This window comes from Cryptomeria japonica, chromosome 6 (genome assembly GCF_030272615.1).
Source record: "Cryptomeria japonica chromosome 6, Sugi_1.0, whole genome shotgun sequence".
Taxonomy (NCBI): Eukaryota; Viridiplantae; Streptophyta; class Pinopsida; order Cupressales; family Cupressaceae; genus Cryptomeria; species Cryptomeria japonica.
In genome coordinates, this window is record NC_081410.1 from 16,222,899 (window position 1) to 16,367,077 (window position 144,179).

Here is a 144,179-nt window from a genome sequence, read left to right on the forward strand (position 1 = left end):
TTAAGGTTTAGTTAGGGTTATGTTTACAGATTAATTAGGGTTAGGGTTAAATTAGAGTTAGTGCTAGGATTACTGTTAGGATCAAGTATGTTAAATTTAGGTTAAGATTAGGTTGAGGGTTTAATTGAAGTCAAATTTAGGTTAGGGTTAGGGTCAGGGTTGCAATTGCATAAGAGTTTAGCTACAATTAGGGTTAGGGTTGTGGTTATGGTATAAATAAGGTTAGGGTAAATTTTCATTTAGGGTTACAATTTAATCAAGGTTCAATTAGGCTTCAATTAGGTTAGGGTTAGAGTTTAATTATGGTTAATGTTCAATTAGGGTAAGGGTTAGAGACAATTCAATTAGGATTAGGGTTAGGGTTCGTCTTAGTATTACATTAGGGTTAGGGAGTAATTATGTTAGAGTTAAATTTCAAAAAGAGTTTAATTGGGGTTCAATTAGGGTTAGGGTTAGTGTTAATGTTAAATTAGGGTTAGGGTATATTGGCATTAGATTGTCATTAATGTTAATGGTTGAGAAGATCCATTGCACAAAGATCTTGGATGATGAATGTCTCAGATGAAGGCCAGATTGATAGAGATGGTGTTGTCTAAGGTTGGCAAAGTTGAGAAAAGAACAGTAAGAACAATACAAGTAGGTTGAACAAGTATGGAGTTTGTATGTAGTCAAAGGCCACAAAAAAGATAGAGAAGACAATTTGATTTTTCTATTAGACTTATAGTTGGACAAAGAGGACAAAGGCAATAGAGCTGAGAAGACACTGGGCAAACAAGCCTGACTCAGAAAAAGTGTAGTTGCAGTTATGCATAATTCATTGTGTGTACCACACTATGTTTTACACACCGTGGTTTGCAATGTGTTTATCGCCAGAGTGAAGTTAAAGAAGAGAGAGTATGTCGCAATTGTGTAGGTGAGACATCAATTTATACCAAAGTTGTTGGCAAATCACGAAAAGAGAAATGGTTATCACCATTTCACAAGCATGGACCCCACCATGACCAAGTCACTTGTGATATAGCAAAAAAAGGGTCTGCAGGGAGAAGACAAAGGACCTTTATCATAGTTTTGCAAATCGCAAGCTCCCATCCAACTCCTCCATGATATTGCGATAAAATTAAATGTTATCGCAGTTTCGCAGTCAACGATCAAATGACTGGCAAGTCTCCTACGATATAGCGATAAAAGGAAAATGTATTGCAATTTTGATAAATGGGTATTTCACCTAATCCTTCTATCTGTGATATTGCGATTAAAGGGCAATGATGATGTAGATATAAAAGTGGTCCATGTTGATGTTGACCAAAGGTGACCCAATGATGAAGAAGGAGAAGTTGAGGATGTGGCATGTACGAGACAAATCAGATTTGTTCTATCTAAAGAAGAGGTTTGAATTATCGATAGAGAATGGATGTATGGACACACCAAAATGATGGTAAGTTGTCAAATCCAATTTGATAGCAGAGATATAGCTGAGAGAGAAGGTTGCATTTAATGTTTGTGTTTGGAGAATTGATAGATGATTGGTTATGTGGCTCGAGAAGATCATAAAATCTTCAATCAACAAGATATTACAACTATGGGCAGATGAAGATTGCTAAAATTAAATTTGAACACAGAGAATGACTGAAGATGGAGAGGATGCATTTGATGATGGTGACCATCTGACTGTAAGAAAGAGGTAGAAGATCAAATCTTCATGCACATCAAGATGAGCATTTATTATTCTGATCTTGGTGGGAAGGTATGTGCATGTGCTCGAGACAAAGGGTAGTTAATGGAAGGTAGAGGTTGTTGAAAGTGAAGGAAGGTGGCATTTAATTTGGATGGTTGCAGACTGAGAAGAAGAGACAAGAAATATTATCTAATGGCTGAAATATTTTTTGAAATACCTTTTTGGAGGGAAAATCTTAAGAGTACGTAGATGACCACTAAGTGAAGTTAGTGGATATGAGTAGTTGTTGTTAGGGTGTGGAAGGATTGTAGATAGGTGAAGATGTGTGAAAAAAAGATAGAAGGGTGTGAATGATGTGTTTGGGGAGTAGGCATGCAGAAAGGTGAAGAAGATAAGTAAAAATAGAGGATCCAGAATAGAAGACAAAAAACAGGGCACACAAAAGAAAATCCAGAACATCTACATAACATAGTGGCAAGCAGTAGAAAAGGATGAGAGTGTGTAGGCTCTAAACAAAGAGGTGCAGAAAAGAAAAGAAAGTAGAAACTGCAAGTACGAAGGAGAGAACTTGGAGAACATAGTGTGTGAAAAACTAAAAAAGAAACACACATAGAGTGAAAAACACAACATGTAATGCACACCGAGTGAAGCCAAGAGAGAGGACAGAGGATAAAAACTTCAAAGCAGAGAACTGAGATGTAAAAGTAGAGAGAAGAGAATAGAAGTGAAGAGCATAGACCAGAGATGAGAACAAAAAACTCAAAGGGTAAATCACATAGAGTGGGGCAGAGAAAGAGGACTAAATAGAGCAGAGATTAGAGAGTTGTGTGCAGAGATAAGAAGAGGACATAAGGTAGAGAGTAGGGATTAATAACAAAGGACAAAGATTGAGAGCAGAGAAGAGTTAAGTCAATCTCAAGTGCAGAGAACAAATTGTGAGTTGCAAAATTTCTTTTTAACAAGGTGCATAACTTTAATTGAATATTCACTTGTTGTATGTTGTCTGAGTGGGTGCTCAGATAGGGGGTTGGTGCTCCTTTGAGTTGGTGCACATAAAATTTAGGGATTGGTGCTCCTTTGAGTTGGTGCCCATAAATGTGTAATCAAACTTTTACTTGTGAGGCTAGATTAGAGCAATAGACTCTAGCAACTTTTCTCACCAAGGTTTGTCCCCACCATGGGTTTTCCTCATATATCTTGTGTTATGTGTTTGCCCCGTGTGTGTGAATGTATTTAATATCTTTGCTTATAGTTTCATGATTTTTGTTATTAAAGTTTTGTCTATTTAATAAGTTCAAATTTTTGTTACCACTGATTCACCCCCCCTCTTAGTGGTCCATTTACATGTTCCTTTAGGGTACAATTAGAACCATAGTATGATTAGGATTATGGTTATTTTAACACTAACGTTATCCCCAATCATAACCATAATCCTAACCCTAACCCTAACACCAACACTAACCCTAATATATAATTAAGGTTAGTAATAAGACTACAATCAGTACTAAGACTAATCTTGACCCTAATACTAACCTGAACCCTAAATGAACCCTTATACTCATCTCGATTCTCATTTAACTGTAACCCTCACCCTTATCCTATTTAGAGATAAAATTATAGTTAGAAATATAGTTAGGGTTAGTAGTAGGGTTATGATTAATATTATGGAACCTTACATTAGGATTAGAGATATAATTAAAGTTACAGTTAGAGATGAATTAGTATTAGCGTTAGGATGGGGATAGGGGTAGGGTAATATTATTATTAATAATATACTTCTAATAAATATAAAATAATATTATAATTTAATATAATAATATTATATATTAAAATAATATTATAAAATTATATTAATTAATTAAATATATTCTTTGTTATATTTAGATATAAATTAATTAATATATACACATAACATTTGTGTTGTATTTAATATATTTACAATGTACATATTAAAGATATATATATATATATATGAATGTCTTTTTTACTTCTCTATGCAGCCCTTAGAATGCACCAAGTATCTATTAATAATGTATGAAAGATATTTAAGAGCTGCATAGCCCTTTACTTCCTCCTCTAGAACCCTCCAATAATGTGCTTCTCCTCTCCACCCTCCTTTTAGTGAGCATTCCTCATTCTCGTTCTGTTATCTACTGATTCAAAAGAATTGATCACACAGTGAAATCTAAAAATCCTTGCATACTCAATATTGAATTCATTCAAGGTGCAGGACCACGGTAATGTGGGGCTTCCAGAATAGGTAACGTTACCACGAAGCCCTACACAATATTAAATTGAATTCTTGGCAACTTGCGATTCCTGCCGAGTTAGGGCAAACATACCCGTTGAAGAAAGTATGTGCTATCTAGATCCAGAAGCTGCTTCATATACGAACACATGGAAGACGAAAGTGCAGGAGAAGACGAAGGCGACGGGGACATTGATAGATTAACCGCCAACATCAACATCCATGGCAGCGAGGATGAAATAACCATGGCAGAATATGAAATGCACAGAACCCACAAGAAATTTGTAGTAAGGCAGCTGCCTTCAAAGGGTCTCTCATTTCAGGTATGGCCTGCAGCCTCTGCTCTGTGTTGGTTCCTTGATGAAATGTATTGGCACCACCCGACCATTGTAACTGCTGCTGATGAAAACACAAGAATATCCAGTTGCATTGGACAAGACGTTGGATCGATAAATGGGGGTGAACTAAATTCATCAGCAGAAGGTTATTGTGAACTGGATTATGTTGCCCGACTGTTGTTACAGAGGAGGGACGACAAGCAGGCATTGAAGGTTCTTGAACTGGGTGCAGGTACTGGAATGGTGGGCATTGCTGCAGCACTGTTGGGTGCCCACGTAACCATCACCGATCTTCCTCATGTCCTTCCAAACATTGAGTTCAATGCATCTGTCAATGAGGAACCTCTGCAGGTAGATGAAATTTTGAAAGTTTAGAAAACTTGGCAATGCGAAAATTTTATGTCTGGGAAAAAAATCAATTTTATCAAAGCTTCTATATAAAATGTATCGTAAATTCTCAATAAATATGTATTGTTTAGTGTAAATTGACGGAAATGTCAACTCAACTTCCTGAAGTTTTAGTTCAAAAAATTGGTGGATTCTGTAAGAAGATTGTATTTTTTTTATATTAACTGAGGGGAATCCAAATTTAACCTGCTTCTGGTTTTAGACAAAATGTTAGTGATTTTTCTAAAGAAATGATATTTGTTCAATATAAACTGACGGAATCATTTCTTTAATTAGGCGATATTTCAGAATGTTCCTTAGAAGATTAGCCAATAAGCAGATACTTTTCGCTAAAAATTTCCTTGCCTACAGGCTAGCAGGCAGGGGGGGAGTGTGTGTGTCAAGGCCCTCAGGTGGGGAGAAGAGGAAGATGTCGTGGAAGTAGGGCACAATTTTGACCTGATTCTGGCATCAGATGTGGTTTATCACGAGAACTTATTCGACCCCCTTCTGCTCACTCTCAAGTGGCTTCTCTTGGGTAATGGTGAGAAAGATAGCAATCCAATACTGCTCATGGCTCATCTCAGGAGGTGGAAGAAGGATGCCCGTTTCTTTAAGAAGGCAAAGAAATTGTTTAATGTTCGGGTTGTGCACAGACACAGTGCCCTGCCTGGATCCCGTTTGGGAGTGATTATCTACTGTTTCACAAACAAGGAAACCAAAATAATCACAGCATTGACCTGATTACTTTGCCTTGGAACCTTGCAATTTCAATTCCTTTGGAGTGGTGTGTTCTATGTTAATACAAGCAACCTTTGCTGGACAGAGAAATGTAAACCCAATTTTGGCATAATTTTGGATTGGACTTGCGTTTACAAGTAAATTGACGAGAGTTCATATATCATTCTTACACTTGCTTGATTTGAAATTTGGGTCTCTGCTTTTGACTGGCATTTTAAGGACTATTTATAAGTAGCTGATGATTTTATCATGCTAGCATCTCTAAATTTGATATAGATGCTTCTTTTTAGTACTATGGTACAAGTTCTGGCATTTAGGGTTCAGATTTACATCAAGTTGTCTCCATCAGGCCAGATGCATTTAGCTTCATGAGAAATTGAAGTAATTGGTATTGACGTTGTTTAGAGGATGTGAGACATATAATCGAATAACTGCATATGTTAGAAAAACCAGACATATAATGAACAATTAGCAATGTAGCAAAGACTACTTTGGAATGTTTGGCTCCTTTGATCTCTCTACAATAGTTAATACCAATTCATGTCAAAAGGTATGTTAATATGATCCAAGTATTTATCTACTAGTGGCATTTGAATTTTCTACATATGCACCTAGGTTCTTCTGGTTCCAAGCCTTTGTTTAATCACTTATAATATCACAAACAAGCTGTTTGAGACGGTCATATTGTTTGTACAAACTGGTAGTATGCTACTATCAGTTGCATGATAAAATTGTAAGAAGAAAAAACAAGAGTTTTATATACAAATAATATCTTAAGAGTCCACAAACACTGTCTCACTAAAAGGTAGTTCGTTTCAACTTTTGTGAATCTTCAGTTAAGATATCGCTCTGTGATAGGTAAAGGTAACGATCTCCTTTCCAGGTAAGCCTTGTATAGGAGTCAATAGATTGTAATGCACGAGTATAAAAAGAACGCATGAAAAAATAAGACTAAAGCTTTTACAGAGAAGATCTGAAATTTGTGATAGGTAATGTTGACAATGTTCTTTCCAAGCCTCGTACAGGAATCAATAGATGGTAACAAGTAATATTAAGACTGGCACAAAATAAGACTAAAGCTTTTGCATAGAGAGCAAGAATTTTTTAGGGTCGCATTCGCATGAATTCAAAGTCACATTTAATACTAAGAATGGCGTCTATTTCACTGAGGATAATTTTGTATGGCTAAACACTAAAAGTTCAATTTTTAGCCGATAGGCTTCTATTGTGGACTTGGGTTTCCACAATTGAATTGAAAACCTGTCTCACGTTCCTATACCACTATTTCACATCGGAAACCAGTTACCGTTAAATAAAACTGTCGTTATCCAGTTGCAATTGTATGATTCTTTGGCGGGGTTGTTTTCTGTGATCCCCTGTGCCAATGATGCCACCATCTCAACTTCGTCCTCTCTGTCCTCACTACCAGACCTTTCAATATCTTTTACAATTAGATGCTTTGCCATTTCCAGCTCTACACCTTTGTACCTCTTTAACCACCGCTGAGACAATTTTATCAGCAACCCCTGGAGTGATATGCTGTCGCTACCCACATTCTCAGAAACCTGCTTTCACAAGCAAATATGGAGGCAATTTGCGTCCTGGATATTATTTGTTGTGTTTTAGTTCATTCCAAAAGAATTCTGTTATATTCAATTATTTCAGACCCGCGTTCTCAGAACGTCCTTTCACAAGCAAAAATAGTTCACTCTTTCATCGCTCACAGGCAATTTGCATTTCCTAAACGCACAACTTTTATTTCCCTCTTTCATCGCTCACAGGAAATTTGCATATGCTACACGCACAAATTTTCATAATAAGCTTCTAGTGTGAAAATTTGATTGATGCTTGTAAAGTGTTTAACCATATGAAAGAAAGAGACAGCGTCTCATGGAATATGTTTATTGGGGATTGCTACAAAATTGGGTGTCCTCAAGATCAATTCACATTTGCCGGGGTACTCGAAGCCTGTGTCAAAATGGGAGATTTAGAACAAGGTATGGACATCTGAAGATAAAGGAATTTCGTCAAATGTTGTAGTTGCAACTGCCCTGGTAGACATGTATGCAAAATGTGGAAGCAGAGACAGGGTACGTGAACTGTTTGACAAAATTCCTCGAAGAAATGTGGTCTCATGGACTGCAATGGTCGTTGGATATGCAAAATTTGGATTAGCATCCTCCCACCTGTGCCAAAATGGGAACCTTTGGAACAGGGAATGGACATTCATTTAAGCATAAGGGAATGTAGCGGAGATAACTGGGATCCACATTTTTTCTTGTGTTTTCATCTATTAAATAAAGCCACTGGTTCGACGATTTTATTTATGCCTCCCTGGGCAACTATTATGTCTTTGACATTCAGTTTTTCTCAGTTGTGGTATGTGCATAAAACCTGTCCAGATTCCCACTCATTCTCATGATCAAAATTTTGTTGCTCCAAGATATTTTCACATTTTTTAATGAATTCTTATCGACTGAGCTGGCTAGAACAGTTTGTAGATCCAATTGAGCAGATGTAAGATCTATTTCTTTGGTTTTGTTGAGACATTAACAGATCTAGTGATATATATATATATATATATATATTTGCATGTAATTATTTAAACATAATTAAGGGGATATACATATTTAGTTTACTTATTAATCAAAAAAATAAAAAATTTATAGACAAATTTGGTGCTTTGAATTCAAATTTAAATCTTTGACATCGAATCATAGTGTTGAAATGCAAAAAATTTAGACTTTTGTCATTTTCTTTAACCAACTCCAAAGGAGCATGCAACATACACAACAACAATTCGATGTGTTTTGAAAGTCATCAAATTTATTGGTTCAATTGCGAAGCATGGATCTTGATCCAAGAATTTGCAAAAAAAAATTCATATATGAGTGACATATTTTCATGCTTTTCCTCCACAAGTTATATTTATAGGTGTTTGTTGCACAAAAAACTCTATTGTGCATGTTTGTTTTAATTTTCAATATGTGATTGACATGCATGTGAAAGTCTTTGGATCATTTAAGACATGGTTGTACTTTTGTCCATGAGTGACATTGATGTAAGTCAAAGCCCACACTTTATGGATTTTGCTTCACTTGAGAAACATTAAATATTCATAATTGGTTGCACCAAAATTGCATTAAATTAAGAAAGGTTCTTTGTTTAAATAGGTAAATACAGTTACTAAAAAACTCCACATTCTACTATAGTAAAATGGAACCTGTCCCTATCCCAATGCTAGCAATTTTTGATGGCTACATTTTTAGGTGGTAGGCTTTCTTTTATGATATATAATATGATTTTTATCATAATTATTTGATTAAAAGAAAGGGTTTAAAACATTAAGCATCTTCTTAAGATGGAGGCTTACATAGTGTTTTTCTTAGTGGTATGTATTCTTTTTAAGTTTTAAGTCAGGCATCAAGTTGGTCTCAACTTTTTCCGTGACCTAAAGAAACTTTTTCCGTGACTTGAAGATTGTTAGACACTCTCTCAAAGTTATAAAATTTTAACTATTTCCTTATTTAGCAGAGTTAAAAAACTAAAACTAATCAATTACAATATTTATCTTGGACAATTGATGATGATGAAAAATAAAAATAAAAGTTTTAACTTCTTTCTAAAAAAAATAGTTTTTTAATCATTATGTTGTAAAATAGTTACACATTGTATTATGGTTCAATGCAAACAAATGCTAGAATTTTAAAATAGAAGCTAAAAAAAAAGAGAGATACTCTTATGTAACACTAATTAATGTCAAGTGAGTACTAATTGTTCAAAGAAATTAAAAAATAAGAAATTTAACAACATTATACCATGATACACATGCACATATTTATATTTTAATATAATTAAATTTGTCATATTAAAATCTAATTATATTTTAGCTTTGTTTTCCTATCGACCTATCCCTTGAACCTCCTAGAAGTAAAGTGCTAGTATAATTTATTGGCTCCTCATGATGTTTTCTGCAAATAAAGTATTTCATCTCCATTAGTAGAGTGTGAGTAATGCAATTTGCGTAAGTATTATAATTATCATTATGATGTTTCAAAATAAGTTGTACTGCTATAGGTCGAGAGTGATTCTGTTTATAGGGTTCTTAACGTTGCCTACATAAAAATATTATACTATTATTTAGTTCAGTATCTAATCGGCTGATTCTATGCTCCCCTTGTGATATTTTTTTGGGTGGCTTATTTGCATTGTCTTTCCAATTCTTCAAATAACATAAGCTTGTTTCTGATAGTCTTAATTGCTTGGCTACAATGGCACTGATTGATTAAATATTATAGAAAGCATTTAAGTCCAAGGCATACGAGACTGTCATCTAGCCCTTTATTCCTACTCTTCAATTTTCCCGAATCCAAGAATCTGGCATTTGTGTATATTTGACCTGTATTTTATATGGGGCTTGAAATTCCGTTCATTAGAAATTGTTTTGCATTTTGCAAGCATAGTTATAAGCTTGTACTGGTTACAAGTACCCATGCCGCAGAAGGATGATAAAGTTGTCTCCAAGCCAAGATTGGCCCTGTAGAAGATTCAGTGCTGTTGCATATAAGGGTGACTTCCAAATGTATTTCTACCCAGGAGAGTTGCTTTTTGTTATTTTGTCAGCTTCACTATATACATTAGGGGCGGATGTTTTCATTTTCTTTGCTGTTGTCTTCTTGCTGATATTATTGAATGATTGCTGTTGATGGTTTTTCCTTATCGTTGGACTGATAAGACTCTTATGCTTGAATTTTTATTTGTATGATCATTTTTTTTTCGATTTCAAATGTTACTAAGAAATGGGGATGCTGAGATATGCAAGGTATGGGTTTGGACCACTGAACGTACATCTCCAGAACTTGTGTAATCAGATACAAATATGAGGTTGAAACCCAGGGGTATATTATTAGGTAAATGGGTATTGCAGGAGTGGGCCGATTGTCAAGGCCTGGTATACTCCCAAGCGTGGTGAAGAGTTCAAATCCCAGCAGTACAAAATTTCTGTAAAGTATAAGTCGGAAGGAAAGAAATCCCCCATCTGCTTCCATGAGCTTCCACAAGGAGCATCGCATGCAGCCAATCGACATCTAGCTTGGCTGTGACCTTAACACAACCCTAACTTTACCTTTTTATACATTCATTTCCATGCACTTAAAAAACTACATTTCGACTGTCCAAAAATTTTCAACTTAGCGATCCAATTCACTGTAGTCAAATGATAGTGAAATGAGTCCATCCAGAAAAAAGTTCCCCGTCTTGTTCAATCTCTCTAAAACTTCCAGCAGTGAATATATGGGTGTAGTGGTCTGAACGAGTCATAATTGAAGGAAGGGAATGACATTAAATCAGTTTGCTTTATGGGTGAAGATGGATTAGGTTCTTAGAATTTATAATGATTTTAAAGTTTTAACCTTTCGGGAACTTGGTGGATAGCGTGTGTTAATCAGCTGCTTTTAATTTGAGTTCACATGTCTTGAAATCTGGGTACAATATACTGGGGTTGGGTTTTTTTGCAACGGTAGGCGCAGCTTGATAATTTATCTTATCTCTCATGCTGTTGAGTGTTTACCTCTGCAAAAACCAAATTGTTCGCCATATCGTTCAAGTAGTGGTTTTTTGTGCAATTCATGTATTCTTGGCATTTTTTAATCAACTCTTTGGTTGTATTCGCTTCAAATTTATATTCTGTTGATTCTTATGTTAGCAATGTAAGATAACCTTTGAGACACTAGAGATCTGCACTGTCAGGTACCAGGAGATCAAAAACATTGCTGGAACATGTGGCCAAGGCCGTATCATGTGGGTGCAATTAATTCTTCAACAATGAAGTACCTGGTGGTAAAAGAAAATGCATGGGGATCAGCTCATTTGCGTCCAGTAATAAGTTTCCAAGTAAGCCCCTTGATCGCTTGAAATAAATTCAGGGATGACAACTCATGAAAACACGGTGGGAGGTGAACCATTCCTCCAAGTTTGGTAGTATATGGGTTAGATTGTTAATGTTTGTAGGTTCAGTCGAATGATCATTTAAAATACATATAATATATGTTGATTAATAATAATATATTATTATGTTATATTAATAATAATATATTATTATGTTATATTATTATATTATTATTAATCATATAAAATTTAATATTCAATATCAATCTATTATATTATTCTAAATTAATAATTGATTGATGAAACATTATAATACATGCCTCTCCAAAGGAATATATATATAGTATAATGTTATTCAATTTGAGAACACATAGAATTCCAAGATTGCAAGTATCAGATTGAATCAGATATATACATTAAAATACATCCAATAAAACCTGGGAAAATCAACATGGTATCAGAGCTCAGGCCTGTGAAGTTTAATTTGGAGGTTGGAGAGGGTTGGAGAATTAAGTTTTTTTAGAATTTTTAGTCTGAAATATGCCATTGTATGGCCATTGGTTGGCCTCAAAATGAGGACTATAATATATGGATGGAAAGATCTGTGTTTCTAGTTTTCAAATATGTTTATCTCATCAAATTTGATTCAGTTTTGTGCAAGATATGACGACTTTGGTGTAGGTCACTTGAAACCCTACCTAGGGTTAGCAGTTTTGGGAAAAATGTCATAACTTTTGTTTTAACCGTTGGATCTCGCTATAACTTGGAGGAACTGTTTTTAATTAGCTTTTATAACATCTCACCAAAGAGATTGGATAAATTTGGTAAATTGCAAAAGTTATTAACGACTGTGTGTGGCAGATCATAATGAAAGTGTTGATCAAAATTATGAAAATGTTCTACATCATTCAAAGGGAATTATGATGAGAGATGATTCATGCGTGATATTTCTTATATGGGCTCACCTTATGAAAGGAAATGTTTTAAACTTAAGGACGAAAGCACAATAAAATTGAATTAAAGGGAGAAATAAATTGATGCTTATAAATGAATTGATGATTGAGACCAGATCCAGAGGGAGTCTGACATTTCAAAAGAGGACAAGAGGTTGATACAAGAACTTGAGCTTCAGAGGGAGAAGATGGTTCAGTTAGATTGTGACAATTTCGATCATAGTGATTGAGAGGGATTTTCACTATTGAAGGTGAAACACTTATGAGATAAATAATGCTAAAACACATGTATGCAAGTTAGAGAAAGCACTGTATGGATTAAAACAAGCTCCCAGAGCATGGTACAAAAGAATTGACAGTTACTTATTAGAGATAGGTTTCTCTAAGAACATTGCTGATCCAAATCTGTATTTCAAAATAATCAAAGGTGAAATGTTGATACTCATATTATATGTAGATGACTTATTAATTACAGGCGAAGATCATCTCATTGCAAAATGCAAATAAGAACTAGCTTCAGAGTTTGAGATGAAAGGATTTAGGTCTACTCCATTATTTCCTTGGATTAGAAGTATGGAAAAAACCAGATGGTATTTATCTAAATCAAGATAAATACACCATTGACATTCTGAAGAGATTTGGAATGATGAATTGTAAGCCAATGTCATCTCCTATGGAAACAAACCTACATAAACTAAAAGAAGCTATAACAGATTCCAAATTTGCAGATCCAACATTATACAGACAGATTATTGGATCATTAATGTACCTAGTCAATACCAGACCTGATATATGTGATGCAGTAAATGCACCCAGCCAACACATGGTAGAACCCAAAGAAATACATTTGGTTGCAGTAAAGCATATATTGAGATATCTTCAAGGTACCTTGGACTATGGACTGCATTATGAACACACTGCATTGAACCTACATGGATACTCTGATTCAGACTGGGCTGGAAGCGTGATAGACAGGAAGAGCACTTCAGGATGTTGTTTCAGCTTGGGATCAGCTATGGTATCTTGGATCTGTAGAAAACAATCATTCGTAGCTCAGAGCTCCACAAAAGCTAAATATATAGTTGAATCCATGGCAGCTAAGGAAGTCGTATGGTTGAGGAAATTGATAGTAGGATTGTTTGGTGAAAGTCTGAAGCCTGCTATCATTCATTGTGACAATCAGAGCTGCATTAAACTTTTAGTGAATCCAGTTTTCCATGATAGATCCAAGCGCATTGAGATCCCATATCACTATGTAAGAGACATGACAGAGAGAAAGGTAATAAGATTGGAATATGTCAATATAGGATATCAGACAGCTGACATTCTCACCAAACCCCTAGCAAGAGTGAAAATTGATCACTTCAGGAGGTATCTTGGTATGGTTAAAATGTAATTGATGTCTAAAATTATGTAAACTTCTTGGTCATATACTTGAGTATATGAATTATGTAACCTTTCCCTATGTTCATTCCTAAAGGATGACGATTCTTTAGTTAATGAACACTTGTATTTTAACATTGTAAGGTGACGATCTTATAAATGTTTGGAAGATCATATAAACTGAAAATCAGACAATTTGAATATCAGTAATATGATAAGTTATAGTAGACATTATGTAAGTGGATTAATGTCAGTGCACATACTATAACAAGGATATCAAAGTTAGTATATCCTTAGTATCACAAGCTAATACTTATAATAGGGATATCAAAGTGAGTATATCCTTAGTATCACAGGCTAATACTTAAAACAGGGATATCAAAGCATGAGTATATCCTTAGAATCACACGCTAATTCTTCACACCTAGGTGATGTAATTATCATGAGATTAGTGTTGAGCTAAATTAAGTTTTAGGTCTATACTCCTAAGACTAAGAGGGAGTGTTAAATTTAGTCTCAGTCCTAACTCTAAAATCGTAATCTGTTTTAGCGCCCAGAAAATTCGATTTTATACTTGCAATTTAATTTAGTATTAAACTAACATACTAGTTTGTTATTGTTATGTTTGGTTTAAGTAATCCCGCCGGTGTAGAAGGATCGTGGCTCCACACTGGGGTCACGACCCTATGTGGAACCACATGTTTCCACATAGGATTGCGACCCCCTGTGGAGGCACGATCCAATGAAGACAAATGATATATATCTGTCACCCTTGTTGAATAAAATTACATACGATACATGTGGTGAACGTAGAAGATATAATTGCTTGGTCTTCGCATCTGTAGAGGCAAACTGATAAGAGCTTGTGGATAAAATCGCTGACTGAGGCAATCCACGTGAGAGCTCATGGATAGAATCGCTGACTGAGGCAATCCACATAAGAGCTTGTGGATAGAATTGCCGACTGAGGCAATCCACGTGAGAGCTCATGGATAGAATCACCGACTGAGGCAATCCACATAAGAGCTTGTGGATAGAATCACCGACTAAGGCAATTCACGTGAGAGCTCATGGATAGAATCACCAACTGAGGCAATCCACACAAGAGCTTGTGGATAGAATTGCTGACAGAGGCAATCCACGCAAGATCTTGTGAATAGAATCGCCGACGGAGGCAAATTCACACCTTGAGATTATGTTCCCCTGTGATGAGCATCATATGGTTGATGCAAATACTCCCAATATCATGAGATGATATTTTTGAGTTATGGTGAATATCATGTGCCTTGATATTCTTGTTTATACCATACTTCCTGATATCATAGTGAGATAATATTTTCTCTATTCCATAATTAATCTAGACTTAATGCATTTGCATTGATTTTACCTTCCCTAGCTAAGAGGGAGTGTTAATTATGTTTTGTGTAGCTATGGTGAGGGCCATAAGTGTTGGCATGGGAGATCACTACACATTATGTCTGATCATCCTCCCTAGCTAAGAGGGAGTGTTAATGTTTGTAGGTTCAGTCGAATGATCATTTAGAATACATATAATATATGTTGATTAATAATAATATATTATTATGTTATATTATTATATTATTATTAATCATATAAAATTTAATATTCAATATTAATCTATTATATTATTCTAAATTAATAATTGATTGATAAAACATTATAATATTGATTAAATTATTATAATTAAAGGAGAGACATGTCCTTTCAAGGACATGCCTCTCCAAAGGAATATATATAGTATAATGTTATTCAATTTGAGAACACATAGAATTCCAAGAATGCAAGTATCAGATTGAATCAGATATATACATTAAAATACATCCAATAAAACCTGGGAAAATCAACATAGATTTATAAACATTGAATGAAATCTGATGGAGTTTGGGTTTTATATCCACTCATGCCAATCGTAAGTGTTATAATGTGCTTTTTGTGAGCTTGTCAAAGTGAATTAATAAAAATATTAATAATTGGTAATTAGTTGTGGTAACCATTAAGTTTTCCTTGATGTCAATATAAAAGAACTATTAAACTTTTTTATTTTATTTTTGGCTCGGAGGATTGTGGGAAGATACTTTATAAGTTAGAAATCAGTGTTCCTAGACTTGCTGAAACTTGGTACACTATAAGTCTTGAGTTGAAAAAGACCATCTAGGATCTATGGATTTGGTTGTGAGTTTTGGTGAGTTACTATTAGACTCTCTAGAGTCATGGGTCAAAATCAACTGTAAAAAATGAAAGTATATTTTCTAAACTTACAAATGTTTAAGAATACATTCAATCAGGGTTCAATTAATATTTTAGGGTTGGGGAGAAACATCTTTGTTCAAATTATATATTGTCATATCAAAAGTTTTGCAGTCAAAGCTCTATCATGTTTTTTTTTGTCTTTCGGAGTTCAATTTTTTCTTATTTCTATTCTTCTTTTTGTTTTCTAGATAGTTTTATGGCTTAGTCACTTGAGTCTCTAAGTCCCTCTTGTCTCTCCTTTAAAGATAATGCAACAAATATTCATGTTAGTCATTCCATGCGTGAAGCTAATGCAACAAATATTTGTGTACATCTAACTTAAAGATAGTATTTTTTTTTCAAGAATAAAAAGCAAATGATTTAAAATTAATGGTTGCCTTCCTTGAAGCAAGGGGATTCCCCCCAAAAAATAATCATAAGGTAGAGATGTCCTTATCTATAAGTTCATGGAGGTTTCATTGAAGTTGGGGAAGCTTAGAAATGGGCTCATAGATATTGGATAATTGAAGAAAACATTGAGATAATACTAGTTGTCAATGGGTATTTTTTCATTTCTTTCAATAATGTTTCTAACGATGTCCAATTTTTTTAAGGAGGTCCTTATTTCTTCAAACATGCCTATCTTTTCATGAAACCTTGGCATCTAGATTTTATCGCAACTTCGACACTTTTTCTAAGTTTTTGATTTAGACTTGTCTATATTTTCCTTGCCACTGGTTTCCTAAAAAGATGAATTCTCAAAATATTTTGGATGATTCATTTGGTTCTTATTTGGGAACCTCAGTTATGCTCAAATATGTGTTGAACTAGATTTCATAAAGCTTTAGTATTTACTTTTCATAAAACTTCTCATAAAGCTTTAGTATTTAGGTGACAACTTTTTTTGGCATCAAACCCTAGATACTGAAGCTATTTATTTCATATGTAGGGAATGTTATCAGTATGGACATCCATATCGTAGTTGTCCCCAACTCAAGTCAAGTGATTCTTTCGAGAAACTAGCACAAGAGAATAAAAATGATAAGCAACAAATTCAACAAGATAATCAAGTGCTTATGCTAGATCCTAATAATAATGGATTTACCATGGCTTGTAGGAAAGGTAAAGCTCAACCTCCTCTAAATCCTTGAAGAGCTAAAGTTGGTAATAGAAATAATAATAAATTTTCTCTTCTAAGAGAAATAACCACTAAATTTTAAGGTGCTCAATATGAAATTGTAAAGAGATGATAACAAATTAAAGGAATGACGAAATGATGTTGGATCAATAAATTCAAGGTAAACTATAATATGCTATTTTTTTCAATGAGAAGCAAATTCATACAACACAAGTCCTTTCACTTTCTACAAAGATTTTTGATATATCTACTACCATTGCTAATGTCCACCATGCTTATTTTGTGCAAAGTAAGTCTATTGTTAGAACCCTCTTTTTATTCCTAACTTTCAAACTCTTAATGTTCTGGAGACTCTTATTGCCTTAGAAAAGCTAGAACATGTGCCTGAAACCTTATCGAGCACTATGATAAATAAGAAAATATTTTCATCTTTTATCCAACACACCCGCCCCCCCCTTGAGTGGGGTCTTTTTTGTTCTCCAGTTGGATATGATTTCTTGCTTGTTTGACTGTGTTTGTTTCTAACTACCTTTAGGTTGTTGTTCTTTTTGCCAACACCATCTCTCTTGATGTTGCTTGTTGAACACAGTTGATAGTTTTTTACTATGTTAAGGGTCGATGCCCTAGTTAACGATGCTTTACTAATAAAAAATAAATTAACTCAATCCCCAATGTATTTATGCAAGGATGACAACTTCAAAACATACAAATGATGTAAGCAAAAGTAAGCATTAGAACATTAACACTATCTGATGTATTAAATATTATTACAAGACTTGAAAATGAATGACAAGAACTCAAGTACATTAGATCTAGATCACAAATGAATATAGCAATCTCTAACATTGTTCCTTTTCAAGCCTAATCATTAATTCTCACCAAGTATGATTATAAACCTTTGGAAACATTAGAATAGCAATAAATGAACTTGAAAATGGTATGGCATAATAGTGGAATTGTATGGTGGCTAGTGAGTCGGTATTGATGGCTAGAAAATGACCGAGAACCAGTTGTAATCAATCCTTCAATAGCCCAAAAAATATCGGTTTGAATTTTAAAGGTTTTCACTTCTCAAAATGATCAAGAAGTCCTCCACATAGGGATAGCATTGTACAACTATCCTTGCAAGGGATACAATAGCTAGAAAGGAGGTAAAACAACCTTCAAATAAATAAACCAACACAATTTTAGATTTGACTCTTTAATGTAGTGGCCTCCTAAATTGATGTAGGGTGACCCAAAAAATGTTGATATGATGATAGTACATTGGAGCAAAACTCTAGCAACAATATACAATCCTCAAAATATTGAAAACTTCATCAAGTCATTGTAGCAACACTCTAGTAGCAACATATATCCCTTCAAAAAATGATATCTCCAACATATCATTATAGCAACACTTAGCAACCTAGATAGTGTTTTCAATTCCTCAACCAAAATATTTGAGAAATAAGGGTTTTTGTTGTGGTCCCAAATATGAAATCCAATAGGGTTTTCATCCTCTCAAACCTCAAGCAAACCAAGGGTTTTCATCTTTAGATGTCATAGATTGAACAAATATAAAAAATTGGATTCAAAAGGATAACTTGAATGATTTCTCAATGAAGATAGGCACCTCCTTGATAAATCTTTTTGAATCATGCCTTTTGGTCTTAAATTCCCTTCTAAGTATTTAATTTATTTTTTAATTTTAATTGTTTTATTCTTCTCTCTTAAAAAAACGTTTATTTTACTTCAATTGTTGTAATATTATTAAGTTGCCCTAAGAATTAGCAATGATGAAGCCCAACTTAATTATTAAATATTTTAACTCAAAAAAGTGGACATGGTAGTCTTCCCTTTCCAAAATTGCTTGCCCAAAAGCAGATGCAAACCTAGACGATGAATCATGTTGTGAGATGCCCATAAAGTCTAGATCATGTACTTGTCATATGAAGCAACTTCTACCAAAAATTACCAAGCAAGCTTGGATACTCAAATACCATAGCGCAACCACTTAGAATCATGTTAGAGAATTTGTATCTTGTGGGATAACTTGGAATGCCTAGTACACTATCTCCTCAATTCATTCCCTCTTAATGATTGTAAAGAGTCTTTAGAACTTGAGAAATAGTCACCATTTTTTTGTTGCACCTCTTGGTTCTTTCAATGTGATGGGGAAATCTAGGACACTCATTTGAGCTTCATGTCCAACGTGTAAGTTCCTACGATGTCTTCAAAGATATTGCAATGTACACCTTCCAAAGTAGAGTACAAATCATATTATGTAAGGGGTAGTAAAAAGTTAGAATAGTCACTATTCAATTGAAACTTACCGAATTAAGTACCATGGTAGATGCAATAATTATTCCCTTTAGCTGAAACACTTTTTCAACTTCTTCTATCAACAATACCCCCTTAAATTATGTCATCTTGCTATTGTTCATGATTGGTAATAATTGTTTTAGAAACCTATCAATGATATAATAACATGAAGACCAATATTCCCTACAAAAATCAAAGGTGTAAGAAATGTATGAGCTAGAAAAAATCTATAAGAAAAATTAAGAATGGTGCACTTTTCTTTTTTATGATTATAAATCCCTACAAAACTAGTTGTATTTAAGTGGTGTGAGGGCTAATAATGATTACATTAGCGAAATTGGGGATAAAAGCTTGGTACATGGTTTTCCCATGTATGTTCCCTCCTTCCTTGTGTGGAAAGAGATCATTAATACTTTCCTTCTTCCATCCTTGTGGGTAAATATTTGAACAAAATACCAAGTTCGATGCTACCTCAACATGCTTATGTTGCACCACTCTAATTTTCATGAAAACTTGAGGTCTCCATGTGATGTGCATGAATGTCATAATAGGATAACTACCTTAACATACAAATCCCTTCACCTTAAACTCCTCCTTCGTAATGAGCTTCTCAAATAAGCATAGCCAATGCATGTCAACATCTATACTTACCTCTTTTATATTATTATTATTATTACCACTCCAATCTCTTATTATGATATCCCAAGTTATACCTTTTGGCAAATGACATGGCTTAGACTATATGCGAGTTAGAAAATGGTTGTAACAACATAAGCTATAATATTAGCACAATGATTTCAATGGATGAGTTCTCTTATACTCATAAGAAAGAGATTTTTCAAATAGCTACAAATCTACATCTCCTCATGACAAACATTATCAAATTCAAAACATGGATTATCAAAATGTTCCATAGAACTATCATACCATGGATGCAAACATGAAATATATTGCTCAAAATTAGAAAAGTAAGGGTTGAAAATCTTCCTATATCAACTAGAAATACTTCAACCTTGATATCAGGTTTGAAACTTCCCAAACATGTGACTAAAACTTCTCTATTAGATATTACTAATTGAGGAATACTCTTTCGCAAGGTCGAGAATCCCTTTTGGTTACAAAATTCATAAATTACTTGAAATTTCTTTAAAAGCAATAATACATAGGTTGAAATAATGGTACTTGGCAAACCCAATAGATAAAACCTTCTACACATAATATTAAGAAAAGAGATCTTCCCAAACCCTATAGTTTTATGAATTCTCATGAAATATAACATTATTCCAAGACATGAGAGATCAATAAAAGAAATTGGAACATGTACTACAATTTTAACAATGTGTTTTATTAACTACAATGAAAAATACAGATCATTTAACCCCTCCCATAATGACAGGGTGATATAACAATGGTAATATATTGAGAATTCCTCCACCATGTGACTAAAAACATGTTCATGACCACTAATGTTGTAAGGTAGAAGATGAAAATACCATGGACAACAACCAAAAATTCAGGTTCCATGTCCCTTGGTGTGTTTCCCTTGCCATCCACATTCGTCCCTTTTTCAAATTATCCCATTTGGATGCAACATTAGAGATGTAGGATTTAGTTTCATACAATCAAACACTATGATAGTGAACTATCTTACCTATTGGATAATTCCTCAAAATTCGTAGTTAACTCCTCAATAGGATGTAACCATTGCAAGTCAACATTTTTATTGATCCTTCCTAGATCCATGATATATTAGTATTTGTGTAATAATAACATTGTTTTTGCTTTCATAATTCTAGGAATAGTGAATCCATTTCATGATATCTCATCCTTCTTGAATTCTCCATCACCCATCCAAATGGGTGAACATGTATGTAACTTGAATCCAACAACACCATCCCATGCTTAAGTCACAAAATATTGACCCCAAATTTGCTTTTAAGTGTTAAGTTTGTACAATATTAAATATCTTTCCCCAAATGATAATTAATTTTTCTCTGTTTCCCACACATAAAATAGCTATCCTGATGTTACATACTTTTACAAGTGCCCCAAATAAATATCTAATGCAATTAAACACACCTCCTAGATGCACCACAAAGTATCCCATTTAATCTAAAATATTAAAATCATCAAATATTATTCCTAACTTTCTCCCACTTGTATACATTGCATAAAGGTCAATAAATGAAATACCTCATAGCCATACATGAAATCACATAAATCTATAGCATGCTCTCATACTCCACTAGGATACCTACAATAAAACCAAAATGACCACCATCTCAAGCAATAAATATTCTCAAGCTTTAGCAGGCCACCTATGGAAGAAACGGGACATGCAAAGGTGAAGATGCTCTAATCCAAAGAACAAAATAATCAAATTCATGTGATAACAAATGCTCCAAGTTATTATAAAAGGTACAAAACCCACATGATTTAAAATATCGCCCACAACAAATGCTAATACTATAAGGGAGCTAAGATGCAGAAAACACTTCCTAACACTAATCTAATGAGGGCTAATGCAAATTTTCCTGCAAAGCTTAAGTTGTTACAAAATAAGAAACACATACAAAGTGAGATATACAACATGCAAACATATTAACAATAAACACAAGATATATCATGTAGAAAAACCCACACTCAAAAACCACCCAACTATTATTTAGAAATCAACATAATACAATATATTTGTAGAGCAAACTTCTCACATGGGTATCCCCAATTACAGATCTGAAGGTAACTCAATAGTTATAAGATTTACACAACCTCCATCTCACACATCTAATATATAAGAGATACAAAACATGAAACTATCAAATGATATTACAAAACCATAAGCTAAAATCACCCAAAAAGTGGTGCCCAACTTATTTCCAATCTAAGATGCCCTATTATGTGCCAAAAATCACACCAACATGTGTAAGCCCCTTTTACAACTCATTTGAGCGTCCAACACGTTTTTATACTATTTTAGGAGACCCAACTTTTGAACTGGGGTGTCTTATTGACAAACCATTTGAAGTTTCAAAAAGCTTGTGAAGTGTTCTATCAAGCTATAACCCACTACGTCGGTTATGGCCATTTTCAAGTTGTTTCAAAGCCTCCAAGACCTTCAAAATTGACTTCAAAACTTTCGTTTGTAACTTTCAAAAACAAAACTTTAATATCTACAAATCTAGACATGATCTTGCAACAAAAATTTATTGACATGCTTATTTAGCCAATCTGTAGCTTTGGAAAAAAATTCAAACCAATTCATACTCAAATGTAAACTTACCACAAATAGTAACCTTATGTAAATGCAAGGAAGAGACACCATTTTTCTAACAAATACATCCAACCATCCATACCTTCTAGATATCAATAACATCAATAAGATAATGTCGATAATACATGCAACCCATAAACTACAATCACAAGCTCCTTGTATATAACCATTAATGAAGAACACACACAACCAAGGACTCCCACTACATGGGTAATGCCAAATTTGAAAGATTAGGACGTATCAAGTCTGCCAATCAACAATCATACCAAGGTGTGGAAAATGATCAAACCTATGTAGTACTAAGAACAAACATGATGATCAACACATAAAACATAAACAACTACATGCTCTCTCACAATGTCACCATAACTCTTCCAAATCAGATGAACACGAACCACCAAGAAGTAACCATATAAAGAAGAGAGAAAACTTGTAAACCATAAGATGTCCTTCTACCAACACCTCAAAGTGCCATGTTGTTTCAAGTATGATCTACTTACAACCCCAAATGGAAAGTATCAACAACTCTCAATCACTCGATCTCATAGATCAAATGCAACATATGTATAATGAAATATCAATGCACATGTATGCTTCTATAACCAAGGAAGATCAAACTCAAAGTATCCATTTTCAAACAAGGAAATCAACCCAATAAACATCTCCTATGATCCTCATCAATGGCATCATAATATAACTCATATGCACAAGGAGATAGTCATGCCAAATATCCCTCAAATGAACCCTCCAGAACTAACTATACATAGCTCAAGATCTATAACAATGAGAAGATAAAGCCTAAAGACAAATGCATATGAAAATAGGATGGACAATACCTATTAGAAGATAAAACCATCAAGTATACAAAGAGTGGGGAATGAGAATGCTACTCTAAGATAATCAAGTCATCATGATTCACTCCAAGACCATTAAAGCCTCACAATCTAAATCAAGAACTAAACCATGACATCATGATCTAACATCTCCTAAAAGATCATTTACAACAATGCGTACATCCTGGTCTCAAGAGAAATAGTATCATGTCGAAACTCTAAGCTAGAATCAATAGTAAACCAAGATGCGATACCATGCATACTCTGAACCAAGGATCAACATCTCCAATCACATGAACATAACCATCTCCTAAAAATGAATCTGAATATGTGAGGGAACTCCCTTCGTAGCAATAGGTTCTAAAAGCTCCCTTTGAGGCATTAAGTCAATTATCTTGTGTTCCATAAAACACTACTGTTAAGACTCAGATTTGATAATCAAAGTTCTCAGTCTTCACTAAACAATAATCATCAACACGATACAACAGCAATGTTATTAACCAACAAACAGACATAAATTATAATTGATGGCACAAGTAATTGTTGAACTTCTTCTGTTTATTATAATTTATGACTAAATGGAACTCGTCAGCTTGCCAATCTTCATTGTGGTATCAATCATATAACCGCTGCCAAGAATATTTACACTGATAATACCAATCTGAAACTTGTCACGTTAGACTGCTGATTGAATACCGATCACCCCTACATAACATAATAACAGCAGAGAGAAAATCACATTGAGTTTCAGATTTGATTAGAATGAAAATACTTTTGCAAAACAGTATGATATATATAAGGCACACCACATGCAATCCTGCCACCAGCATTTCCTGTTGATTTGCTCAATTTGTGTCCACCTGAAATAGAAAATTATAGTTTAACTTAAATACTCACATACACATAATGCACACTGAGGGGAAACCACATACGCAAATTTCTACAAACTTTAAGGGTTTCAAAGATTATTAAATCATAAAACTATAATATTTGCATATAATAAGCTACATAGCTAATTGAGCATTATGATTACCCATATGGAACTTACCAGAAATACCACAACAATAAGTATATTTCTACATCATTAATTATTCTTGTTAGTTGAAAAGGGAACTAGCCCAAACAATGATGTGCACAGAATACTAAAATTTTAATCATCATCCCACTTTTACAATACAAGCAATTCTATCAAACACAAGAACCAGACTCTAGCTGGACCCACTAGCACATTGCTATGAAACAACAAACTACATCAATGACTACTACATTAGCACAAACTAAATTGCTAATATTGAATGAGATACAAATGAGTTTGTTTAAACTTTAGACGATTAAAAAGAATTAGAATAGTTCAAGATGTAAATTTATCACTCTATTTATGAGCAAAGTATATTGTTTCACTATGGATTGAGCCAAAACATAAGGTGCACTGCTAGGATGGTTATGCTTTTGTCTTGTTATGACTGTCTGAAGTACCTAGAATTTATCTAATGCAAAATTATAGAATCTTCTTCAAGGTTTGCCTACAATACTCAAGCTTATATCCTAGCCTAAAAGAGGTCTCATAGGTACTTCTTAGATCTCTATAATCCATTATGCCATCAGAAACAGACATGGATTTTCCTTCACTTCTTCCATACCAAAAATTCAGATAAAGCTTCTAAGGCTTCTCATGCATTTACCAGCATACAGTCAAATTTTCATCATAAATCCATTCTAGATACGTGTAACACAGGGCATAGAGTCATTTTAAATTACATATTTATCATGGCACAACGAAGCAAATACTTAATTTATGGTGTAACAGGTGAGAATATCATATTTCAATCAAACAGATTATATTTCAGCATGTGTACCATGTCAGCCTTCATGGAAACTGTCCTGCCAACATTTAAACAACTATGATTGATAGCTATCATTGTCATTAATGCATCAAATCTGTAAAAGAATCTATAAGGGGGTTTTAAAACACATTAAAATTTTAAACAGAAGTAACTCATTTCACATGTTTCCACCTTAGGCATTAACAATAGTCAAAGATCTTTCCCAAGGAAGTTACCAAATCCAAGACTAGTTCACACTGGTTAGGATTGCTGATATCAGATGTGGTGCAACCCTAAGACGATCAGAATAGAATGTAGTTGATGAGGAGTGTGGAGTGCTGTCATGAAACATTTATACTTCTTCAGGATGCAAATAGGTCTCAAAAATGGCCTACATTGGCTATGCCATGCCTGTGTCAATTTGAAGAATCTTATAAAGAGGAGAAAAAGAGAAACAGATCTCATAAAGTGGATGCCACTAAAGATGAAATCCGGAACATAAGGAAAAATGTTGTGAAGGAAATGTACATGTGCCTATTGATCCAATTCCTAGGTGGCTTGGTGGGCAAACCTGCAAATTAGCTGGTAATCTACGAGTTTACAGAATATGCAAGTGAAACACTAAGCTAGAATGCAAATGCATATTCAATAGGCACAGGGGAGTTTGAAAGGGAAATTCTATATTGGAGAAGATATGTACAACATGTGTACAACAAAGATGCTGGTACGTTCTGTCTGTACCTTGTACTATGCAGGTATTTATACAAATGGGCCATCAACTAAGCCTTCACAATATGCTGACAAGTGTTGTGCACATATGGTGTGCTCTATCACAAGGTGATGATAAGTGTCAAACTCATATGGTGCCATTTGCTTGACATGAACATGTGGTGTATGTGCAACTATGTTTTGGACACATATAGTAGCATTTCACGTGGATATGAATGCCCCATGTGTCTCACTCATATAGTCTTGCAGAATATCGGCATTTGCAGCCATGTGCAAAGCTAATCTGCATGCAAGTAGTGTTGCACAATGGCACGTGAAGACAATGTTGTTCATAGGTGCACAGGTATTGTATGGCACACATTGAATGAAGATAAGCACACAAGTGGTCCTACTGAAGGGAATGGAAAAGACTAAGGTTGCAGGTTGCACTCAGATCATTTTCCCCTTCTTGAAAAGCAACAGAATGATCCCCATTGTATGAGTCATTCTGGTGCCATGATCTCATAATCATCACAACTAGATTGACATGAGCAGGATCCAAATTTGTAGGATGTTGAGATTGTGTTGGCTCCAGAAGTGAAGGAATGTATGATTTGAGCAATTCCAAATTGAAGACAAGATGTAGGCCCAAGTACCGTGGGAAGGCATTCTTTCTAGCTGCATGCAAGATGGTGTAAGGACTAAGGGCCATAATATAGTGGCTTGATCTTGCAATTAAGGCCCTTGAAGCATCCTTTCTAGAGATGCAACTAGACTTTGTCATTGACCTGAAAAGTGTGGCACACGATGAGCATCATAGTGCTCTTTGTACTTTCATTGTTGGTATAGAACGATCCATTATACTTGATGATGCACGTACTAAACGCATTGAATGAAGTGTTGAGTTTTATCCACTTCCCACTTTGATGCATGCATCTTGGATGTTGATGCTATGCAATAGGAGATCTCAAGGGGTGTCGTTGGTTGGAATCCTAGACATGTCTAGAAAGGACAATGTCTCATTTAATTATGAAAAACTTTGTTGTAGGCATTGGATATATGGTAGGTTGTCCTCCTAAGTGCACAAATATGACAATTGTAAATGCATAAGAGGCATCTTAATATGAAGTTGACCACCTTTGTTTGACCATCAATCTAAGGATGGAAGACTAGAATGGTCCAATTGCGTGTCCAACATAGTTCAAAGAGTTTGCCAAAAAGTGTTGATTTTTCATTACATATGACACAAAGGGCCCCTACTATCTTAGTTAGAGGAATGGGAGAGTGCTTTTGGCCAAGAGAATACTACTATAATCCCCTCCCAATAGTATGGTTTTCTGGCCATTCCCCACCCTGCTGGGGCATGTTACGTGTAGAATCTGCCTACGAAATAGTTCCAGCTGAGTTCCCTTTATCTATATTGGGGTGATTTATAGATCTAGACATAACATGAGTCTTGAGTCAGTTGTCGAAAACAATGGACATCAAAAGCCCAAAGTGAATCGACAAATAATTGAAGATGTGCATGATGTCAAGCACGAAGATTGCCTTCTTGCAAGCAACCATGATGACCGTTTTGGAGAACATGTCAACCATGACAACCAAAAAGTTGCTCTAGTGCTTGGTGGTTGGAAGGCTACTAAGGAAATCCATATTAATTGACTCCTACAGGCAATGTAATATATTAAAGGAGTGTAGAGCTCTAATGTGTTGTTGCATGTTGGCAAGCTTGCAAAAGCCATAGGATATGCGTGACTTCGTGTGGTGCTCAATGTCAACGCGCACGTGAGGCCAATAAAAAATTAGCTTGTGAGGTAAGTATTTTGGTGATGCCAAAGTGATATACCATCTTAGAGTAATTCACTCCTACAATCAGGCATTTTTGCAACATGCTTGTGGGAACGTGAAAATGTCTTAAGCTTGTAAAGCAGCTCATTGAACAAATAGAAGTTGCCAACCTATGTCCTTGTGTTGTCCCACATTTGAAATACCCAAAATTTGAACTTTGAATTGGTCCTAATGTTGTATGAAGGATCAAATATGTGTCTCTGCAAAATGAGTGAGCATATGATCTAACGTTGTCAATTTTAATCCACATTGTGACCAATCATAAATATGTCGGTCAAAATGTGAAAAATGGATGAGTTTTGAAAATTACAAGGAAATGAGGAAAATCTCTTTGTGAACATGTCCTAAGCATCATTTTGTGCCATATGACTAATTTTTGTCTAAACCCACTTCACAGTTTGCAATATTTTAAATTTTCAAATTTGATGTCCCTCGCTTTAAAAAAATTAAAATCCCTCACCTTAGGTTTTTTCATGAGGACCAAATTATATGCTCATTTTCCTACCTTGAAACCATGTTTCAAATTTCAGAGCCTAACTCCTTACCATTTAAAAGTTATGGCCATTTTTCCTAAATTTGGGTATTAAATTTTAATGGGAAATATTTAAATTATTTTTCAAAAATAATTTAATATTTTAAATTGGTTTCTATATATTTCCTATCGTGATCATTTCGGGGGAAAAGTTATTTAAAAATACCTTTCATCTCCCTTTCTCCCACTTCGTGGTCAACGGCTCCAAAAGTCAAAATCATAACCTTTGAGAGATTAAGGTTAAGAATGCTCCGTTTTCGAGCATTCCTAACCCAAATTTATAACCTCAAAAAGAAGAGGTTAGGATTGCTCCAAAATGGAGCATCTCTAACCTTCCTTTCTAACCTTGTGTGGGCCCGCTTTATGAGTTACATGTAAAGGTTAGAAATGCTTCGTTTTGGAGCATTCCTAACCTTTTTCACAGGACAATGAAAATTTGATGGAGGTGGCTTGGGTTCGGGCTCCACTTGAGTTGTTTTAAGTTTTAACCATAAGGATTGAGGAGAAAACTAGCTCGAGATGAATTGGATTGAGGAGATGCTTCAGATGTGCCTGTTCAAGGCCACTAAAAACTCTCAAGACTGCCTGTCGGCGGATCTAGTTGAATGTTCTATTTGAATCCCTCCAGAATTGATGCTTTTCTCGGTAGATTAGCCACACCGACTTACTCATCTCCTTTAGTATATGGTCTCAGATGTGGCAGCAATTATACTGGTAGATATTTATGCAAAATATGGTAGCATAGACAATGCACGTGAACTGTTTGACAAGATGTCTCAAAACAATGTCGTCTTGTCCTAGGGGTTGAGCTTAGTTGGTTAAAGCATTGAGTTCTCAATGTGGAGACCCAAGTTCAACTCCCATGAGGGACACCTTTGTGTAGAATTCTAAGTTGTGACTCTTGGTCTTCCATTGGTTGTATTTGTCTCATTGTTTAAAGTGGATTTCTAAGTTGTGACCCTTGGTCTTCCAATTGTTGTTTCTAGTTTGGTGCTCGAAAGGAGCTGGTATTTGTAATAAGTTTGTAACGTGGATGCTCGAATGAGAAAAAATGAGCTTTGTGATTCTATGATACTTAATACAAAAAAATGTTGTCTCATGGTACACCGTGATTGCAGTATTCAAATAAAATGGATAATCTTCATGGCACATGAAATGTCTAATATAATGCATTAAAGAGATGTTTTCTCCTAGAATGCGAAGATTGCAAGTTGTGTACAAAATGCATTTGTTAAAACAGTTTGTAGAAGCCCTCGAGCAAATGCAAGCAGTGGGTGTAAAGCCAAATTTCACAACCTTTGCTGGCATCCTTCCTTCTTGAGCCAAAACGCGAGCTTTGGAACAGGTCATAAACATTCATCAGAACATAATGTATGGAGGGTTTTTGTCAAATATTAGAGTTCCAATTGCCACAGCGAACATGAATGGAAAATGTGGAAGCATAGATAAGGCATATGGCTTGATGGTGTTCGAAGCCTTGAAATAGAACATGCACTAAATGAACTTGGTGAAAACACTTTCGAAACTTTCAATCAGATACAAATACAAAGTCACGGGCGTAAAACCACCATGCAACAACCTTTGCCAACATTCTATTTGCCAGCACAAAATGGGAAGTTCCCAAATCGGTTTTGGATACATGCATGCAAAATATGGAAGGATAAAACAAGGTGTGTGAAATGTTTGATAGAGTGCCTCAAAGAGAGGTCATCGCGTAAAATGTGATGATATGTACCAAATGGAGTTGTTGAAATGTGTTTAAGTGCAATTTGCAAGATTCGAAGCCGTATTCTATGATCTTTGTCGATATTTTTTTTTCAGCTGCACCAATGGCTATGCATATAATAGATTTGGTGAAAAGACTTTAGAAACATTCATGCATACATGGTTGATTGGTGTATATCTAGATTCCACTTATTTTGTCTTGCTAGGGCGGCTTGTAGAGACATTAACCTCTGGTACGGAGCGTGGACATCTATCAAAGCCTAAGGGTTTATTTTTCAGCTTTGGTTATTAACAGTGGGCATCATTTCTTAACATTTGAAAGTAGTGAGGGATATGGGTTTGTTATTCAGTGAAAATCTCTCAAAACTAGGTATTCTAATGTGTATGTTGATGTAAAGTTATTGAGATTCATGATGAAATGACATTACACATGCTGGAAAGTCAAAGAGCATTGGCTATGTCAAAGGTTGTAGGATTTGAAATGTAAAGTGAAATGTTCACCAGTTTTGTGTTGTGCAACAAAGAGGAAAAGTGCAGACAATGGTCAATTTCAAGGAGGTCTCCAAAAGTATTAGAGGCAAAATACACAAAGATTGCAAACTACCTCGACAAGATGAAAAATCTCATCTCCTCCAAAGTCACATGTCTCAAGTTCTCATTTTGTAAAAGTGACTTATGCCACTTGATGTAACTAAGTTATAATTTGGATCTAATGTTTGTAAAACTTAGGTAAATCCTAACTTGTCTTCAAAATGGTAGTTATCCAAAGTAGTTATGAGGTAGTTATTCAGAAAGCCTATAAATACAAAGCCAATTCATTTGTAAAAGGGGGGACTTTTATAGAGGGAAAACGCTGCTGAAATTTTACACGAAACTTGTAATGACATTTTGATTTGCACTATGTATAGAAAGGATTTTGGACTTGTATATTTCCAAAAGGACAATGAAGAGTACATCTTAGTTCGTGTGTTCTAAATGAATTCATGTGTTATCGTTGCTGATTTCTTGTATGTCAAATTGGTAGTCTTTTTATGCATATGTGATCCGTACAATTGATGTGATGATACACAAGCAACCTTTGGTATCTCAGTTTGAATGTGTTGGAGTATCTTATCTCTTCATATGTTGAGATTTGTCATTCTTCTTTATCATCATCTCATGGCTAAACTTTTTATGTTATAAACTCCCCTTGTAATTTGTTATCAGCTGGGAAAGTTCAATTTATATTCGTATGTCTATTGTTGGGATTTCTATTTTTATTTCACTTTAGTTTTATGCTTTCTCCTTTATGTACTTTCAAGTTAAAAGTACAAAAAAATACCAAATACCCCCATCATACAAGGGAGCTTCCCCTCTTAAACACAGAGGAAGATTGTGGCCTCACCACGATCTCTCCAACTGTTGGAATGGTTGTCACTGCTTTTTGGGTGAACAAGGTCAATTTTGAAGATAAATTCATAGTGACAAATCTGTTTACCAGCACCTTGCACAAGTGCAACGTAGATCTATGCAAAATCCATAGTTGACTAAAGTGGCACCCAATCAACAAAGTTGTGACCAAGCAAGTCTACCATGGTGATGACTGCAAGGATTGATTGACAAATAAGGCAATTTGTGGCGTTGTTGTTGTACCCTTCATATGCTTGATCACTAGGTATAAATGTTGAAGGTAATTCATCCACTTCATATGCCACAAAGTCTCCAACTTGGCTCGTGTGTATAGGAATTCCAATGGTTGATTATTGCAACAAATGGTAGTCTCTTTGTTGAGGATGTAATGGAACCATTGCTTAACTTCTTGGATAATGGTGTAGAATTCCTTTTCATAAATAGAGTATCTACACACGATGTTGCTGAATTTTTTGGAGTGATAGGCAATGAATGTCCATGCTAAAGAAGGAGAGCTTCAAGCACATCATATAATGTGTTGGTCTGAATCTTATAGGAGTGGACAATGTTTGACACAAAACAAAGGTGTTGCTTGAGCTCTTTGAAGGTGAGGCTCAAGGGTCCACTAGAATAATGATTTGGCACATATTATCTAGTTAAGGGGCAAATAACATGTTAAAACCTCAAGAAAAACCTGAAATAGAAATTAGTGACTTGGAGAAAGCTATCAATAAAGTTGCAAGATATTTGCCAATATTGAATCACTTTGATCTTTTCCAAATTGACATGGATGCTAAACTAGCTGATGATGTAGCCAAGGTAAGATTTCTATGGTGCCAAAGGGCGCTTACTAATATTAGCTTGTAACTTATGTTCATGTAGTGTTTACAACACTTGTAAAATGTGATCCATGTGTTCCTTCCAAGTCTTGTTGAAGATGAGTAAGTCATCCAAGTAAACAATGACGAAAGAGTTGGAAAAAGCATGCAAGATGTCATTCACCAAGTGCATGAATGTTGTAGGAGCATAAGTCAAGCCAAAAGGCATAACCATCCACTCATAGAGTCCTTTCTATCTTTTGAATGTGGTCTTCCAAATGTCTTCAGATTGCACTAGAATCTAACTAGCGCTTGCACCAAAAAAAGGTGCAATGGTTATGCCATTAGTAATATCAACAAGCCAGATCCTACTCATAAGTCCCCTACGAACCTTCAGTATACACCATAGCTTTTTTGGAATATAAGGAAACGATTAATTTATGAAATAGATTACATTGAATAGTACCAATCTTGATCATTGATATGCCCTCTTTGTTAGGATTAAAGTTAGTGTTTAGGTTAGGGTTAGAATTAAAGTTAATATTATGATCATAATTAGGATTGTAAAGAGAACCATAATCTTAATTACATCATAACCCTAATATGATACACATTAACTCTACTTAATACTAACCCTAACCTCAATACTAATTGAAACCTAACCCTAACACTATCTCTAATCCTAATTTAGATCTTAGGAACACCAACTTCAATACTAATTGAACCCTAATGCTAACCCTAACCTTAATACTAATTGAATCCTAACCCTAACACTCTCTAACCCTACTATTTAATTTTTAAACTAAATTTCATAAAGTTTATATTTAGAAGATAATAGTCTAAATTATTGTTTATAAAAAATAAAATAATTCAAACATTGTAAAGATGAACATAAAATAATTGTACTAAAAAAAAGTAAAATATTATATATTTACATGATTTAAAATAGTTGTATGTTGTGTGTGATATATTTTAAATAAAAAAATGTTATAACATTTTATAATAATTTTAAACTAAAAAGTATTATTTTACTATCTTATTATGATAATTTAAATTTAAATAACACTAACTGTAATTGAACCCTGATACTAACCCTCACCCTAATCTAAGCTTTATCTTATAATTGAAACCTTACTTTTAACCAACCTCTAACCCTAAACTTAAGCTAATCCTAACCCTAACTACAATTAAAAGATGGTATATATCATTTAATTTTGGTGTATATTATTTAATATTTAAATTAGATTGAGGATTGTAATTTAATTCATGGTAATAAAATAATTTAATTAACTTTTATTGCAAAATAATTTTTAAATCATTTAAATTTTTAAAAAATTTAATAATTATTTTTTAATTTTATAGTTTTATTAAATATAGCATATAAAAATAAAGCTTTTTAAAATGACAACAAACAATATGGTAGAATGGAAAAAATATCTTACAAAATATAATCAAATAAAAATTAAAAATCAAGACAAATTTTGTTACAATAGAATAACAACTATTATTAATTTTTTTTTTTTTAAACTAAAACATGTGAAGTTTATATTAAAAAGATAATAATTTAAATTATTATTTGTAAAAAATAAAATAATAAGACAATTCAAATATTGTAAAGATGAATATATAAAATATTATATATTTTTAAAATTTAAAATAGTTGTACATTTTTATTTATTTTTTATCGATAACCAAGATATTATATTGCTTAAAAAGGAAACATTACATCCATAAAGTTGTCCAACAGCCTACCACTACATGGGGTCTCACCCCTACAAAACCATCAGAACACGAGAAAGACACCGGACCTACAAGTCCTACCACTTCAAAAAACAAACCATACAAACATACTTCCCCACCCAAAACCTGACAAACCCAAGGGACCTGCCTAACGAAACCATCCCAGGGCCTCTTCCCTTGAGAAATTCGAAATGCCCTAGCTGGGGCCTGCCACATGAGTCTCCCTCCCACCTGGCATGGTTCCCGGCCTGCCATCTCGAAGCGAACTACACTCCACCACCTTCGCATGCTTCTGAGAACTCTGATGACGGATCAGTGGCCGCCCGTCTTCATCCAATGGAGCCTCCGACCTTATTGGGGTCTTCTTACCACATATTTTTGCTCTTTCCGCCGGTCCCAATTCTCGCACAAAATTCACAACATCCCTCCACCCCTTTCTTGCATCCTCTAGCTGGATTTCCACAGGTTGAGAAGCCGACCAGATCACAAACGGCTGCACATCCCCCATTTCCAAACCAATCCTCCGCCACGGTTCTTGCAACATCTTCAAACCTTTGCCAATTTCTGCACAAGCCACCACATCTTCCAACCCGCCTGACCATTTAGGCCGCAGCACCAAGGACGTTACCCGTTGCAGCTCCTCCGTCGACCCACCCACCGTCAAGGCCAACACAATGAACAACAACGAGATGTCCAGATTAGTTCGAGGGCGGCAATCAGACACCAGAAATTCCTCCCCAACCATCAAACGCACGGCCCTCCAAAACACATCCCCATCAACCCTGAAAACATTCAACAGCCTATTGCACGAAATTGGGCCACAGAATGCTGGCATCTGACCGTCAGTAGACAGAGAGAAATTGGCTTCCATCCTTCCTCTCACCCTCGTCCAAAACCTGCACTCACTAACAAAGCCAAGACCAACAACTGCAAATTGCCAGGAAACCAAGAACCAAGGCCCTAAAATAGCCAGCGCCACAACAAGAAATAATTACTCCACACGTAGCACCTCAAACCAAGCATCATCACCTGATCATCCCGTCGATTGCCTCCATCATCACTCGTACGCCACCAATGCAACTTGCTACATGATCGTAGATCACAAACCACGAGGGACATCACTTCCCACATATCCAGTGTCAAAAACAAACCACACCAGGCTCAAAAACACAACTCGAGTTCTCTTCCCATATTTTAAGCAAAATCAACCAAAATCATGAGGACATATATTTCGAAGGTCCTCAAGTAAATTAAAGTTGCTATCCAAAGAACCATTTGCTCCCACATTCGAAAGCTTGTCAGCCTCTACATTTGCTTCCCTGAGAGCATGTGGCACCTTGAATTCTTCAAACCCACAAAGAAGGAGATTCATTCTTCTAATGTGTTTATCCAGTTGCCATGCCTCCATACGACCTCTATCTATCCCACTCACCACAATTTGAGAGTCCCCCTCCAGTGGAGTTTCTTCACTCCCAATTTCTTAGCCAGAAGAATGGCTTCTATAGCCGCTTGACACTCGGCTTCATTGTTCGACCCATCTGCCAACCTTTTAGCCCCAATGGCTAGAGTGTTTCCACAATCGTCCCGGGCTATGACCCCAACTCCGGAAACTCCGAGATTCCCCCTTGAAGCGCCATCAAAATTGACCTTAGTTCAGGCTTTATCTAGCGGATCCCACTCCTGTCTTATTTCACCCTTCCTATGAGGATTAGCCCTCAAAAGCCCATTAGCAGGCCAATAGTTGTACATTTTTTATTATAATAATTTTAAACTAATTTTTTAAATTTTAATAAAATTAATTAACCCTAATTTTAACAATTAAAACTTGGTACGTATTATTTAATTTTGGTAAATATTATTTAATATTTACATTAGATTGAGGATTGTAATTCAATTCATTAATATTTACTTTATTTGACTAATAGATCTATAATTTATGTTCTTTAATTGATAATTTTAATAAAAATAATTTAATCTATAATATAAGAGGACACCTATAATACATATCGTTTTTAAAATATTACTTTACAATAGACATTTTAAAATAAGACCCAATTAATCATATCAAAGAAAAAACCTTCCCTTTCTATGAAACATCTTTTAACTAATAAGTAGTGGGACTCGTACAAATATGCATCCATATATTCATTAAGAACTTAATCCCTTACCCAATTTTTTTAATTTTATTTTATTTCAAAAATATTTGTATATATATAACAACTTTTCTCTCTAGGCATGCATAGAGATAATTTAAATTTTTTCGATGCTTCTAAAGAGTATCCTTCGAGTGAATTCTAGGGGTTCTAAAATCCTAACATGTTGAGGCCATTCTCACCATTTAAGTAGCCAAAAAAAAAATGGAATGCATGAAAAGGAGGACATAAGATTTTTGTGGAAGCTACTGCACATGATGAAATCCCCAAACTATCATTCTAAATCCTAACGTGAATTTTTTATCGAAATGGAAACAATTTACCGACAAAGCAAATGATATCATGTGTGAGATTTTGCTGATGGGAGTTCCTCCTATAAAGTAGCCTATCGGCTAATAATATCCAAAATTAAGGTTGAATTTAGTGAAATGGTGCACAACATGGAGTTAAATCCAAGAGAAGGTCAATACATGATAAGGGGTAGGGGAAGAGCACCAGTAGCCATCATAGCTAATTTCGCACATCCACAGATCCTAAACGGTACATCGCATTTTGATTTATTTTTTAGTTGTCTTCGTATGCGACTTAATTGCTTATAGCTATTGATCCGGCTTCTGGATAGTAACGATGCACGTTGTGGAATCAGTTATGCGCACAGAGGTCAAAAAGTACACATTTCAAAGTGTCGCTTGATACCTAACTAAAGATATCGTCAGTACTTGTGGACAAATGTCCCAATAGTTTTGCATAAATGTTCCACTAGTGGTGCACAAATGGGCCAATTATGAACAAAAAATTACAAAAAAGGATCGGCTATTGGTACAAAACAAATTTATTAATGGTGTTTTCACTATGACGGCTATTGGGGGGTCCCTATGACAATAAGATGGTGGCTATTGGAACTATGACGGCTATTGGTACTCTTCCCCTACCTATTTTACAAAATAATTTTATTGAGTGCATGATAGGCAATGCAAAGAGGCCATATACCATCCTTGTGGGTACAATCAAGCTACCATAAGGGGAGAAACTTGGTCTAATATTTCCTTGATCAATTAGCTCCTAAATGGGGCCAAATTTCATCATTCTACCAGACAAACATGTGGTAAAGGAAGTTATTTACAAAAAAGGGGATTTGCGAATGAAGTCAATTTTGTGTTGTACTATGCAATGTTGGAAGACCTATGCAATTGGGGAAGAAATCATCATATTGACATAGCACTATGTTGAGTTGTTGCTACTATTAACATTAGGTGCAGTCTTCTGCATTGTAAGAGTGCTTTGTTGATTGCACTAATGTTTTTGCGCAAAATATAAGAAGCACAATCTTTTAAGAGTGTTCAATGATCTTGCAACATTATTTTGTTGAAAACAAAGCAATTTTGGACTGTGGCAAAATCTCACATACGTTGAAATATTTGTTAGAAAAATGTAAATTTTAAAGAATTGCACCTTTGTATTGTAGACACCTCAAATGGTCATATGCAATGGGTCTACCAAGCAATATGTCAAGCAGAGGTTTAACAACGCAATTGAAAGTAAATTAGTGATTTACTTGGATCTCCTTGCCTTGTAATGATCCCAAGGAGTATGGGTTTAGATGCATGTTGGTAAAGAATCCAAGGCACTTCATCACGTCATGCACAATGATGTTCTTTTGGTTGTTTTTGTAATGTCCCTACTAGTTAGAGATCATTAACTTGCAAAATAGATTGTTAGAATACAACAAACATATATATATATATATATATATAAGTAATCTAAATTGCAATCTAACTTTAAAATACTTACTTAACATAATCACAACTTTTATCTAATAAAAAGGATACGATTGCCATACGAAAGTATGTCCTTAGGCGGTCGTGCAGCTCGCCTTCTTGGAACCCATCTTGGTTCCAAGCCCTCCAGGAAGTTGAAGGTGAATTCGACTCCTATCTTGAATGTAATTTCTTACATCCAAGCCCTCCAGGAAATTGAAGGTTAATTCGACTCCTGTCTTGAATGTAATTTCTTACATCCAAGCCCTCCAGGAAATTGAAGGTTAATTTGATTCCTGTCTTGGGTGTAACCTCTTACACCCAAGCCATCCAAGGAAGACCCTATGTCAATTCCTTGCCTTGGATGATGCATCCCATCATCCAAGTCCTCAGAGGGGACCGGTCAAATCTGTCTCTTCTTGGATAAACTTAGTCAACCATGCCATATATATGCATATAGATATTCAGTATATACTGCCTACCAGGGATTATCATAATCTCTCCATTAGGCTAAGGGAATTTCTTCCCTATAACCTTCATCATATAATCACATTAATATTACATTTTATAATTCATTACTGTTTTCCATTCCATAATTTACGTCTTCATTTACATATTCTTTAATCTTTCTAATGATCCTAAATATAGATACATATTCTAAATAGATTCCTATCTTTATTGCTACATTCATATAAGTAATCATTAGAGATATATGTATTCATAAAAATGCATTAATATATATGTGTGTGTGGCACACACATCCACACACATATATATCTTAAGACTTCTTAACCCCTCTTCCCTATACGCAGATTGTAGCCTGCGGTTGGAGTTCGCACTGTAGATGTTGCCTACAGATTGGGAGGCATACCACAAAGAACACAAATGTTACTTCCTATAACTTGATAACAATTTTGATCTGATCTTATCAATGGTGATGCCACTAGATGCTTTTGATTCCTTCCCTTTATATCTCTCAATTTGAGGGAGAGGTCACACCTCTTCATCACGTATGCCCTTTGGCAAGAGACATACCCTTTCACCATTAGCACCCTTTGAAAGAGTGTAACTCTTCATTATTTCTACCATTTGAAAGGGACCCAACCTTTCATAATCAGATCTGCACTTCTCATTTCCAAATTATCCCCCCCTCTCAAATGAGGTTTTCTTCACCCTTTTATATATCATTGTTGAGGGAGTCACAACTTTTCCTTTCATGTCTTTTGACATTTCATTAACTTAATTAATTTTTTATTAATCATATTTAATTATATCATTTTATATTTTAATTTTATTATTATCATTTATTATTAAATTCTATTTCAAAGTGGGGATATTATTATCATTTATTATTAAGTTCTATTTCAAAGTGGGGATATTACAGTCCACCCCTCCCAAATTTGCTTGTCCTCAAGCAATGTAGATTTTAACTTTCTCAAACTAAGTCATCTACGAATATGAATAAAAAAACAAAGAGCATACACATGAAAAACACAAAGCATACACATGAATACACGTATTGTCAAATTTTTCTTATTGTCTAGAATGATTCAATGATTCATCTTTACCTTGCAGGATGGCAGGATCGTTTCTCTGATACCACTGTAATGTCCCTACTAGTTAGAGATCATTAACCTGCAAAATAGATTGTTAGAATACAACAAACATATATATATATATATATATATATATATATATATATATATATATATATATATATATATATATATTGCAATCTAACTTTAAAATACTTAGCATAATCACAACTTTTATCTAATAAAAAGGATACGATTGCCATACGAAAGTATGTCCTTAGGCGGTCGTGCAACTCGCCTTCTTGGAACCCATCTTGGTTCCAAGCCCTCCAAGAAGTCGAAGGTGAATTCGACTCCTGTCTTGAATGTAATTTCTTACATCCAAGCCCTCCTGGAAATCGAAGGTTAATTCGACTCCTGTCTGGAATGTAATTTCTTACATCCAAGCCCTCTAGGAAATCGAAGGTTAATTCGATTACGGTCTTGGATGTAACCTCTTACACCCAATCCATCCAAGGAAGACCCTATGTTAATTCCTTGCCTTGGATGATGCATCCCATCATCCAAGTCCTCAAAGGGGACCGGCTAGATCCGTCTCTTCTTGGATGAACTTAGTCAACCAAGCCATATATATGCATATAGATATTCAGTATATACTGCCTACCAAGGATTATCATAATCCCTCCATTAGGCTAAGGGAATTTCTTCCCTATAACCTTCATCATATAATCACATTAATATTACATTTTATAATTCATTACTGTTTTCCATTCCATAATTTACGTCTTCATTTACATATTCTTTAATCTTTCTAATGATCCTAAATATACATACATATTCTAAATAGATTCCTATCTTTATTGCTACATTCATATAAGTAATCATTAGAGATATATGTATTCATAAAAATACATTAATATATATGTGTGTGTGTGGCACACACATCCACACACATATATATCTTAAGACTTCTTAACCCTTCTTAACTGTACGCAAATTGTAGCCTGCGGTTGGAGTTCGCACTGTAGATGTCGCCTACAAATTGGGAGGCATACCACAAAGAACACAAATGTTACTTCCTATAACTTGATAACAATTCTGATCTGATCTTATCAATGGTGATGTCACTAGATGTTTTTGATTCCTTCCCTTTATATCTCTCAATTTGAGGGAGAGGTCACACCTCTTCATCATGTATGCCCTTTGGCAAGAGACGTACCCTTTCACCATTAGCACCCTTTGAAAGAGTGTAACTCTTCATTATTTCTACCATTTGAAAGGGACCCAACCTTTCATAATCAGATCTGCACTTCTCATTTCCAAATTATCCGCCCCTCTCAAATGAGGTTTTCTTCTCCCTTTTATATATCATTGTTGAGGGAGTCACAACTTTTCCTTTCATGTCTTTTGACTTTTCATTAACTTAATTAATTTTTTATTAATCATATTTAATTATATCATTTTATATTTTAATTTTATTATTATCATTTATTATTAAATTCTATTTCAAAGTGGGGATATTACAGTTTTATTGATTATGACATGCAAAGGTTTCTTGTTGACCCAACACTTCATCTAGAAAAGTTGCTTTGACTCCCAAAGTGCCTACAAGTGTGGTTGTTGAGATATTGCATCTCTTGATTAGTCTCCTTTGTCTCATAAAGATCTAATGTTGCATGTACAAGGGATTTTTGTTGGCAATAGTTAGTATTGATATAGAGGCTAGAGCAATGGACATTACACGCTTGATCTCCTCACAACTACTTCCTTTTGGCACAAACATGTTGGGAAGTTTAGTGTTTAGCACAAGTAGTCAAAAGTTTTGTTGTGGCTTTTGCATAGGCATGTTTTGGCTTGGTGCAAAACACATGTTGATGATGATATGTGCAATTTGTCCATTGACCCTACACTTCATATGGAAAAGTCGCTTGGGCTCTCTCAAAGTGCCTACTGACATGATAGCATTAGGCATTGTGCCCCTTGATCAATCACCTTTATCTCATCAAGACTCAATGTTGTCTATGCAACAAGGATTTGTTGTTTATGGTAGTCAACATCGTTGTGAGAGCTAGAGCAATGTAGATTGTATCACCAATCTCCTTGTGTTCATTTCCTTTTGTCCCTATTCAACATAGACATTTTGGGAAGCTTAAGGTTTGAGATAGGTATTTGAAAGTTTTGTTGTGGCTTATGTGTATTCATGTGCTAGCATACCACAAAAAACCTAAATTTGTTCTCTAACATTGGCTTATTCTTGTGCAAATTTCATTTTTGCCTTGGCTTCTATTTCGGATGCATGACAAAAATACTAGCCCACGGTGTTAATGTAAGGAACTCCATTTTGATGTAGATAGAAGGAAAGAGTTCATTGATCATTTAATCATTTTGAGGTGCTCAAGTATATCTTCATACAAACACACAAAGTAGTCATGGAACTCATTGGTGTAAGATTTCACAATTTTCTTTTTGTGTTTGTGCACCTATTGAAACTTCATATATTTGTCCTCATAGTGTCTAAGGATGTAACACTCCTCTTACAAAGTGGGGACAAAAGTGCTCCTCATCTAAATTGGCTAATGCTCCTTATTAAAATGCGCATTGAATGTTTTCCATTAGTGATGCACTAGGATGAATGTGATGTTTCGTATGTCGTACGGTCCCTTCAAACACTACTCCTATACGGTGATGACCGTATGGTATGCTCCCTGTGATGTCCATACAGTATACCCTCCCTTTGGCATGTGGATTAATGACCTAACCGTACGGTGAGTGTTTGGATGTACGGTAGTCTGTTGCTCGGCCGTACGCTTAGTGTTGGTTGTACAGACAAGGTGTACGGTAGTGGGCCATACAGTGGGTGAATACCCGCCGAGTTTCGCCCTCAATGCCCTCCAGACACTTAGTCAGTTCGATGTTGCACAAATTCCTGACACAAGAGACTTAGATGAAGATTCACACATGCAAGAGAAATTATATTGATAATGATCGCACAACAAATTACATAGACTCCGAACAAAAGCAGAATAGGGTGAGGAGAAACTCCCACCGAAACTGCGGATGCCAAGTAGGGAGGATCTCTCACCTCCAAAATGATAGACAAGCTGAACTCCAACTGGAATTCGCACATACAAAGCAAAATACCAAATTCGCATACCCACAACAAAGACTAACTCGACCATATATAGGGGCTCCGAGAAACTTCCCAAAGGGTTACAAACGGGCCGACACGGCAAACATAACTTAACTAATAAAATAAAAAGGGGGCCCGAAAGATTTTATTATTAAATTTAGGGCCATACAATAATTAATATTATTTAATTATATCAGGGACATTACAAATCCGCCACCCAAAGATTACTTGCCCTTAAGCAATCCATCATCAAACAGTTTGCCCACTGCAGAGATCCAGGGTCCCAAACCAAGCGTGGACATCGATAGCCATATCTGAAATCTCCATGCCACAATATGACCACGTGCCCACACATGGAAGTAAGCAAGAAGAGTAAACTTCCCTCCAGCTTCCACTGCTCCACTCTGATATAAACGATGCCATGCTTGGAGTCGTCGGGATCCCACTAAAACCAATCATCAAACACATCGATTCTCGAATCCCAAGCTATCATGCCATCATGCCAATCAGTCATTTTCCAATGATGGTCTGGAATCTCAAAACTCATTGACAATAGGTTCTCGTGTAGATGTCGCTCTTCCTGAAAAGCAACGCTCATGTCTATCGCATGTTCTTCATACCACTGTGATGTTTCAAAATCCCTATCACTTGCTATGTTTTGCGGAAGACCATGCAGGCAGAATACCTCACGGAAGAACCACTCGTCCACTTGAGTTGCTTGGTATCCAGTGGAGATGGCAAAGAAATGAGCATACTCGGTCAAACGATTTGCCACGATGAAGATGCAATCCTTTCTTTGCACTTTGGGAAGCCCGGTACTGAAATCCATCGAGATGCTATCCCACTTCTGGTCGGGGATTGGCAATGATTGAAGCAATCCAGCGAGTAAGGTGTGCTCAGATTTGTTCTCCTGATAGGTGCGGCATTCCCGCACGTACTGCAGAATGTTGTTCTTAAGTCCCTTCCAGGAAAACTTTTCTCAGATATGTCTGTAGGTTTTCAAGTATCCTGGGTGTCCGGCCAAGGGAGAGTTGTGCATTTCCTTCAAAACCTTTTCCTTCATCTTGGACTCGGGCACTAGATAGATTATGTCCTTGTAGTAAATGATGTCATCAACCACCTTGTATCGGTCATCCTGCACTTGGCCATCCATCAGTTTGCCTGTGAATGTATTCTTGGAGTATTCAACCAACAAATGTTCCTTCCAATCCACAGAAATCTGGGATAGAGAACATATGGCAGGCCTTCTCATGAGGGTATGGGAGAGCCTCTTCTCACCACTTCTTAACTCCCTCAATGCATCTATCAATCCATCACTCGGTGCCATGATTCTCCCAACGGGCTGGTAGAATTACCAGCTCTGATACCACTGTGATGTTTCATAGGCCATACAGTCCCTTCAAACACCACTCCTGTACGGTGATGATCTTATGGTATGCTCCATGTGATGTCCGTATAGTATACCCTCCCTTCGGCGTGCGGATTAATGACCTAATCGTACGGTGAGTGTTTGGACGTACGGTAGTCTGTTGCTCGACCGTATGGTTGGTGTTGGTTGTACAGACAGACGATTGGTGTTGGTTGTACGAACGGGGTGTACGGTAGTTGGCCGTACGGTGGGTGAATACCCACTGAGTTCCGCCCCCGATGTCCTCCAAACACTTAGTCAGTTCGATGTTGCACAGAGGAGTGGAATGAATTATTATTCCTGACACGAGACTTAGATGAAGATTCGCACATGCAAGAGAAATTATATTGATAATGATCGCACAACAGATTACACAAACTTTTAACAGAAACAGAATAGGGTGAGGAGAAACTCCCACCGAAACTGCGAATGCCAAGTAGGGAGGATCTCTCACCTCCGAAATGGCAGACAAGCTGAACTCCAACTGGAATTCGCACATACAAAGAAAAATACCAAATTCGCTTGGCCACAACAAAGACTAACTCGGCCATATATAGGGGCTCCAGGAAATTTCCCGAAGGGTTACAAACAGGCCGACACAACAAACATAACTTAACTAATAAAATAAAAAGGGGGCCCGAAAGATTTTATTATTAAATTTAGAGCCATTAATTAATATTATTTAATTATATCAGGGACATTACAATGAACATTTTTAATGCTATGAAGGAGATTTCCTAATGCCAATGAAATTGTTGATGAATAAGTGTGTTCTCTTTTCCCTTTTATATCTCATGTTTGAGGGAGTCGCAACTTTTCATTCCATGTCTTTTGACCATTCATTATAATTAATAATATTCTTTTAATTTTAATTTCAATTTATTTTTATTTTTTAGAATTTTTATTTCAAAGTGGGGACATTACAGTCTGCCCCACTCAAGATTGCTTGTCCTCAAGCAATGATCATGTAGTGTTCAAAATGATTCCCAATATGAAATGGCTTTGGAAACACACATAGAATAAACATGCTAGAAACATACCAGGCATGAACCAAACACGAAACATACGCATGGATATATGCAAACACAGAGCATTCACACAAATACATGTATTATTAGATTCCTTCTTATTGACTAGAATGATTCATTGATTAATGTTTACCCACCAAATGGCAAGGTCAAAGCTTTGATACCAATTGTAATGTCCCCTACTATGAGGCTGCCGGTTTCCCAATAATTAACATACATCATTAACTATTATTATGCCTTAAATTAAGCTTTTAAGATTAGAGAACAACTAATTATTCATAATACAAACAATAACCAATTATATTTAGGGTTTATCCTTATTACTTCCCTAACCCAAACAAAGGATGGTGAATTACTATGCTAGGGCACTTGGAAAGTGGAAACCAATCTACAAGTAGGCTCCCTCAAGGTTTTAGGAACATAGGTCCATACCCCATCTTGGGACTTCTCCCCCAAGGTTTCAGGAACACCTATCCATACCCCATCTTGTGACTTGATTTCCTTATTATTACCAATGCATATTATTGACAATATTCCCTAATATGAATTTATAAATATAATATCTCATGTTATAGATATTTGTTCTTTATTCTTAATGTTCATATCATATAATTCCAAATAGTCATTTAGCAATAAGTGAGATACATCATACCAATCTATTGTCACAAGTAGTAATGTTTGATCTTCTTCTTGATGAGTGTAGATTACCCATATTGTTCCTATGATCTAATTTGATGTTGATGTCACTGGACGCTTTTGATTCCTTTCCTTTATATCTCTCAATGTGAGGGAGAAGTCACACCTCTTCATCATGTATGCCCTTTGGTAAGAGACACACCCTTTCACCATTAGCACCATTTGAAAGAGTGCAACTCTTCATTATTTCTGCCCCTTAAAAGGGACACAACCTTTTACAATCAAATCTGCACTTCTTATTTAAATCAGTTCTGCACTTCTGATTTCCAAATTATCCCCCTCCCAAATGAGGTTCTCCTCCCTTTTATATCTCATGTTTGAGGGAGTCACAACTTTTCATTCCATGTCTTTTGACCATTCATTATATTTAATTACATCCTTTTATATTTTGAATTTAATTTAATTTTTATTCTTTTGAATTTTAATTTTATTATTATTTATTATTAAATTCTATTTCAAAGTGGGGACATTACAAAGAATAGTTGGATCCATTAAATTCAATTATCCATTGTGATGGCATCAATCTTGCCTTCAAACACCAAAATCAAGATTGACTCACACTCAAAAAGAATTTTGATAATGCATTGAAGAGTGCTAGTTAAGATGTGATGGTGTTAATCCAAGTTGAGTCATTAAGTCTTGGGACTATCTAAAGAGTTCCTAGCATTGTGCTTCCAACACCATATTTATCATCTGTTGAATGTCTATTAAAACCCTAAGAATATGTTCATCTATCATTCTACTCTATTCTTAGTATTTAAAAAAACTCTCACATATTGAACTAGGTATGTAAATCTTCTACAGATGTTGTTAGCACTTTTGGAAGGGCACACGAATAAAATTTTCAAGCTCTTGCCAATGATCCGATTTCCAAGTGAATTGGTGGGCAAACCTCGATAAATTTACAGAATATGTAAATGGAACCCTAAACTAGAATGCAAGTGCACTTTGAGAGGCACAAAATATTTTGAAAGGAAATTCCATATTAGAGAAGATATGTGTGATGACATGTGTAGCAAAGATGTTGGTAGGTTCTTCTCTACATGTACCTTGTACGATGTAGGCATTTCTACAAATAGGTTGCTAGTTTAGCCTTCATAATATAATAATAGGTATAGTGCACTTATGACGTGCTCTATCATGTAGACAAGGTGAGAATAGGAGTTGTGCATGTATGATAACAAGTTGGACAAACATATGTTGTGGGCACAAGCACGTGCCAAGCATGTATGGCGGCATGTCATGTGGATATGAATGCCCCACATGTTAGACTCATCTAGTCTTCTAAAATGTCAACGTGTAGCCATGGGTAAGGTCGTAATGTGTATGCAACTGCAACAAATGTTGAGAAATGGCATGAAGATACCATTGTGTGTAGGTGTAAGAGTATTGTGTGGTGAGTGTCGAGTGAAGATGAGCATGTAAGTGGTATTGTTAAATAAAATGTAAGAGATTGATGTTGTGTCGATGTAAGAGACTAAGGTTGCGCAATGTTGCACTTGGATCACTTGTGGCACTCCCATCAACAATTGTAATTTGTATCTCAAACCAAAGAAAGGAATTTAGACTAGTAACACTTTATGAAAGAATGTCTCATAAAGCCATACCATTCCAAAGGGTGTCCATGTTGGTATTATGGATGTGTTGCATTTTTTTTGTCATTGATGGCAACACAAGATGGAAAAACATCCAAGTGCCAAAACAGAATGCCAAAAACCAAAAACCAGCAATCTCCAAAAATCAAAATAAATGCAGAGAGTATATATCTCTCCCCCAATGAATGATCTCTCCCCATAGGATAATGTTTCCTAAATACAAGGTTTTTCCATAGATATCTCTCCCCCTTTGACATAAAATGTCAAAGCAATACAAATACCAGAACATACAACCAACTCATAGAACCAATTACAATAACCAATTGTTATAACCAACTACTCCCCCTGAGAAGTAGCTCTCCTCCATCAAAGCTGGAAAAAAGGTTTCTTTGTTAATTATGTCGGTTTGATGTCAATCATCAACTGTCTAAGTCTCTACCGGTGAGGAAATTACCCCAAGCTACTCTCTGAGATATTCAAAAGTTTCCTTAGGCAAAGGCTTAGTAAAGATATCTGAAATCTGCTCTTTAGTATTCACATAAACCAATCTCACTTCTTTTGCTTCAAGATTCTCTTTCAGAAAATTATATTTGATAGAAACATGTTTAGTTTTAGAGTGAAATACAGGACTCTTTGATATATCAATTGCTTCTGAATTATCACAATAAATGATTATAGGTTCTTTGCATTTTACCTTTATGTCCTTCAACATTTGCTTAATCCATAATACCTGAATACAGTTAGTTGCTGCTGCAACATATGCAACATATTCTGATTCTACTGTTGATAATGATGTACAACTTTGTTTCTTGCTCAACCATGAAATCACATATATGTTAGAGTACAGAATATAATTGGAGTACAGAAAACAACAATTATATTATTTAAAAACACATTTTGCAAGTAAAACATAATTTCCCAGGTGAAGATCTAAATGCATAATTTCATAAGAGAAGATGGACTGATTTTAAATTTTAATCAAATAGTTTAACTAATCATGCAATTGATAGTGTTTCTGGATTCACAGGTGTAGATTTTTTTCATAGCATCAACATTGGATTTAACATTTAATCTCATAAAATCAAGTGGTGGGTTTCAAGAATTCTGTTGAACCTTATTCTACCTTAATTTATCCACCTACCTACTAGTATAAAAGGAGGGGTACACAGGCAGATACTTCGCCAAGTCTCTTGTACCAAGATCTGCCTTCCAAGACTTTGGAGGAGACACAAATTTGTGTTGGAACCCGCACAAATAACGTTGTAAAGAGTAGGCATCTGCTGCCATAGGCTTTCATGGCAAGGTCTGCCTTGTTCAAGATGTTCTAAGAAAAAAATTTCTGATTCGGTTGTCAGACTAAGAAGCAGATGTGCAGAGTTGAGAAAACACTCTGTATAAGACTGAGCACGCAGCCATCCCATGGAATTTTTCATAAAGCTCCATGGGATCATCCCTTTAACCTAGGAACTGGCTATCTTTGTCAGCTCAAGGAAGTTATACACTGACATTAGTGACATGTTGCCAAATTCACAGAAAGACATTTATTATTCTCCATGAAAGGGAGGACTGCTACACTCATATTTGTCACTTCCTAAGTGAGATAGAGTTGTGACTCATGATTTCCTTAGATGAAGGCTTTATATCCTTACATAATGTTATTTTCTTGGGTATCCTGTTGCTTTCCTAGACCTCAGTTGAAAACTTGAACCCTTCTAGTCTAATGAACTTCAGCCATTATGGATATTTTACTAGTTGGTTAATCACACCCTGAACACTGACATATCGTGGATCACTCTAGATAGATGCTATAGACACAACAATGCCTCTGTTTATCAAACTCATGTAGGTCAATTTGGCTTCTAAAGACTTTAACATAGAGCATACTACTATATTAGATTTCAATTTATAAAGAGAAGACCTAGGTGCAACTTATCTAGCCTTCAAACGTTGCCCTCAACAGTGGTGCAGAATTGTTCCTGCACGGAGGGAAGAAAGCTGCACCATTGATTTGGGCCACTTTGATGTGTGGGTAAGACACTTCAAAAATCTGTATAAGATGAATCTGTCACATTTCAACAAACCTCGTCCAAGGTCATCTGGGTCAGCATGCACAACCACTGCCCTTCCAACTATCGAATCTGGACCCTTGAGGGGAATCTGAAGTCCATACACAATCAAATTGTCAGTTTTGTAAATAAAAATACATGGTTCTGCCATATGACAATGCACCTTAATGAAACACTCTTTATCCTTCAAGAGCATGGATCCAAAACCAGTTTCAAAGAATAACCTGCGAGTCCTCAATTAACAGCTCAGCCACACCTGCAAGACAAGACACATCATTAGCCGAACGAAGAATACAATCCACTCTAACAAAAATGATTTAAACAAAATGCAATGCTAGAATTTTTGTAATGTCCCTTGTCAATTCTGATATAAAATTCTGATTTCTTCGGTCTAGGAATTTTGTCAAAAACTTGGCCAACAAGACCCTCAATTTGCTGATCTTAGTTTCAGTTTGATATAAGGGACTATTTCTTCATGAAAGTACATTTATAAATAACTTGAAAATGAAATGTAATAATCATGTAATGCTTAGGCATCAACAAGGCAATTGAAGCTCACAAACAAGGATAACTACTAACTGTCATTATGTCGAATACTTGTCATACAACCTCAGACATTAATCATAAAGATGCAGCCATAAACTCCTTCAATCTTTATTCATATGACAGCTCAATATGCCATTACAAGACCAACACATGAACTGACAACAATTACTAGTTCTCATATTTTCTGAGGACCAATGATAATTATTAATTATGCACGCCAAACTGAAAAGTTCAATGAATCCTATTTGCAAAGAACCTGGTATAAATCGCTTGTGTGGCAATGAAGAATCAAGTAATATCCAAGTGTTTAGAGCCCTCCCAATGCCAAATCGAACATGTTCTCCAATCCACCTTGCTGCAGATATGAATGACTGATGACAATTGATTAACAGATAGAAGCTCTCATGTGGACCCCTAGAAATGATCGCTGTCCTCTCCCAAGTATGGTGTCGTTCCCCTTAGCCAAGTTCGGTGCTCCAAATGGAAGATATGAATAAAATCGTGGGAAAGGAGGCAGGGTACGGATCTGGTTCAGACTGATACACAAGCTGCAACTTCACCAAAATCACCTCAAAAATGCATCAAAGAAGATCGCCTTCCCTTCTAGATGAAATCGCTGTCTACAAACCTTTGAGAAGATGCTTCCACAATGACATATGAATAAAATCGAAGTACATAGGGTGCTGGACGGACTTTCTCTCAGACCTCATAACATACAGTTAGCTCCACGATTTCTCTTCCAAATAACTCCATTGGGATCGCCTAGTTTTCAATAACAATCAATGCCAAATGAGGAGCTGAAATCACCACAATCCAATGTCTGAAGACTCAACCAAGTCGTACACCATAATCTGATATGAAAATCTCCAATTAGCTCAATGTGAAGAACTGAATGTTCCTCACTCTCAATGCAACCCTTCAGAGGATCTTTCACCTCCTTAGTTATGCCGATCGAAGGGAGGTATCGTTCTCTAAGATCAAATCTGCGGACAACCCTTGGCTCCACAACCACAATATGAAAGAAGATAACAAACAACTGATGATCAAACATGTATTCCCCTCTTCTATTTATTCTTTTCATAACTCATCATAAGATTCCTTCTAGAAGATTGGGGTAGGTACACTTTATTATTATTTTATTACACATGTTATTTTAAATGCACTTTTAAAATATTATTTCATTATTATTAAAGTGCACACGTCTCATGATACATGTTATCCCCTTATATCACCAAAAGACCAAATAAAAATAAGATGTGAAGCCACCAATCTCCGCCAAGTCGACCCCCTAATCAACTCCTTGGCCTACGAGGGTCAATTATAGGCCAACCTTGTGAATGTCCACGTGCTAAGGAGAAGGGGACATTACAATTTTGTAGGGCATAATCCAAACTGTTAAGGAAACTGACCTTTTGCACACTTACAGTAGTGCAGACTCTATGTACAAAATATTAATCTATTTTGCAACTAGAATTGCCTATAGGTTGTTAAAAACTTCATAAATGCAAGTGTTGAAAATAGGGATGGCTAAGTCAAGAAATGGTGAAACTTCTAGGATAGACTTCTTAAAGAAACAACAGGAAACAAGGACTTGACAATAAAAACTATGATACTATCTGAATTCCTAGATACCTCCAAACACTATATGAAGCCGTATTGAAGGGTTCATTGTCAGTCTTCTATAGTATAGTATTGTTTTGTGGACTTTACAAAGGCCTTCAACTCCATCCCATGGCACCTATTTGAGAATTTGCAAGGCATTGGTGTTTCTAACACTCATTACGACCCTCATGAGACTCTGAGATGGTTGTTGAACAATTCAGGATTCTTGTGGCTTCTTTGACATTGTCTGGACTCCAAAGTATTATTAGAGTTAAGCAAGGTTGCTCTCTTTCATCAATGCTCTTTGGCATCTCATTGATGAGCTTGTGGATTTTCTTAGAAAACATACCCATCTGGATGACAATTGCCTACTTCACCATGTCAAATTGCCACTTTGCTCTCAGTTGAGTACCTTAAAGTCTTCAATATTGAAGTGGCTCATTGTTAGTCTTCTAAAGTATTCTATTGTTTTGTGGACTTTACAAAGGCCTTCAACTCCATCTCATGACATCTATTTGAGAATTTGCGAGCCATTGGTTGTAATGTACCGTACTCTTGTTGTACGGCAACACAACCTTCCCGTACGGTCAACACAACCTCCACCCCGTACGGACAACACACCCTCCACCATACGGTCAACTCAAGCTATACAGTACGACCAACACCGTACAGCCCTCCACCCGTATGCTCATTGCCTTCCATACGAACAATTGACTCTCCTATGTGGAACTAATAATCTCGGCCTCGAAAAAATGGTTCCGTTATGTGCAATATGTTGGACAATATAATTAGTTTAACACAATTTGGCATAGGAATGAACACACTAGGCAAGTAGAAATTCAGATTCAATAATGATAACACTTCAAATTACAAAAATCTCAAATTGAGGGTAGCGCAGAGTAGAGTGAGGAGTTACTCCCACCGAAACTGTGGATGCCAAGTAGGGAGGATATTCCACCTCCGAAATGGCAGACGACTGAACTCCAACTGGAATTCGCATACCTACAACAATGACTAACTCGGCCATATATATGGCTTTGGGGAAACTTCCCGAAGGATTACAAAAAGAGCTGACACGGCCAAAATGTTACCGCCAAAAGTAAAAAGGGCCTGAGATATAATAAATTTAACTCTCGAGGCCATACACATGCAATTATTAAATTATTTAATAATATCAAAGACATTACAGTCCTCCCTGCCGGAGAATTGCTTGCCCTCAAGCAATTGCAAACTTGGATACTCCAGAATCTGCTCACCTTCCCAGGTGGCATCCTTGATTGGCAGATCCTTCCATCGCACGAGGAATTCCTTGACTGTGCACGACTTCAACTTCTTCTCTCTGACGTCGACGATCTCGACCGGTTCCAGAATCAGTTTCCCTTCTTCGTCAATGGGTGCCAGGTCCTTCGACACTGTGACACGCTGCCCGACGGCCTTCTTGAGGCATCACACATGAAAAACATTGTGAATCCGACTCCCCTCAGGAAATTCCAACTCGTAGGCAACTTCGCCCACCCTCCGAACCACTCTGTAGGGTCCATAGAAACCCGACTTCAACTTCTCCTTACCACATATCCTCAAGGAAGATTGTCTATATGGTTGAAGCCGGAGGTATACCACATCGCCAACCTCAAAACTTCGCTCAATCCGATGCCGATCGGCATACATTTTCTATTGGTTTTGAGCCCTCTGCAGGTTATCCTTGAGAGATCTTAGGATGTCCAAACTCTCCTGTAACCAGTCTTTGGCCCTTGGTGCGCGACTGTCACCCAATACCAAAATCCACGAAAGACGAAGATTCATAACCATACAGTGCTTTGAAGGGCGCCATACCTATCGACATGTGGTAGGTGGTGTTGTAACAGTGTTCACCCAAATGTAACCAACGGGTCCATGCCTTTTGTTGTGCTAAGAGTAGCCTGAGACAGTTTCTAAGATAACCCTCCAACCATTTGTTCACGATCTTTGTTTGTCCATCTATCTGCGGATGGTAGCTCGTGCTTGGCGACAACTCGGTTCCTGCCAACCGAAATAACTCTATCCAAAAGGTGCTCAGGAAACGGCTATCCCTATCACTCACTATGTTCCGCGGAAGACCATGCAAGTGGAATACCTCCCAGTATAATACCAAGATTTATTCAATGCTAATTATGCTTTTATATGGAGCCTAATTAGACTCGGAGGTTAAATTTTCCCTACTTCCATCGGTGCAATTCCCCCCTATATTTTTCGACGGGGGTTTGGGGGCAATGCCCCCAAGTTGGGGTCAAGGGGCATCGCCCCTTGCGCGCTCCCTCTAGCGATACAAGGCGGGGTTGAGGGGCAGCGCCCCACGAGGCCAAAAATACTTTTATTATTTTATAAAGGCGTCGGGTGTTATTTTTCTTTTATTTTTCACTCCCTCAGTTATGCCAAATGAAGGCAAATTTTTTTAAAAAAACTCAATTTTAAAGCTTGCATGACTTTTTTTTTGGGTCGCGCGAGTCCATCTGAAAGACTCGCGAGTCTTTCGCCAGGACTTGCCTCGCAAGTCCTTGGCGAGTCGACTTGTGGCTCCCATGGACTCGCGAGTCCGTGGTGAGTCCACGAATTTTAAAACTACCAAACGGCATGACCAAGAACTCATAGTGTCCATAATGGCAACAGAAGGTTGTCTTCTCCACATCTTGCTCCCTCATGCGGATCTGGTGATAGTCGGAGCGGAGATCAATTTTGGAGAAATAAACTGCGCCATGTAGTTCGTCCAACAGCTCATCGATCCTGGGGATGGGGTATCTATTCTTGATAGTCTTTTTGTTTAATGCACGGTAATCCACGCACATCCAGAGGGATCCATCCTTCTTTACTAGCACTATTGACGACGCGAAGGGACTAGAGTTGGGCCTGATCCATCCTTTGTCGAGGAGTTCCTCAATCGTCTTCTCTATTTCATCCTTAAACTTCTTAGGATGGCGATAGGGTGTGGTAATGACGGGTTTGGCTCCTTCCTCCAACTCGATGGTGTGCTCAAAGCCACGGCGTGGCGGTATGCCACGTGGGATGTCAACGAATACCATGTTGTGATTATCCAACACCGACTGAAGCTCCTCATCCTGGTAGTGAGATTGTTGCCCTCTCATAGGTTCTGTCGAGATCAAACAATGTGCTGCCCAAACGACTTCATCATGTCTGAAAAGGGCTTCCATTTGTTTGGCCGAAATCTCCCTTGGGCCGCCATTCGACATTCCTCTAAGAACCACCTTCTTGCCATCCACCTCGAATGAGAACTCCATCTTTTTGAAGCTCTGCATGTACTGGTCGAGGGTCTCCATCCATTGAATGCCCAATATGACATTCGAATCATCCAGATCTACTACAAAGAAATCGTCTATCACCGTGTAATTTCCCATGGTGATGCTCAGTTGCAAAACCAGGTGAGTGCATGATAGGAGATTTCCTCCCGCCACCTTGACATCGAACCCTTCATGCTCTTTTGCACGCAAACCCCTTCGAGTGACGAGTGATGAATTTATGAAGTTGAGCGAGGCCCCATTGTCGAGCATGACTAGAACTCGTTGCCCTTGAAGCGTACCATGTACCCTAAACACACTACACCTTGGGGTACTGTTGACGTGTATTTTATACACCATCATACACAGAATAAAATACCAATAGGCATCTTATCCTCTCCTGAGAAAAAGCCTCTAACTGCTGAAGATTCGCATAAAGGATCAGTTAGGAAGACTCCAAGGTTCTGGTTAGTAGGGTCTCTACGTGTGGACAAGCTTCTAGCGGTATGATGTGATTTGCTGTTTCCTTCAAGGGGTCTTACGCATCCGAAAGTTTAAGATTTTACTAAACTAAAGAAACTTTCAAAAATAACAAAAGAGTAGGTTTTTCAAGAGGTCTAATCTAGTCTAACCCTATGAATGACTTAGTATGGACAAGACTTGGCAAGATTCAACCAACTTCAATTTTGCCATAAGATAACAACTCAATTGAAATTGATGCGATCTTCTAAGGTAATAAAATGATATTCAATACATCAAAGGTCAAGGACACTACCATGAAGGTACATATCCAAGATACAATAATGATTGAAGATTAAGGGACTCAAAGTATTCTCCAGTCGACCACGCAAGGCGTTCCTACAATCAACAAGAAGCTAGTGGTATGGAAAGCGAATCCTACCAAAAATCGAGTCTCATACTATGTCCTTCAAATTAACACACTACTTTGATTGAGCATGATTCAAGTAGATTAAACAACCATGAAGATAACCAAGAAAGTTGCAACAAAACACCATAACTTCAATATTTCATTGATTTCCAAGTCATCATGTACAACAATTGCTTGAATTCCTCTCTTCAAAACTCAATCTTGCTACAAAATAAAATTGCTTCTAACTCTAATCTCTCTAATACAACAAACTCTCTGAAATCTAACTATTGATTATTACCAAATGAAATGAAAAATGGGGGTATAAATAGCATCCCCAATTACAATGAAAGGTCCAGATCGAAAGTAGATCAACGGTCAAGATCATGACACCTAAACCCTAATTAGGGTTTGTTACAAATGGCCTCCTTTTTACTGAACAATATTAAATACATAGCCAAATATTAAATTTGGCACAAAAACCTAGGAGACATAAACCAATGACAAATAAGATGCCATGTCATCTATAACAACCTTTCATCTAGAATCTTATTCCCTTTCCAATGTTCTTTTTTGGCATATGCAATGAATCTTGTCACGATTCCTTCGATTTCTGCAATTGGAATCTCGGGAAGATTCTTCATACTCTCTTCCAAGTGGATGACCTGATCGAATGCATCTAGAAGAGCTGCGTCCCAAGTAGATTCAAGTTCCTTCGTTCTTTCAATCAGAAGCATGGTGGCAAACATCTGATCATATTGCTCATCTGTAACATTTGCGTCCTTGCAAAAGATGACCTTGATTCTATCCTCTAATTCCTGCATATCCACATCTGTCTCGACCTCGATCCTTCTACCAAGAATGGTACGAAGTACCTCAAATACTCTGTCCTGGATCGGATTGATCACCTCTTCAACTTGGCCACATCTAACACTGATGTCCTCGAAGAAAACACTCTTCATATGGAGTAAGGTTGACCACTGAAACAAACTGTGAGATTCTCCATCCAAGATCTTCTCTTGCGCTAAGACCTTCCTGGATGTATGTCTTATTACCTTTAAGACAGGAATGATAACATCCTTGGTATGAGCAAATGCGGCTACTGTTATCATCAAATTGTGGATTATCTCAAGAACCTGGATAGCTTGATGAATAATCTTCATCATCCTTGTTACAAACTCTATGGCCACTGTATGAGATCTATCCATCCAATTACTTGTACGTTGGACCATGTTCCTGAATCTTTCTGCTTCATTGATTGATTGAAGTGGAAGTGCTTGCACTGGTGATCTAGCTGGATCCTGATGTCCCAAAGGTTCGTTGATGTGACTGAAATATGTCCTCCATGCACCTCTCTCTCTCTCAAGCTTTCTATTCTTCTCCATTTCTTCTCTAAGCTTGTCCTTCAATGCCTCAAATGAGTCGGTAGCATCATCTAAAGTCTGCTCTGCTGTAGATGGTCCTAACTCAAATGTCTGTATATCATATTCCTCTGCTAGGATCTCACCTTCATATTTGTCTGCTGCCGGTGTAGCTATCTGCAGTTTTCTGGATCCAGTCTCATCTCGAATCATCTTGGACATCTTGGTAGCCTTCCTTTTCTCTGCTACTTCGTGTGAACGTCCAACAAGGCTCTCTAAATCAATAGCATTGTCCTCATCCTCTACCACGATCACCTTGGTTAATCTTTCCTTCAACCAATCTGGGATAATCGATCTTGTTTCCTGAACTTGAATCTCTTTCTGTACTACTTCTTCTTCTCTGGGAGATATCATCTCATTATCTTCTTTGTCTTCATCTAACGCATAATCCTGGAGAGATCCATCTGGTGAACCATGCTGTGCCTGTCCTTCTTCCTGCCTGTCATTCTGTACCACCGACTCCATGGATTCTTCCACTTGAATTGTCCTCTTCTTTGGTCTAGAAGAAGTACCGGATGATCGATCTTTGTTGCCCCCTTGCTTCCTCTTGGAAGACTCTTTCTTTTCTGACCTTTCTTTTCTCTTCGAACCCCTTGGATGGAGATTGCCCTCACTGGCACATCGAAGGTTACCTTCACCTGAATTTCTAGGATTAGGATTGCCTTCACTCACACTAGCTCCACCTTCAGCTGGTTTCTCTTCCAAAGTGAAAGTCATAGCTATGCCTTGTTCTCTCAACTTCTGATGTTGTACGTCAACCCATCTGCGAGTACAAGACAAGACTGGTGCCATCAAAGTATCTAGATCCACGACCTCGGGCTCATTCCAATCCAACCTTATTGTTTTGCTTTCTCGATCATAGGAAGACTGGATATGTCTGCCACTGTCCTGAGCTTGATCGGCCACTCTATAAATCCTGCATTTCCTAATGAAATCCAAAGGCAATCTAGAATGCATTTTCCGTTTCACTTCAATATCATCTAAGAGATTCATCATAAAATCTTCAATTTGGTACTCATGTTTAAACTTTCTGCTGACTGTCTCCTCTAAATGTCCATGTGGATCAAAGCTTTCTCTCAAAGCAAACGATGAAAAAGAATACAAGGCTAACTCCTTCTCTGCGTCATCCATGGCTAAAGCATTAGGACATACCTCAACTGAATTGCCCAAAATGATAGGTACTGGAACTCCATTCTGATGTTTGTGTCTGAATGCCTTCGCATATGCTGCCAACTGTCTTGTTACTTCAAGTAACACAATTCTGTCTGTCGGATATCTCGGCAACATGTATGGAGGTAAAGGACATCCATGCACTCTAATATAAGTGAATTTCGGGAACTGAATGAACCAAGCACCGTACCTCTTTATGAATTCCTGTGCATCCTGAGATAATCTGTTGTGAATTCCACCTTGCAACGACCTTGTGATGTTCATCGTGAAGGTATCATTAACTAACTTGTAGTTACTTCCTGGCGGATGATGCAAGTAGGCATAGGAATCACAAACTCTGACCTCGCCGGGTCCTCTTCCAATCACTCCTCTGTGAGGTAGTCCTGCGTACTCAACACTCCTAATCAAGGCATAGATGACATATGAACTCATGTGGAAGGACTTAGTAGCCTTGAGTCTCCTCAACTGTACGTCCAAGCAATGGCTAATAATCCCAGCCCAATATATCGTACCTTTCCCTTGAACAATCACCTGGATGAAGTAAAACATCCATTTCTCAAAATAGAAGGCGTGAGGGGCTCCTGTAACTCGGTTGAGCATTGTAATCAAATCTCTGTACTCCTCCTAGAAATCAATCCTATGCGGTGTGTTCGGGATCTTACTCAGACGGGGACGACTCTTGAGTAGCCAGTTTTTATTGATAATGCTTAGACAAGCATCTGGATCATCTTCGTACATTGATCTGGCTCCTTCTACGCTCTTGTATATCATGTCCCTGTGCTCTGAAGATGGAAAGCTTCACTTATAGCTTCCTCTGAAAGGTACGCCAAAGTGTTTCCCTCTTTGGACACGATCGTCCTGGACTGTGGATCATAATGACGAGCACACTCGATCATCAACTCATGGCACTGAACAGCTGGAGGAAAGCCGGCCGCCTTAATGATGCCACTCTCGATTATTCTCCGGGCAACAGGTGATGGCTTGCCAATATAAGGGACCTCTCGAAACTTCTTCGTGCTGAAGTTACCTAAGTTAGTATCTCCAATGTTGCTCCACTTCGACACGATCTTAGTCTCCACTTCTTCGGTCTTCTGATCTTCTTTCATGAGAGCTGAACGACTGGTAGATGCTCCCGCCTTCGGGGTCGCCATACCTACACAACATTTCATAATGAGAACTAAATTTTCAATGAATAACATAGATTAGAGAGTAAATTTTAGGAAACTTCATGATAAGTCTTTGAGTTATCATTTCCTAAAAATGACGATTGAGCTAGGAATTCAAAATTCAAAATTTCAAAATCTAGGCTATGACGATCAACGATCAAAATTAAAACAATAAAGCAAAAATCGCCATACCTCAATAGAGAGCTAACTCTAGAATGCAAAATGAATAAAATTCGCCTAGGCAAAAATTGACGTTAGATAGCTTTGATGTGATTTCTTCTTCAAAATATCAACTTCGCCACCTTTGATATGTCCTTGACGTGGTCTTCAATGTCTTTGATAAGTTCGCACAAATGGATCTTCAAATTCGCACCCCTTTTGGATAGTAGTTAATGCCTTGGATGATACCTCGCACCACCTTGCATAAACTAAAATTCGCTCCTTGAATACAACTCGCACCTTCTTTGTCTTCCTCAAATCGCACTTGAGATGGTAAAATGATAATGTGAAAATGAAGATTTTCACCTTCCCTTTATAGCGCTTACACCACAATTACCATATAGGCCGACTTGGTGATTAAATAAGGCAAATTAAAACGATTTTTAATTAAATACAAGGGCCGACCTCCATAAAACAAATAAATACCAAGCGCTATATTTAATTTTTTATTAAAATAATTAATTAATTATTTGCCAACGTTTTTAAATTAATTAATTCGATTTTCTTACAAGGCAAAATAATTAATTAATACTAAGCGCAATATTTAAATGCCATTTAAATTGAATTTTCAAAAATTATCGATTTTTAGCATTTAAATGAATTCAAAAAAATGTGTTTGAGCGCTAAATTTTGAAGATGAAAGATACGTACCTCATCGCCCTGGTCCCTGACTGAGGGACAGGAGCGATCTATCACCTTGGTCATGATCTTTGCATTTTTTGACGTCCAAAATTTTCATCTCCACGTTCAAATCGACATTTTAGCTGGGTCCTTCGAGTTTGATTGACTTGTTTGTGCGAAGGAATGTCTTTAAATGTGATATCGCCCTGGTCCCTTGGAGAGGGACAGGAGCGATCTTCATGCTCTCTCCTAGTTCTTGCATCTTCGAACTCCAATTATCTTTGTGAAGGACAAACAATGCTATTCTTTCATTCCATGCTCATTTCGCTTGAATTCCATAAGACATTTAAACGTTGGAAGGATCATCGCCCTTGTCCCTTGGAGAGGGACAGGAGCGATCCATGTGTCTTGGCTCAAATTTGCAAACTTTTGATCTTGGTTCTTTGTTCATCACCTTCCAAATAGCATCCTTGACGTTGCCTATCCTTGCCTTGTCTTGGTTTTGAGGGAACATGGGTATTTTAATAAAAATCGCTTTGGTCCTTGTCCAAAGGACAGGAGCGATATAGACCTTTTGTACAAATTGGTAGCATTTTAACGTGCAACACTTTGGTATATGACCTTCAAAAGACGCCTTGAACCCTGTATGTCCTTGCAAAACATTAACTTCACTTGATTTTTGCATGAATTGGTCAATATATTCAATATCGCTCTGGTCCCTTCCTGAGGGACAGGAGCGAACTTCAAGTTTTTGGGTTCATGCTTGCATTCTCCAACTTGCAATTGTCTTCCTTGGGTAAAACGTAGTCCCTTGATCCTCCTTGGTCACTTGATGCTTGTTTAACTTTCGAAATCTATGCCTTTATGCAAATTTCGCTCTGGTCCCTTCCTGAGGGACAGGAGCGAACTAGGGTATTTTGTACAAATCTTTCAATGTTGACGACCCTTGATGCTTTGTGCTTGATGGAGATGCCTTAAGACGTCCTTGCCACCTTGTTCTCCATCTTGAAGTGGTTTGAACTTGGAGGAATAGCAATATAATCATTATATCGCCCTGGTCCCTTGGAGAGGGACAGGAGCGATCCTGGCCTTGTGGGCTTCATTTCACTTTATCATCTTCGAAAACTACCTTCAACGGATTCGTAATGTTCCATTCCATTTACCCATGCCTTGGGGTCCATTCAAATTGAGCAAGAAAATCATCTAAAGTAAAAATCGCTCTGGTCCCTGCCTGAGGGACAGGAGCGAACTTAGGTATTTAGGTCCCTTGTTGATGTTTGATAATCTTCAATTTGTCTTCAATGGGTTCAATTCATCTCCTTTCTTGCCTTCAAACTTATAACTTGCTTGATTTTCGTCTGTATTTTGCCTTATGAAGAACTTCGCTCTGGTCCCTGGGAGAGGGACAGGAGCTACAAAGAATTTCGCCCTGGTCCCTGACTGAGGGACAGGAGCGATTTTGGCATTCTGGGTCATTATCCTTCATGTCGGCACTTCAAGTTATATTCATTTGATAAAATGCATCTCCTTGGATCTCTTCAAATCGTCAAGTCGTTAAAATCTTGCAAGGACAAGGTAATATTTGATTTGTAGCTCCAGTCCTTCACTGAGGGACAGGAGCGATTTTGACTCCTGGAGGCACTTCCGTGTTCGTGAAATTCTTCAATTTATATTCAACGGAAAGATCACGCCATTCTTCATCACTTGCAATTCGAAATTCATCTTGACTCTGCAGGGATAGTAAGATATTTGAAAACGAGCTCCGGTCCTTCACTGAGGGACAGGAGCGATTTTGCTCCTACAGGTCAAAATATCATGATTTTGCACATTTAATCACTTCACGAGGCAAAAACAAATCATTCCCAATGCCCGGGATCAAAAATCAAAAAAGTCAAAATTTGGTCAAAATTACTCAATTGGACAAAAATTCACATTTCATCATCAACACTTAGACAAATTTAAGCTCAGCACTCAAAAATTCCAATTGAAAATAGACCACTCTGGCGAATTCATTTCATTCAAAATTGCATCCTACAAAAGGAAGCTCAAAAAGATCTCAAAATTGACTGGATTCTGGCCTGAAAGACGGCAATTAAAACCCTAAGGCTTGACCCTAAATCCAGACAACTGACTGACTAACAAAACCCTAAAAACGAAGTGAAAGGCGAGCGAAAAACAAGCAAAAAGAGGGGGTCCCCATTTGCAATGGGGCGATGTGTGAAATGGTCACAACAGGTACCAGCCAATGTGGCAATGATGCCTCCCCTCCGTACTAGTGTGGAAATTCTCGCCGCCTGTCCTGTTTCTTCTATAGACTCTTCCTTTGGTGGCTCACTTTCTTCAGGTTCCTCCTCGCCATCGAACATGACCTCAATATAATGAATCTTTCCTTTGCCCAAGCATCGGTGCCCTAGCTCCCACGACTTCTTGCAGGAGAAATAGAGCTTCTTCCTTTTGAGCTCTTGTTTTGTGGCCTCATCCAATGACTACTTCTTCAGAAAGGTTTTGATATCCTTCTCCTCTAGGGCGAAGGGTAGTTTGGCATGTGGACAGTTTCTGGAGGAAGAAGATGTCACCATGTCACACACCTTCTTAATTGCTTCCGTGAGCATGTTGGGGTTGAACCCTTTCACCCAACCCTTCAGTGGTTCCATCAACCCGTCCATGAATGAAACCACCAATCTCCTCTCCGAGATATCTGCCACCAACACGAACAGTCTCTGGAGTTCTGTAATGTAACTGTCCACCGGTCTAGATTACTTCAGTTGAGCCATCTCTTTGAAGTTGAATTCTGGATCTCTTCTGTCAAAACGGTCTATGAGCCTCTCCATGAATTTGGCATATGAAGTTATCTGATCGTGGCCGAGGGTGACCATTCCATGATGCCACCATTTGTGAGCGACTCCTTCCAAGTGAAGTGCAACAAATTTGATAGCTTCATCTTCAGGCATCGAGTTAAGTTGGAAATAGGTATCCGCTTTTTGTACCCAAGCTCGTGTCGAGGTTACTCCAATCCCATCAAAGGGTGACAAATTAATCTTACCAACCTTCTGTTTGATATCATCATTATAGTAGCCATAGTAGCCACGACTTTTGCCACCCGAGTATTTCATCCGCAGCTCCACAAAATCCTTGAAGGATATGTCTCCTTCAAGGTTCGCATCCCTCCAATCTTGATTCAACTGTGATTGCAACTCCTGGAAAGTAGGCTCTTGCTCCCCACGCAATGCTTCAGTTCTCTGGGGAAAAGTTGGCATCATCGGTTGAAAATTTGAACGCTGTGGGTTTGACCTTCTAGTGACTAAATTATCGTTCTGTCCATTATGATCTCCATTTGTTTTTTCCAAGGCCAATTGACGCAATGTATCTTCCATGAGTTTTTGTCTTTGTTCCCCTCTAACCATGGTGTCGTTGAGCTGAGCTTGGCTTCTGGTTAACTCCCTTAATAGTGCCATGACTTCTTTGGCAAAATCTCGTGGTTTCCCCATTTGGTCGACATAACGGTACCTCCTTCTGGTGTACACCTGTTTACCTCACTGGGTAAACAGGAAGAATACAGAGATCGAACAATAATGCACAATGCCAATACAAAAGAAGTACCAGAATAAGCTTGCCATTAATGTCAAAGGATGTTCATATTATAATCTGTCGCCCATATTACATGTCCTCCAATACCCGGAGGTGGTACAATATATGACAGCCGAAGGGGTGCGACACAACCGTCACAACTCCAACTACCTACCCGTCGGCTAACTAACTATCAGTAATTAACATTACTAAATTATACACTTTTTCCCGATGACATCATCCCCCCCAAAAAAGAAGTCGTCTCCAACGACTAACAACAAAATGGAGACAATGTAATATAGATATATAACCAAGATAAAGTCAAGGAGGGGGCTGAGGAAGCGTCCCTGAAGTCGAAGGGTGAGATGCGGGTGTCTGGTCCGCCAGGCGAGTGCGGAGCTCATAGACCTGCTGGGTGCATGCTACCACATCCCGCTCGGCCACCAAGACCTTCTCTAAGGCCGTCTTCACCATAAGCGCAGCCTCCAGTAGCTCCTTCTCCTTGGTATCGGCTTCTTAGTACAAGTTTCCGTCTTTCGCCTGCTGACATTTCCTTAGGAAATTTTGACGTTGATAGGTATTCACCCACACTCGTGTACCAGGGAGGAAGGATGGCAATGCGGAAAAGATGGGCGTCTGGAAAATCCTCGCTAACACCTTCAGCCGGCTCTCCAGACTTGATCCGTGATAGCTGGTCGGCTATGACATGGCTCCTGCCAGGTCTGACAATGATGTTGAACGTAAATTCTTGTAACAGCAACAGCCATCGACTAATCCACCCCTGGATGATTGGCTTGTTCACCAAATACATCAACGCCTGGTGATCCACATAAAATGTGAATGGTGTCGCCAATAGGTAATGTCGGAATTTTTGGACGGAGTATACCATGCCGAGGGCTTCTCTCTCCGTCGTGCTGTAGTTCCTCTCTGCGTTTGACAAGAGTCGACTTGCAAAATACACTGGGTGGTCCAGCCCGTGGCTGCCAACCTGTGCCAGGGTGGCCCCTATGGCGAAGTTGGATGCGTCGACATGTACATGGAACTCTTTGTCCCAGTCTGGGTATGTCAAGATTGGCGCACCCACCAACCGTGACTTTAACTCTTGAAAAGCCTCTTCTTGGGCCGTCCCCCAGACATACGGCTCCCCCCTTCGTGTCAGCCTATCAAGTGGGTATGATACTTGGGCAAAGTTCTTAATAAACCGCCTATAATACCCGATGTGTCCAAGAAATGACTTGACGCCAGTGACATCGTCGGGCGCCTCCATCTCCACAATGACCCGTACTTTGTCAGGGTCCGTCTTCAGTCCAGCCTTGCAGACGATGTGCCCTAGTAACTTGCCCTGAGGCACCATGAATCTGCATTTCTTGGGATTTAGGGCGAGGCGGGCTCGTCGGCATCTCTCCGTGCATTCGCCAAGTGCGGCCAGATGTGCCTCCTCCGTGCTGTAAATGGACCAATCATCCAAGAATGCTTTGAAGTTTCCGACGGACATTTTATCGAAAATATGGAGGATTATCCGTTGAAAGGTAGCTGGTGCGTTGCACAACCCGAATGGCATCCGGTTGTATGCATAGACGCCATCTTCTACGACAAAGGTGGTCTTCAATTTGTCCTCCTCTGCAATGGAAATTTGATTATATCCGGAGAATCCATCCATAAATGAATAGATTTCATGACCCGCGACTTCCTCGAGGATGGTGTCTGTGAATGGTATGGGAAATGGATCTTTAATTGTGACAGCATTCAAACACCTGAAGTCTACACAGATTCTTATCTGATCGGCCTCCTTTTTCAAGGATATCACAATGGGTGATACCCATTCACTCGTCTGGACCTTGAAGATAATCCCTGATTCAAGCATGCGGTCAATTTCGTTATTTACCCTGGCCGCATAATTTTTGTTCATCCTGTATGGCCTCTTCCGTACGGGCACGGCTCCGGGAACCAGAGGGATCCGATGTACACAAAGTTCTTGTGGTACCCCCTTGAGGTCCTTATACGTCCAAGCGAACACATCTTTGTATTCTGTGAAGATTTTGAACGCCGCCGTCTTTAAGACCGGATTCCAGTCGTCGCCGACCAGAATATTTTTCTGTTCTAAAGTTTCTCCAAGGTTTGTAACTTGAAGTGCGGATTCTTCGTATCTTATGGGCTTACTTTTGTCAAACTGGTGCGCTGGTGCATCATCCATAGGGACATCCCCTTCCTTGTATTGTCCGTATTCTGGCAGAAACTCGTTCATGTCAGGTCCTTCAATCCCCAACATATTGCACCCGTACAATAATTCATAGTCTTCCATTTGCCAATGGAAGAGCCCTCTCAAAGAATCCGTCTCATCCTCAGAACAAGCTTGAATTCCTAAGATGCCTTCGTCATCTGGTTCCCTGCCATCTTTTCCTTCGTCGGTATCGTTGTCTCTGTCGGACTCTGACTCTGACGCCAACTCTTCACTGACCAGTTGAGTTTTGAGGTCAATGGTATACCTTCTGCCAGCCTTTTCCATGGACAAGGTGTTCTTTTTCCAATTGTGGTTTGCTTTGGCCGCCACCAACCAGCCTCTGCCGAGGATGGCATCATACCCCTTCTTCTTCAATGGGATGACCACAAAATTCAAGACGAACGGTTGTGTTCCGATCGTCACTGGTTGCGCCATGAGTGTGCCAAGCGACTTGATGCCGTGTTGGTCTGCTCCCAATAAATTAAAGGTGGACGGCCAGAGAGTAGGTTTACCCAATTTTTTCCATGTTTCCTCTGGCAAGACATTTACTCCCGACCCGCCGTCGATAATTGTGTCGGTCAGGATGGTGCCCAATATACCCATTTCCACCACTGTTGGGTGTCTACCATTATTGATCGTAAGGGTTAATGGGTCTGCCACTGTCTCGCCAAGGTTGTCCTTGCCATGTATTGGTTGGCCTACTGGGGTTATCATTGCGGATTGCAACAATGTCGCTCGCAAGTGCGGCATACTTTCCAGGAGGTCCTTCATTTTGACGGGTATCTCGACCTGTAACAGTTGGTTTATAATGTTTGTTTCTCCTTCAGAGCGAGAAGTACCCGCAAGCCCCTGTGCATCCTTGCTCGTTGACATCTCCTTCTCCAATTCCGCTCGTGCCTCCAGTGCCTTTCGTTTTTCCGTGCGGGGATCTGGATAAGTGGCTGCTTTCGTCTTGGACCTTGTTATGGCGAGTACATCCTCCGTTTCTACATTCAACAGGTTCACGCCAGATTTGGGACAATTGCCATCATCATGGTCCCCCAGACCGCACCACTTGCAAAGTTTTTGTGGTGCTTCCTCCACTGTACAGTCTCTGGCGAAATGTCCCTAGTGATTGCAAGCTCGGCATTGTATCATCGGCTGCCCTTTAGCATCGTATTGGATTCGGCTTCTATTATTCGTATTGTTATTATTACCTCTTCCTCGCCTGTTGTTTCGATAGCCGCCAGATGAGGCGTTGTTGCTCGCAGGCTGGGACGTGCCGGCTGATGCAGATGGTTCTGTAAAGAGAACCTGTTGGTTACGTGTCCTCATATTGTACGGACACTCCTTGGTAAGGTGCCCGGCAATCTGGCAAATATCGCAAAATGCTTTTTTCGGACAAGACCCCTTGGTGTGTCCGTCGGTACGGCAGTCCGTGCACCATAACTTCCCTTCGTCGCCCTTGCTTGTGCTTCCTTTGGTTGCCTTTATCTCTCTCATCATTCGCTCCATATCTTTCTGGAGAGCCCGTACCTTCCGATTAAAGTCGTCATCACTGCTATCACTTTTGTCAGAAGAGGAATCATCCTCCGACGAGGATTTATTTTTCTTCTTCTTGGACGTCTTCTGTTCACTTTCTAAATCCATTGCCCTGTTATAGGCGTCAGAATATGAAGAGGGAGGTACTATCTTCATTTTTCGTCTAAGGGATTTCTTTAGACCTTCCACGAACCACCGTTTTTTCAATCCGTCTGCCGGCTGGTTCTCCATCTTTCCTAGCAGCTCTTTGAGCCGCCGGCTGTAGGTTCGAACAGTCTCGTCCTTTCTCTGTTTCGTACCGTAGATTTCAGCTACGATCTCATTATCGTCTCTTAGGAGACGAAACTCTGCTTGAAATTCCTTCTTCAAGTCTGCCCATGTGCTAATTTTAGCCTTATCCATATCCGAAAACCAGTCGATGGCTACGCCCCTCAGGGTTGCGGGAAACTATGTTACCCACTCGTCCTCATCGGTAACACCATTCGCTCCCCAAATTGTTTCACAAGTGCGACAGTGGCGGACAGGGTCTTCTTTCCCATCCCCATGGAACTTTGGAAGTTTTTGTTTTTGTGCCATGCCTTGTCTTTTTACTACTAGTGGCTGTTGTCCTACTCCGGATGGGTCAGATCCTATAAGGGGTGCTTGACCGCCGTGCCCCGGTGTCCCTCCGACACTCCTGGCAGCCCCGGTGTCTTCTCCCTCTCCTGCCTCCTCCCCACTCCTTGGAGTTTTCCTAGCCTCTGGTGTGTGTGGCAAGTCCCTCAAATCCCTCAACTGAGTTTTGGTACACTCTATCCTACGGCGGGTTTCCGCAAGTAACTCCTCCCGACTCCGTGGGTGGCCGCCGGCCTCACCGTCCCCTTCGGAGCATTCCTCCTCTCTTCGCTTATACCTTTGTCGCCTTTCCGCTTGCTGTTCAAGGATCAAGGCACGTTGGGCTACTGCACGTTCATCTATATATTGTGGCTTATTTTTGTCTTTATTCAGTGTATTGGGCATTAATTCCCAGACAGCTTTCTATATACTTAATGGCATAAAAAGTAGAACACTTTTATTCATTCATAATGTGGAAGACAAGTTTATGCCAACAATATGACATAATTATTACAATAAGTGTTCTTTATTCCGCCTCGTATGGTTCACGGTTCAAATGCCCCTGACCTGGCGCCATCTCGTTCTGCTTCCCGTTCCTCGTATTGTTGCAAAATTTGTTGACGTCGCTCTTCCCGGGCAATCTCCTCCAGGCCAGCTTGTTGTGCCAACGATGCTTGTGCTAGCAATCGGGGGAGATGGTTCATCAACCGATTTACCTCCGGACTCACTTCCAACGCTGTCCACACGGCACTTGGTGGGACTTCCGCCTCCGCCGCCTCTCGTCGTACGTAGGTCTGAATGGCTACTTGGAGTAGAATTGAAAATTCTTTCGTCGCGGTGTCTTCTCCTACGTAGAGTTCTGTTTGGGCATCGTCGACCTCCGGGTTCACCTCACCAACGGGTAGGCCCATTGTGTCTGTGCGCCATCCGTGTCTTCCGTTCCGAGTTCGTCTAGGCAACGGCGCCAAATGTTTACCTCACTGGGTAAACAGGAAGAATACAGAGATCGAACAGTAATGCACAATGCCAATACAAAAGAAGTACCAAAATAAGCTTGCCATTAATGTCAAAGGATGTTCATATTATAATCTGTCGCCCATATTACATGTCCTCCAACACCCGGAGGTGGTACAATATATGACAGCCGAAGGGGTGCGACACAACCGTCGCGACTCCAACTACCTACCCGTCGGCTAACTAACTATCAGTAATTAACATTACTAAATTATACACTTTTTCCCGATGACAACACCTACATCCACTACTCGACAGGCTGGCAAGATCACCAGCTCTGATACCACTATAATGTACCGTACACTTGTCATACGGCAACACAACCTTCCCGTACGGTCAACACAACCTCCACCCCGTACAGACAACACACCCTCCACCCATATGCTCGACACAGCCTCCACCGTACAACCCTCCACCCGTACGCTCAACACAGCCTCCACCGTACGGCCGTCCACTCGTACGCTCCTTGCCTTCTGTACGGAAAATTGACTCTCCTGTGCGGAACTGATAATCTCGGCCTTGAAAAAATGGTTCTGTTATGTGCAATATGTTGGACAATATAATTAGTTTAACATGATTTGGCACAAGAATGATGTCATGTCCCCTCCTGCATCGTTATATATATACGGAGAGAAAGGGAGAGACCCTAAATGAAGAAATTATTATTATTAATTAATATAATAAATACCAATGAATGATTATTTAAAATCCATTAATTAAATATCATTTATGAATATGATTTGAATATTATATATTATCAACATAATATTCAATAATAAGTAATAATACAATTAAAATGCAAAAGAAGAAAATAATATTTACTGATTATTAATTTGTAGATTATTAATTTACAAATAATAATAAACCATAAAATAATTAAATAATATTTACAAATTAATAATCTACAAATTATTAATAAACAGTTATTAACTTACATCGATTGAGAAATATTATAAGCTTTTGGGAAGCGGTGACTTTTCAAGGAGTCACCGTCATTCCCAAAGCCATCCTAATGGACACAACTCCCCACTAAGGACGTGGAGGAGAATAAAAGAAAGGATCGAGGAAGATAGAGAGGGGGAGCACGGGGGATGAACAACATGAAAGGACAAAGGAAAGAACAGGGAAAATCCTTAGACTAAAAGACAATTCTGGCTGTGATGGCTCAGGTACGTATCAGGACAATTCCAAAATTAGAAAGGAAGTGTTATACAATCCAATATGATTAAATTGCTGTTACCAGTTCATTGTGACATTAAGACAGCCGTAATATTATTCTGAATATATTCAAATTCGTATCCATTAGAAAGAGGTATAAGTTGGCTAATGTATTCATAGGACATCGCAGTATAGCTATAACTATTAGTACGTGGAGTAATTATGGTATCATGAACCACAAAATAAGGATGGGTATAAATTATAATGCAGTAAAACTCAGTGAATTCACGTTTGATAACTGTGTAAATCATACGAACTATTAATAATAAGATATTCTTTCCAATAACACAAAATTGTAAAATACGTTAAGGTTACTTGTAACATTAATAAATATAGAGACTACTGATATCAGAAAGACTGCCTGCATCAGAGATTGTTCCCCTAGCATTAGACAATGATAATACTTCCAAATTAACTATCGACGAAATCATTTAGAATAGCTTATAATAAAGTAATAAAGATATTAGTTAACGAAAGTTGATGCTAGTTCCATACTATCATTGGGGAATGAAAGAAAAAGGAATACATATATATATATATATATGGCAGCCATCAATCAGATCAGATCAGGACTGTTATTAAGTTACAGGCAATAACATCCTTGTCCTTAGTGGTATGCATAGGGACGTGCTTAGTATGTATGTTTAATATAAAAGGCCACTGGTTCATATGCAGAGTTTAATATTATTTTGAATATTTTAATATATATATTAATGAATATTAATAATGAATATTTTAATACGTATATTAATGAATGAATATTAATGAGTATTAATCATGAATATTTTAATACGTATATTAATGAATATTAATGATGAATATTGTAATACATATGTTGAATATAAGTAATGAACATTTTATCACATATGTTAATGAAGGGTTCTTAAATGTTAATAAAAACATCTCAATGCATAGTTAGGAATATACGTTAATAGATAAATATGAATATTGGCTAATGGATATTTTCTGAATATATGTTAGGGAATACATGTTAAATTAAGAATATGTAAACATGGATTATGAAATGGAAAATAGTAATAAATTGTAAAATGGAATATAAATGTGATTACATGATGGAGGCTATAGGGAGGAAACTTCCTTAGTCTAATGGAGGGATTAGGACAATCCCTAGGGCAGTATATATACTGAAACTGATATGCATTTGTATGGCTTGGTTGATTAAACTCAACCAAGAAGAGACGGATCTGGCCGGTCCCCTCTGAGGACTTGGATGATGGAGGCATCACCCAAGGCAAGGAATAGACAAAGGTCTTCCTTGGATGGCTTGGGTGTAAGACAGGATTCGAACTCATCTTCGATTTCCTGAAGGGCTTGGAACCAAGGGGTTCCAAGAAGGTGAGCTTCACTGCTGCCTAAGGACATGGCCGGTCCCCTTTGAGGACTTGGATGATGGAGGCATCACCCAAGGCAAGGAATAGACAAGGGTCTTCCTTGGATGGCTTGGGTGTAAGAGGTTACACCCAAGACAAGATTCGAACTCATCTTCGATTTCCTGAAGGGCTTGGAACCAAGGGGTTCCAAGAAGGCGAGCTTCACGGCCGCCTAAGGACATACTTTCGTATGGCATTCGTATCCTTTTTATTAGATGAAAATTATGATCATGTTCATTAAGTATTAAGATAGATTGCAAATTAAAAATGGTTTATATATATTTATATGTTGTATTCTAACAATCTGTTTTGCAGGACAGTAATCTCTAACTAGTAGGGACATTACAAATGAACACACCAAGCAAGTAGAAATTCAGATTCACTAATGATAACACTTCAGATTACAAAAAATCTCGGACTGAGGGCAGAGCAGAGTAGGGTGAGGAGTTACTCTCACCGAAACTGTAGCTACCAAGTAGGGAGGATCTTCCACCTTTGAAATGGCAGACGACTGAACTCCAACTGGAATTCGCACACACAGAGAAAACACCAAATTCGTATACCTACAACAATGACTAACTCGGCCATATATATGGCTTCGGGGAAACTTCTCGAAGGATTACAAAAAGAGCCAACATGGCCAAAATGTTACCGACAAAAGTAAAAAGGGCCCGAGATATAATAAATTTAACTTTTGGGGCCATACACACACAATTATTAAATTATTCAATAATATCGGGGACATTACATTGGTTTTTCTAACACTCTCATTACAAATAGCATGAGACTCTATGAGATAATTGCTGAACAACTCGGGATTCATGTGGTTTATTTGACTTGTCTAGACTCTAGAGTACTATTATAGTTAAGCAAGTTCACTCTCTTTCACCAACCCTCTTTGGTATCTACATTGATAAGCTTGAGGATTTTCATAGAAAGCATACCTATTTGGATGACAATTGCCCACTTCACCATGTTGTGATTGCCATTTTGCTCTTAGTTGATGATGTGGTCCTCTCTTGTTCTTTGACGTCTTACAAAGATAGATTGATAAAATTTCCAAGTTTTGTGATCTTTATTAGTTCGAGAAAAACTTAGTAAAACTAAGGCCATGGTCTTCAACATCACCAAGGGAGCTATGTAATGTCCCTTCCTTAGGCATGTCAAACTTTAGCGAAGGTTGGCCTACTATTAGGGTCTCGTACGTCAGCAATGTGGTTTGGGGACCTAACCGGGGGTTGTGGAGCTCAACAGGGAGCTTTACGGGCCTTTCAAATTGGAATTTTGGGGTTGAATCCATGATTAAAATTGAAATATTAAAGTTGGCCTTAAGGGAATAGTAAAAAGTGAATAGTAACAGAGAAACATAAGGGGAATAGTGAAAAGTGCCCCCCATCCTAGTAACTTAAGTTGCTTTTTAAAAGGGGGCCAAATTCACAATGAGGAATTAGACCCTCAATGTTATTTTATGATTTTTTAGGCCAAATAGTAACCTCAAAATAATTAAAAAGGCATTTTTGTCTATCATTTAAATTCATTCTTATGCTTCCAATTTTCAGATCAGCAGCAAGCTTGAGGGTTTCAACAACTTGGAGCCTCCAGGAACGCAAACTTCGGGGAGGTTTTGGAGATTTGGACGGAATCCCATCTCTCCTAGTGACAGGTTTCATCAGTATTTAGCTTTAGTGTGCATTTGGCAGCCTTCATTGGGGATTTTAGTGCAGATTTATCAGTTAGAGGGCAGGTTTCCTTCAATTAATTACAGGGCATACCTTCTAGAGGTCATCACCACTCATTTCCAGTTTATTCTCAGCCAGCCGCTCCATTTTGGAAATAAGGGTATCAAACCCTAGGGTGTGTTTGGGGTTGCTAGCTAATATTAGAGCTGATTTATATATCCCATAAGCTGGAAATTTGTATCAGACCTATGTGCTCAATTAATGGTATGTACATTGGTCTTTTTAAGTGAAAGAAATCATCTTATTTTGTCTTCTTTATGAGTTATGCATTATTCTAGTTTGTATAAGCATTTACTTTCTCTTAGCATTCAAGAATCTCTCAAAAACTCTCAAAAACCCAAACAAAAACAAGAAAATCAGTAAAAACCCTTTTATCATACGTTGGCCAAAGACTTATCAGCAAACAAACAATTGCAAATAACCTCAGAAATTGGATCAAATTTGGTTAAAATTGGGTTGGGGATCTTTCAAGCTGTCTCCAAATTTTATTTCTTCTACAAAGGAGGCCTAGTGGGGGTCACCACTTCTGATATATATCTAGGAGTTCAGTTTAATGGTCCTCTTTCTTTGTGGCTTGTCAAGGGATACACTTCACTCTCTATCATTGAGCACTAATGCTTCTAGGTGCATTTCCTAGATATCTCTTAGAAGATGTGCCTCTTCAATGCAATGATTATGCCCATAATGATGTATGGTTTTGAGATTTGATGACCCATCTTGGGATCAAGTTGAGAAGGTTCAAAAAATTATATGTGAGCATATGATCTAGTGCAAATGTTGACTTGAATTTTTGTCCAACCCCTTTGTCTCAAAAGTATTTTCAAACTCACTTGGCTTATATGCATAAACTTATCCATGGATGGTTTTTCTGTGGTGGCAGTCTAAACCTAGTAGGAGATTGCCTCTCTGAATCCCTCCAAAGGTCTATGTTGCTAGTTGTTCAAAATCTATTTTCCCTTCTAGTCTATCAGCATTTCTTTGGGCAGGCTTCCTCTTTCCAAATTTCCTTATGGGATCACCTTCTTTGAAGGACTGGTGGCACTCAACTAACCTGTCAAAGAGAACATTTACAACCATTATGTATGGGTTCCTTGGACCTCCCCTATGAACTCCCTTAGCCCCAAAGTGAAAGCAAGAAATTAATTTACTTTGACCTGACCACAATTCACACAGCTGTAACAAAATATTAGTGCTGTTCAACTGAAATTTATCTCAAAGCAGCTATACATGAAGACAACATATATCTATGGTTGGAATTGTCACACCAAAATTCTCATTTGATTAACTTGGGACTGCATACATCCAATTTTAATCTGAAATATATTAAATACATTTCTAACATTTTTTACTAATTGAGCCCAAAATATGAAGTCAAAGCTCATCAAATAATGTTTCAACTAGGCTTTAGAAACATCTGAACTCCCCCATAACTGAACGCCCATTCTCAAATTATCCAAATACCTCCCTTAAACCTATACAGCTCAGTTCTGGGCAAATTGCAGCCACTAACAAGATGGTACAGTCTGCTATGGTAAACTCCAAATGGTATGACCTACTGCTGGATTTTTCTAAAATCAGCAATTAATCAACAGAACTTTGCTAGCAAATGATTCTTTCATTCAATCTCCATCTTCTACTTCAACTTGGAATGATATTCACAAATAAATTGGCGAGGGTTTTCATCCTTGAAACCAATCTTTGCCAAAAGGGTTTTTGTCCCAAAGCAAAATAGATGAACAATTGCTCACTCTCATGCTGGAGTTTGAAAATAAAAATGCCAAAAATGAATCTCTCTTTTCCAACTCTCCCTTTTTATACCCTTTTGGCATAACTGAAATATTATATTTTATATTCCCCCCAAAAGTAACTTTTAAAATTTCTTTTTAATTTAACTTTACTTTGAGCTCCAAATAAGTTACCTTTTAATAAACTGTCCAATAAAATAATTAGTTAAATATGTTACCTCAAAAATGAATCTCTCTTTTCCAACTCTCCCTTTTTATACCCTTTTGGCATAACTGAAATATTATATTTTATATTCCCCCCAAAAGTAACTTTTAAAATTTCTTTTTAATTTAACTTTACTTTGAGCTCCAAATAAGTTACCTTTTAATAAACTGTCCAATAAAATAATTAGTTGAATATGTTACCTCAAAAATGAATCTCTCTTTTCCAACTCTCCCTTTTTATACCCTTTTGGCATAACTGAAATATTATATTTTATATTCCCCCCAAAAGTAACTTTTAAAATTTCTTTTTAATTTAACTTTACTTTGAGCTCCAAATAAGTTACCTTTTAATAAACTGTCCAATAAAATAATTAGTTAAATATGTTACCTCAAAAATGAATGTCTTTCAACAGCTTAATTTAATTAGTTAATTATTCTCTTGCCACATCTCAGTTTGCCTATTTGAATCAAATAGGCTAAGGTCTCTGCCAATTGTCCATGCCTATGAAGGGAACATTATACAAAGTAATTTTTTATGCTGATCACTCCTTATAGATTGCTAATGGAACCATTGTTTTGGCTTTCAAAACTTCAGGCCCTCTTGTCTAAAACCATTATTCAAACTAAGACAATGGGACAAAATATTTCAGGCATAGAGGACACATCAACAAGGAGAGGTCAAAGTTTGGCCAATGCATAGGATTAGTGCAAATGCTCTTCTTCTTTCGGCTCTATGGAACCTAGGAGGGTGTTCCTTGAGGCCTTTACATAGGAAAATTAAAGAAAAATAAAGAAATAGGAAGACGGCTATGATTACCATGCCCTAATGGCAATAAAGAGCATGCCTATGAACACATTGATAGCAAATACAAACAAGCATGTAAATGCATCCAAGGAGATAACAAAATTGCATTTCATAAGATGAATCCGTGTATCTATTCTTACACATACGCATCTTGTACTATCCCTTGGCTAATCTGACCCTGTTTCGCTTATTTGAACCCCAAGGAATATTGTCAAACACTTGGCATACAATGTTTGAAGCCGTTGTGGTGAATTCTTTATTTGTCTTCTTTGGGTTTGTAGGCTGCGAATGAAGTTATGGAAAGCTTCTAACAATGCAAAGTTGTTATAGAAATGATATGCTAACTGTTTTAGACCTTTACACACACATGTAATGACTGAAATTAACTAGTACAGCTAGTTGACATTAAGACAAACACTTGTCATGCATCCCAAAGTATACCTACAGCCATTAGGCATTTAAGCAAACAGTTGGCATGAAAGCTAAGTGGCTGATCAATGTTGAATGTTACCATGAATGTGGAATATGCAACTTATATCTCCATTAAACATATGCAACCTCCAAATATTTCATGATATAATCATAATAGCAAATGATGCAATGAAGTAATGATTTTCTAATACAATGACCATAGATAGAAAACCTGGAATTTCAATGGCTGCCTTGATATATTGGTTTGATTCTCCTCATATGCAAAGCCCTTGTCAAATATATATAGCTGTTCACCTTTCTAAATTCCCTTATATAAAATTTGAACTACTGTAGCGCACTGTTCACACACACTATTCATGTGTACTGTAGCGCACTGTTCACGGCACTGTAGCAGCAGATTAGAAAAACTTGAAATCTGTTGTCAATAGCTGCAAATTCACACATCCAGGTCTGTAGATAATAAATGACTGTAATTACCCTTGAATGGCACACAAATTCATGAAGCTCTCACCAATTATGCACCAATGATGACTCAAACATAAGCCATCCAATTAGCAGATCTCAGTGTTTATTTCAACACCTCAAATGCTGATCACCTTGAAGAGTTTTCGTTCCTCAAGTTGCAGAAACCCTTGTAGCAGATCGCCAATCCCAAGGAATAAACAATGTCAAAATGCTAATCCATCACATAGTGAAGTTCAATTCCTTTTGCACACTTATATTTTCTCAAAAAGTTCGAACTTCTTCAAAAAGCTCTTAATTAACATTAAAATGTTATAATATTTCATTGGCATCAATAATGTAATTAAACCTTGGGTTATGTGCTCATAAATTATTAATAAACTTGGCCCCTTTCTCATGATAAATAGACCCTCATTTAAGTGCTTTATAATATAAAGTCATTTTATAACTTATTATTGGCACTCAAGAAGTTGCTATCAGTCATGATAACAATTCTGATTTTCATGACAGCAGCCTTGCACTTGAGCATAATGATGATTTGAAAGTCATGGAAAGTTAAGAAAGTGTTGTGGGAGTGACCTTGAGTATTGGCACTCGTGATACAAGTGTCAAGAATGAGGATTGCATGGGAATTTTGGCTCATAAGAGTTCTGATCTACATGACAACAGTGATGAAATTTTGCATTAGCATGAGAGAGCAGTGACTACACATGTGCAAGATGCTTCTATTAAGTTGTCGCATGAAGGTACTCAAGATTTGGGTACTAATGGGGTAATGTGTGATGTGGATTCATGTCATTTAGAGTCTGATTTTTCAGATCAGACCTTAGAAAACAAGTTTGAAGATTCATGCTTTGGCATAGGATCCCAGAATCATGAGTTGGATGGCTATGTAGTTACATTGGAAGTGGAAGTGTGTGAAGATGTTGTCATAACAACAACTTCTACCTTGCTAGTTGAGCCATCCTACGAGGTACATAGCAGCAGTACCTTAGATATTGATGTGTGCACAATTGATTGCACACATGATGTTGTTGATCATGAGGTGAGTGATGTTGATTCGGCTTCATACCATAGTGCAGATTTGGGTGGAAAGAATGAGTCACAGGGGTATCATCATCTGGCTGGGCAATTGAAGGTTAATGATGATATGATTGCTATAGCTTTGGAGCATTTTGATGTCGCTCAACAGATGTTGGCGACCTTTGGTTGGAGTACTCCTGAGACATATAAGCACGGTGATAGTAGTCTTTCCCTAGCAGAGTTCCATGCACTCCGAGCAGCTATTGGGATAATGAAACAGAATTACTTGCAGTTACTTGCTGATAGGGATTATCTTCTCGAGTGGGATTGCACTTGCTAAGATGCACTGAAGGGAAAGGAGGAGGAGGTTGATGAGCTCACCGATGAGCTTGAGGTGACTATGGACTCGTTGGAGAGTGCTCAATCAGCCCTTCGTGAGTCACAGTCACAGGTTGAGGAACTTACCGTGGCGTTGAGTTTAGCACAGTCTTCACCATCTGTGGATACAATTGAGTTTCCTATAGTAGCACTTGGTGATGAGTTTACACCCACGAGTTGTAGTGATGGGTGTGTTGAGGATGTGGTTACATTTGTCACTGATGCAGGTACAGGTGACTTAGCTGGGATGAGTATTTGGGTTGAGAGCAACAGAGAACCACTTGTTGCATCAGGTTCTCCCGAGATTAGTGCTATGACAAATGATACAAGTCAGATTGTTGATAGCTCTTGTGTGGCAATGGTGGACTTTCCAGAGAGTTGTGTGTTAGTACATGACGTTACTCCATCCACTTCACATGGAACTCGCATAGTGTCATCTGGTTGGGAGTATGGCTCTCATGTAGATTTGTTTCCCTCTCCTGGAAGCAAATCTGTTACTTCATCCCATGTAGCTGATTTTGGACGCCAGCTTGTTGTTTCTCAGAGTCAGAGTGATCAGCTACAAGTCTTAGAGGATAAGGTTGACTCATCCCTATATTGTTTTTACTGCACAGATTCATTTGTTGAGTACCTTCTTGAGAGTCCTGAGTTTTGAGAGGGTCCGTTTGGAGCCACCAAGGATACTCTCATTCGAGTTTCTCTCGCCATCAGGCGTGTTGTGGGAGTAATTGCAGATACGTTGACTACAATGCTTTCTGATAAAGATTTTGTGATTGGGTTTGCAGAGAAGGTTACCAGAGCCCCTACCCAAGTAGCTATTCAGGATCAGAGGTTGGAGTCGTCTTTTGATTCCAATATTGTTAGAGATGAGCCCTTGATCGAGGTTGGAGAGTTTTATCGCAACTATACAGTGAGGAATGCTCATCATTTTTCTTTTGATCCACACGTGGATGACTTGATGATGCGTAGGTGTGGATTGGCTCAAGGATTATATCATCCCTTGTGGGATGGAGGGTCGCCATCTACAAAAGATGGGACTAGAGGCTGCAAGTACTTAATTCAAATGGTTGTAGGAAATTATTTGCAGGGACACCAGTCAGTTTTCCATCATACTGATGTGTATCCGACAGGGTTGGTCACTCTTATCTCACTGAGATTTCGTAAAGATACGTGGTTACGGGGTGATTATGGTGTCAGTAGCTACAAGATGGATTACTTGTCGAGTCAACACATCTGTGGGAGTCTAGCAGAGGTGAGAGATAGTTGTGGAGTTGCAGATACCTTCAGGAATTTGTATCTCTTTATCGAAGATGGATGTGAGTGCAGTTTGCTTTGGGGCCCGAGTGATGACAGAGTTAGTGTTGCAGTTTGGATAGGTCCCATCGGTTGGCTTCACCACATTTCGCATGGTGAAGTGGCGATCAGTGTTGAGCAGCAAAAGTCTGAGGGAGGTTTACATGGCAGATTTCTACCTTGGATTTGGAATCCAGGTATATTATGTGGGACACTAGCAAGTATGTTGAGGGATCCGGTTGGTGTTCCCTAGTAGGTTTCATTGCATGTACATGGTGTGCATCATTGACAGTCACATTTCAGGTTCTGATTTATTTCGGATGCACAATTCAGTGGCACATGTGATGGACAGTTTGTATGACAGCATACCTTGTGCCAAGTTTGGTAGCAACCAAGATCAATGTTATGAGTTGCCTCCACTCGAGACTCATACTCCAATGATACCAGATGGTGAGGATGAGTTGACTCAACAAGTTCACCTTGATATGTCAATGTTACAACAGCCATTTGTTGATACCAGGGACATTGCGCAGGTCTTCACTTGGGATCCAGGTGGCCGAGTCTATTTGCCATCGAGATTGCTTGGGGACAAGCAATTTTAGGAGGGGTGGACTGTAATGTCCCCTTTTTAGCAGACATGGAATTCTAGATGATTAGCCTATCATTCCTGACCCTCGTAGGCTAATGAGGATGGTTAGAGGGTCTTCTAAGGATTGTTTCATCTCCAACATTCAAAGATTTATGAATTTGGCCTTCGTTCGATATCATTTGGACTTCATTTGCCATACTTACTATTTATAGTACGTCAGAAGTAATAGAGATGGACCCTTTCTATTTTTAGAAAGTGTATCTGGTCACATGGGGAATTATGAGGAGAGGCTCCTATTTCAGACGACATGATAAAATGTTGTGTATTTAGGGAGATATTAATATTTTTGTGGCCAGAATAATATTAAATCATTAAATGATTAATAATAAAGTTATAAATTAACTTTATAATAAATCACTTAAGTGAGGGTCTTGGCATCATGAAGAAGGGGACCAAATATTAATTAATGTAAGAGCTCATTTTCCAAAGTTTGGAGGCCATTATTATTAATTGAAAAGTTTATCAATTTTAATGTTATTAAATGCTTTTATGGTGAAATTTGAGCTTGGTGAAGAAGATATTAAAGGGCTTCATGGAGAATTATGGATTGATTAGCATTTTGGACATTGTTTATTCCTTGGGATTGGCGATCTACTACAAGGGTTTCTGCAACTTGAGGAACGAAAACTCTTCAAGGTGATCAGCATTTGAGGTGTTGAAATAAACACTGAGATAGAAATGGAAAGCTTCTAACAATGCAAGGTTGTTATAGAAATGATATGCTAGCTGTTTTAGACCTTTACACACACATGTAATGACTGAAATTAACTAATACAGCTAGTTGACATTAAGACAAACACTTGTCATGCATCCCAATGTATACGTATAGCCATTAGGCATTTAAGCAAACAGTTGGCATGAAAGCTAAGTGGTTGATCAATGTTGAATGTTACCATGAATGTGGAATATGCAACTTATATCTCCATTAAACATATGCAACCTCCAAGTATTTCATGATATAATCATAATAGCAAATGATGCAATGAAGTAATGATTATCTAATACAAGGACCATAGATAGAAAACCTAGAATTTCAATGGCTGCCTTGATATATTGGTTTGATTCTCCTCATATGCAAAGCCCTTGTCAAATATATATAGCTGTTCACCTTTCTAAATTCCCTTCTATAAAATTCGAACTACTGTAGTGCACTGTTCACGCACACTGTTCACGTGCACTGTTCACGACACTGTAGTGCACTGTTCATGCGCACTGTTCACAACACTGTAGCACACTGTAGTCTCTTTCAATCTGCAAACAAACTTTGAAATAAACCTTCCAATCAGCTCAATATTGACTTCTAAATGAAGCCAACTCTCACAAGCATAATCAGATGATATTGCACACCCTCTATATGCTGTTACAATGAAGAAGCCACGCTCTCCAATGCCGACAAGCTTTGAATCCTGCAGAAACCCTTGGTATTCTACACTTCAATGCTCCAGAGAAACTTCAATCAAAAACTCCAATCACATAATGAAGTTCGATCCCTTTTGCACACTTATATTTCCTCAAGAAGTTCAAACTTCTTCAAAAAGCTCTTAATTAACGTTAAAATGTTATAATATTTCATTGGCATCAATAATGTAATTAAACCTTGGGTTATGTGCTCATAAATTCTTAATAAACTTGGCCCCCTTATGATAAATAGACCCTCATTTAAGTGCTTTATAATATAAAGTCATTTTATATGTTAGTTTTGTTTTACAGGTGATCCTAGGGTGTGGGGAGTTCACAATCAACTCCTACATGGTATCAAAGCTCCAATTCTACAAACTCCTTCCTAGATCTAAGGGAGGTAATTTGGCTTGAGTTGCTTGTTGGGTGCATTTTGAGGCTGTAAGGACCTCATGGTTGAATCTAGGACATCAAAGAAAATGAATTTTGGCTTTTGTTTTGTCGAAATTTAACATATAGGACCAGATCTATGAGGGTTTGAAGTTAGGAGATGGTTGCCAGATCCTGGAGGTAGCTGAATTTTCAAAGCATTTTGGGTCAAAACAAACCCTTCCATTGTGTATGGAAGGCCCAAAACCCTAATATCACATGTCAAATCATCGAAATTGAACACTTTCGTCTTCGAGCCTCAAATAATTTTTTATGTTCGTCGCCATTTTTCATTGGTACAAAATCCATACGATACTGATCTATACCATACGGTCTGTATGATCTCTACATAGTTGCAATCAATCACAGAGCATCTTAGCGGTACATTTCATTTTCTACACAAGAATTAGGCAAGTCTATATCACCTATATGCTTGCGCAACATTTGTCAAAAAGGTACAAATTATGTCAACATTATTTTTTAATTAAAATTTTTATTTAATTGATCTAAATTTTCCACCGGCCACTTAGTCCTATTGTTGCAGTCATATAAGGCTTTATCAATTCTACAAGGATCTAAGCCCTGTTGAAGATTTATAGCTGCGATAGAGATCTAAGATAATATCTAACTCCTCTCCACCATGGAGTCTCTTCACTTTCTTGTCGGTGACTCTTCCTCTCCACCATGGAGTCTCTTCACTTCTCTGTCAGTGACTCTTCATGTCTATGTGGCTAACGGTGTAGTTATGGCTGTCGGTGAAGATGTAACTGTTGGTGTCTTTTCTTCTTCCTTCGTGGTGTCTCTGTTGGAATCCAAGAACACTGAGAGGGGGGGGTGATTCAGTGTTCTGCTGATATAATCAATTTTAACCTTATTAACAATGCAATTCAATAACTAGTAAACACGAAAGAATATAACAGCAAACAGAAATGAAGCAACCACAAGAGCATACAACATAACACAAAGATTTATACGTAGAAAACCTCAGAGGAAAAACCACGGTGGGATTGGAGACCCACAATATCTATCCACTAGCCAGATGAATAAATATTACAATAGAGGCCTGCACATGCAAGAAGGCCAACAGCCTAGAGCACACTACTCATCACAAAAGGAGAGCCTCACTGACTACAAACACCACATATGGAGTTACAAACAAAATTCTGAACTCTAAGAGTGCATCTGCTATGCTAGATGAGTTCCGGTTAAAGCACAGTCTGTACCGATTTACACTATGTCCTTCCTTACCGATTTCTTGCTTCGCTTCCCAAACCTCTAAACCAAAATCCAAGACCGACTATAGAATATTACATTCGCATTCTGTCAATCAAGATTGCTCATACAACATTACATTACTATATTCCATTACCTTCTTATGCATCCTTATTCATCACCAAAATAACCTAACCGGACTGACTTAAATACCCTTCCCAAACACAAACATAAATGCCTTATGTCGGCTTACAAAGATATTACAATTTATTTACATGTCGGCCTAAGCAAAAATAAATTCATTAAACTTTGAGACCGATGCCTTTGATCGTTGTCGTGTAGACCTGCCGGATCAATCTCCTGTGTCGGCCTCATATACTAGTTCCTAGATTGTCGGTTTCCCTTTCCTACCAATGCCAGTTCCTTGTGTGCTGGATGACTGAATGTCGGTTGCCAAACAATGAATACCGGTGAGTACCGGTTAAGAGACCAACCCAAAATGGTGTGTGTTGCCATCAATGACAACACAACTAAGCCGGATGAGTGTCAATTGCCAACAGTCTCTTCACTTGCAATTCCAATTCTTTATATTCATTGCTCTTCTTCTTCAACAGATGGATAGATAGATATTGTTGGCTTCTCTCGTTTGTCTGTAGCAAGTTGAGAATATTGTGTATGTAGTCTGTCAGATCAGATATATTATATGTTTTCTGCGTTTTGAATTTTTAGACTTATGAAGGTTTATAGAATGTATAAGAGATGTATCATTTGACTTCATTGTCAAGATTGATTTGTGGAGAATCAAACTTATCTTATTGAGATTGATAGTAACTTGAAACTATCAACAGTTGTATTCATTTTCAGAGATATAATAAAGTTCATTTTTGAGTGGGTTGGGGTTTTCACCCTCAAGTGGAGGGTTTTCCCAGGATAAATTCTGTGTATTTTGTTTCAGATTTTTGTGTTGCTAAAACATTAACATGGTATCAGAGCGGATTCCTTCTATAGAGCCTAACCGCTCGAAGGTAGATCCTATGCTTCAAAGGGAGTTTAACATATCGTCAGAAGTAACCTTGGACGAAGAGGTCAGGAGATTGATTTCAACTTCAAAGGGAGCTTGTGGAATCCTTACATTTTAGCTTCAAGGGGAGCTTGGCATTTGAGCTTCAGAGGGAGCTTGGCATTTCAGTTTTAGAGAGAGTCGGACATTTCAGCTTCAGAGGGAGCCACGTCATCATGAAAATTTGGTTAATGCATTTTTCTCTGTGATGGAGAAATTTGAGGTGAAAGCCCTTGCTAATGAGTTATTCTCTGTGAGAGAAGTTCGAGGTGAAATCCCTTGTTAATGAGTTCTTCTCTAAGAGAGAAGTTCAAGGTTAAATCCCTTGGTTAATGAGTTCTTCTTTGCGAGAGAAGTTCGAGGTGAAATCCCTTGGTTAACGAGTTCTTCTCTAAGAGAGAAGTTCGAGGTGAAATCCCTTGTTCCACCCTCTGGGAGTAGCCATGGTGGAAGTCATGTGTGTGACTTCATGACTTTATTTTCTGTTTTTCTGCTTCACCCTCTAGGAGTAGCTATGGTGAATATTGTTATGCTAAGATAACATTTTTTTATTTGAGAAAATTTGTGATGAGATTTTTTTGTTGACATTCTTTTGGTTGCAGCTATGTGTACTTGTCATTTGATGACATTTTGAAGATCTCTCTCTTGCTAAGAGGGAGTGTTGAAGATTTATAGCTGCGATAGAGATCTAAGATAATATCTAACTCCTCCTCTCCATCGTGGAGTCTCTTCACTTTCCTGTCGGTGACTCTTCCTCTCCACCATGGAGTCTCTTCACTTCTCTGTCGGTGACTCTTCATGTCTATGTGGTTGACGGCGTAGTTATGGTTGTCGGTGAAGATGTAATTGTTGGTGTCTTTTCTTCTTCCTTCGTGGTGTCTCTTCACTTGCTCTTCTTCTTCGGCAAATGGATAGATCTATATGGTTGGCTTCTCTCGTTTGTCTGTAGCAAGTTGAGAATATTGTGTATGTAGTCTGTCAGATCAGATATATTATATGTTTTCTGTGTTCTGAATTTTCAGACTTATGAAGGTTTATAGAATGTATAAGAGATGTATCATTTGACTTCATTGTCTAGATTGATTTGTGGAGAATCAAACTTATCTTATTGAGATTGATAGTAATTTGAAACTATCAACAGTTGTATTCATTTTTAGAGATATAATAAAGTTCATTTTTGAGTGGGCTAGGTTTTTCACCCTCAAGTGGAGGGTTTTCCCAGGATAAATTATGTGTATTTTGTTTCAGATTTCTGTGTTGCTAAAACATTAACAAGCCCTAGGTGATGCAGGTCCGACCCATTGCCCCAAAACAACTAGGTTGCCTCCCTTTTGTTGCTTTACTGGAAACAAGACAATGGTGCTAGTGTTATTTGATTCGCACAAATTGTGGTCATATGGGTGTCTAGAGGCCTATGGCCCAAGGGCCCAAAATTGGCCCCCTAATGCCCTAATTGGGCAATTGTTTTCAAATAGCCACAACCTTTCGCCACAATGTCCATTTCTCAAAAACAAGATATCATCGAAAAACTACTTAGTGTACTTTCCAGCAGAGTGGGTTATTTTTCTAGATTCTACTGTTTGGTGCCAATAATTGTTGTTTGAAATCAGATCTTCATTTTTCACTCCCAAGCCCATAACTTTTTGCCACGATCTCTGATTTCCACGAATCTTGCGGCATTGGAAAGGTATTGAGGAGCTCTTTCAAGCCATCCATGCACTTTTTGTAGATTCAGTCTCAAGTACATTTTATTTCATATCTTTCCATAGGGGTATCTTGGAGGATTGCTTGAATATGTTGGCATTTGGGAGGGTGCTATTTTGATTAAATCACTTCATTTCAGCTCCAAATAATACATCAATCTCTTATTGCTTCAATCAGATTCCAGCAGTGCTCCATAGAGAATTTTCCAATGTTCCTTTGCAGCAAGAAAGTCAACCCATTTTCTGTTGCTTCAATCAGATTCCAAGGTTGCTCCATCAAGACTTTCCAATGTTTCTTTGCATCAAAATCATCTTATCTTTGTTGCTTCAATGAAGGTTCTAGAGTTCTCTCCAAAGTGAGCTTCCAATGTTTCTTTGCAGCAGGTTATTACCATTGTGTGGCAGCTATATAGTCTTTCTCCTTCCTTCCTATGGAGGGATGGGTCATTGTAATATTCATGATGGATGTAATTCTTGGGGGCTATCATTGAGTTCTCCATATTTCATCGCTTGTTTTTATCTTTTCTCTCTTTTGGAGAAGAGTTTTGTCCCACTCGGTTTTCTCCTTTTCTCTGTTTGTGAGAGATTTCATTATAAATGAGTACCTAACATGGCCTATTTGTTGAGACCCGTACTCATAATGTTCATATTTTGCATCATTTGCATGTCTACTACTCCCTAATTTACACATAGGAGGGTGTTGGTGTGAAAAAGGTATTTTACCTAAGTAGTAGGTCCTATTCGCATGTTAAGATCTTATCTTATTATTTGGCATATAATTCTTGAGTCCTAGAGCATTTAATAATTGTCAAGTTAGTTGTCTCACTGTATGAGATTAAGACATATGTCACAATCTTGTCTAATCCATCCTGTCTACCTTGCCTTTATAAGAAAGGCCTCATATATTCAATCAATTCAATCTTGCATCCATAATCAAGCAATCTATTCTTACCATTCTCTCTTGTGAAAGGTTATTTTTGTTTTGCAAGTGATCTTGGGGTGTGAGGAGCTCACAATCAGCTCCTCCAAAAACTAGACTACAATTAAAATAAGAGATTTTTAATGTAAATGATTGAATCCTAAACCAACCTAAATAGTGCCAAATCCAATGGGGCAATAATGTCACAACATGCAAGAAATAAAGTGTCTACAATAAAATCATAAAAATTAATAAAATGTCGCAACTCGCACATACTTCATAATCCATCACAAATCAGCAATATCCCATATGCAACAAAGAGAGACCACTACAAAACAGTTTGTAATGCATTGTTATGCTAGACATTAAGCACCTCATTACATCAAGCCAGCAAATGTGGCAAGAGAGAACTCGCAACTAGGTTCAATGATTTCCCCAAAACATTATAATTTGCCATGGAGAAATGTGATCACGCAACTTGCCCAATCCAACTAGAACTTCCTACAACCCATACAAGCAATACCAAACCCTCATAGTGTTTCACATACATCAATTGATCCCCTAGAGCATACTCAAGCAACAAGGAGAAAAAATTAGCTCAAAGACTAAAATTGAAAACATATCACATCCTTGTATTTCATTTGCAATGCATCCCATTTGTTAGGTAAGTTTTCAAGGAATGTGTGCAAGTCAAAGCATGACATCTGCATGTACAACATTCTACACAAAACTCTTCCTTAGATCTATTGTTGGACGACCTTGGACAACTATAACAATCTTCCCATATTCAAAGGAGTAGTTTAGTACCATTTGTAGGCCCACAAATGATGTGGTTTATTTATCATGTATAGGTTGTCCGCACCTATTTTCATCACCTGCATATGGCATTCAATCTGGATCTGCATTTTTTGAGAGTTTAACAGCATTTTGGTGAGACTTAGACAGTTATAAAACTCCATCATATTCAATTTGGTTCACTAATGGGGTATCACGATAGACAAGGGAGTAGCTAAAGCTTGTTGTTCAAATGAGTCCCTAGGTGGAACTACCAACTGAGTTTGTACATATTCACAAGAATGGATATTGGGGAATTGCAACTTGCAAGGAATGTACAAAATTCAACAGACAAATGCATAGTGAAACTACAGGGATACAAGGATTCGAAGCCTAGAAGAATGGGGAAGTTGTTAGGAGAGAAAAGTCTGCAAGGGGTGAACTAGTAGAAGAAACAACTTAGGATGTACTTTGCAAGAACTGTAAAGGCACAAGGAATCTCAAAAGGTCCACAGTGGATCATGGGAATAGCAATGCGAAAATGCAAAGTATTGGGGCAAGGGAATATGTTAACATGAAATGTTAAGGTTCACGCATGGTTTGGATCTTTGCAGGGATAGAAAATGTAAGAATGTGAAAATGGAGGAATGCAGAGGATTGGATGGAAGTAAGTGTGTAAACATGATCATGGAGTTCAAATATTTGCAATAATGGGAAGGGTAGAGGAAGAAATAATGTAGGATGTGGAATTACAGAAGGTGGCAAGTTTGCACAAACTACATAGGTGACCATGAAGTCCAAAAGTCCATGGAAAATAATGGGAGGGAGGACAAGGAAGGAAAACTTGCAAAACAAAAAAAAAATGGAGAATCAGAGTCAAGAAGCAAGTTTGCACAAAGTGTAAACATGCATATGAACTCTAAAATTACACAAAAAGATAGGGAAGTGGGAGTGTGGGAAGCACAAGTTAGAATGTGCCCTACACAAAGTGCAAACATGGGCACTATGTCCAAAACGCCACAAATAGAGAGGTAATGCAAGGATGCAAGAAGTGGAGATCAAAGCGCACTTTGTACAACATGCAATCATGCATGTTGGATCCAAAACTCTACAAACAAGGAGGGAAGGTTGGGAAGTGAGAAGGGAAGTGAGAACAAGATTTTGCACAAAGTGAAAACATGCCTAGAAAATTTAAAACTTTGTTTGGACATAAGACATGAAAAAACACTGTCAATACTGAATTTTCAACAAGTTATCATATCACATGGGCTCAAATGGGTGCAAGGCACAAAATTGAACATGATTCCACCAAGGGCAGCCCATTTGTGACTTCGTGTATCATTAATCTATGATAGCCCAATGAGGACATAGAGCAACACTACAACCATGAAAAGTAAAAATGGGATGTGCAAAGTTGCAAACATTGGCTCTAGTTGAGGATGAGGACTCTTGGTGGGTACTACAATAATCCAGCTATATCTCCAAGGTACAGACCAAAATGCAAAAGGGGAAGAGGAGGGAGGGGAACCAAAAAACACAAAAATACAAATATATATGAGACACCAAGGCAACATACCATAGAATATATATAAGACAAACTAATCTTCTAGCCAAAAGACACAAGAGCACAAATTATTGACTAAAATTGTGTATGGCTGCAAGTGGCATGAGATAAACTCTACAAGTCAAACACTATAAAGGTATTCTATGGCCCCAAGCCATAGATAAACTAAAGAGCACTTCTTTCCTCTTTCAAAAACAAGCTTCATGAAGGGAGTATCTCTTCTTGACCTTATGATGACTTCCACTCTCAGCTGCAACATAAAACATCTTTTACATGCAAACATAAGCAAATTTCTAATGCCTGAAGTTTTAGGCTGAGACTAAAAAGGAAGGCCAGCCTCACATGGCAACCAAAAGTGAAAAGAATTTTCACCATGTTCATCTAAGTTGCTATGCATATCTACAAGTTCTAGGCTAGCATGAAATACTTTTTGTCTACTGAGGTTAGCAACCCAATCCAAATGCATGGAGAAAAGAAGACAATCACTGCCCATGCCAATCACGTCCACGTAGTTTCCAACACTTTGAAATAAGTCAAGACAAAATCTAAAAGCCGCAAACTCACATACTTCTGAAAAAGCATACCTGATTGGGACTTTGATTGGCATAAAGAGAAAAATATTCATGCAACTCAAATTGGATTGCTTCAAGTTCAAATGTGTATAGCAGCTCAATATCATCTTCATTTGCAAGTTGGACCCACACAAAGAATTCTAGTTCAATCACATCACTGTTATCCATAGCATTAGAAACTTGACCTTTCTTGAAAAGGAAAGCTTCATAGCCACTAGTGTTCACACCAAGCTCCAGGACAATAGGCAGCCAACATACATCACTGTCACATTTGTGATATACTGCTCCATGATTGGATCGTATACATGATCCACATCTTCATTAATTTCATCTTGAGAACTAGCTGAAAGAAGACTACTGCTGAAATCAGACTGTTAACACTATATCTCTTCCTCATCACTCATTCAGGCAACATTTATTTGCAGCCTTCTTGTATCACAATCAACAACAGTGAGAAAACACAACTTGCACCAAAGATATAGGCTCTCATACATGTTCATATAATCACCATTTTCAGAATCATCAAGAGCATGCTCTTCAAACTGAATATCAATGTCTGTACTGTTATTTATATCAGCAATACCATTACTAAGTGCAAGTACATTCATGCCATCCTCATGCAAACCAGCATTTGCAAAAGGATCATTGTTGGTAGACTCATCAACATCCAAGGAAACAAAGAAAGGCATATCAAACAAGAAACTAGTCTCTTGTTCATCTTTTATTTCACAGGCATGTATACAATCAACATAATCAGTCTCATGAACTAATTCATTTGGCCGCACACTTATGCACATACTCTCCTCTTTGTCCGTAAGGCTGCCACAAAGTGCAAGGCTACATACATCTACCTCAAGTTGAGTACTCACTTGCATATCAGCATTATTGTCTAAAAAAAATGGCCCATCCAACTAAAGGTAGGTGCATATGATATCCTTATCATCCACACAACTATCATATGATGTACCATCATCCTTGTCAGCTACCTTTGGACATGCATAAGCAACATGGTCATTATAAACGGCCTCCACGCAAGGAACCATCAAGTTGATCCTTTGAAACTGCAAAGATACTATTACCTACATCAATGGAGATGATATCTATTTCATATGAAGCCTCTATAATATTTTCCCACACCAAGATATTTTATAGAAACTTAGGCTTGAACTCAGGTGGAATATGCTTACGCTAGGATGAAATACATCACAAAACTTGTCAAAGCATTTGTTTTCACTAGGCCTATAACAATCAGGTATGTAAGATAATGCAGCCATAATCCTTTGACAAAATATGTAAAATCAATCCATTATCTTGTCTCTATATGCTTGTAGATTCTTGGACAAGTGAGAAGGGATCAACATCAAGTGTATGCAACTCATAAATTGCTGCAACTAAACTGTCCCACGAAGGAAAATATAAGTCCAAAAATCTACACAACCATTTCTTTGCACCTTCACTCAGAGAATTAGCAAAAAAACTCATCCTTATATTGATATTCATCCATAAAATAAAAAATTATTGGACATGTGCTTCCCCTTCAGAGAGATCTAACCCATTAAACTTAAGCAACTTGATGAAGATTTCATTTGACATACATTCAAAATTCGTATACATCACCAAGGGTAACATTGGGAAGCCTATTTGCTTGGGACTTGGTGGCTTGATTCTTAATGGCAATAGGCTCAGACTTGTATCACAAATTAGACTCGAGCAGTTTCATTTGATTTTCAAGTTCATTTTGTTGTTTAATGGATTCATTCTGCTCTTGCATAGACACTTGGAAGCTTTGGCATTGGTTTGCACAAGACCAATGGGTATTCGAATAGTAGGAAGATGTATCATCATAAGAGTCAGGATCATTTTCTTCATCAGAGTATCTAAGACTTGAAGCATAAGGTGCATATGAAGCAGCAGCCCCAGAATGATCATTATCATACCAAGGAGCCATGACTTGAAAACTGATTTCCTACAATTATTATATTATATGTTTCTTTACAAAGAAAGAAATGTTGTCTCACCAAAAGAATAGAACATTAAATACCTCGGTATCAAGTGCTACACCACTTGGAATAGGACAGTAAATATATGCTCTTTAAAAGCAGAGTTGCCAACTCTTTGAAAGAGGAAACCCATGATGCACATCAAGCCACCAAGGTGAAAATGATCTGGGTCTGTCCACCAGCAAAGTCTTCAACTTCATGTAACCCAAGATAGAAATAATTGGAACTGATCCCCAAAAAGGTCACCATTGTGTTGGCTCCCAAAGATGCTGGCTCTCTCCTCTAGAACCACTCAAACTGAGACAAGCGGAACAAGATATCTCAAGCATAAACAAGGAAACATCAACAAGGAGAGGACATTTTTGGGCCAATGCATTGGATTAGGGCAAGTCCCCTTCTTCGATCTTTGTAAAACCTAGGAGAGTGATCCTTATGGAGTTAACACAAGACAATTAAATTAAAAAAAACAAATATGAACAAGGCATTGATTACCATGCCCTACCAGAAATCAAGAACAAGCCTACTAGACCTCACTAATGATGGATACAAACAAGCATGCACATGCACCAAAGGATATAATTGATTGAATTTTGTAAGATGAATCCCCATATAATTGGCAGAAGTTTCCATAAGTTTCCTAGATGGGGAACGGTTTTGGAATCTGGTTTCCAGCTTATCAAGATTCAAAAGGACATAAAATATGTCAATGTCTACAGTTAAACAAAGTAGGTCACTGTACCTTAGTAGTACACAACTTAGTAGTGTATCCAATTACAAACTAAAAAAACCTATCGGAAAAAGAATACCATGATTTGACAAGTGACCACATGCTCGAACACTAAATCAATGAAATAGAACTGAAGGGGGTGAATTAAAAGCTTCTAAAACCCAAATACAGGTACAAATTTCCATTTCGAGGACAGACCAATCAGTGAAATAAGTTGACGAAGATCAAAGATGGACACCCAGATTGAAACTCACACAATCACGCATCACTATGAGTTCAAGAAGTCCTTATTTAAATTTAAAAAACCTAAACAGCCTAGCTAACCATAGTCTACTGGCAGAGCAAAATGATTACCCTGGTTGAACAATACTATGAACACCACCAATATTGAAGGAAATCTGAATCGAATTTTGATAGAATAGAAACCCATAGCAATATCTATAACTTCTAAGATTGATGGCACACCGAATGAGTTTTAAAAGTAAACTACTAAAAACAATGGAAGATGAAGACAATTACAACATACCATCCTGTCCAGCAATTATATTGCCCAAATCACCAGCATGGCGGTTTTCATCCTGAGGAGCACCATGCTCCTTGTTCAATGGGTTGTAATGTGGGCCTATAATTATAACATTGGCATTAGATCATAAGATTCTCCTTTCTCTCCCATGAAGACAAATGAAATTTTACTTATCTTAATCTTATGTCAATCAATAAATGAGAGAGCTGTGGGTTGTAAAGTGGGCCTATAATTATAACCTTGGCATTAGATCATAAGATTCTCCTTCCTATCCAATGAAGATAATTGAAATTTTATTTATCTTAATCTTGTGGCTGAGAGTGCATATAAGTTATTAATCACAGATACCTGTGGAGAGGCAGCCATTGGTGGTATCACCCATTGCATGAACATGGAAACCATGAAGGCCTGGCCTGAGACCTGTTACTTTTCCAAACACCTTTGTGGGTCCTGTTTTTGCATGGATACATATAGATTGTTTTATCATAGTATGCGCAAGATTTTTTTTTTTTTGAAGAAATTGAATTTGAATTTGATTGAATTGATACCATTGATTTGCTGTGTAAATTGGATGGCACCGTTGACATTTTCGGTTCCAGAAAGAATAGCAACTGCCTTGAGAGTACCCATTAGCTCTTCAAATTCGTGTCCTCGTTAACACAGAAACATTGTTTTATATGGCGATATTCTGGCCCTGGTTTTTTTATTAAACAAAAGTTAAAAATGCTTCTCCAGTATTTCAATTTTGACACGTATAGCCCATGGTTTTGGAGTTTGTTCAGCCAACGCTTTTGTTTTTATTTTATGATAGAATTGCTGAAGATTAGGATTTTTACTTGTGAAATAAATTTGAGTCTAATTGAGTTTGAAGAGAGAGTTTTTTTAAAAATTCGTACGCTGAGGATTTTTTTTTGTTGATTATAATTGGAATGTTTAAACGAGTTCTTGATAGGGATGATGGTTTTCGGAAGGAGATGAATGCCGAGAAAATCTGAGTAGTTTTATGTGGATAAAATAAATAGATTTCAAGAAAGTATATTATGTTGGAGAGTTATTTTATTTTATATAGGATAATGGGAAAAAAAGGTTTATATTAAAAATAGAAATTACAAAGGTGAAGATATTATATAGGATAATGGGAAAAAAAGGTTTATATTAAAAATAGAAATTAAAAAGGTGAAGATATTGATTGTTTAGTTAAGGATTATAAGAACATAGATGTTTTGCAACAAGAAAATGTTAGAATCATAATGACACTACATTGTGGAGTGTGAGTTCTATTATGACATCTAAAGCAAGTATGAAGATAACTTGAGCATTAGCAATCTAACCACCTTTTCTGAAGAGATAAGGCTAGTCAAAAAAACAAGTTTTATAATCAAGATTCACAATAGAAGATGCAATATAAAAAAAAAAAATAGTGAAATTTTATAAGATTTTTGGAATAACACGTATGTCCTTGATTGTGTTGGCATGTTGTTCTTTTACTACTTTGGATCTAATAGGTTGTTTAGCCTCACAAACATTATTAAAATCTTTCATTCATTTGTTTAGAAAGTCAAAGGTGACATATGAAGAATCATGGCTCCTCTTATGGTTATGAAGGATGAGCATTGACATTCAATTCTAAGACAATTTTCCTACCCAATAATAATAAGAAAAAATTAAAATGAGTTTGATTAGATTACATTTTGGCTAGATTGATTTGTTTATGTAGTGTATTGACAAATTCTAATTAGATTATATTAGATTTTAATTTTCATTCAATGTAATTAGTTTGATTTTTATTAAATTTGATTTGATTGAGGCACACTTTATTTAGAATGATCTAATTAGATAGCATATCAATAAAAAATCATATCACATTTTGATCAAATTCAGTTATTATTCAAATTAGTCTAACTACACCATTTCACTTGAATTGTTCAATTTCAATCAAATGGCCTAACTAAGACATGGGTTGTCAATATCCAATTCAAGATCTCTTATCAAGACATGTTTTGATTAAATTTCATCTAATTAGGACACATTCCATTAAAATTGGTTTGATTAGGTTGCATTTTGATCAAATTTGATTTAACTGGGTTGCATATTGTTGGTAAACAGATCCGTCACTTCGCAATGTTCTACTATATGCCCAATGGAAGAGTGACAAAAAGGTTCCCAACAGTTGGATAGATCGTTCTTTGGACACGATCTTCCTCTGCGATTGAGAGGGGCAGCTCCCTCGTATGATAGGGGTATTTGTATTTTTTTTTAATATAATTAACTTGAAAAGGAAAAGGGGAAAATAACTATAAATGAAATTTAAAGAAATCTACACAACAAACATACGATTGTCATTCAGATTTCATTAACTTCTAACCTTATCACTATCAACTCTAGATGAAGGATAAGAAGGTAGTGAAATGAAGCATTAAAGTTTTCATAACACCTATATACTCCAAAGATACCAAAGAAGTCTATAATGTCATATGACCATCGTCTTCATGAAACTGGGAAAGTAATTTGCAAGCTTGTTATTTCAATATCACACGATAGTTACATAACATTGAGCAAATGAATACTTAACAATCATGGAAACACTTCCAATTTGCTTTGTATTCAAAAGATGGAGTTATACAATCCAAAATTTTAGTTGTCCCGAAACTCACAAAGTCCAAAAAGTCCTTTTACAATCTATCTTTCTAGTATTTATAACCTATCATGAGTAACTACCTCATAACCAGCTTCAATCCTGAGTTAATAACTAACTCTTTTTTGCATAAATTACAATGAGTTAACAACTTAAACATTTATGCACAAAAAAAGTCAACCTTCTAACCTTTGACTCCATGAGATAGAAAATCTCAATTTATACAATAAGACTGAAAAATAAAACTTGAGACTAACTAATCAAAACACAACAAAAGAGAATATATAGAAATAAAAGCATGATATTAATTCTCAATATCATGGAGAAGTGTGTTGGTTGATTACTTGATCCTGCTGAACTGGTGTTTTATTCTTGAACAACTTGTATGCTTTGAGAGCATCTACCATGAACTTGTACCTAGGAATGATCACATTGTTCATTTTTAATTTGGCAATAGTTTGGCCATCTTGAATGTCAATCAAATCATGATAATATGAAGGCATGTCACAAGCATCTAAGGCAACTGAAATAACACCGAGTCTCTTCATTCTATCTACATCTGAAACCTGCACAGCTGCTAATTCAGTATTGATTCTATCATGAAACTTGCTTAAGAGCACTTGGCTATCCATTTGTTGAAATTGCTCCTTTACTAATATGTCACCAATAATATTCATTGTGTCCTCTATTACCTTCATTTTTGTTTGTCTGCAAGTTACCAAGAGTTTTTGATACTCGTTGAGGCATTGCTTGATATTCTCCAATTTCCAACTTATACTCTTGCACCATGTACTGGATTGATTTTCTTCTTTATGAGAGAAGACTTTCTCAAGAATGAGTACATTCATATCTGTTTTAGCTATTCTTTGAAATTCTTTCAAAGTATCATGCCAAGGCATTTCTTGTTCTTTGACGTTCTTCAATTCTGTAGCAATTTCATGTTTCTGTACATCAAGTTTCGTATGAACATCCTTGGCTTTTTCAATGAAGTCTAATGTCTTTGACTTCATTTGATTAATCCATTCCTCTAACATTTTACTATATCTCCTGCATTTATGTATATCTTCAATCACCTTCTTTTCAGTAATTCCTTCAGCATGCATTAATGTCGAAGTTGATGCTAACTCCAATTGTGTATCTGAAGGATGCATGATGGATTTGATATAGGATGAGAGAACATGTATCTAGTGCTTTAATTGATCCTTTGTTTTCTTATCTTTGTTTGCTTTGTTAATAAGAATAGCTGCGAAAATTTAAAAATTTTGAACAACTCCCTCATGTGTTGTAGGTCCTAGATCCACCCGTGTCACATTAAAATCTGCCTCACTAGCTTCACTTCCATATTTTTCAACAATAGGTTGGGCTACCTTAACACATAAATTTCTTAATGAAGGACTAATTCCCAATCTGGATGCAACTTTTGTTTTCTTGGGTTTGGTTGTCTTGTGAAGTGCATTTGCAGCCGCATCAAAACTAGGAGCTATCAACTGAACAATTCTCTTCTTATTTGTAAGCTCTGTTGTAACCAAAATGATGAATATGATGGCAATGATTCTTTATTATTCACAAATGTTGAGGTTAAAGATGTTGGATTGTTTGGAAAGAGTGGAGATTGAACTTCAGTATGGAAATCGTTCATTTCAGCTTCCTCATGAATGGCAAAATCATCATGTTGTGGTGATGAAATAATGATATAAGGTGAGACAGAGGGAATTTGTTGATTATCAATACTGGGAGGATGTTGAGGTGAAATACATTCTAAATCAGCTTCTAGCTCCTAGGCAAGATTCATTGTCTTTCCTTTTGTCGTTGATCTCTTTTTCTTAATGACAAAACTAACTTCACATGCCTTTGCAAGATCCTTTCCTTTTTTATGGATCTTCTTCATCATCACCTCCCTTGAATATATTTTGGTGTAGACTCAAAATTGGATTTGACCTTTGCAAATTAGTTGGAAGAGAAGAACTTCCTTGTGCACCACTTCCATCTTTTGAAGTATTGCCTTTATGTAAAGGTTTGGTTGTTGTAGCCTCAATCCTCTTACTTTTAACCCATTCAAGTGTTCTTAGATCCACATAGGTTGATCTTTCCTAGATGCTTCTTATCTCTGAAAGTGACCAATTAATGGGTGGAAGAGGAAGAACCTAAATCCTCTAAAAATAAAAAGCATTAATCAAATCAGATTCATCATCTGTAATGCCATTCACATTTATTTCAATTTTGTAATCAACTATCTGCTTGACAAAAAACCTCATCCAATCCCTTTTTCGTACCTCAAAATCATCTTCACAATCCTGCCAGAAATCCTCTATATTAGGAAAGTGCTCAAATCCGATACCAAGTTCCAATTCTCCTACAACATACCCTTTGCTATCAAAAGGAAACATCATCGCATAAGGATATAGGTAAATCTTTTCTATTGACCTCTCAATACTTTGAGCATCTAAGTAGTTCTCATAGCTATAATAACTGACTCCAATGGGAAAAGAGATAATTCATTTCCTTTTATTTCGGCAAATTTTGTTGACCTGTGCAATTTGCCTGCACATCTCAATGAGGATCAACTTATCTTCAACAAACCTTGGCAACATGAGAGGGCATCCATCATAACCTCTTATCCAGATGTATGTGAACCTCAAAAACTGTATGAAGTAACTACCATACTTTTGTACCAATGTTGCTGCTTTTGGAGATTTTGAGTCCATTGTTACCTTGTAGTTCTCTTACTGTTAACATAGTAAAGGCATCATTAACCCATCTAAAGTGATGATAGCTTTCCTCCAACTGCAATTGTGGATGATAATTATAAATCTGATGTGCATCATCATAAATGCCTTCAACATTCAACCCTGGCCATTTCTTCATCCCAACTATGGCATAAAAGAGATATGATGTCATATAGAAATTATAATTCTTTCTCAATTTGAGTAGCTGATCACAAAGATTATTACTAATAATCTCAGCCCAATTAATAAAGTGTATGCCGTCACAGATGATATCAATGAACAAAAACATCCATCCCTCCAAGTCATTTGAATCCTCATTTCTTGTGACCCGGTTCAAGAAAATAACCATGTTTTCTATATCCTCCATCAACATAGACCTGTGTATTATCTTAGGAAGTTGTGTTTTCCCTCTTCTTGGTTTTGCCAGCCATTTTCTAGCTATATTATTCAAACACTGGGCTTCATTGTTGATAAAATAACTATATGCATACTCTTTGTCTACCTCTGTGAATTGGTCTTTGAAAGGCAATTTGAATATTATGGCAATAGATATTGGATCAAGTTTAGCCACCACATTACCTTTCATTGTCCTAATTTCTTTTGTCTATGGATTAAATGCTTTCATGAATTCTAAAACTAATTCTGAGCATTGAATTGATTTGGAGTAGCCTGCTGCATGTGCCAATCCACTATCTAACAACCTCTGAGCTGTCAAAGTTTTGCCTTTTTTTCCAAGGATTTCCAAAAATATGGAAGAGTCACATTTCCCAATTTCATATCACCAATGTCTGGAAGCGTACATTTGAAAATGGGTGCATAATCGGGGCTATGAAACTTATACTTCATTATGACAGAAAAACTATCACGCACTCGAGCCTATTTTAATGTATGTTTGTAACTAACTACGATTGCCAATATAACACATGTCACATCATGGTGCTCCGGTAGATGCTAGAAAGCTTTGAAGACCATCTGAACAACACATCACTTAAAACATACCCTGCAATGGTTACATGTCGTGAGATGATTTCTTTTTAAAATATTAACTTCATTGTTGCTTGTTTAATTTGTACACTTCTTCATGGTGCAAAACAAACATGACAGTCATAAAGATTTAGGATAGCACTAGTTGTAGCTAGCTTCATTGAGAACCTTGGCTAGAGATGTAGATATACATAGACATGTTGATGTGGGCATTCAAATTTCTCCTAATCCAAGAATCATTCATTTACCAATGATTTATTCTTCACAAAAATATGCATTAATTGTATATTAATGTTCATTATTTCCTTCCATAAGCACGCCATTCCCTGGATTAAGAGGTATTCTTGTGAGAGATGTGAGTAATATGTCTTTTGAGATGTGTAGGAGATTTCATTTGGAAGAAATTATTTCCTAACAAGAAAAACCGTGTAAACTCCATCTAATGCCACAACTCGTAATGTACCCTAGTGTTCATGATTATCCAATTTGCAAAGATGGGCAAACCTATCAAACCACTAATCTCAAACTTCCTTATGAGCAATCCATATTTATTGTTGACAAATTACCACCAAGGTTGTTGATGAAGAGAATTTGCAATTGTGTCAATGCACATGATTAATATCTAGAATTATAAAGATATGCAAAGTAATCCATAATTCCTATCGTGCCTTGTAGAGAGAATGTCTCAGTTGAACTAAATAAGATGCCATCTCATTTCGGTCATTATGTCAAACAATTCAACAATATTGTCTATGGTTCCACAATCTGCATACATGTCAAGCAACGCACTTGCAATTGTGACTTTGTCATCTTCATTTGCCAAATTGATTTCACCAACTTTATAATCATATGAGATTTTTGCACTACTAGTTACATTTATTTGAAAGCTTCCAAAGCCTTCCCCATAATTCATTTTGTGCCACCATGTTGTACTTATCCCATTCCATGAGATTGACACCTCTTTAGAGAACTGTCAAAACATCAAATGCCACACGTTGGCTGCAATCTTTGTACCATGCGATGACATCTCCCTGAAATAATCTCTCAAACAGTTAAGGTGTAATGTCTAGGACTCCACATTTTGCAAACATTTTGTCAAACAGTTCGTGTGCACTGTCAGTGCTTCCACATTTCCTAGGAAGCATTATGTCAAACAGTTCGCGTGCGTTGTCTATGCTTCCCCGATTTTCATCTGCTCATAAATTATATATGAGAGGGAGTGCGACATGTGGGGTTAAGTAGTTTTCTTGCCTTTTTTTTCTTTTTTGCTTTCTACACTTCACATTCATCATGCATTCCAAGTGTAATATCTCACAAGAATCTTAATTTCCAGACATTGCATTCAATGGAATGACATCATTTTGAGGGATTCTGCTGAATATTTCACTTACTCTGTGATTTTCCATGTTTCTATTCAAAGCTCTCACTTTGGCACATAGATGATGATTTTGGATATCATCATGAAATTGGCTTTACTCCCTCTACTTGCATTTGCTTGAAATTAATAATGCCTTCACAACGAATCCATTTTCTGCAAATCTTACAATCATTATAGTTTGGTGGGTATCGTTTCTTGGGGTAACTCAACTAGCTATTCACACGACTTGTCTATCTTTCCAAATTCAACATGCATGGGAAAGGTGTAAGTTGCGGCATCAATGAGACCATTTTTCTTCGAAGCATTTTCCATCCTTATTCACAAAATCACTTTCTTAGCTTTGTAATGATTTACAAAACATCTCAACACTGATGAATACTAAGAGGGGGGTGAATTAGTATACTAAAAAACACTGTATTTAAACACTTAAACAGTCTAGTGATAAACCGGTAAAATAGTTTAATGGACAAGTCGGTTAACACACATGCAAACCAAATAGCAAATAAGACATTCACCCACATGAGAAATAACACCATAACACAAGATATTTGACGTGGAAACCCAAATGGGAAAAACCACGGTGAGATGAAACTCACAAGTAACTATCTGCAAAATAGGAACCAGACCAGTTAAGGTCATACAATGTTCTTTACCAGAACAGATCCTGTTAGGAGACAAGTTCGATTAAAGACTACCTTGCTAGAGGATTTTAGATCCATAGATGTGAACCACCTTGTTAGAGGATTTACAAAAGGCTTTTTGGGCCTACCCAGTTAAGGGATTCAAACTTGTCAAAGATGTGAGTAATCAACAAGTGAATGATCTAGCAAATGGCACAGGCTGCTTGATTAGATCCACTATGGCTCATAGCTAATGCATTTCAGCATTACTTCAGTCTTCAGTAACTCTCACTCTGTTATAGCTCACAAAACTTGATCTTCTTAGTTAAGATCGTACATACTGAAACTCATCAACCACCTTAAACCCCTAGAAACATTTTAAAACCCTAGACATGATGTCCTTATAAAGGAATCTGATCTCATGTCGGTCTAATAGGTTTACAATCCAATTTCCTAGGTTCAATAAATCTAGACATACTTGGTAACACGACACAAAAAGCACCACCAGAGTGTCGGCACCGCTAAACAATCGGTGGATGGTAACTCATCACAAAATGTCGGTTGGTAACTCATCACAGAGTATTATCGGTTCATACAAAATACCGATTACCGGTTTGACAAAAATGAAGACTGGAAAATATGTTTTTTGCTGCTTTGATCCCTCATACCACTTGAGATCCTCGAACCACTTGGGGTCTTCTTACTTCTTCAGATCGGTGAACACATTCTGCAAAACACTGATAGTCTAAAGACTATAATGCATCATACCAGTTAGGAACAATTGTCGGTTGAGCATAACTCATGCATATAAAAGTGATCTCATAGCAAGTGTGTGTCCATCAATGACAATCACAACATAATCATTAAAAATGCCAACAATCTCCCCCTTTGGCATTGATGGCAACACTTAGGAAAACAAATTTTGACTTCTAAGTGTTTTACAACAAAATCATGTCATAAGCAAAATTGCTCCCCCTAAGCATATACACTATCCCTTTTTCAAACAATACAAAGTATAACTATTTGCTTACAGAGATAGACATGAATATATACAGAGCATACATCAAAATTTTAAAATACCGGAATACTTCTCCCCCTTTGCCAACAATGACAAATAACAACTAAACAACCCCTGTTTTCATTTGGTATTAAAATAATAAGAGTTTATGACAATAAAGAATAAAACTTGTCAAAAACTGATTTAAAGTCCTATAAAAATTGCTTCATGGATAAGGACCAGGACTCAAGTAGGGAGGTAGCCACTTCTTTCCCTGTCTGCATATGAGAGACCTGCTCTTCCATGGCGTCTATTGTGCTCATCTCTTGAGTCACCGTTAAGGCATCCAGATTGGGATAGCATTTCTGAAGTATTTGCAGGCATGGGAGTAGAACCAATTGTAGTTCCTGCAAATCTCATGACCGGTTGCTGATCTCAAGCTCTATTCTTGCAGACTGGATATGAAACCGGTGAACGGTTTGCCCATAAGTTGTAAAAGAGTCATATGGCGGCTTGAAGGTGCTCGTGTATAACTGCAAGTCTGATTGTAGCTTTTGCTTCTGTACAAGCACATCATCACAGAAGAGATGGGGTTGTTAAATCTTATTGAGTAGTAGATTACCCTCATCCAGAGCGTTCCTTATATCTTTTTGAGCCTTTTGCAGATTGGACCGGAGCTCATTTAGCTTTTTCACCAGGGTAATATTTAGTGCCTTCTGATGCTCTTTCTTGGCATTTACCCCTGCTACCTCTTCTAGGCTCTGCACCTAATCATCCACTACTATGCATAGGAGCTTCAATTGTGCCAGTGATGAATCAGTATTGGGGAGGTTTGTACCAGGTATCAAACTAGTAAGAGTGTCCACCACAGCTTGGATCACATCTTGCTCCTTTTCCCCCTTATCACTTCAAGGTGTTCTTGAGCAACCTTAATGCTCTATAGTAGCTCCATTTCGCTTGCAAACTGGAGGTCAATAGGACTGGTGAGGTTAGCTGGTTTGGCTTGACTATCGGTTGCCTTTGGAGTCTCCATCTGCGTGCATTTTGCCGCTTCTACTTTCTCTTCTTCCTTCTTTTTCTTCTCCGCTTCTTTTTGCCGCTCCTCTTCCTTTTCCTCCTCTACTTTCTTCTTCTCTGCTTCCTTTCTTTTCTCCTCTTCCTTATCCTCCTCTACTTTCTTCTTCTCCACTTCCTTCTGCTTCTCCTCTTCCTTTTCTTCCTCTTCCTTCTTCTTCTCTGCTTCCTTTCTCTTCTCCTCTTCCTTATCCTCTTTTTCTTTCTTCTTGTTCGCATCTTCTTGTTTCTTTTTCTCTTCTTCCTCTTCTTTTCTTTTCTTTTCATCCTCTGTTCTCTTTTCCTCCTCTTTCCGTTTCTCCTCATCTTCTTCCTTTTTCTTCTCCTCCACCTGCTTGTTTGCTTCCTCCTTTTTGTCCTCTGGTTCCTTTTGCTTTTCTACCTGTTCAGCCTGCTTCTCCTGTCCTGTTGCTTCTGATGGTGTGCCCTAAGCAACATCCTCTACATCCAGAGCATCGACATCAATAGTGTTTGTAGGTTCAGCATCTGAGTTTCCTTCATCATCAAACACTTCATCTGGTTTTGTTATTGTCGGTTCTTGCTCAGTCTTCTTGAGGGCTTGAAGCACTTTGTGCATGTGTACAACAATTGTCATATGCAGATGAGTGTCCTTTTCAACATCATCAATTCTCCCTTCTAATAACCAAAGTCTTCTCCTTCTAGTGAAGAAGAGTCCTTTATTTTGATTGATGACTTCAAGTAGCTCAGAATTGGACAGGTCAGGAAAGTGTTGGGCAAAAACTTTCTCCCTTATTTCCTGTTCCTTTTCTATGGCAATGCACCATTTATTGTCTAAAGACATATACAAATAATTCGGTGTCTCAGATCTAATTTCTAAAGGCGACTGGTCATTAGTACACAAATACTTAATAATTTCCTATTCAACTTCTTCCTTTTCTTCATCATTAAAATCATCAAAATGATCTAATAAATCATTCAATAACTTTCTCCTAATATTCTTAATAGTTCTTTGACAATGTGTCAAAGGTTTGTAGGAAGAAATATCAATATTTACCGGTGCAGATGATGTCGGTTCATTCTTTGTCTTTTTCCTTGCTTGCCTTGTCTTCTTGGGCTTTTCTTCAGACACAGTTTCTTCTGAGTCTGGTGAATTGTTCTTTGTCTTCCTCTTCCTCTCGAAGACTTTGGCAGGTGTCGCTTCCAATTTCTTCTTTGCAGGTGACTGCTTGGTCACTTTGTGACTTGATGGAGTAACCGGTGCCGATGTTGAAGGCACTGCCTTTCCTTTCTTTGCCGTAACCGATGTCACCCTTTCAAGATAGGTGCCGGTTCTCTTTGCCTTCAGATCAAGAGGCGAGGCAAGTAGGGTAGAGGCATACCTGTCCAACATATCATACATCACCTCATAGCCCATAGGCTCCACTTCTTCCTGTTTGGGCTCAATGACCTCCATTATGCATTCATCCACTTTGATGATAAAGCAGATGTCCTCTTCATATTTCTTGACAATGTCACTGGATATCCTTATCCTTAGGCTCATCTTGCTTCTGAACTCATCAAAGTACTTGTTCAGAACTTCAGGGTAACCGATTCCAACTGCTTGTAGGCTTTCTTTGATCTGCTTGGTAACTGGTTGGTCGACAAACCACAAAATATCTCCAACTCCTGGGAAATATCCTTGGAAGTAGAAGAATAATCCTACCAGTAGTCCAAACTTCAGTTTCAATGCATTATCCTGTTTGATTTATTTGAGATTTAACAGAAGTTGTCTTTGCATGCAAGTGCATAGATCAAACGATGCATCTTCCTTGATCATCCTGTAAGCGACATTTACCGTTGCAGCAGATACAAAGTTAATTCTACTGGCATGAAACATCTAGTATCCTATCACCATACACGCATATTTCACTAGGTCATCCTTGATGGAATTGACAGTCATTCCTCGTGAGTCGTTCAATGAACTGGTGAGCTTGGTCATTTCGGTCTTGATGACCTTCCTCAAGGCTGTCACTTCACCGACGTTACAAAAACTGGTGATGACATGAATAGCTTGCAGTGTGATATCATGTGTTCTCTCAAGGTACATCTTTTCACCATGAACTCTGCTTAGAATGATTCGAATGTGGTCATCTATGAAATCCTCTAGGAAGTAAACCGCATTGTGAAGCTTCTTCTTCTCCAAGATGCTATACTCCGATTTGATCTTTTTATCCTTCCCACAGAATAGACCTAGCTGAGAATGGATTGCAAGAGACCCTAGGTGTTCAATTTTACAATCTATATAATTAGAAATGCCTTCTTCCACTATTACACCAGCAGGTACTTGTGACAGGGCATTGTATTTGGACTTGCGTTGAATGAGGTTCATAGAATCAATAGATATACTAGAGCTAGCATGTGATGCAGAAGCCATGATAAACGAAGAATTATGGAAAATACCTTCATTAATCAAAATTTAGGGCTTCGTACCCTGAACTTAGTGACACACTCCTTCGGTTGTAGAGATACCGCTTTGCATTCTTCACTTTTCCAATAGATGTTTGCTTCCGATTCTCCTTCACGATTTTGATGAGCTCTTTGAATCATAGTGTAAATTTCTTTTCTTCGCTCTGTGCTTTGAAAAACTTCTTTTCTTGAAAAATGACAAGTGAGAAATGATTTGAAAATTCCTTTTAAATAGGTTCCTCACCTACCTAATTAATGCCTCACCATTAGGGCGTAAACCCTAGTTTGCCTTTTACCGTTTCCGGTCTTCTGCCAAATGACATGTATCACATACCGATTAAGGTCTTTTACCAGTGTAAACCGGGGGTTCAAAACATTTCACCATTTGTTCCCCCTAAGCTTTTCAGATGCTTAGTTTGTCGGTTCTGTGATTTCCACACTAGGTGCAGAAATCGGTTCTTCTTGCAACATCGCTGATTTCTTCTTCCAGGTTTTGTTCAAATCCACTTGAACGGTTTCAACATCAATTCTTCCTTCCGGAGTGACCGGTATATCATTCGATATACTCTTTCTACTTCTGCAGAATCTGGCAATGTGACCTAGTTTGATGCAATGATAGAAAACTGTTCCAAGTGCTCTCCATGGTCCATTGTTCATGTTTCCATTCTTCCTTTTGCATGTTGCAGCAGTGTGACCATGAGCATGGCAGATCAAACAGGTTGTTCTCCAACCAGTTGCTGCTTGATAGCCACCAGACCATTGGTCATAGGTGTTATACCGGTTAGAGTTCCGGTTCACAGGAGGTTCCAGGACACCTCCTTGAGTCCTCTGAGGATATCTTCCAGTGTTGTTCATAACAAACCTGCATTCAGATGCTCTATGCCCAAACTTGTTGCATGCATAACAATTACCATTGAACTTATTGGATCTAGGTATGTTGTTTATAAAGTAAGGAAAATTGTTATAGGCTTTGCTTCTACATACATTGGCAGTGTGTCCTTTAAGACAGTTAAATCAAACAGGTTTGAATTTTTGCTTACCTTTACCTTTGATGTCGGTTGCTTCTTTGATGCTTCAACATTTGCACCTGAGGTCTCACCTTCCTCATGACCAGAGAAACCAAGTCCATAGGTATTCTTCACCGGTTTGGCCGATTCAAGCTTTTGCTCTATCTTAACAATACTCTTGTTAAACTTAGCAAGTATTTCCTTTGACTCGGAGAGTTATTTGGAAATAGCAGCATTGGATTCCTTCAAGGTTGCATTCTTAAAGATAGCCATGTTTAGTTCACCTTGTACTTCTTCTTTTTCCATTTTGCTTTCATGAAGGTGAGCAGTAAGTGCACTGATCTCTTGCTTCAACTTGGAGATCTCATGATCTTTGTCCTTCACCAGATCTTCAACTTTCCTCCGGTTCTCAAGCTCTTGACACATTCGGATAATCAGTCCTTCCAACTCCTTTCTTAGGTTGGAGTTTGATTCATTCAGCTTTTCTACTTCTTGAGTTAGGGCTTCCATATCCGCTTCATCAGAAGAACTATTTTCAGATAGCTCCATCAGTTTTTCAGCATGTTCTCTCCTTTTTTCCTGAGAGGCCTTATATTTTACCATGAGTTCATCATAGGCTTGCTGAGACTGAGTGAGCCAGTGAGTAAGTTCCTTCACAGTGTATTCCCCCATATCTCTTTCCAAGTGATTAGACTTATAGAAAGATAGGCTTTGATACCAATTGATGAATACTAAGAGGGGGGTGAATTAGTATACCGAAAAACACTGTTTTTAAACACTTAAACAGTCTAGTGATAAACCGGTAAAACAGTTTAACAGACAAACTGGTTAACACACATGCAAACCAAATAGCAAATAAGACATTCACCCACAGGAGCAATAACAACATAACACAAGCTATTTGACGTGGAAACCCAAATGGGAAAAACCACGGTGAGATGAAACTCACAAGTAACTATCTGCAGAATAGGAACCAGACCGGTTAAGGTCATACAATGTTCTTTACCAGAACAGATCCTGTTAGGAATCTCAATCTTTGTTAGGAGACAAGTCCGATTAAAGACTACCTTGCTAGAGGATTTTAGATCCATAGATGTGAACCACCTTGTTAGAGGATTTACAAATGGCTTTTTGGGCCTACCCGGTTAAGGGCTTCAAACTTGTCAAAGATGTGAGTAATCAACAAGTGAATGATCTAGCAAATGGCACAGGTTGCTTGATTAGATCCACTATGGCTCATAGCTAATGCATTTCAGCATTACTTCAGTCTTCAATAACTCTCACTTTGTTACAACTCACAAAACTTGATCTTCTCAGATAAGATCATACTTACTGAAACTCATCAACCACCTTAAACCCCTAGCAACATTTTAAAACCCTAGACATGATGTCCCTATAAAGGAATCTGATTTCATGTTGGTCCAATAGGTTTACAAGCCAATTTTCTAGGTTCAATGAATCTAGACATACTTGGTAACACGACATAAAAAGCACTGCCAGAGTGTCGGCACCGCTAAACAATCGGTGGATGGTAACTCATCACAAAATGTCGGTTGGTAACTCATCACAGAGTATTATCGGTTCATACAAAATACCGATTGCCGGTTTGACAAAAATGAAGACTAGGAAATATGTGTTTTGCCACTTTGATCCCTCGTACCGCTTGAGATCCTCGAACCGCTTGGGGTCTTCTTACCACTTCAGACCGGTGAACACATTCTACAAAACATTGATAGTCTAAAGACTATAATGCATCATACCGGTTAGGAACAATTGCCGGTTGAGCATAACTCATGCATATAAAAGTGATCTCACAACAAGTGTGTGTCCATCAATGACAATCACAACATAATCATTAAAAATGCCAAACGACCACCATAGGTTCACATGACTGATGTATCTATATCTTTCTTCCATTAAAGAATGCAAACAAAGCTTGCAATGTCAAAATACGTGCTTCATTTCTTCAAATATTCTTGAGAGCTTCCATGCAAAATCCATTTGTACACATTTTACAACTATGTAACATCATGAGACTGCATTTGCTTTGAAGCACTCTAGCAAACATTCCATGAGATGACATTTCTTTGAGCATCTTTTATTCATCTTGTGAAAAAGGTTAGGGATGCTCCAAAATGGAGCATTTCGAACCTCAACATGTAACTCATAAAGCAGGCCCACACAGGTTAGAAAATAAGGCTAGGGATGCTCCATTTTGGAGCAATCCTAACCTCTTTTGTGAGAGGTTATAAATTTGGGTTAGAGATGCTCCATTTTGGAGCAATCTTAACCTCTTTTGGAGCCGAGGACCATGAAGTGAGAAAAAGGGAGATGAGAGATATTTTAAATAACTTTTTCCCCCCAAAATGATCTCAATCGGAAATATATAGGAACCAATTTGAAATATTAAATTATTTTTAAAAAATAATTTAAACGTTTTCCACTAAAATGTAACCCAGATCTAGGAAAGACGACCATAACTTCTAAATGGTAAGGAGTTAGGATCTAAAATTTGAAACACATATTCATGGTAGGATAATGAGCATAACCCAACATTTATTCCTCATGACGATACCTCGACTATGGGATTTTAATATATTTAAAGCGAGGGACATCAAAATTTGAAAGTTTAAAATATGGCAAACTGTGAACTGGGTTTAGGCAAAAATTGGTCATATGACACAAAATGATGCTTAAGACATGTTCACAAAGCGATTTCCCTCAAATCTTTGTAATTTTCAACATTCATCCATTTTTCACATTTTGACTGACATCCTTATGATTGATGACAATGTAGGTTAAGAACGACAACCTTGGATCGCATGCTCACTCATTTTGCAGAGACACATAATTGAGCCTTCATACAATAGTGGAACCAATTTAAAGTTCAAATTTTGGGTATTTCAAATATGAGGCAACACATATCAATCAAAATAATTGGATTACATCATATTTCAATCAATTTTAAATTGATTAGGACATAAGTTAGGATTAGTATGTTGTTCACTTGCAATCCTACATCTAATGTTATTTTCTCCAAATACATTTCAAAGGGCATAGTTATTTTGATTTGGAACTCTAATTTCAATTTTTTAAATAAAGATCTCAACAAGAAAACACCTCAAAATAATTGAAGATCAATATAGAGGTTGTTAGAGCCCTAAAAAATGCCTTAAACGGTGAGGAAGGGAGCTCCAAAGTATCGTAATGCAATGCCTAAGAGATTAAAAAAGGGTAAATGGTGGAGACCCTTAATAATACTTATCTTTAGCCTACAAATGAATAATTAGAGATACTTGGGATATTATTGTAATGGTATTGAAAAAAGAGGCCATGCAAAATTTCAATAATGGGAGTTACATTGGGAAGAGTAGAACATCTTGTTAAGGTTGGTTTTCATCTTGGGTATACATTTCAATGCATAGTAGGGCCCATTTTTTTTTTTATGGATTATCATTTTAGTTTCCAATAGTTTACAAAAACCATTAGGCGGTTTCTTTTTTCTTTTGTTCTATTGATCGAGTGTATGAGATAGAGATTTCATATTGTTAGTAGGTGAAAAAAATTGAGTAGATTGTATTGGTGTAGTCGTGTTTTTAAAATTAATACAAGTTGGGTATCTCTTTAGTGGTATTTTTTTTCCTAAAATAAATTCTCCATGTATATCTAATGCTATTTATTTTTGTTATTTCATTTTTAAGATTACGGTGTCATTAACCTTGCAAAATCTATGTATATTTTATATGTCTCCAACACATTTTAAAAGGTGTACTTGGATTCTTAAGGTGTAATTGAAGAATAATTTTTAATTTAGATTTTCCTATAATCTTGCTATTAGTTTCCATGTGCATTCATAAGGAGGTGGATCACTAAAATGGTTGTTACATTTGGTTTTGGACTCACTAAATGCTATTTCCCAATTTTAAGCAATAGGATAAGCAATGGATAATTGTGTATAACATATGGGACCCACATGAGTTATCATCTCCAAAATGGACTGCTACATTTCAGGATGTGAGGTTTCAAGGAGTTGTGAGTCAAAGATGTATTTGTGGTTACATGAGCTCTATGAGGATATATTGATCATTCCATGTGAAGTCATTGATCTCATGTTTACTAATATCTAGAAAGAGCCTCTCCAAGGTGGGGCATAGGGTTTTTCACATGATATCATGGTTTTTAATACATTATTTTGGTTAAACCATTTATATTTTGTCCCTCTTTGCCTATATATTGGAGGAATGAGATGATCATTTTTTACAAATACATGGGTATCGTCAAAATGTAAAGTCAAATGTGTTAATATTGTATGTTGTTGGATTCAAAGATTAATAGATTCTTGCCCTCTTTCTTTTGTGGAGTCTTTTTAAAAAAATGATTTCCCCATGTAACTCAAGTGTTATGTGTTACCAATCCATAGTTTGTGTAATGTCATAAAATAGAACTACTCCTTATTTGTGAGCCCAATTTCACTCTCTCCCTAAAACTTTATTTAGTTTTCACTCCCTTAAACCATTTGAGGACCATTTCAAGCCTTGACTTTCCCCCCAAACTCAAGGTGATGTGTCCTATTCAATTTCAAATCTTGATTCATCCCACACTTAGCTCATTATCAAAAACCAAAATTAGGACTAGATCTAATATCATATGCCTTGATTCCTACACCCACTTTTTGGAGATCAAATTTTGGGATTCCTAGGGCGCCCAACTCCCTAGTCCAACCAAAAATTCTCAAAAAAGAATAAAATTAAAGTGTTGACCTTGACATTACAAAATCTAGTCTCGATGATCATTTTTTGTCGACTTGTTTATCAAAAATTAATCTTGTGATCCATATATAAGCTAGTAGCTTTTCCATCTCTAGTGAAGCTCTACCAAATTGATCACTCAACTCTACAAATCTAAAGTATTATGTGAAATCTCAAGTTTTCAGCATTGATCATTCACCATTATTACAAGATGATTGAAGCTTCAAGGGATGTTGGATGATGATAGTGACTACGAACTGATGATTGACTTGTACCTTTCCTCAAGGGTTTGGTATGGTTCTATGTTGTTCTCACATTTATGAGTTTTAATCCTCTAGATTTGATCTATTAGTTTTCCTTTTATGCATTTATGCACTCCTGAGTTGGTTTGTATACCTTTGATTAATTAATTTAGGGCTCCACTCTAACACACTTTAGGAGGATTTCCTCATGTATGTTTATGCATATCAATACTTGCAAAATCTTAGACAGTCTTAAGGTTTAGAGCACACACTTTATTTTAGTATCCATTCAACTATTCATGGAGGTAGGAATACCAAAATGGGGGCTTAACTGAGGCAAACTCCTATATAGCCACTACCATTTTTTCTCTCTTCGTGCTCGCATAGGTATAGATCTAGGATTTTATGATAATGAAAAGGTACAAGAAGACATTATTGAAAGAGATAGAGATAATCATCACAAGATTTTGGAAGAAAAATCTCAAAAAAGGGCACCCAACTCCCTAGTCTTGTTTGTCTTAGCTAGGTTTTCAAGTGATAAAAGCTCTAAGTATGTTGATTCCAAATTTAGACACTTCCTTTAATCTATGCAACTTTAGGACTAGAGCACCCAACACTTTAGTCTAGTACAAAAACCCTCTGCTAAATTAGCTATAAGTATACCTAGGTATCTGTATTTTATTTTTGCTGCTATTTGTTGTTTCTTGTGTGTCTATTATCAATTTATGTTGTCATTTATACATGCTTCTAGACCTAATTAGACAACATCACAACCAATTAGAACCTAGGTTGTTTGGCTACCTTTGGATAGAGTTAGAGCCAAACTAAAACACCTTTGGTTAGTTTGTGTTCCATTGTTTAATGGAAGAGAGGTTGGTTCTGATTAAATTTCTAGCTAGATTAGTCCATCTCTTTTCCACCTAAAATAGTTTTCTAATTTTATATACTTATTTATTTAATTGTGTTTCCACACATAATACTTCAAGTAAATCCAATATTAATAAATTAAATTTCATATTTGCTTACACTTCAAAAAAAAATTAGTGTAATATTTTTATCCTATTTCTAAAAATTGATTGTGCCCTAATTGTTGGGTCCCAAAATTATTGCTTGCACTTATAGAGAGATCAATCTACTTCAAGGTTGAGGATATGTTATTCTTGAATGTAGATAGACTAACTCATCAATAAAATATGAGAGATGACTCAACAATTACTAAGAGTGGATAAGATATCCTTCACTTTGGGCTCAACTTAGACCTAGAAGAGTATTCCTTGAGTTAATCTTTAAGAAAAGTTAATCAAACTAAAAATAAACAAACACAAATAATTATAGTAGTATCTAATTTACATTTGGTCTCAAAATAATTCACTACATCAAGAACTAGCCTATTACACATATAACCTCTATTAAGCTAATAAAGTCAACATTGCACTAAGACAAGATGAAATTATGTAAGACACGATTCTCTTAAACTAAAATCCTTTAGGCTCATTATAAATATTTCCCTAGTTAAAAAACTGAACCATAAAGTGCATACAAACTACTTCCTACACCTAGATTATTGATCAAATTAGATGCTTTTCATTATAAGGTACATGGAAAGTAAAATACTTCAAGGATTGATGCCATATATTAATTTATAGAGTCATAGTTATCGAAAGACACAATACACAGAAATGGAAAAAGAGATGATATCAATAGCTTATCATGAATAATAATTCATCTTCAAACTATAGAAATCCACAAACAATATTGAAAATATAGTTTAAAATATTTAGAATGATGTGAAATTAATCTAATCTCTATTATATTCATACCAACAAATGTGGTAAGCCTTAAGCAAAGAAAAAACTATCACACTTCATTGATTAGAAGTTCTCTTGAAGATCTAAAAAATATCTAAGGATGCATTCAATTACAAATATCTACTCTAATGATGATTGTACGCATAACTTGGTGTGGATCCCTTGAAATTCTTTGGCATTATATAGTCACATGGAAATGAGAAAATAAAAAATATTTGTTCTAGAAAAAGAATTAATATGTGTAGTACTTTATTCAAGCATTGGATTGCTTGTGAGAAATTGATAAGGGACTAACAAATATATAAATGCATACCACGATGAAATTACTAGAGACTATTTAGTTATTAAAATATAACAAGCAATTGCACATTAGAGTGCAATGGGTACGTCGAAAAGGTCTGGAAGGTCAATTAGGAAAAAATTGGTCTTTTTTTTACATGTAGTTGTGTAGTACATGAGGTCAATTGGTAGGCCATTTAACAAATTATGTTGTTTGTGCAAAAAAATTACCAATGGAGAAGTGATAGCTTCAAATGAACCATGCATCCACTTATAGGGATCCAAACACAATTGGAAAAAAAAATTAATTGGGAAGATAATTAGGTTTCATTACTGATAAGCTTGTGTTATGTTTGCAATAGGGAGAGGGAGAGAGAGGGATATATATAGGGGGGAAGAGAGAGTGGGTAAGGAGATAGAGATAAGGGATGATTATAGAGAGGAAAATAGAGATGGAGATATGGAGAAAAGGGGAGCTAGAGATAAAAAAAAGATATGGAAGACGAATAGATAGAGATAGAACAGATAATATATAAAGGAGAGAGATGGATAAAATGAGATAGGTGGAGATAAAAAGATAAAGATAGAGGTAGGAGGTGCTATATAGAGAGAGAAATATAAGGGTAGAGGGATATTAAAAGATAACAAGATAGAGATGGAGGGAGAGATGGAGGAATAAATATGGAGGGATGGAGACAGAGAGATGAGATTGATACACAAAGAGGGAGACGTGTTTAGAGAGAGAGAGAGAGAGAGAGAGAGAGAGAGAGAGAGAGAGAGAGAGAGAGAGAGAGAGAGAGAGAGAGAGAGAGAGAGAGAGAGAGAGAGAGAGAGAGAGAGAGAGAGAGAGAGAGAGAGAGAGAGAGAGAGAGAGAGAGAGAGAGAGATGTGTAAAAATAGTTATGCTATGGATAAATAACTTGAGTAAAAACATATTATGTAAATTAAATTTTAGGACAAAATCATTAAATGTAGATGTGAAAATATCTTGTTTGTAGATTGAATATAACATTTAAATATTGATGATTTTTTTTTCCATTATAAATGGATGGCACATGACACCTCTTCAAAAGAATAAGTTGGATCCACTTTAGTGATGATTTCTTGCTTAAGATTTGTAATACAATATTGAACCCATTATGATTTGACTATAAACCATGTTATTAGTTTGAAGAATATGGGTGTATATTTTATAATAATAATTTGCATGCGATCTAGGTTTTATACCAATTATAGGTTATAATTGATTGTGAGTCATGATTACAAATCTTAGGAGTGTAGAAAAAGTTGTAGTGTATCAACTATAGAATACATTTTATCATATGATCCATGCTTACAAAATTTAAAATAATAGAACATAGTGTGTGACACCAATTTCAATAAAACTTAAGAATGTGATGAAAGTTACAGTTCAGTATTGATGATGGGTTATATTTGACCATGTTCCATGTTAACAAATCTTTAATATGCTGAGTTACAATATGTCTATTAAGCATTACACTTGAATGTGGTCCATAATTATAACCACACAAAGTGAATTGTCATGTGCCAATTATGAGTTACATTTGATTGAGATCCATGTTTACAAATCCAAAGAATGTGAAGTAAATTTTAGGTTATTAACTATATATTGCATTTATATATGATCCATGTTTACAAATATTCAGAATGTTGGATTAGTTATAGTCTATCAACAACATGAGATGCATTTTTTGTTAAAATGTTATACATGTTTTATTATAAGATAAGAGGAGTAATAAATATATGAGTATCTATTATCATATATTATATTGTCATATAATATAAAATTTTAAATATATTGTTAATATAACAAAATGTTATAAAATTCTATATTTATATTATATATTTATTTTACATAATATTTTTTTATAATAATTATCTCAGATTAATATTTTCATACTATAATTAATTATATTTTATTATTATTTATATTATTTATAATAATCTAATATCAATATAGATAATATAATCTAATTTAATATTATTATATATAAATATTATATTATTAATAATAATAATATACAATATTAGTAGTATATGTATCTTTGATATAAAATATAATTTGTGGCCACATACCCAATATAATATCATTAAATACTTTTTCACAATCCATATATATATATATATATATATATAATTACAATATTTTGTAGAGAATCTTTTGTAATGGACATTAAAGTGAATGGGATGTCATTGGATTAGCAGTGATTCAAAATATTTTAGGAAAGTTGATGTGGTTGGGCCGAGATTCTAAAGTATTGTAGAACACCAACGCCTTGTGTCATCACAAACACATTTCCAACAAACTCACCATTTTGAGCTTATGAGCCATTAGCACAAGCAAGGGTAATCAAATACACATTGCAATGAACTTGGAAAGACGATTCGTAAATATTTGAAACTAGCCATTTTGCTATTGCCAAACCTTTAAAAATTGTAATCCCCAGTGGTGATGTCTATTCAAATTCATGTCATCATAAATTCATATATATATATATATATATATATATATATATATACATATACACCAAACATTTTGTACGATTTGAAACTGACATGTCAAGTCATTTGTTGCTTCTCATACCAGTTTTTGAGAAAGTACATAGATTTGACATGATTTTAGGTCCAAGCACAAACCACAAGAATAGCTCAGCAATGTTGGCCTAAGGAAACATAAACTGGTAACATTCACTGACTGATAAGAAATAAGAAACGATGCCTATGAAATTCAATAGTGGAAATTTTTTTGATCGTCTTGCACACTTCTTAGAGGTTGTGAACCATGGATTTGCAAAGTCAACTCGCCCATCTCATATAAAGAGACATCTTTGGCATAAATATAAATTCATTTACCTAATAAGATAGGTTATGGATTATATGTTTAAAACTAAGAAGAGGTTAAATGTACAATACTACTAGTTTGATATTGAAAAATATTAGGTAATTATGTGAATGATTAAGTTGACATTACCTTGTTAATTTTAATAATCAAATTATCTATTATAGTATTGATATTAACAGTATATGCTTAGGGATTGAATTCATAGTCATAAGTATTATTAAAAGATAAATATGACACTGTTGGTTAAATAATTATTCTTAAAATAATCTTAGATATTGCAAGATTACTTGAGTAGTCCTTAATATATTCCTTAAAGGTATATCTATTAATATAAATGAATGTTAATCTAATGTTTTGAAATGTTTGTAGCCTTTTGTAATATTATTGATCTTGTTTTGTTCAAAACAAGTATATGCTCTAAACATCATTATACAGAGAAAATATTATCTTATAATAAAATGATAATAATTACTATCATAGATGGATTAAGATGTAATATAGATTGATAGCTTTTGAATTATAAGGAATGGATTGGATTAATGGGATTATGGAAAATAGATGTTGGATAATGGATAGGGTGTTGGAAGTCTTGTGGATAGATGGATGGGGATGTTGGGAATATCAATATTGGCACACACCTTGAAGGGTGGAGGAGTTGTGTAGGAGATGATGTTGAATTAGATGGGGAATAAAATGTGGTTTTTGGGACATGAGGACCCAAAATAGATAAAGGGGATGATGGACATGGGATGGTGGATTTTAGGACATAAGGACCCAAAATGGATTTTGAAGATGGAGGTTTGTTAGATGTACGATTGGATGACTTATGAGTGGAGGGAACTTTTGGATTAGCAAGTTTGGATGCCAATTTGGATTTTACTTTGAGATGCATTTCTTCTATGAGTAGTTTGGAAATCCACATAGTTTTTTCTTTTTTCTTTTTGGGCCTTTGTGACCTTTTGGATTTTTCTTTCTTTTGGATCATATTTTTCTTTTCCTGAGCATGTCTTTTTGAGGGGACATGTTGATCCTTGATTTTTTGTGGATTTCTAGCTTAATGCATCTTAGATTTGGCATCCAAATTGCTTCGAATAGCAATGGTGCAGGTGCATGAGGATGGATGATTTAGAGATTTTATAGATGGGATGCTAGAGGGCAAATGTTGGAAGGAATTCAAGGATGTGTGTGTTTGTTGATATTGCTTAGGGATCATTTAAGGTGATGGAGTGATAGATGGAGGAATGTAAGGACCAAAGATGGATAAAAGGGATGAAAGGTTTATCTTTGGAACATTGGGACCCAAAATGGATGTGGATGAGGAAGGGATTGACTTTAGGACATAAGGACCCCAAAAGGGGATTGGAAGATGGGTGATGGGAACATTTAGATTTAGATGGAGGGATTTTAGATTTAGAAGGGATGGAAGATATACAAACTGTAGACACCCAAATCTGTCCACTTAATTGAATGAATATTTAGTATTTATTTGATTATTTAACCATCTATCAATGGTTAACTAAATTGATATTTAATTAACTCATCTTAAACCTCTTCTTCTATTAATTAAATAAATTATTCAATTTATTTAATATAATTCATTAAACCATATTCTAACAATTAATTAAATGAATAAAGAATATTTGTTTAATTAACCCCTCTCTCACATTTAAATAAATAAATATTTATTTAAATCTCTAAAACCCTCCCACTTGCATTCTCCTCCAAATGCAAGTTGCACAATTTTAGTTGAAATAAATGAATTTTATTTTAATTAAAATCCTCTTTTATCCTCACCCACTTGCTCACTAACTTTCTTCTAGACTCTTCTAACCCCCTTCTAGACTTTTCTAACCCCTTCTAATTAGCCTAATCCCCCTCTCTAATCAATTGCACATTCCCAAACAAAGGTCACTTCTCAAAAATGTCTCAAAGTCTTTGAAATGCATTAAAGGCTTTTATTTTTCAACAAGTTAACCCCCAAAGTCTTTCAAAGCCTTTATGGCTCTTACATAACCATTAATGGTTAACTCAACCTCCCCACATGGTTAGAGACTTTCTTTCTAACTTAACCCTCATTTAACTCATGAGTCTCTTCAAGCATTTACTGCTTTGACCATGGTTATCTTCATTAACTCTTGCACAAGAGTTTATCCATTGGATAAAAGCTTTATCCACTAACTCAAGCCTAACCAAACCCTCCTAGGGTAACCCTCATGTCATCTCAAGCATTTAATGCTTCTTCCCTCTCCTCTCAAGCCATCTCATGTTGACACTTGTCATCATGGGATTGGGTTGAAAGCCATCACATGGATCTCAAACCCATCAATCTTGACCCTTCATAAGCCCACTCAATCATGGCCATTCAATTAGCATTTTCCCTATAAAAGGACCTCATTCCCCAAGCAAAAAAAGGGGGAAATCATTTGAGCATTGTTATTATAGTAAAATTCACATAGATATTAATGTTGGAAACCAATAACACTGAGAGGGGGGTGAATCGATGTTATACCAGAATAAAAGATTTTAGCTTTAACAAAACATACATACACCAACCGGTATATCGGTATAGACAGAATTGAAAGAAGTAATGCAACCAATAAGCCAAATATATAAATGAGAATCATAACACATAGATTTATACGTGGAAAACCTCAATGAGAAAAAACCACGATGGGATTTGTGACCCACAATATCAATTCACTGGCCATATGAAGAGATATTACAATATATGTTGGGGTCTACACTTGCAGGAAGGCTTACAGCCTAGAGCACACTACTCATCACAAAAGTAGTCTCACTGACTACATAATAATCCTGACTACAATCCAGAGAATAGTGAACTGCTTAGTATAGCATCTCCTATGTCAGAATACAGTTTCGGTTTAAGCTCTGTTTGTTCCGGTTAAAACCTCAGTACCAGAATAATCCTTACAATGAGTTCCTCACATACATAGTCTCTCTGATATATTTTGCATTACATTGCATCCATAACCTTATTCATTCATCCATCTATATCAAAAGTGATCTAATCAATCTCCCCTATATACCTTATATAAATTTATGCCGTATGTCGGCTTACAAGGATATATATAATTACATAATACATGTCGGCCTTAAAACATAAATGAATGAGAATTAAACAAGTTGTCGATGCCGGATACAAGATGTGTCGGCCTTCAATACTAATATCCTTTAACATACCATGTTGGTCTATATTGCCTATTGCCAAAGAGATCTTCTATCCTGCCGATGTCGGTGTAGAGTCTGTGAAGTGCCCGCCGATATACCATATGAAGCCTGAACCCAAAAACATGTTGCCATGAATGACAACATAATGAAACCTAACCAGTAGAGTGTCAATTGCCAACGATCTCCCCCTTTGGCATTGATGGCAACACTCATGTGAAAAATGGTCATGGTTTCAACTGCTGGTTTCATCCTGCCCTACTCTTGCTGAGCTAAATATGCAAAATGCTCCAATACTCCAAAATTCCAAAATTCCAAGGACTTTGTAACTCCCTCTAATGTATGAAACCCTTTATTGTTTTTCACATGTATAATAATCCCCCTTTGACATCAATTCCCAAAAAATTGTAAAAACAAATGTCAAAGAATGATAACTGTACACTGAATATCTCCCCCCCCCCCCCCCCCCAAAAAAAAAAAAAAGTGCCTTATCGGAGCTTGACTAATTTCAAGATTTCCGGGTAAGCTGTCTCTAATAACTCCACATAAGTATCCCAGACGGTTTTGAGTGTGCCAAAGACAGATACAAGTCCACTCAATAAATATGCAAGTGATTATTTCTCATTAACTTCTGTTGGTGTGGGTTTACCAAGTACATCCATGCATTCCCTCTTATGAACACCAAGTGAATCCAATCTTGGACTCACCAAACCTCTGAGACTTCTGGCTCTTTGAATAATCTTATCTCTTTCTTTTTCAAGAGCATAAATTTGATTCTCCAAAGTTAGAATTTGTCCATCTATATATGTGGTCAGTGAAATTAGTCCATCAAAAGAGTTAGCAATACTAGCAATTTTGTCTTGTACCTCTTTTATCTTTTCATCCACTTTTGTTGTAAGAATCTCTATATTGCAACATACCCTGTATATATTAGTACTTTGTTTCAAAGAATTTTCCATCAACATTAACTTCTCCTCAATCTTTTTCTTCTCCCTGTCAATGATCTGATCAAAAGCGGCTTTCTTAGCCAAAGTGAATTTTCCAAGTGCTAGACGGTTAGAGATCTGTTGTAATGATTGAAATATTTAGAGAAGTGTTATGTTATTATCTTAAGCTTGCTGGAAGGGCTCGCTTCATTCTCAATCTTACATTCCGGGACCAATCTATGCAAAATGGTTATGGATTGATCTATAATCCCTTTGTCTGTGGTTCCTTCCTTCATCAGTTTATGAGCAGCCATCATCATTAGTTCTGTGGGACTCATCTCTGTGATATTTTTCATTTCTAGTAGAGAAGTGTTAATTGTCAATAATGATGTGTCAGCAATTGGTTTCCTGACGGATTTCCCTGTTTTCTCTGGTGATTTATCTTTTATTACTTCCTCACTTGCATCGGTGGCTTCACCACTTGGTGCAGTCTGTGTAACTTTTAGTTCCTCTCTAGGAACAATATCCTCAACCTGTACATTAGTATCCAGAGGACAAGTGTCCTCAACCCTCAATGTTAATATCTTGTACAATGTTTTGTTCATTAGCCAGTGACTATATTTGTCTGTGCATTTGGCTCAATTTCAACTATCTTGATATTCTTCAAAACTGAGGGTGGTGTACCCATAATTCCTTTACCTTTCCTTCAACCGATGTATCTACAGTGTTAGTCTTTATCTTTGGTGAAGTGAAGAATCCTCTATGCTCTCCCAAAAAAATTATCCAATCCTTCTATGTTTCCTTTACTATCTCATTCATCCTTCCTAGCATTAGGCTAGTTATTCTATGTTTGTTGTTAAATACTTTCCTATATGGAGCCTCAATTGTCTTATCCATCTCATTTGAAGTTATAGTAACACATATAGCTAAGAGTTCTTGTTTCTTAATGTATTTGTCTTCTTGCATTGTAGATAACCTTCTAGCATCTAATATGTTGTATAGCTCTGTCGGTATTTGATTTTCTATTTCAATTAATGCTTTCTTATAGATGTCTAAATATAGAAGAATTGCTTCCTCTACCTCTCTTTGTTCGTCAATTATAAATGTATCATAATAAGACTGAATAATATATAGCATCCCATCCTTAGTTATTTCATCTACAATTTCAGCACAAGTCTTAGGCAAAATAATTGTTACATTACTGGTCTCTAGTGCCAATTCTGTGTCACTCTCCTTCCTCCTTCTGGTAGTACCAGATGCAACTGATGGTGTAACCTTGGGTGCCTTCTTCTGTGTCAGTACTTTGATGGTGACTTTCCTAATCAGTTGTCTCTTTGGTTCCACTTTAGAGTCTTCCCTATGATCATGCTGCCAAATTTGATGTTGGTGTCGGTGATAGTGTTCACCTTCATTGATCTCTTGTCTGATGTAGCGTCGATGATCTTTCTTACTAAGTCATTGGATACTTTCTTATTTGGATGTTGCCCTGTCGATGGAAAACCAGTAATTGCCTGAATGGATTCCTTAGTGATTTTGTAGGGTTGGTCTAGCCATATGAATTCCCCATGTACTCTGCTTAGTACATATTTGACAATCTCATCCTCGAATTCCAGAATATCCGGAATATTAGTGAACCCTAGATCTTCGATGTGTTTATATGCCAGTTTGATTTTACCAGATTCTCCCATGAGTTCATTCATATACATCCCCTTGATTTCCAAATCACCTAAGTCCTCTATATGACAATGAATATAAGCCCTAACATCTTCTAAATATACCACTCCCTTTGGGACACGAGAAAATGCTCCAACTGAATCTTCCTTGGTAGCCACATGTGGATACGGTTTGAAAATTGGCCTGGGGCGGTCCTTAATTTCTACTACAGTTGGATTTGCAACAAAAATAGGAGAAAAAGATGATCCCAATTCCATGATTCAATAAAAATACCTTTAGAATGCTGTCGGTGAAAACCTCTAACAAATCCTTCCAGATGTCGATGTGATTGCTCAAGATGAAATCTGATTGCCTCTGAATAACTTCTGATTGCACTAAGTTGCTCTGAATCACTCTGAATTTGCTCTGAATGCTGGGTGATTAATAATGAAGTGTAATCAACCTTTTATCCATCGAGAAAACCCTAATTTTCTGTTGACATAAAATGACTGTCAGTGAATGATACCAGATCTCGCTCTGAGTATATCAATGCCGGATAATCTTTTCCAATATCTGGAACATCTTCCAAAAGCTCCTCTAGGGGAATAAGCATCATCTTTCATGAATTTTGCCTACCCTAAGGCATTTGACTTAGTTACTAGATGATCTCACTACCGGTGCAGAAGCAACCTCTTCTATCGGATAGGTAACCGAGACATTCCCATCTGATGATTGCTCTTCAGTCTTTATGTCCCATCTCTGAGTATGATCTTGTAGATTTCATTAACCTTCTCTTTTCCTTTATCATTTATTACTCCATTTCCAACTAGTGGATTTTTGCTTCTACAGAACTTAGCAATATGTTTGACTTCATTGCATGCATAACATGTAACATTGTTCTTTTGAATTGCCTTGCTAAAACCGGTGAAATTACTTGACCTGCACTGATTAGCCTTATGTCCATATTTTCCACAAGCATAACATTTTACATTCATTCTACAATCTTTTGTCTTATGACCAATTTTATTGCATTTAGAACATTTATCGGGAGCAAAATCAGGGTTCTGATTTGCTCTATTTCTACATTGCCTAGACATGTGACCAAATCTATTGTAAACGAAACATATACCATTGAATTTATAAGCATTGAATTGCCTTACCAGTGTCTTATGGTTTTGATCTTTATTAGCAGTACCAAAACTTTGCCCTTGCTCAAATCCAAGTCCACTGGAATCTCCAATCTGCCTCTGCCTCTTCAGTAACTCATCAAGTTGTGCTGAGTTGATCTTGAATTTTTCTTTGTACTCACTTGCAACAGTTAAATCATCTCTTAAAACTATCATTTGTCTCTCAAGATCTTGCTCATTTCTCCAAGATTGTACCAAATTAGACCTTAATATCTCATTTTCATGAGTCAACCTACCACATTCTTCAAATTTGTTCTTCAGGGATACAACAAGATTTTCTTCCTTTTTCTTTTTGTCCTCAATATCCTTGGATAACCTCATAGTCATAGTTTGCATTTCATTCTTCATAACCGTGTTCTCCTAACTTAATTTCTGACATTTTTCCTTAAGTGCATCTTCATCATCTTGATTTTGTAGAAGTTCCTTCCTCCTAGCTTGAACATATGAAAATCTCTATTGTAGGACAAGAATAAATTCTTTAGCAGAATTCAACTTATCTTGTAGCTTTAAGTTCTTCAATATTTCAACATCATAATCTTCAAGTGCCATCTCAAGCTGTTTCTCCAAAGCCATATTCAATGATTCTGATTTTAAGATCTTCCTCAAGCTATTAAACTTCCTCTGAGGCACAAGGCTTTGATATCAATTGTTGGAAACCAATAACACTAAGAAGGGGTGGGGGGAGGGGGGTGAATCAGTGTTATACCAAAATAAAAGATTTTAGCTTTAACAAAACATACATACACCAACCAGTATACTGGTATAAACAGAATTGAAAGAAGTAATGCAACCAATAAGCCAAATATATAAATCAGAATCATAGCATGCAGATTTATACATGGAAAACCTCAATGAGGAAAAACCACAGTGGGATTTGTGACCCACAATATCAATTCACTGGCCATATGAAGAGATATTACAATATATGTTGGGTCCCAAACTTGCAGGAAGGCTTACAGTCTAGAGCACACTAATCATCACAAAAGGAGTCTCACCGACTACATAATAATCCAAACTGTAATCTGGAGAATAGTGAACTGCTTAGTATAACATCTCCTATGTCAGAATACAGTTCCCGTTTAAGCTTTGTATGTTCTGGTTAAAACCTCAGTACCAAAATAACCCTTACAATGAGTTCCTCACATACATAGTCTCTTTGATATAATTCGCATTACATTACATCCATAACCTTATTCATTCATCTATCTATATCAAAAGTGATCTAATCAATCTCCCCTATATACCCTATACAAATTTATATCTTATGTCGGCTTACAAGGATATATATAATTACATAATACATGTTGGCCTTAAAATATAAATGACTGAGCATTAAACAAGTTGCCGATGCCGGATCCAAGATGTGTCAGCCTTCAATATCGATATCCTTTATCATACCATGTCAACTTGTATTGCCTATTGCCAAAGAGATCTTCTATCTTGCTGGTGCCAGTGTAGAGTCTGTGAACTGCCTGTCGGTATACCATATGCAACCTGAACCCAAAAACATGTTGCCATCAATGACAACATAATGAAACCTAACCAGTAGAGTGTCAATTGCCAACAATTAATTAGGAGCTTTCTCATAGCAAATCTTTTACACTTGCATAAGCATTTGTTTTTATTTACAACCATCTTGAATCTTCATATGACATCCATGGATAGTGCTAAAATATGAGAGCTACACTCATTTGGGACTTGGAGAGGAGAGGAACAAGAAAAAGCCAACATCATCAAGCATAGGAAGGGAGTATTAGAGTTGTGTAGTTCTTTATTTTCCTCTTTGCTTTGTTATTAGTCTTTCTTGATATGCTTTGAAATGGATTCATTTTCATGTTATGCTTATGGTTGAAACTTTACTAAAAATGATTTCTTTATTGTCCACTAATCTTGTTTTCATGACATTATTTGGTGAACCTGACATGAATCGAACATGCAACCTTGATCTTTGTTTCCAAACTTTTTTGAAATTGCAGGATTTTCACGCATAGGATAGCATTTTAGTGATTTCGTTGCATGCAGTAGCGCTTTCGTCCTAAATTAACGCCTTTGGTTTCTCTGAGTTGTAGTGCTTTTGTTTTATATTAACGCTTTTGGTGATTAGTATAAGCACTTTTGAGTATATTAGCACTTATGTTCTCTGTTATAGAACTTTTAGTTTATTCTAGTGCTTTTGTGATTAGGTATAGTGCTTTTAAGTTCTGTTAGCTGTAATGCCCCGCCAGGAAACCCCTAAGGGTTTAAGTTAAATACAATCAGTTAGAGTGAAATATTTTTTTTAAATAATAATTAAGAGCGTTAACAAAAAGTTACAATATGAAGATAGATTGAAGTTATCTCAAAGTTATCTCTACTAGATAACACAGCGGAAGGCTAAAATGATCCTAAGGGGTTTCCCAACGCGATTACATAACTTCACACCTAACTCAGCTTGCGTCAATAGATCCATTAAACTGGGTATCTTAATTACGGGATAATGCATAGATCTTAATTACATATATGTTTTCAAGATATGACATCTTAAAATTTTAGGAGGCGTTCATTTACTTTAGGTGAATAGGAGGCCTTTGCTAGGTTATTTATTCAATGCACTTAAATTCATAATTTTATTAAGAGGTCTCCAAAAAGGTTCATGCGTTTAATATGATGAAGCTCATTCCTTGGGTTTGTGGTATCCATTCACAATTGATTTCATCCTTTAATGTTTAAAACTATGCCTAATGAGATTCATTCATTTAAGGTTAAACTACGATTAATTAAACGAGGATTCCTTCACTTGATTTTAAAATATTCACCCACATTTGTTATCTTCCTTAAATATTAAAAGGTATGATTAATAAGAAAAATTCGTTCCTTAAGGATTAACTACAACAATTAGAGTGAGATCCCTTCATTGGATTTCTTGCATAGCCAACTAATGAGTTGAAGATTCTTATGATAGGTATAATGTGAGTAGCCATGGGAATTCATTTGAAGTTTTAGAATACTACTACTAGATGGCTAGAATCATTACGTGAAAAATGTATTTGAGCCACAAGAGTTCATCCTTTAACTTTAAGATATAGTTAGCAAGATAATATTTAACATTTCAAGATTAAAGTAATTACAATTATCTTTTTTGCATATCTCTTGTTTTGTTCTTTTTGTTAAATGAACTTAAAATGAGAGAGATGCTTTTACTAAGTTTTAATGTGTAAACTACAAATCAATTATTTCCCATTTTAGATCAACTTTAGCAGTCATGAGGGAATTCCTATATAAGGATTAAAAATATGGATATCTAATTGAGTTCACCCAATTATAAAACAAATCTGGTGAGGGTATATTGGATTATAATTACAACATAAATTACTAAATATATTCATTCAATATACAACATGATTACCTAATTGAGTCCACACGATTATCCTATTAATCTGGTGAGGATTATTGTTAAGATTAAAACGTGAAATAACTTATCAAATTCATTCAATGTAATGAAACATAATTGACATGGCGTGATTTCATTCACTAAGGTAAAAAGATAGATGTTTTTATGTTGTTCCACCTTTTAATCTCAATCTGGGAAACATGACATAAGTTTTAACTTTGTTTTCCCTTGTACATTCAATCCATTAACATACTTATTAACAAATTAATCCAATGAAGTAATTCTAACTAGATTCTTTCCACTATTACAATTTAATTTAACATTATCAAATTTCTTTTTCCACAACTTTAATTTCAATATTTAAATACTTTGCCATATTCATAATTTACAACGTTTTATGAACTTAAACAACTACATTTATCCATATGAATAATGTTATGCACTTAAATTTGAGTTCATTAAATTTTCACCATACACTTATGCAAAAATACAACCATCCGTGATAATTTTAAAACATAAAACAAAGTACGCTTAAAACATCGCATAACACAGGAATGATCTCGGAGTTCACCCCGAATGGGCTACATCTCTGGGTCTGCTCAACTGCAAGACCCCTTTGGTATTATATCGTTAGGAATACATGATATATATAAGTCCTTTACATCTTGCCACTTAGGCGAATACAATCAATATACAACAGACACTTCGATCAGGAAATACATAATTGGTCCCTTCTAAAACGGAACCAACTGACAATTCAAAGCAAGTACAGGTTCTAATGACTGACGCTACTTGACTAGGGGTGAAATCGGTTATGACCAACCCAAATAACCCAACGATCGGGTCCAAAACAAACCTAGCCAGACGTGCTACTATAACAGACGCATTGACTACTAAAATAATAAAGGGTCGACCTCTAGCGTTAACAAGTAATTACAACATCTTCCAAGTTGTCTTAAGCATCTAGACAGTCAAGTTATATCTTAGATAAACGCTAATGACATGCTAGTAATGCAACAATAATCTAACCCCTGCTTTAGTGATACGAAACAAACAACCCTCGTCTACAAGAGCAAAGTATAATAAGAGTAAATGGAGGAATGGACAAATCATTTCCAAGCTAAACTAAGCCTCTACTGCATACATAACCACAAAGAAATTAAAGTCCATTACCCTCATGAAATATACTCACTATCTTATAATCAACTATCATTTGACTTTCTTTTAAAAAAAAACAAACTACAATGAAAGTCATGGCTATACTAAAGCCCAAAATCTACATGTGTAATTAACAATATACGTTAAATAGAGGATGTCTATATTAGCCTACATTTTAATATACACATTTATCTTCTTTTTTTTTTTCTATTTAAAAAAAATACATTATTCTCTAAAATCAAAATCGCAACTCTTTTTTTTTTTAAAATACCATATTGCTAAACATTAAAAATAACTTACATTAAATATAATGTTAAATATTATATGCTTCCCCCTTTTTTTTTTTTAATACAAATAAAAAAATACATAAAAAAACGATTTTAAAAAAAACTACGAAGCAACGTGTCAAAAAAAAACTTTTTTTTTTTATTAATCACCGAACCCTAGGGCCCTGCGAAACCCACAGTGGGACGCAGGTCCCTGCGAGCCACACTGTGGTCTCGCAGGGTTTCCCTGCGGCCACACTATGGTCTCGCAGGGTTTCCCTGTGGCCACACTGTGGTTTTCGCAGGGACTCCCTGCGGCTACTGCGGCGCCGCGGGGATGGGGTCGGGTCGAGCTCCGGCTCCCCCCCCCCGAAAACCCTCAAAATAAAATCTCTTTTTTTTTGTGTTTTTCGTTTAAATTTTTTTTTTTTTTTTTTTGTTTCTTTGCAACTTTCTCAGTTTGAATCAAATCGTTTTTGTTTTTTTTGAATAAGAACATTGAAGGAAAAATCTTGCACAGACGTAGCCATTCCTTTTTTTTTTTTGTGTTCCATTTTCCTTTCCAGCATAATCACAGTAACAGAATGGGGAGGGATTTCCAAATATCAGTTCAAGATTTTCCCCCAAACACAACAAAAATACACAAAAGAAAACTCTTAAGTAGGTAAGATTTCTAACTCATAAGACAGTGACAAAAATCATGATTCAATGATCACCATAATTTCAAACAAGAACTCAGATTTCTTTAGGGAGAATCTAACATACTTCTTTTGTTTTCAGATGGAATGAAAGATAACAAGAGACCTACCTCTATTTGCATTCCTGGTATGAATTTGAAGAAGAGCTCCAGCAACTCCAAGCAAGAAAGAAAAAACTCCATTCTTTTCTTCCCAAAAACCATGTTTTTCCCCCAAAAATGACCAAAAAGCCCAGAACCCCCAAAATGCTTACAAAACTAGGTTAAAAAGAAAAAACCCTAATTTTGCCCTAATTTTAATTTCGAATTTAGGCATTTTATTTTTAAAATAAAATAGATGAAAATCCAAATAGGAGTCATTCATTTCCATTCTCTATTACATCTTATTTGTTTTCCTTATTAAAATTAAAGTGCTTCTATTTCTTTTTTTTTGAGTTTTAAATTTTTAATTCCTCAGTATTAATTTTAGAGCTACTTTTATATTTCGGAACTATTGACCCGGGGTAAGGCATTTGATTAATTTAATTTTCTAAAAGTCAAACTTTTATACTTTATCGACTTTACAAGCAAAATGGAACTAATTTCTTTTAAATAATAATAATTTACCCCTTTTTCTTCCAAAATGCGAAAATGGGTAATTTAATTCTATCTCTCAAATGACTTTAAAATTTTTTCTTTCTAAAACGCATAACTCAATAAATTCGTTATTTTAAAATTAGCTATTAAATTAACTCGCTATAACATAATAAAGCGACATTTTTAAATAAATGACTAATCTAATGCAAGAGTCTTGTTTATTCAAATTTCTCAACTACAAATGCATAAAAGTTACAAATGCGTAAATGAGCACACTAACCCCAGTTAAATACCTTAAGCTTGTTACAATAACAATTTAAAGCAATCTCTTAAATTAATGATTAATCATATAAAAGAAGCTACCCATTTAAATTTCTAAATTTCTAATGTGCTCGTCTACTCATAAATTTGAATTTAATACTTAGGATCACAAACCTCACTTACCTCGCGCATGGCACGCAAATCGAGGGAGTCCTCCAATCTCTCGACACGCATCCCAATGAAAAGCAAGCCCCACGAATCCACACACGATGCTCACCTAACCATGGCTAAGGCAAGACGAGAGTTATATGACCACTAAATCCGAATTCAAAAGATGAAGGAGCATACTCAACCTTGCAAATTCCAAAGGAGATGAACCTTGCCCTAAGCGGTGTTGTACCTGCAATCTCCTGCACCCATGAATTCATACAAGCACGCATATACATATACATATTCAATGAAGGCGTTAGCTCAAGATTTATCTCAAGGGTTAGGAAACAATTACATTTACACGAAAATCGATGCAAAAGCACAATAATAAGTATGCACAATTTATTTATATTGTCTAAACTACACATTGCATATCGGTTAATCTACCATTCAAGAATGCCACACAGGAAGTCAATCATGGTCAAACGGGTTTTAAAAGTCCGACTAGGGTATGGGCATTACATTAGCACTTTTGTCTTCTATTAGATTAGCGCTTTTGTATCAGGCAGAGAGCTGATAATTGTAAGAAAAATGAAAATTTTAGGCTTGTCAAGCCCACCATCTTGTCTAACCTTTTAAGTGATTTTTTTTTTGCAGGTCTAACAATTTGTTGCAGGTTTTGGAGGAGTTAAATTAGAAATAATTTTTAATCTTTGAGTTTAAAATTAATCTTTCATGTTTTTTTCAAACATAAGGATTAAAATAAACCTCATGGTCTTTTGGTGCAACTAAAATAAATCTCACTTCACTTTGGTGCTTAAAACAAACTTAATCTTTCTTGTTTTTAGGCAAAGGGATTAAAAATAAACTTCATTCTTTTGGTGCACTTAAAATCCACTTCATTTTCAGTTTGGTGCATAAAAAGAACCTCACATCTATATTTTTGCTACAAAGTCTACATGATTTTACTTTTGTTGACCAGGTATTTTCTTTCCAAAAGTTTGTCAAGTGCCCAAATAACATTTTTTATCTTGGCTAAAAAGAACACCATATTTGTTGGAGCAACATCTCCAAAATAGAAAATAAATCACATTGCAATAAAAAGGTTAAAAATAACAAGTGTCTTTTGTGTTTGACATGTTTGTGCAAATTTGTAGAGTGCTCCCAGTTCTAACACACACTATCCTCTCCCTTGGGTCTCGTGGTCCTAGGTGCAAGAGAAAAGTGTTAGTAATGCTCTAAATTTTCTATTTTTAAGAGAGGCCTGCCAAGAGACACATCACTCTTGGGATGACCTTGCGTGGTAAATACTTCGAGCCGCTATAGAAATCAAGTGAGAGCGAAAGTTGTAGCCTTGGGTGTAGTTGTTCCTGCTGTATAACTTTCTGAAAGGACATATGGGCCCCACCGTGAATTACAAGGCTCTTAAGTGAGTCACTGTAGAATGAACTTATGTCCAAAGACATCGAACATTACTAGACACGTCTTATTTTAGAAGCCCACCCGTTCTATTGATTGAGGATATTTTTGAAAAGTTCAGTGCAAGAGCATAGATGGTTTTTCTCCCAAGATACTCACCATACATATTTCCTTGAGTAGAAACAAAGATTTTTGAAAGGCTACTTGTAGCTTGATGAAATTGGTGACTCCCCCATCATAGGGATCACATATCTATTATGCTCACACAAGACTTAGTATATCACATCCTTACCTTCTACGATGGGATACATAAGGTATGTAGTGCCAAAATCAAAGAAATATCAAGTTGTGGGGTGAAAATATCTCAATTGGCCTTTACCTTAGGGATAAAAAGTGTTTGAGTTGTCTTCATCTTGTTTCATACCAGTGAAAATTTGGGCCGACTTTAGGCCTAGGAAGGGTCAAAAAGTTCATGATTGGGTTGAGTTAGACCCACACCTATTGTGCCTTTATTGAAAAAGGCAAGACTATGTGCTTGTGTGCTTGACGTATTTTCTTGTCAAAGGATTCAAACAATCGAAACAAGTTACACCCCAACAACAATCTCAACAAAACAACTTCACATATTTTTACAAAAAGCTACCCATGCTTCGTGTTTGGAAATCTCTGAAATATGTCAAAAAGTCAATTTATAGAAAAACCAAAAAGAATCAAAGTGAAACAAAAACCCAAAAATGAATAAGTTTCTTATACAAAAACCGTAAGTTGTTGTTGAAACATCGTACTTTCATCCATCAATATCACGATTTTAGTCACAATTTTACCGATGACTTTGAATTAGAACCACTTGCATCACACACTTTCTTTCAAAGAAGGGATCTATCATATCATCACAATCACGGTCAATGCATTCCTCCATCATATATTCCACAACCCACAATCACTTACTAGAGATTCCTAGATTCACATAATCCTCATACATTTTCTTCCATCTTTCTCACTTCAAAATCACTTCCAAACAAATTCATAGTCCCTTAGCAGAAAATTCCAAAGTTCACACTCATTCCAAAACACATCACAAATTAACTCAACTCTCAACACAAAGAGGTCTTGTCCTTAGTCCTTTCAGATATTGCTTATCATACCAACGAAACTACTTTCTAGGGTGTCACTACATCTAGGATCAAACATCCTAAAGGAGACATTACTAAACATCTAGATAGGTTAAAACTAGTCCATGAGTGCATCATCTCATTACTAGGTAGCTTACGTTTGTCACAACACAAGCCTTGCTACACCTCATCTCAAAAATATTAAGACATCACAACAAGCAATTCTAAAGAGGACTTTGTTGATACCCAACCTTTAGTGTAGGAGATTAAACATCCACAAAAACTTCAACTCATCATTATCATCAGAGAAATCTTGGAACTATAAGAAGGGATCACACATACACTTTTCCATTCATCCCATTCTCAACCACACACTTTTCACCCACAAAAAACATACTTCAAACATGGCTCGGACTAGGTCTTAGAGTCATCAGCAAAATCAAAATGAAATATGGGAAGAAGAAGAGACCCAGACACCCCCACACAAGCACAAATAGAAGATGCACTTAGCAATCCCAGATTTAACAGACTTTTTGAAGAAATTCTCAAAGGAAGTGCTAATGCCCATTTTCTGAAACTTTCTCAAGAAGGAGCCAAACTTCCTGCTGACTTTGATGTATCGCAACTTAAAGATATACCAGAACAAGCTCAACATAGCCATCGACAAGAACCAAATCACGGTGAAAGAGGCAAGGAATACACATAACTATGATGGTAACTACCAACACGACAACATTCCCCCTCCTCTTACCGAAATGGATATGTTAAGACAACAGATACAAGATCTCGCCCAACAAGTGCATTCAAGAAAGACATACAAGTAATATGCTCTCGAAGATATCTGCCCATATCCGTTTGATAGAAACATATACATGCCTCCTTTCTCATGCACCTTCAAAACTCCAAAGTTTGATAAATATAAAGGAAAGGGAGACCCTATAGATTATGTGTAAGAATTTTTCTCTATCTTCTTAGAGATTGCATATGAAGACACATATTTAATGTGCCTCTTTCTTTAAAGTCTGGGAGGCTCAACTATGCAATGGTTCTCATGCCTACCCGGTGGGATCAAGACCTTTGACAACCTTGTACAAAAAATTATCACTCATCATGCGCATAACATAGAACAAGATGTCTCCATGGCTGATCTATGTAATACCAAACAAAATAATGGTAAGTTATTCTCAACATTCTTACAATTATGGAGACACCTTTCTAGTAGACGTTCCTTTCCCATTCCTGAAGAGCAATTAGTTGAAATTTTTATTTCAAACTTAAATGAGGAAATAGAATTTTACTTGGACATAAAATGTGCTGACACTTTCAAAGACGTCATAGCTCAAGGACTTAAAATAGAGAAATCCCTTATCAAAAAAGGGACTTATCAAAATATACAATGAAAACAAGGAGGGTCCAAGACCATCCTACAACAGTGACAAACCAAAGTTTTGGGCTAAAAACAAAAACATTGTTAACGATGGTGTTGTAGACACACAAACTATCAAAATTGCTCAACCCATAGTCAAAATCACAGGGGTTGCAGATAATCGTAACAACCCCACTGCCAATCAAGGTAATCCTCAAACCAATCCAGGAAATCAACCTTCAAACACACAACAAGATGAACCTAAAAAATAGACACCTGCCTTACGAATCAAATCGCACCTACACACCCTTGGGAGAATCTCTGGAAAATATTTTACACTAGCTCATCTCTTCTGATGTTATCACATTACCTAAAACATCACACTATGAACCAAAATTCAAACTTTCCTAGTGGATGGATAATGATTATGGTTAATTTCATAAAGGAAGAGGACACAAAACAAACAATTGTCACCGATTAAAGGATACCGTTCAATACCTCATTGATTGAGGTGGCATAGAAGTGGATGGTCACAATGCACAAAATTCTAATACTAATCATACTATGTTCAAAAATCCACTCCCATCATATGAGAAAGGAGGTCCCTCCCATAAAGGTAAGAATCAAGATAACACGAAAAATTATACACACACAACCTATACCTATACTGTCAATAACCTTTATGATGCCAATGAACAAGTTGTTGCCCTTATCATCTAAGGCAAGGATCCCTCATGAAATGTTGTTACCCATCGTAGCAAGCTTCTCTTACTAGGTGCACCATCAAAAGCGACATATGTGCCCAAATGTTATAACCTTATGGACCAATTAGATAAGACACCAACACTTATCTCCATACTAGAGCTTTTGCGTATATCCCCCTCATATAAAACCATCTTAGATCAAGCTCTCCAAGAAGTGTCAGTTCCATCCGCCCTCAATAAAGATCAATTTCAAGCCATGGGTGGGAGTCTCAAATCATCACCATGTCTCACTTTTGTGGAGAATGATGATGTATCCTTTCAACAACCACATAACGCCCCTCTCCAAATTGAGGGATTCATACATAAACACAAAATCAAGTGAGTCTTGATTGATAATGGAGTTGGCCTTAATATTTGCACATTATAGTTGATCACCACCTTGGGGTATGTAGTAGATGCCAGAAAGAGGATTACCATCAAGGCCTATGATGATGCAAAATGCTCCTCTAAAGGGTGTGTCACTCTACCAGTCAGGATAGGACCCATGGTGAAGAATGTGGTTTGTCAAGTCCTAGATCTCCCCCTTCCATACAATCTCCTATTAGGTAGACCATGGATTCATGCCATGCAAGCAGTACCCTCTACTTACCATCAATGCATCAAGTTTCTATATAACGGAGTGGAGATCACTATCCTTGGTGATGCCAACCCATTTTCTTTTTGCAACCATATAAGATATCAACCTGATATCACAGTTCCTAGCAATAGAGAAGCCACTGCCTCATCATATTACATTCACCCACCAAACCTCACCAATCCACCGATCCCTACACCTAAACAAGAAAAGATGAAAATGAAAATAAAAGATGAAGGCCCAGGAGAGTATAATATTAGTCAGCTTTTCTATGTTGGCCAACTACCCCTCTCACCTAGGATTTATGGAAAACCACAACAGTCACTCAAGCCACTTATTGCATATCATACTACTACACTTGATGGCTTCATCCCTAGCTGATCACAGGAACAAGAAACTCTTGATGAAGATTTTGTGGAGTGGATCTACACGGACCCTTTCGACACAGCTAGACAACATGTTAGGATCCCGATAGAAAGGTATGGTAAAGGTTTTACCCTAATTCAAAACATGGGCTATGATGGCCATAGTGCATTAGGATTTCACAAGCAAGGTGTACAAGAGCCATTACAACCATTGTTACAACTTTGGGATACATCTAGACTTGGATTCAACCTTGGTTCAAGCAACTCTTCTAAACTCAGGATTCTAGGCAAACATAAGAAGACCACTTCAAAGATCACCCCTCTAAGAAGAAGGACAATATCTATTGCCAATCAACCTCCCAGGTCTAAATTTTCTAGTTACAAAGATACTCCTCAATTTGATGCAAGTAAGCAAAGGAGTTATATTGCTTACCAAACTTTCAGTCTTGGGATAGGACTCTTGTCTATCTCAGACACCCAAGCAACATCAACAACATTGTCCAATAAAACTATTGCAAAAACTCTCAACAAACCTATCACATCAGTAGACCTCCCTATAACACATAGTGACAAAATTCTACAGAGTGATTCCGAGACAGATTCACATGAATACAAGTGGGATTCTTCAATTTCATAATCATCTGATGGGGACACTTTTGAGGTTAAGAAAGCTAAAGGAGATGCATTTATTAAGGGATTTTAGGACCCAGTTGATGAGGACACTTCAAATAGGTCATCTCCTGAGATTGGTTATGAAGAGGATACTACTGACGATGACCTTGGTTCCTCCGTATTTACCATAACCGACGCATCCTATGAACTTAGCTTGATCGATGAAGTAATACCAATTAATCACCCTGAACTCATTGAGTGGAACTTGCAAGACCCTCCACACTTTCACCTTCCAAAATGATGATGTGATCATAGACTTTCTAGAATTACAGGATGGTATACCAAGTGGGGATCACAAAGCTAGTTGTGGTATTGAACTTAACAACGCAACTTACTTTGGAGAGAATGCCACATCTTTCAGTCGCAAAAATATTACAATAAAAACAATATCCTCAAGTGAAAACCACACTATGGCACTTGTGGAAACAAAAATAGTAAAAACAAAGGACATATCCAATGGTAAAAACCTCTCCAAGGTGCCTGGGGATGGAAGGTGTGACATTCTCCCCTTTAGCACTAGTCATGAGAGATCGTCTATTCTTATCGAAGAAACAAAGGAGGTTAATCTGAGGACACCTGAAAATTCACACATACTACATCTAGCAGAATCACTGACTCCAGTAGAAGATCGTGATTTCACAGAGTTCTTTTGCAAGAAATAAATAAATTTTGTGTGGTCCTATGAAGACATGCCAGGACTCGATCCAGAACTAGTAATGCATCACTTAAGAGTAGCAAAAGGAGCCAGACCAGTAAAATAAAAGCTTAGAAAGACGCATCCTCAGATTGCACTATTAGTAAAAGTTGAACTCAAAAAGCTCTTAGATGTGGGTTTCATAAGACCCATTGACTATGTAGAATGGATCTCCAACTTGGTACCAGTGACAAAACTGACTGGGGTTATTTGTATCTGTACAGATTTTAGAGATCTAAACAAAGCATGTCCTAAGGATGACTTCCCTCTTCCAAACATTGATATGATCATGTGGTGCAGGAGCACCCATGGCATAAGGAAAATATATGGTCAAATTCATCATTTGAAATATAATTTATATTTTAAAGTCATTTATAATGTATTTGAATCCATTTGGAATGATTTGTAAGACTTGGAAGCCTAAAAATGTAAGCAAGTCCTGATTATGTCCTAGTTGTCCATATAGGCCCTTATAGGTCAAGATGGTCAAAATTGTATAAAAGGCCATGAGAAGGCTATCAAGTATGTAAAAGGTATTAAATAGATTATTTGGACATGTTTATGAGGTTTTTACAATTTGGAGATTCATTAAGAAAAAGTGTCAAAGTTGCAAGAAAATTGCAAAAGTGCAACATTTGCAAAAATGTAAAAGTGCAAAAATTGCACATAAAGTTGTAAAAGGGAAGATGAAGGGTCATAAAGGTAGTTGGATGGCTTATAACTACCAAAGAGTCTATAAATATGTTGTATTGGTCGAACCAAATCATTATTGGAAGAATAGAGAAGAAAGGAGAACATTTTGAATACATTTTGGTGCTATCTACTATTGTTATTTTGGTTGGCTTTCCAGTTTTTGTGTTGGTTCCAGGCCGTGTATGACCATGTATGGCCTGGAAACCTTGTATATGTATAATGGATAGTTATATATGTCAGTTACCTTTCTTTTCCTTTTTTTTTGGAGTTATTATGTTTAGAAATGAAGAAGATATGGAAGTTTTGGTGAAAGTTGTTAATTGCAGATTTGATACTTCCTGAGAACAGTCACATTGCAGCGTATGGTATGAACTCATATGATATAATTAAGACCTCTAAATAGAATTATTGGAAAGATATGTGAATAATATTTCTTTTCCCTTTTGTTTGAGGCATTTTTGTTTATATTTGAGAAAGTTATGAAGGTTTTGGTGAAAACCGTTTGGAACTACCCAAAACCCTGATTCACTGCGACCAGTTTTATAAAACGCATCATAACTTTGGATTTAACCGTTGGATCTTTCTATAATTTTGAGAAAAGTTTTATATCTACCATTTCTATAATCTGACTGGAGAGATTGTCTTGGTGGTTTATATTTTAAGAGTTATTAATGACTGTTCATGACTGTAATTTCATGACCAGAATAGAGTAAATTTCACAGTTTGGACAAATTCTTGGTTTTCATTTGCAAGAAATGAATAGATGAAGGGTTTAAATCATTCAAGTTAAATGCATGATATATGGAGAAGATTTGATAATGGTTATTTGGTTGATGTTTTCATGATGCTCCGCATCATCATGGACCTCACAACAAGACATGCAATGCTCTCACTCATGGATGGATTTTCATGATACAACCAGATAAAGATTGCTCCAGAGGATCAACACAAAACAACTTTTACATGCCCATGGGGTACATACTGTTGGAATGTAATGCCATTCAGTCTCAAGAATGTTGGTGCCACATATTAAAGGGCAATGACTACTATATTCCATGATATGATGCATACACCGATGGAAGACTATGTGGATGATTTCCTAACTAAATCATTAGCCAGAGAGGGTCACCTCATTGTACTAGACAAAATCTTCAACAGACTGGAGCAATATAATGTACGCTTAAATCCAAAGAAGTGTGTCTTTGGGGTAACCTTCGGGAAGCTCCTGGGATATATTGTTTCAAACCAAGGAATTGAGGTTGATCCTACAAAGGTCAAAGCAATTATGGAGATGCCACCTCCTAATAACATCAGTCAACTAAGAACATTACAAGGAAGACTACAATAAATTTGGCGGTTCATTACACAATTGGCCAACAAATGTCATCCCTTCACACATTTGCTTCACAAGAATGTTCATTTCAAAGGGGAAGAGAATTGCCAACAAGCATTCCAGCAGTTAAAAGACTACCTAATGACACCACCATCTTGAGACAGACCCTTATTGTTATACATATCAGCTACAACTACGATCTTAGGCATCTTACTCGCACAACATAATGTAGAAGGCAAAGAATGCGCAGTATACTACATTTCCAGAACATTGGTAGGGTATGAACTCAATTAAACCCCTATTGAACTATCTTGTCTAGCAGTAATTTTGGCAGCCACCAAATTAAGGCACTACATGTTGACACACAAGATACAACTCATTTCCAAGATAGATCCACTCAAGTATCTACTCAGTAAATCAGCACTAACAGGCCGTTTGGAAAAGTGGGTTATGCTCCTCAGTGAATTTGATATAGAATATGTGGAATGCAAATTCATCAAAGGACAATTCATTGCATATCAGCTAGCTGAAGCACCGCTCACAGATGACCATCCTCTCATTTTGAATGTTTTAGATGTGGGGATTTTCACAGTTATGTCAGCATGACAATGGAAGTTATATTTTGATGGCTCATACACCAGACATGGTTCAAGAGCTGGCATTCTCTTCATCACACCTAAAGGTGATAGCATTCCAAAATCATATCGGCTTACATTCCCATGCACCAACAACATAGCAGAATATGAAGCCCTGATCACAGGACTATGCACGGTCCTGCAGTGGAACTTAAAAGAGCTACATGTCTATGGCGATTCACAACTGGTCATCCGACAGGTCACTAATGAATACCAAACTAAGAATGATAAGCTCATGCCTTACAAGAAAATGGTTGATATCTTCAAAGAACTATTCACAACAATCACTTTTGAGCAGATTCCTCGAGACCAGAACAAAGCTACAGATGCAATGGCTATAATAGCCTCTCTCCTTGATCTTCCATAGAACTCCACATGCTACGAGTTCTTAGTTGAACAACTTTGGGTCCCTGCTTATGATATCCCAGAATCTGAGATGGTTTATCAACTCATCGGTCCTCATTCCCCATGGTATGGTAAACTTTATGCCTATTTACGTGATCAAATCCTTCCCCCTAACCAATCAAACAATCAACGAAAAACCTTCATACACCAATCCTCTCAATATACCATCATTTTTGAAACCCTATACGTCGAGGTATCAATGGTACTCTCCTCCGATGTTTGGAGCAAGGTGAGGTGACCACAATTTAAGAAGAAGTACATGAAGGTATCTTCAAAGCTCATTCAAGTGGCCCTTCATTGGCTAAAAAGATCATGTGGTAAGGATACTATTGGCCCTCCATGGAAAAAGACTCCTACTACTTTGTCAAAAAGTGCAAGAAGTGCCAAGTTCACGGAGATATGATACATGCCCTAGCGCAAGAATTACAACCTATCACAACACCATGGCCCTTTTGTCAGTGGGGACTTGACCTTGTGGGTAAAATCCATCCATCTTCATCCAACAGTCATATATTTATCATTACCACCATAGAGTACTTCACCAAGTGGATCAAAGCCATTCCACTCACCCATGTCACCGACAAGCAAATCGCCTCATTCATCCTTAATTGCATCATCTGTCGGTATGGTGTACCCATGTCCATCATCACAAATAACAAGCTCCCTTTCAAAAATCAAGTTGTCTGTGAACTCTGTGAGAAGTTTCATATCCAACACCATTTTTCCACCCCATATTACCCACAAGGAAATGGTCAAGCAGAAGCATCCAATTAGAATATATTGAGGATCCTCAAAAATACAGTCAATGATGGTGGTCATGATTGGTACATTCATTTGAATCCAGCACTATGGACATATCGAACTAGCATTCAAACCCCTACATGCGCAACCCCCTACTCATTGGTTTATGGAGCCAAAGCCATCTTGCCTATTGAGGTTGAATTACCATCTCTACGGGTCTCCTTGTGCAATCTAATAAATGATGAAGAATATAGAGTCTCACGTCTTCAGGACTTGGAACTGCTTGATGAAAAGCAAGAAGATGCCCACAATCACCTAAAATCCTATCAACAACGCATGAGTAGAAGCTACAATCATAGGGTCAAACCTCACACATTTGAAGTAGGAGATCTTGTTCTCAGGGAGAATCCTCGCAATCAACCGAATAGAGAACACCAGGGCAAATTTGAATCCAATTGGTTGGGTCCATATGTCATCATTGTCATCTTCGAGTTTGGGGCATATCAGCTAGCAACTTCAGAAGGAGGTCAATAGCATGCATCTCAAAAAGTTTCATACATAAGTTGTGCAAAGCATCAAGCTCATCCAATATCAGAAAATACCAAAAACATTCAGAAAAAGTCTTGAACAAAATACAAAAAAATAAAAACAATCAAGAAAATAGTCAAGAAAAATCATTTATCCAAATGGTGAAAACCACTCCGATGGCGCCTTGGGTAAGTATGGTGGTGAAAACTTGGTAACTAGGTACCATTCGTAAAGGCTATGGCTCCATTGCCTTTTAGACTTGTTGTGATCACATCCATTCAGCCATCATTTATGCCATGGCTTGTTATTGATCTACACTCAAGGTTATTGCCTCATGTGTCCCATGTCACGCTTTCATACCAACACTTAACTGGGGGCAATGTTCTTAACCTACTGATGGGAGTGGATTCTCCATGCTTGTGATTCATTGGGTTTCTCATTCAAAAACATCCTAAAATAATACCAAAAACATCCAATATCAAAAAATACCAAAAACATTTGCAAAGTGTCCTAAAGATAATACCAAAAACATTCACAACATTCAAAAAAATCCAAAAACATGACAAAAACATCAAAATCAATAAAAAACATTGCAAAGTATATTATTCCTTGTACATACACATCACAATAGTCGCGAAATCAACATTTTGAAACTCCTTAAACACCGACCACCTATCAAAATCAACCAACAAACCACACATCTATGCACAACCGTCTTCACAAGGATGCATCCTTCCTCACAAACAAGACATGGTAACATTTTCTTTGACAAAAAAAATTGTTTGGCTGATAAGAAGTTGATCGAATTTTTTGTATTTATATCAGGTTCCTACACTACTCCAGAATATCCACAAGTGATTAGAGTTGTCGGGATGGTTCTTGATATCTTTTTCTTTATTTGTTTCTTGTCTGCGGATTGTTACAATGAAGTTTTGGGGCATATACTAATGGTGTCTATATGGGACGTTCACTAAGCTACACAATCCTATGCAAAAATAGAGTCATGGATCACTATGGCTTACTAACTATAGTGTATACCTCGACCATTTGTACATGAACCAGGATGGAGGGGAACTTTCCTTGTCTGCGATGTTTTCTTATAGGTGAAACTCTCAACCTTGGTATTTGATTCCTCAGCCAAGATCGATACTACCATGCTCGATGATGAAAATTAAGCACTGTGAATAAGCCATGGATCGCCAATCTCATCTCATCTATATATATTGCATTTTGTTGCATTACATCCATCCATATCACTGCATATCATTCAAACATAGTCATGACAATGGATACTCTATTTTGATCCTCTTACATAGGAATGGGTACTAGGTCCTCCATACCTTCTATCTAACATTGAATCCACCCCCTCAACCTCCCTATCTAGGTCATCATCACAATTACATACCCTGCATCATTTCCCATCGAACCAACCAAGCCACATTCATCATCGTCCATCTCTAAACGGAGGGGCTGTGTAACCTTTGTTACCTAGGTCATCCTATAAGCAAAGCAAGTTACTATGTCTACATAGGTAAATTGACTCACGCACACCTAGACTACAACAGTCATTTACATCAATTGCCTAGTCTCAATAGGTACACTAAGTCCAATAAATGCCACAAACAACCTAAAACATAAACACTCTCAATTGATCAACCAATCAAACACAATCAAAACAGACAATTACATCAATTGTCTAAGTCTCAACGAGTAATTTGCCTCAAAAACCTTGACTTCACTGGGCAATTCAAGCAATTGTCTAAGTCACAACACGTCACTTTGACTTAATTACTTAGACTTTATCTTGTTTGAGCGAACAACTGACATCAACTATCACACTTTGACTAAAACTAGGGCAATTCAACCAATTGCACCCGACTGTCCACACAATATTGATCAATTGAACAACATCAATCAAATGCACCACAATACCGCATTTGCATCGTATCTCCTAAATGACCTATGGTACTTACTGACTTCCCATTATTCTCTACTTCTCATCATTCACCCTCATTCATTCCAAAATCCCCCATTTTCCCATGCCTAATTTTCTCAAAAATTTCAAGAGAACACCCGAATTTTAACATTTTCATCCCATCTCTTGAGGGGGCATACCTAACCACTACCTTGGTGCATACTGGGGCATGTACTATTCTTACTTGTTTTTTTTCTTTGAAACGATGTGATAAACCACACCGTCTCGAAGAGGGGCAAATGTAGACACCCAAATCTGTCCACTTAATTGAATGAATATTTAGTATTTATTTGATTATTTAACCATCGATCAACAATTAATTAAATTGA

General features: G+C 36.8%; 2 protein-coding genes across 2 annotated transcripts; one reads left to right on the forward strand and one right to left on the reverse strand.

Annotated features, from left to right (window-relative positions):
- Positions 1-3,744: 3,744 nt before the first annotated feature.
- LOC131048084 (protein-lysine N-methyltransferase EFM6) lies at positions 3,745-5,558 on the forward strand. Its single transcript, XM_057981942.2, has 2 exons — positions 3,745-4,612; positions 5,021-5,558. Exons 1-2 carry the CDS (start codon positions 4,073-4,075, stop codon positions 5,390-5,392), a joined length of 912 nt encoding a protein of 303 aa, XP_057837925.1. The 5' UTR covers positions 3,745-4,072; the 3' UTR covers positions 5,393-5,558.
- Positions 5,559-23,696: 18,138 nt separating this feature from the next.
- On the reverse strand, positions 23,697-94,252 carry LOC131048042 (superoxide dismutase [Cu-Zn] 4A). Its single transcript, XM_057981883.2, has 7 exons — positions 93,926-94,252; positions 93,726-93,827; positions 93,381-93,476; positions 49,583-49,614; positions 49,374-49,449; positions 24,214-24,267; positions 23,697-24,112 (listed from the first exon to the last, which is right to left on the reverse strand). Exons 1-7 carry the CDS (start codon positions 94,005-94,007, stop codon positions 24,084-24,086), a joined length of 471 nt encoding a protein of 156 aa, XP_057837866.1. The 5' UTR covers positions 94,008-94,252; the 3' UTR covers positions 23,697-24,083.
- Between the last annotated feature and the right edge of the window lie 49,927 nt (positions 94,253-144,179).

Excerpts from the sequence above, each read along its gene's own strand:
- LOC131048084 (XM_057981942.2), top strand. The coding sequence starts at position 4,073 with ATGGAAGACGAAAGTGCAGGAGAAGACGAAGGCGACGGGGACATTGAT. Across the intron at positions 4,613-5,020 it reads TCAATGAGGAACCTCTGCAG|GCTAGCAGGCAGGGGGGGAG; the intron begins GTAGATGAAATT and ends CCTTGCCTACAG.
- LOC131048042 (XM_057981883.2), bottom strand. The coding sequence starts at position 94,007 with ATGGGTACTCTCAAGGCAGTTGCTATTCTTTCTGGAACCGAAAATGTC. Across the intron at positions 93,828-93,925 it reads ATTTACACAGCAAATCAATG|GACCCACAAAGGTGTTTGGA; the intron begins GTATCAATTCAA and ends ATGCAAAAACAG. Across the intron at positions 49,615-93,380 it reads TATAATTGCTGGACAGGATG|GTGTGGCTGAGCTGTTAATT; the intron begins GTATGTTGTAAT and ends CTTGTCTTGCAG.